We start from the raw sequence: 144179 nt of genomic DNA, 5'->3' as shown, positions 1-144179 counted from the left end.
GTTTTTCAGCAGCAAATTTCTACATGGGCCAGCATTTGTGGTGGTACCTACTAGATTAAGCTGACCTTTCTTGTTTGTGTACCTACAGATTACCACATTTAATATCTCATTGGTTGTTCATGGAACTATAGCTGAAAATATGGATTTCCTAAAGGTACTGTATGATTTTGAATGATATAACTACTCACTTTTTTTTTGTCTGTGTAGGAGGATTCAAATCCATACGTTGTTCCCATGGCTATGGGAATCTACAAGCAACCACAAAGTCCTTTGGGCATCACAACTAGTACAATCATAAAGAGGATTGTTGCTAACCACGAAGCATATCAGGTATGTTCAAATAGGTCTTGACCCTATCGTATTCTCAAACTTTTTCTTAATTATTATTTCCATTTTTTAACAGCATCCTATTATCATCCTAGTTTTTTAAAAAAAATCATATTTTAAGTGATTCTCAAATATTATCTTTAATTGGAGTAATTAAATTACTGTCACATATTCTATAGCAGTGTAACAAATCACACTTGGCTAATTTATCCTACAAGCAAAGTTGCTTATGCTTGTCCCTCCTTCTTGCTCTACTTACATTGTAATTTGAAAAGGTAAGTTGTTTTTGCCATCCGATCCCTATGATGTTTGGAGGTGTCATTAATTTTGTGTAAATCAAGCAGTCGCCAGCTTGGTCTAATATTAGCAGCTACTAGACGTAACTAGTTGATCTTACCCTTTACTAAATCTGCTCAGTCAGAAACATCTTTCTCAACTATTGTTCCAAGTATTTCACATTTCCAATTTTAGGTCATTGCTTACTGCCTTAATCTACTCTTCTGTATTGCTAGAACATCTCGATATTGTGGGACTTTATGTGGGCATGCTTTGCTTTTATTTTCTTTGGTGGGTTCATGATGCCAACTTAGTTGTTGTACTTTCTCTACCTGCAGAAAAGAAATGAGAAGAAAGAAGCTAGTGAAAGGAAGTACCTGCAGAAAAGATCTGGATGTGATTATTGTGATAGCATTAAAGGTAAACTTTCTTATGAGATATTGTACATTCAACAAGTTTAATATACAAGGCTAGTACTCTACTGCTTACTGTTTACGAAATTTGATAACTAATGTTCATTCAAATCTCTAGTATGATAATGCTTGTGTGGTTGAATATGGTGTCAGTGCTACAACTGTTCCATGTTTATGTTACTTGGACTTGATATAGTTCAACATGAGTATGATCGCAATCTTTGACATGGCCATTTTTACAAATTGTACATATGTTCAATAGGATTAGTGATTGTTCACTCTTAATGTCACTGTTTGAGTGTCATTATCTAAGTATCTATATCCAATGCAGATTTGGGCAGTTATGTCATGCTTTAGAAATTTCTATTTTTTTTTAATGTTTGGTTAAAGGAAAAAAAACTCTGTTTCTACATTTGATGTTCCATGAAATAAATTATACACATACCTTTACCCAATACCTCATTCTTGCATTTCTATCATGAGCAGAATTGGCTCACATTTCCCTTATTTATTGCATCTCTTTGTTCTCATCTTTTGCTTTGATATGTCAATACCTAATATACATCCATGTGTTATCTTGCTGATTGAACATTTTGTAAATTTAGTTATAGGTAAAGTTGTGGTGTCCTTATAATTTTTTTTTTGATTTGTCTATTAAACTATGCCTCCGGGAAATAAGCTCGTCGTATAGTGATTCGGCTGAGTTAGTAGATGGAGTCTGTAGCATGTTGACTGGAATTATGAGTATCTTTTAAAAATGTTCTTGATTGATTATTTATAAACTCAACGACAAGGTCAATGAAATTTATTGATCGAATATAAACTTATTCTGTGAATTTAAAGCTATGTGCAAAAGTTTTCCAATGGAAGTTACCAAGACAACTCTAAGTTGGTTAAATTGCTTGTATTGCATAACTTATTATATATTAGTTCAATTGACTTTTAATTGATACATTATATTTATATTCAGAAATAATTAAACTAGCGGGTGACAAAATTAAATACTATAAGATTAAATCTCAACATACTATGACGTGTGCCAAATTGTGCCAAAACAAAACCTTAACTTCTTGGAAGAGGAAGTTACAAAGAGTCTATTATATTCAATGTTTTATTTTTCAATTTGGTGTTTGCAAGGGAGGAAGAAATGCAGGGAGGATGCAGGGGAGGAAGAAATTCATGAGGCACTTCCAGAGTACTGGATAATATAATTATCTTGGTAGCCACACAAAACAGCTCCTTCAAAGACAGGAAGGGAGCTCAAATAAAAGACCTGTCCAGACAAGCATCCAGAAAAATCGATGGTGAAGCACCGGCTAGCTACTACATAGACAAGAAGGAACTTTGGGAAATTCAACAACTTAACCGTATTTGGGAATTCAACAACTTAGACGTATTTTATAGTTCAGTCGTACAATTTTAGTCTAGTGCAAGGCCTTGGTCTTGACTTCACATATGGTATTGCTATACGTTCTTGTGCTTTACAACTTTGGGTTGGGAGGTTCCTGATTTCGAATAGAAAGGCTAATGGTGGAGAAATTATTACAGCTTTGTTTGCTATAATTTTGAGTAGCCTGTAAGTAAGCTTTGTTATGAAATCTACATTCATCTCCAATATATCATTTCATTTTCTCTCTAGGATATCTTTCGTTCTCATTAAGTCTGTCATCTTCAGGGGACTTAATCAAGCGGCTATCAATTTCTATTCATTTGAGCAAGGGAGAATTGTTGCTTACAAACTTTTTGAGATGATAAGCTGTTCAAATTCTTCTCTTAATCAGGATGGAAGTACCTTAGCTACAATGCAAGGAAATATTGAGTTCAGGAATGTTTACTTCAGCTATCTTTCACGTCCAGAAATTCTCATACTGAGTGGCTTTTACCAAAATGTACCTACTAGAAAAATTGTGGCCCTTGTTGGTAGGAATGATTCTAGAAAAAGTAGTATAATATAATTCCTCTTATGGAGCGTTTCTATGATCTTACCTTAGGTTTGTCTTCTTTGACTATGTTTTACTATCATACACTAATGTACATTTCATTGATGCTTGACAGTTTCGTCTTGATTTCTTGATGCAGGTGAAGTTCTATTGGATGGGGAGATATAAAACATCTGAAGTTGGAATGGTTGAGAAGCCAAATTGGACTAGTTACCCAAGAACCAACTTTGTTAAGTTTGAGCATCAAGGATAATATAGCTTATGGAAGATTTGCTACATCTGATCAAATTGAAGAAGCTACTAAAACAATTCATGCACATGATTTCATAACTTCTCTTGAAATGGGATACGAAACTCAGGTTGATCTTGCACATGTTTAATTTTGAGCTTGTCTTTTGATCATGTTTAATTTTGGGTGAGTCTCATTTGATATTCTATTTTGCATTACACTTATTGAACATGATGCAATATAGGTTGGTAGGACTGGTTTAACATTGACTGAAGAACAGAAAATAAAAATCTCAATAGCTCGTGTTGTGCTTTCAAATCCTTCTATTCTTCTACTGGATGAGGTCACAAGTGGACTTGATTTTGAGGCCGAAAAGGTTGTTCAAGAGGCTCTGGATATTCTCATGTTGGGGAGATCCACTATTAAAATAGCTAGACGCCTTAGTCTTATTCTGCTCTATATTTGACTCTAGAAGTTCTTTCAAATTTTCATTTGCAGATACATGACAGTTCTTTCCTTTAAATACACTTGCAAATTTGCTGGATTTTGTTACATTTACATGCCTTTTCTTCAGCCATTTAGTTTGCACTTGATAGTGTTAAAAGTCTACAGGTTCTAAGCATGTTTTGCATTTGTGTGACAGAGATTCCTATTGATCTATTCCAAGAAGTGAATTGGTTGTTTGTTCAAGTGTGCCTTCTCACATCTGCATAAGGTAAAAATTTGACCCTATATTTCTTCCTTAGTGTGTAATTTTGTTTCTAATGAATCTTTTAGTATTCAATATCTCTCAAATGCATACATATCTATCTGATTCTTTGCTATTTTTCCAAAAGTTAGTTTATAGATGAAAAATTTACAGAATTTACTATTTTCAATGCTGGGCATTTACTTCAGGGATCTATTATTTTGCCAACTATAATCATAGGGTAGTTGTCAAAAAGTCATTATCGTGGTTATAGATAAAAATTGATGTAGTATCTGTCTGAAATTTCAATATTAGCAATATGATTGTCTAGAAATATTTTCTCACTTATACATGACGTATAACATAGATGGTAGGAAAATTGAGCACTATATGGTAGTTACATTTTAGAAATACTAAGATTATGCTTTATGATGCACTGAATCCCGGCCCTGGTGTTTTGACTCATGATATCCTAGAAGAGTTAACATTAATTTTTTCTCTTTGTGAGATGCACTTTCTTACATCATTTCATGGATATGTAGGTTTCAAGTTGTTCTTCTATAGTATCAAATGGATTGTAACAAGTTCCTACAATTCATTAAAGCGAAGAAGAAGAGACTTCTGGATCATAAAGAGGCCTCCTTGAAATGGAAGCAGAAGCTTAAAGCTTGGTTGTTTGTTAATTTCCTTGTGTAGTTAATTTTTGAAATTTGAAGATAACATTTTCATGGATTGAATGTAGTAAATATTTAGTTTTGTATTGGTGGTTTGTTTATATTAAATAAAGATTGGTTGTTTGTTATTATCATGTTACAACATGAACATTAAAGACAACGGTTAGAAATATTGTAAAAAGTACGTAACCACAATGGATTTTTTTTATATATAAAAAGTGATAAAAGACAACAGTTTTATCTGTTGTAAAACATATTAAAATTATCTACCATAATGGTTTATATCTGTTGTAAAAAGAGTCTACCACAACGGTGTTTTTCTGTTGTTGAAATTATCTACCACAACGGTTTTAAAACGTTATCGTATCCTTCGTAAACAAATTTTGAGCATATAAACAACAACGGATAAAAACTGTTGTCAAATATCTACAAAGACAACGGATTCAAAACCGTTGTCGTAGGGCAATACATTCTACAACACCCTCAGTTACAACGGTTTTTTGACCCTACGACAACGGATATTATCCGTTGTCGTTTGCAGTTTTTGTTGTAGTGGTCAGTTGACCGTGATTGTTATACATTTAGATCTGCATGTCTCATATCGACCAGGGCTCCCTCCCGTTGTAGGATGAGGTCAGAGCTAGTCAACCGTGAGTGTTATATCCTAGGCTGCCCACAGCGATCTGTGGTAGAGTGATCTTGCGCAGTCCATAGCTAGATAGCTACTTCCTATCTGCCCACAGTGATATGTGGTAGAGTAATCTTGCACAGACAAGGACTCTGATATTTTGGACTGCCCACAGTAATCTATGGTGGAGTGATCTCGCACAGTCCCTAGCTAGATAGCTAGATGTCTTAGTCACTTGTATTTCTTGTGGTGGAGCGCCGCTCCCATATATGATGGTTTACTTATGGTTTTATCCTTGGGTTATTATACCCTGAGCTACCTATAGTGGTCTATGGTAAAGTGATCTCGCACAGCTCGTAGCTAGATAGCTACTTCCTATCTGCCCTGTAACGACCCAATTTTCCCTATTTCAAGTTCTAAAAGTCCATAAAAATATTTGGAAATACTTTTAAAATATTCTAGAGATTTTTAGGAATTTTTAGAGTATTTTTACGTGATTTTTGGAAGTCGTTTAGAAGGGTTACAAAAAGAAAGAAGTTTTGAAAAAAAAAACGTTAAAGGCGAGGTTCGAACCCACGACCTCGGGTCGGACTGACCCAAGCAAAACCGGCCCAACCAGCTGAGATACACGGTTTTGTTAACCTTATAGGGAGAGAAATATAGTTAAGTTATAATTGAAACAGAAAGATTAGGTTATAAGAGGGATTAGGTTATTTCTTTTCTCCCGAAATATTTTTCCCTTCTCATCTTTTCTGCGTGCGGCGGCTCTCGGGCGAAAAACGGCAGGAGACCTAAGGCTACTCTCCGGCGGCCGCCGGAGGGAGTTTTCGCAAGCCCTTCTTGGATCCGAGCATCTCTCGACGAGGAGCACACGTAGGCGGACGAAGAGGAGCCGGAAGACTTGAGTTGACCGAAACCCTAGAGCTTTTCTTCTTCTTTACGGTTGTAAGTCCAAGAACAGCGAGGTGAGTTGCTACTCACCTGCAGTAGGAGTTGTTCCACGATTTCGCTTTTCTTCTTTGCTTTCTCGCCGAGCAGGAATAGCCCTAGATTTGTTAGTTGTTATTTTAGTATTTCGGATCTTGGGTTAGTTTTTCAGATTTGGACGGGTTTGAGATGGTGTTTAACATGGCTTTTCATTATGATGTTTCTTCGTGCACTGGATGAGGAATCTTGGATAGATAGGTTGCACTAAAGTCTTGTTCACGATCCTTCCTTTTAGTGTCGACCATGGCAGTGTATGAAATGTGGGTAGAGTTTTGATTTTGTTTTTTGGTTCTGCTTCACTAAACAGGTTAAGGTAATAAAAGGTGACCAATTACATTGTTACTGCTACTCATACTTTGCTATAAGAGTTAGTTGTTGCTGCTTGTGTCTTCCGAATTGCTAAGGAAGCGTTTAGAAACTTAGTTTTGTATGCAGATTTTCTGTTAAGCTTCGATCTGTTTTTCTTTGCTTTCAGATTATACAGTACAGCATTGAGATAATTGGAGATTTGAGAATAGCATGTGTTTAAGTATATCATTCTATGTTAGCTTTGCAGAATAGGTTTGTATGTCATTAACTGGACATGAACAACATATGCTTTAGTATATCATGTGGTAACTTTTGATTGTAGCAGAAATCATCCTTTCCTTATGTTCCACTTTGTTGGAATTAATTAGAATGAGCAGATTTCTTTTACATTGCTAATAGAAGAGCAATTTTCTTTTTCTAGCTTTTACTTAGCTATTTGTAAGCATGAGCAGACTTCTTTTCTATTGCTATTAGATGTACAGTCTCCTTTGCTATCAGTTTAACATGAGCAGTATTGATTCCTATTTTTAGTCCTTTGCTATTGGACTAATATGAGAAGTTATAAGCGAAGAAAGACCAAGGCTTTAATTTGATCTTAATTCCAGAAGTGGAATATCAAAAGCGCACACAAGGTGTTTGCTTAAATGCCAAGTAAGGGCAAGTATAAAGAAGTTATAGTTAAAAAAGAAAGTATTTTACTTTTAATGGCATGTACCGGACACAAGGTCCAGGACACAAGGTCCAAAGGGTGGGCTCCTAGAACGCCCCTAGGCACAAGATCGCCTAGAAGAACCTTAGTAGTTTCGGGATTAGCTACCTCGACTCTTATTAAGGATGCGCGCAAATTGGTACAATGCCGGGCCCAAAAGAAGTTTATTATTATTTTGAAGTATTAAAGTATAAGTTTTGAAACAAATGAAACAAGTTTCAAATATGTTTAGAATTAGAAAGTTTAGTTTCTTGTTATTTGAAGCATGCAGAAGTAGTTTTATTTGTTCTTGCTATTAGATTATTCAGCATGTTTAGCTTTATTTGCTTCCAGCATGCAGTTATAGTTTTATTGGATTATGAGCATGATTAGCTATACATGTTTAGTATTTTAGTTAGTATGATTCCTTTGCTATGTATGAGCATGAGTAGCTTTACATGTTAGCATTCAGTTTTAGCATGTTTTTATTTATATACATGCATATCGAGTTTTTGTGAGTTAGATAGCGCTCACTAAGCTTTATGCTTATAGACTGCATTTCCTCCTACTGCAGATAAAGGGAAAGGAAAGATACAGTGAAGGAAGACGACAAGGAGATGCAAGAGGAGTGTGTGATGTGTGGACTATGGAGGTCTCGGGGCACTGCTGAAAAGTTGTTAAGAGTCATTGTTTAACTTGTTAGGGTTTAACGGATTGATTCTCTTGTTATTGTTAGAATTATTTTATTCAGTACTGCTAGAACTGTTTCTTATTCCTTGCTGCTGGATTGGTTTTCTTAGCATTCGGCTTATTATGATTGCCATATATGCTATTCCTTTTATTGTTGTTAGATATAAGATGGTAGAAGTATATGCTAACTGTTAGCCGGTTTTTAATCAGTTTTCCTGCAACCATTGAGATGTTAGCATCGTACAGAATGTTAGAGTTTAGCCTTGTTGTAGAATAATGTTGTGATGGACTGTAGCATGCCGTTTGGAGTTAGAGGTGTTTACTTCATTCTAATCCCAACAATTTATGAATACCGTAACATGCGTGAGCTACCTTTGGGTGATAAATGCAGCATGATAAAGGTTTTGTTGTTTTTGGGACTTTTCTTAATAATTGCTTTGCATGCTAGTATTATTATATGGGTTTTGTCTTATGGAGGCATTGCATGTGATGTTCGGTTGTTTGAAACTTATGAACAGTAGTTTTAAATTGCAAAATGGATAACTACATTCCTTTAATAAATGTAGGTTAGGAAAGATGTAACAAGCAATAGAAGTATTTAAGCTACATATGTCCGTATGCTATGTTTACTTGTTGCTTCACTTAATTGCATGTTTGACACTGAAAAAGAAAAAAATAATGTATCAAGAAACTATATGCTGCTACTTAGATGCATGTTCTGATATGTTTCCGATATTTTGAAGTATCTCTAGTATTAGAGTAAGTAGTACCAGTTAAGTGAAGTTAGTAGTCAAGTAGCGGTCGCCCTCAGAGTAGCTACTAGAAGGGCGGTCGTAACAGTTGGTATCAGAGCCAAGTTCCATTCTCCAGCATCACACACACATCAGCATCATCCTTGTCGTCTCCAAGTAAGAAAGTATTTAAAATTCTTTCTTTATTCTGCTTTCCTTATTATTAACTGCAGTATAGAGTATTTGTTTTTGAATGCTTAAGTAAGATAGAAGATTTTGTTTCCCTTTTCTCTATTCATATATATAAGTATGATTAGGAAGGGTTAGAGAAGCTATTTGGTCTTTTTCCTCTGCATAATTGGATGTCAAGAAGAGGACATCCCCGTACCGTTTATACTGAGAACCAAGATCAGGAGAACGAAGAGCTCAGAACCCCTGGGCCTATTCTCTCTGAAGTTGTTACTCAATTTCAAAGACAAGTAGCGAGCAGCAGCAAGTGATTGCCAATCTAATGACCAATCAGAAGCCAGCTCCTCCCATTTCCCCAACCATTAAGGTGGAGACCCCAGTGGTGGCAGAAGTCCTATCGGTTGTCCTAGAAGTCGCCACAACACCTAGAAGACAAGAAGCATACCTCATCCAGTGGCTGAAACTGAAGCCAGAGAGTTTCTCAGGCATGACTGAGCCCTGGGATGCTCAGGCTTGGTTCAAGACACTGGAGAGCACCATGGAGCTTCTTGACTGGCCAGAAGTCGAGAAGGTCAAGTGTGCCTCTTTCTGCCTATCTGGAGATGCTCGTATGTGGTGGGAGAGAGTTAAAAGCAAGAGAGCAGTCAATCAGATGAGCTGGGCTGATTTTGAAGCAGAATTTTATGAAGAATTCTTCCGCCAGTGGATCACCAACAAGCATTATGAGGAGTTCATAGAATTCAGACAAGGTGATCTGTCAGTAGAAGAAGCAGTAAAGAAAAGGAACGAGTCAGACTGATGCTCAGGATGCTGAGACCAGTGATAGCACTTAATGTGAGTAGTGGAGCTCATCAGCCTCAGACTGGCGAAGAGCTAGTCAGCAGAGCATTAGTTGCTGAGCACTATCTGGATAGCATCAGAGTACATCGAGCGCAGCATAAGTCAGTCAAGATCGAAGATAAGACAACTGGGAGTCAGAAACCTCAGGCAAATAAGCAGAACTGGAAAGGCAAGGGTAACAAGAGAAAGCAGTGGAACTCAGGAGGTAACCAGAAGGGAGGACCAGCAAACAAGCAGATAAGTTCCCTCCCTGTCCTAAATGTGGGAAAATACATCCAGGAGTCTGTCTGTTGGGTAAGACTGGATGTTATTCATGTGGGCAGGAAGGACATATGGCTAGGGAGTGTCCTAACAAGCTCAAAGCACCTCAGCCACAGCCAATACAATATGGAGGCAAGCCTCAGTTACATTACATGCCTGCAACTCTAGAAGGACCTCAGCTCAGTCAAGGAAGGTTGGAAGCTCCACCAGTTCCAGCCAATGCCAGAGTATTCTCCCTCACTAAAGAGGAAGCTGCAAGTGCCTCCACGGTCGTAACAGGTCAAGTAGTTATTTTTCAGCATATAGCTACTGCACTATTTGATACTGAGGCGACCCATTCTTTTGTATCCATACCTTTTGCCAAGGAATTACAGGTACCTACAGAAAGCATGAATTCTAAGTTCCTGACAACCCTACCTTCTAGAGAAGTCATGGAATCCAGTTAGTGGTTTCGGTCTGTACCAGTCAGAATTTTAGACCGAGAGCTATATGTTAATCTGGTAGTTCTCGCTATGCAGGATTTCGATATCATTTTGGGTATGGATTTCCTCAGCACGTACAGTGCTTCAGTGGACTGCCGCAGAAGGAAAGTGATCTTTAGTTCAGAAGGTGAACCATCCTTTGAATTTACAGGTGTTAGAGTATATACTAAAAGCCTAGCTTTTGGTATAAACATTTATCAAGAAATAAGAATCACATTGGTCAAATGTCTATATTTATGATAAATGTAGTTGTTCAATTAATTTATATTATAGATAACATGGTGTGTGGTGTCACACATAGAGGATCATGTTATCAGTACCTTATAAATTATAAACAGTAGCTCACGACCATGATGGAAAGGAACAAACCATTGGAAGGTCATAGTGTAATTAGGTATTAGTTTATCTTAACTATATAATTACACTAGTACACTTAGAGTGTATTGAGTAGGACCATTAGAGGTCGTTTCTTTTATACTGACTTTATAAAGGAACAAAGACCTCAGTTATTATGGAAGTGTGTGCTCTTAATCCTAATATAATAACAAGCACATATATTTGATATTTATTTCTTTAATTTATCAATGGGTGAGATTTAGTTCGATGAATCAATAAGCCCGATAGGTTGGGAAATGATATCACTTATAGTGTGTGTTGTTGATTATAGAAGGAAACTGTGTCCTACTAATCTAGGTTGAGAATGTCCCCAAGAGGAGCTCATAAGGATTGTCATGTTAAACCCTGCAGGTGGACTTAGTCCGACATGACAATAAGGTTGAGTGGTACTACTCTTGGAGCTAGATATTAATTAAGTGAGTTGTCAGTAACTTACTTAATTAGTGGACATTTGTTATCTTAAACACAGGGAGACTGACACACTCATAATAAGAAGGAGCCCAAAATGTAATTTGGGATTGGTGCGGTAGTTCAATAATAGTTCTCTAGTGGAATGAATTATTATTGATAAAATTAAGTTGTGTGTTCGGGGCGAACACGGGATGCTTAATTTTATCGGGAGACCAAAATCAATTCCTCCTCTCGGTTCCTATCGTAGCCTCTTAATTATAGAGTACTATACCCACCTATACCGACCTTCTTACCCATCCCATAAGGGGACGGCCAAGTTAGCTTGGAGACCAAGCTAGGGCCGGCCAAAGTTTGGTTCATGGGTGCTTCAAGGTGGCCGGCCCTAGCTTGGGTTCAAGCTTGGTTTGGCCGGCCCAAATTAAAATAAAAAGGATTTTTATTTTTTAAAATTTTTCTTATGTGGATAACATGTTTTAAAAGAGAGTTTAAAAATTTAAATCTTTCCTTTTATAAGATTCTACAAAAGATTAAGAGAAGAGCTAAATCTCTTTCCTTATTTGTAGATTAAAAGGTTGATTTTAATTTTGGTAAAAACTTTCCTTTTTAACCATGTTCATGATTTAAAAGAAAGTTTAAAAATTAATAATTCTCTTTTATTAGTTTCTACAAAAGATTAAGAAAAGATTTGATATCTTTCCTTATTTGTATATTAAAAGAGATTTTAATTTTTAGAGATAATTTTCTTCTTATCCACATGTTTAAAAGAAAGATTTTAATTTATTAAATTTTCTTTTTATAAACCAATCATGAAGGGATTAAATTATTGGAGAAATTTTTATAAATTTCCGGAAACAAATTAGGAAGTTTTAATTCTTGTTTTAATTAAAACTTTCCTTGATTTGGGGCTTGAGGTGGCCGGCCATTGTATTTGAAAAAGAAAATTATTTTTAATTAAATAATTTTTCTTTTCAATGGAAAAAGAATTAAGGAAATTTTTATTAAATTTTCCTTATTTACCAAGACCAAGGATTATAAAAGAGGGGGTAGAGGAGGCTTCAAGGTGAACGACTCTATTCTATTTTTCTTCCTCTTTTCCTTGGTGGTGTGGTCGGCCCTTCCTTCTTCTCTTCTTCTTCTCTTTGTGGCCGAACCTCTTCATGCTTATGGAGTTTTAATTGGTGGCCGGATCTAGCTTGAGGAAGAAGGAGAGAAAGCCTACATCCCTTGGAGCTTGGTTGGTGGAAAAGATCTTCATCTTTTGGAAGCTTTGTGCTTGGCCGAAATTTGAAGAAAGGAGAAGGTGCTTTGGTGGTTTCTCATATCGGAAGATCGTTGCCCACACAACGTCCGAGGTTAGAAGAGGAATACGGTAGAAGATCAAGAGGTTTTTCTAAAAGGTATAACTAGTATTTTTCCTTTCCGCATCATACTAGTTATTTTTGGAAATAATACTAAATACAAGAGGCATACGATTCTAGAGTTTCAAATTTGTTTTCGATATAGTGTTCTTTTGTTTTTCTTTTCCTTGTGATTTGATTGTTCTTTTCGGTTAACCTAAAGTTATTTTAGGAAATTAAATATTAGCTTTCCATAAAAGGTTTTGCCTAGTCGGTGGTGGTTGCTCCCATATCCAAGAAGGCCATGTGCCTCGCCACGTCAGTACTGGGAACCAATTATGGAAATTAATATTTAATGGAATTAATAACTTAAGGTGACTTGGGTCGAACGTGTTAAGTTTCGCAGGAGATCCAAGTCAAAACCTAAAAGAACAAATAGATTAAGTTTTGGATCAAACGTGTTAAGTTCCGCATGCGATCCAAAATTTAATTTAAAAGAACACATGGTAGCTAGGAAAAGGTTCAGACCTTTGTACAAAATTTTTGTACAGTGGAACCTCTAGGTTTTCCGAGTAGCAACCAACAACAGGAGTGCCAAAGGGGAAGACCCAGAAATTCCTCTCTTCCCTCACAGCTCACCAGATGCTAGCTAAAGGGTGTGCTAGTTTTCTTGCGTTCATTGTGAGTACAGAAGAAGAAGAAAGATCCAAGCAGGAGGAAGTTCGGGTAGTCTGTGAGTATCCAGAGGTATTCCCAGAAGAGCTACCTGGACCACCTCCCAACAGAGAAGTGGAGTTTGAGATTGAACTAGTTCCTGGTACCGGTCCAATTTCAAAAGCTCCATACCGCATGTCTCCAGCAGAGTTAAAAGAGTTACAAGAACAACTTCAGGAGTTGCTTGACAAAGGCTTCATTCGCCCTAGTCACTCTCCATGGGGAGCTCCTGTGTTGTTTGTCAAGAAGAAGGATGGATCTATGCGGATGTGCATAGATTATAGAGCTCTGAATCAAGTGACCATCAAGAACAAGTATCCATTGCCCAGAATCGATGACTTATTTGATCAATTGAAAGGGGCAACAGTGTTCTCCAAGATAGACTTGCGCTCTGGGTACCATCACTTGAAAGTGAAGGAAAGTGATATACCCAGAACAGCTTTCAGGACCAGATACGGACACTATGAATTCGTAGTCATGCCTTTTGGTGTGACTAATGCACCTGCAGTCTTCATGGACTTGATGAATAGAGTGTTCAGAGAATACCTTGACAAGTTTGTCATTGTGTTCATCGACGACATTCTAGTCTATTCCAGAACCCCAGAGGAGCATGATACGCACTTGAGGATAGTACTGCAGACTCTTCAGCAAAAGCAGCTTTACGCTAAATTCTCAAAGTGCGAGTTCTGGTTAGATCAGGTGACATTTCTAGGTCATATAATTTCTAAAGAAGGCATTCAAGTGGATCCAGCCAAAATAGAAGCGGTCAACAACTGGAGTAGACCCAAAAATGCCAGGGAGATCAGAAGCTTCCTTGGTTTAGTTGGGTACTACAGAAAATTTGTGGAGGACTTTTCCAGGATAGCCTCTCCACTGACAGCCCTGACCAGAAAGAACAAGAAGTTTGAGTGGTCAGACAAATGTGAGCAGAGTTCCCAAGAGCTGAAGAGGAGACTGACCAGTGCTCCCATTCTGACTGTTCCAGCTAGTGACAAGAGTTTTGACATCTACAGTGATGTCTCCAAGATGAGTCTAGAAGCTGTTCTCATGTAAGAAGGAAAAGTGATAGCTTATGCTTCCAGACAACTCAAAGATTATGAGAAGAATTACCCCACTCATGATCTTGAGCTGGCAGCTGTGATCTTTGCACTAAATCTCTGGCGACATCATTTGTATGGAGTTCAGTGTAGAATCTTCACTGACCATCAGAGTCTTAAGTACTTCTTCACTCAGAAAGACTTAAACATGAGACAGTGCAGGTGGCTGAAGTTAGTCAAAGGCTATGACTGTGAAATTCTCTACCACCCAGGCAAAGTTAACGAAGTGGCGGATGCACTAAGCAGGAAATCCAGTGCATCCTTGATGTCCTTGTCATCATTAGCCCTGCCACTGCAGAAGGAGTTGTCAGATTTTGGACTTGAAATTTTTGAAGGACAACTCTCTGCATTGACCTTAGAGTCAACCCTGCTTGAGGATATACAGAGAAAGTAAAGTGAAGATCCAAATATCCAAAAGATCAAGCAAGGGATACAAGAAGAAGGAAATTCGGAGTTTCGATTATCAGACAGTGGAATTCTTTATCAGGGGAGTCGCATTTGTGTGCCCCATGATGAAGAACTGAGGAAGAAGATCTTAGAAGAAGCTCACAGCACACCATACTCCATGCATCATGGTTCTTCCAAGATGTACCAAGATGTGAAACAGAGGTTTTGGTGGTCAGGACTCAAAAGAGACGTTGCTAAATATGTCAGTACCTGCTTGACATGCCAGAGGGTCAAAGCAGAACACCAGAGACTAAGAGGAGTTCTTCAGCCTCTTCCAATACTAGAGTGGAAGTGGAAAGACATATCCATGGACTTTATAATAGGTCTTCCAAGAACCACCAATGGATAGGATGCGATATGGGTAATAGTAGATCGATTGACCAAGTCTACTCACTTCCTAGCCATCAAGGTGTCCCACTCTATTGAACAGTTGACCCAGCTATATGTTAAAGAGGTAGTCAGACTTCACGGAGTTCTTAAATCTATCGTTTCTAAGGGCGCTTCACCTCTCACTTCTGGGAGTGTGTTCAGACTGCACTAGGCACCAAACTCAAGTTCAGCACAGCCTTCCATCCTCAGACTGATGGACAGACAGAGCGAGTAAATCAGATTCTAGAAGATATGCTCAGAGCTTGTGCACTAGATTTCAAGGGAAGTTGGTGCAAGTACCTGTGCTTAGCTGAATTTACCTACAACAACAGCTATCAGGCCACCATCAAGATGGCTCCCTATGAGGCATTGTATGGCAGGAAGTGCAGATCACCCATTTGCTGGCAAGAAGCAGGTGAAAGAAGAGAGATGGAAGTGGAACTGGGCATTCAGACAGAGCTGATAGATGAGACTACTCAGGCTATTCAGAAGATCAGACAGAGAATTGAGACTGCCCAGAGTAGACAGAAGAGTTATGATGACACACGCCGTAGGCCACTTGAATTCCAAGTAGGGGATTCAGTTTTTCTCAAGGTCGCTCCTATGAAGGGAGTGATGAGATTTGGCAAGAAGGGCAAATTAAGTCCTCGTTATGTAGGACCTTACCTGATCACAGAAAGGATTGGGAAAGTAGCTTACAAGCTAGATTTACCACAGGACATGTCAGCGATACATAATGTATTTCATGTCTCTCTGCTAAAGAAGTGTCTCCACGACCCTAGCCAAGTGATTCAGTCTCAGTCAGTGCAGATCCAGGAGGATCTTAGTTATGAGAGCAGACCTACACAGATAGTGGACAGAGCAGTCAAGAGATTAAGAAACAAAGAAGTGCCACTAGTGAAGGTCATCTAGCAGAACCAGAAGCACGAGGAAATCACATGGGAGCGTGATGACAGTATGAGACAGAAGTATCCAAAATTGTTCTAAGTTCGAGGACGGACTTTTTATAAGGTATGGGGAGTTGTAACGACCCAATTTTCCCTATTTCAAGTTCTAAAAGTCCATAAAAATATTTGGAAATACTTTTAAAATATTCTAGAGATTTTTAGGAATTTTTAGAGTATTTTTACGTAATTTTTGGAAGTCGTTTAGTAGGGTTACAAAAAGAAAGAAGTTTTGAAAAAAAAACGTTGAAGGCGAGGTTCGAACCCACGACCTCGGGTCGGACTGACCCAAGCAAAACCGGCCCAACCAGCTGAGCTACACGGTTTTGTTAACCTTATAGGGAGAGAAATATAGTTAAGTTATAATTGAAACAGAAAGATTAGGTTATAAGAGGGATTAGGTTATTTCTTTTCTCCCGAAATATTTTTCCCTTCTCTTTTCTGCGTGCGGCGGCTCTCGGGCGAAAAACGGCAGGAGACCTAAGGCTACTCTCCGGCGGCCGCCGGAGGGAGTTTTCGCAAGCCCTTCTTGGATCCGAGCATCTCTCGACGAGGAGCACACGTAGGCGGACGAAGAGGAGCCGGAAGACTTGAGTTGACCGAAACCCTAGAGCTTTTCTTCTTCCTTTTGGTTGTAAGTCCAAGAACAGCGAGGTGAGTTGCTACTCACCTGTAGTAGGAGTTGTTCAGCGATTTCGCTTTTCTTCTTTGCTTTCTCGCCGAGCAGGAATAGCCCTAGATTCGTTAGTTGTTATTTTAGTATTTTGGATCTTGGGTTAGTTTTTCAGATTTGGACGGGTTTGAGATGGTGTTTAACATGGCTTTTCATTGTGATGTTTCTTCGTGCACTGGATGAGGAATCTTGGATAGATAGGTTGCACTAAAGTCTTGTTCACGATCCTTCCTTTTAGTGTCGACCATGGAAGTGTATGAAATGTGGGTAGAGTTTTGATTTTGTTAATTGGTTTTGCTTCACTAAACAGGTTAAGGTAATAGGAGGTGACCAATTACATTGTTACTGCTACTCATACTTTGCTATAAGAGTTAGTTGTTGCTGCTTGTGTCTTCCGAATTGCTGAGGAAGCTTTTAGAAACTTAGTTTTGTATGTAGATTTTCTGTTAAGCTTCGATCTGTTTTTCTTTGCTTTCAGATTATACACTACAGCATTGAGATAATTGGAGATTTGAGAATAGCATGTGTTTAAGTATATCATTCTATGTTAGCTTTGCAGAATAGGTTTGTATGTCATTAACTGGACATGAACAACATATGCTTTAGTATATCATGTGGTAACTTTTGATTGTAGCAGAAATCATCCTTTCCTTATGTTCCACTTTGTTGGAATTAATTAGAATGAGCAGATTTCTTTTACATTGCTAATAGAAGAGCAGATTTCTTTTTCTAGCTTTTCCTTAGCTATTTGTAAGCATGAGCAGACTTCTTTTCTATTGCTATTAGACGTACAGTCTCCTTTGCTATCAGTTTAACATGAGCAGTATTGATTCCTATTTTTAGTCCTTTGCTATTGGACTAATATGAGAAGTTATAAGCGAAGAAAGACTAAGGCTTTAATTTGATCTTAATTCCAGAAGTGGAATATCAAAAGCGCACACAAGGTGTTTGCTTAAATGCCAAGTAAGGGCAAGTATAAAGAAGTTATAGTTAAAAAAGAAAGTATTTTACTTTTAATGGCATGTACCGGACACAAGGTCCAGGACACAAGGTCCAAAGGGTGGGCTCCTAGAACGCCCCTAGGCACAAGATCGCCTAGAAGAACCTTAGTAGTTTCGGGATTAGCTACCTCGACTCTTATTAAGGATGCGCGCAAATTGGTACAATGCCGGGCCCAAAAGAAGTTTATTATTATTTTGAAGTATTAAAGTATAAGTTTTGAAACAAATGAAACAAGCTTCAAATATGTTTAGAATTAGAAAGTTTAGTTTCTTGTTATTTGAAGCATGCAGAAGTAGTTTTATTTGTTCTTGCTATTAGATTATTCAGCATGTTTAGCTTTATTTGCTTCCAGCATGCAGTTATAGTTTTATTGGATTATGAGCATGATTAGCTATACATGTTTAGTATTTTAGTTAGTATGATTCCTTTGCTATGTATGAGCATGAGTAGCTTTACATGTTAGCATTCAGTTTTAGCATGTTTTTATTTATATACATGCATATCGAGTTTTTGTGAGTTAGATAGCGCTCACTAAGCTTTATGCTTATAGACTGCATTTCCTCCTACTGCAGATAAAGGGAAAGGAAAGATACAGTGAAGGAAGACGACAAGGAGATGCAAGAGGAGTGTGTGATGTATGGACTATGGAGGTCTCGGGGCACTGCTGAAAAGTTGTTAAGAGTCATTGTTTAACTTGTTAGGGTTTAACGGATTGATTCTCTTGTTATTGTTAGAATTATTTTATTCAGTACTGCTAGAACTATTTCTTATTCCTTGCTGCTGGATTGGTTTTCTTAGCATTCGGCTTATTATGATTGCCATATATGTTATTCCTTTTATTGTTGTTAGATATAAGATGGTAGAAGTATATGCTAACTGTTAGCCGGTTTTTAATCAGTTTTCCTGCAACCATTGAGATGTTAGCATCGTACAGAATGTTAGAGTTTAGCCTTGTTGTAGAAGAATGTTGTGATGGACTGTAGCATGCCGTTTGGAGTTAGAGGTGTTTACTTCATTCTAATCCCAACAATTTATGAATACCGTAACATGCGTGAGCTACCTTTGGGTGATAAATGCAGCATGATAAAGGTTTTGTTGTTTTTGGGACTTTTCTTAATAATTGCTTTGCATGCTAGTATTATTATATGGGTTTTGTCTTATGGAGGCATTGCATGTGATGTTCGGTTGTTTGAAACTTATGAACAGTAGTTTTAAATTGCAAAATGGATAACTACATTCCTTTAATAAATGTAGGTTAGGAAAGATGTAACAAGCAATAGAAGTATTTAAGCTACATATGTCCGTATGCTATGTTTACTTGTTGCTTCACTTAATTGCATGTTTGACACTGAAAAAGAAAAAAATAATGTATCAAGAAACTATATGCTGCTACTTAGATGCATGTTCTGATATGTTTCCGATATTTTAAAGTATCTCTAGTATTAGAGTAAGTAGTACCAGTTAAGTGAAGTTAGTAGTCAAGTAGCGGTCGCCCTCAGAGCAGCTACTAGAAGGGCGGTCGTAACATGCCCATAGTGATCTGTCATAGAGTAATCTTGCCCGGACAGAGACCCTGACATTTTAGAAAGCCTACAGTGATATATAGTAGAGTGATCTCACGCAAACCCTAGCTATATAGCTAGATATCTTGGTCACTTACGGATTTTTTATGGTGGAACGTTGTTCCCACATATTACGGATTGTTTATGGTGGAGCGTTGCTCTCACATATTACGGATTGTTTGTGGTAAAGTGTTGCTTCCACATATTATGAATTGTTTGTGATGGAGCTTTGCTCCCACATACTGTGGACTGTTCATGGTGCAGCATTGCTCTCACATACTGTGCATTGTTGGTGGTGGAGCATTGCTCCCACATATAATGGATTGCTTGTGGTGGAGCATTGCTCCCACATATGACGTATTCTTGTGATGGAGCGATGCTTTCACATTTAATGATCTATTACTATTTAACATACATGGTTATACTATCATATATATTACCCGAGTGTTATGAGCAGGGTTGTTGATGATCCTTAGTGAGTTACTGATCATTATACTGTTTGTGTTAGACTGGTACGAGTACATATGTTTATCATGTCATATATGATCATGTTATTATTTTCCTACTGAGACTGTATATCTTTGATAGCCTTACACTTTTGTCCATGCACTATTATGTTCTTATTACTCGTTGAGTGATCTGCACTCACCACCCCTTGTACTGGTTTTTCTTTCGCTAGGTAATAGGTAAATGATGAAGGAGTTGCTTGGAGGATCCTGGCTGCTAGTCCTACGTCACATCCAAGATCAATTTTCCATTTTATTTCTTATTACACTATTGGTACTTTATATTTGGATTTGGTATTGTGTTATGTTGTTTTGTATATGGTTTTGAGCCTTATGGCAACTTTTATTCGGTTTGGATTTTATTGTGATGTAAGTCATGTCGGCATGCAATTAGTTTATTATGTTGTGTTATTTTTATGTTTTGTTTTTGTCTTTTGTTGTGTTTTTAGTACAGTCGTGTGGGTTGTTTATTATACAACTATGTGGTTATGTTCTTTTTACTCCAGCCATGTGGACTGTGTATAGGAACTATGTGGTTGTATTTACTTCCAGCCATGTGGGTTATTGATAACTTATGAATAGCCTTGTGGTATGTTTCATTTGTCACTGTTACAGGGGAGGTGCTGTCCAATTTTCGTAGGACAACCTTACCCTCGGGCATGATAATTTTTCTAACTTTTATTTCAAGAATATTCCCCCCCCCCCCCCCCCCCCCTCTTTTAGCTAGCCTACACGGATCAATAATTGGAATCAGAGCCCAACCGCCTTAGAAGAATTAACCGCCAACTGAGGCAAGAAGACGATGACCGAATCTAATATCTACCCGCCAAACTTTGAGGGGGAATTCGTGCTATGGAAATGAAAAATGGAGCTATACTTTAAAACTGATTTTGGTATTTTACTAACTATGAAATATGGTTTTGAAGTGTCTATAGATAAGAATGGAGAAGAAAAATAAGAGCATCATTGGAACAAAAAGCAACAAACTGAGTTCATGGCAAATGGTAAAGCCGAATTTCACCTCCTGAGTGTGTTACCACTTCAAGATGTCAATGAAAGAACTCTAGAAAAAAAATCCTAGAGCCGCATAAAAGAGCCTCGAAGACCAAGTTGGTGAAAAGAGATGTGCTTTGTAACAAGCTCAACAATCAATGACTGGAAAAAGGAGAGTCAGTTGCTCAACTGCATTCGAAGCTTAAAGAGTTAATCACCGGACTAATCAACCTCAGAGAAACGGTAACGAATCGAGATTCTTTGAGGTATGCCCTAAATGTTTTTCCAAGAATGCCAACATGGACATCTATAGTAGACTCCTACTATATCTCCAAGGACCTTGAGGTAAGTATACTAAAGAATTTTTTTCAACTTTCAAACTTCACGAGTCTCTATGTAAAGGTCTTAAAGATAGAAAAGTCAAATAACAACATTACCATAAAAGCCAAGAAGGGCGAACCAGATTCTGACACATCCCTCAATGAAGATAAAAATGCTTACGTAGTAAGAAAATTTTTAATGTTCTTAGAACTAACAAAGTTAGCAAGTTTCAGGCTAAGAAGCTTTTATAAAACAAAAGAAAAGTATAATTCTATAATTGTGATGAAGAAGGATACATAAAAGACAACTGCCCAAAGCTGAAGAAAATGGAGAAAGAGAAGGACAAAAGGAAAAGCTTGTCAAAGCACAAGAACCTTAAGGCAACTTGGGACGAGATATCATCATCCGAGTCTGAACTGGAGGAGTATGTCGGACTAGCACTAATGGCGAGTCACAAAGAGGAGAGCATCGATGAAAAGGGAGCTACTTCAAAGGAAAGTAGCGATGAAGGGGGAGATTCAAACTTCGAGACCGACATGATAAGTGAGGTGTGCCTTCTTCCTCCTAACCAACTTTACGAAGATATAAAATTAAGGTATAAATCATTATGTAACCTTAAAACTAAGAATACAAAATTGAAAGAGGAAAATATAAATTTGAAAGTCAAAGCATATCCACTAGAAGAGTTTGATTAACTGAAAATTAAAAATGATAAATTAAGAGATCAAATAAATACATTATAGAAAAATTATGCATGTTCTAATGGCCAAAAATTTAGAAATTGTCAAGGGTTTAATTGATATTTTAGATTTCACAAGGGCTAAATTAGAAAAATGACATGAAAAAATATTCTAAAAAAATATCTTGTTAATCCAATAGTTAGAAATTATATTGGATACTCAAATCATGCTTAATTTCATTTAATTAATTTTTATGCATGCTAATATAATCTTATTATTATTTAGCAAAATTAATTAATTATCTCATATACCTACTATTCATAATTTAGATTGAAATTTTTTTCTATGTAAAACAAAAATATTATGTACTCACAGAAATATTTTTGAAATTTTCTATTTGTTATATTTATTTTTAAAAAATTTCTTTCAAAAAATGAGCTTTAATGATTAAAAATGTGGATAAAGATTATTTTTCAAAAACATAATATTTTTATGATCAAGAGTTATGTTGTCTATTAGAATAAAAAATTTCAAAATTTTTTAAATATTATCTGAATTTTTAATCAAAAAAATATAATTTAAATTTTAAAATTCTTTGGATATTAATTTTAAATTTTTAATTTTTATGGAGATTACCGTTATATATTGAACATTAAGAAAAATAAGTAAGATTTTTGAGTTAAAAATCTATTTTTAAATATTTAAATTTAAATCTAACTATTTATGTTTAAAAATAATTATTCTAGTTAAAATAAAAAAAAAAATTGTGAAAATTTTTTCCTAATCCTACTTTTTTTATTTACCTATGAAAAAAAATTCAATATTTCCCAAAACTTAAAAATAATTTTTAAATTATTTTTCCCAAAACTGAGGTTTAATTGACAAAAATTATCACTTTTAAAAATTAATTTTGATAAAAAAATTAATATTCCTGAAAACTCTATTTTAAATCCTAAGAAAAATTTTTAAAATTTTTCTATAAGGTTTTATATTTTTTTCCCTTATTTTTTGATGTAATTAAAGGGGAAGAAAATGTAGGGGTAAAGTAAAAGAAGAGATACTGAAAATATTTTTATATATTATGTTTGTATTATTGCAATTTTTTTCTATACTTAATAGAAAAAATATTTCTTGTACTTATTGCTAAATTTAAAAATATAAATTATTTTATTTCTTATTTATCCTAACTTAACCAAGGTTGATGCGCATCTAAAAGGGAGAGATTGTAAGTATCCCAGGTGAACTTTGATGTGATCAACCTAGTTAAGTTAGGTCTTGTTATATTTGATCCTTGTGTCTAAGTGTCTAGGAACTTAAGAATATAAGAAGTCGAGCAGAAGACATAACTAGCGAGAAGGATGGCACAAGAAGCTAGTCGATGGGCTCTGTGCATCAGAGTGAAGAGGTGTTGCTGAAGAGTACACCAGCGAATGAGAAGGATGTGTGCAGTACTTCTGAGGGACGAGAAGCTATAGCGAAAGACTGCTCTAGGAGAAGGTCAGAGTTGGGTTTCGATAAACTTAATTTTGGGCAATTGAAGCATCACCCAAGTGAGCACGGGAAAGAGACTACTCGGATGAGCAGTGCTCAAGGCACCTCTAATGGCTTTGGAGGTGCCTTAGACTAAAAGGTGCAAAGGTGCCTTAAGTAGTCTCGAAGGCGCCTTAAGTAGAGGTGCCAAGGCGCCTTCAAACCGCATGAAGGCGCCTTCCAACGTGGCAAAAATGTTGGTGATCGTTGCACTGAGGATAAAACTTTATCTACACTGAAGGCACCCTGGATCCCTTTGGAGGCACCTCCGAGACATATCAGCCAACGATAACATCTTCCCAAGAGGCTATAAAAAGTCTCTTAGAGTTAGAAATTTAATAACAACTACTCTATTCAATTCTTAGTTAATTTCTAAGCTATCAAAAAGTGCAAGAGACTTCTCCGCCTTTAACGAAAGAGATTTTTAGACATTTTCACTTGCCTTGGATTAACAACCACTTAGGTTGTAACTAAGTAAATTCTTTAGCCTCTTTTATTTTATGTTGTTATTTATTTTAATTATTTGTGCTTGATTAATTGTGCATCCTTACCTAATCTCAAAAGCAAGAGATATTTTTCTAACTTTTATTTCAGGAGTATTCACCCCCTTCCTCTCTAGCCGGCATACATGAACCAACACTGTTGAGGTGTCACATAGGACTAAGATAGCAAGGAATTTTATTGTGGTGGCTGCTGAGCTAAAAAAAGGAGCTAATATGGCGGGTCTCACTGTCATAGGTTTGCAAAATGCTGATAGGGAACAATCAATTGGTCCAACTATACCAAGGGGTCCCGAACATTCTAGTCAAGAGGATATTGCATTTGTGCGTAATGGTAATGATCCAATGAAGACACAGGCAGTGGCTGCGAACACTGTCAACTATGATAACAGACTGGTAGAACCTTTAGATCGTGGTAAATCCTCGACAAATCTATTCAAAGACAACCAGAAGACGAGCATGGCAGCTCGTCTACATCAGTTTGAGCGTATGGGGCAGCAAATTCAAATTGAGATGAATGATATTGACTCCGTGGAGCATTCAATGGGGCATTTCTTGATAGGATGTTTCATGGAGAGGCACTTGGGGTGAGGTGGGGTGGAGCTCATTGTGAGCCATTAGGATGTTCCTAGTAACTTCTTCTTACATAAGAGTGGGTGGATTGTTTACAAATTTGATAAGGCGAAGGATACGGATCGTATTCTACTCGGATATACATACTTTGCTTTTGGTATTCCATTATTTTTGAAACATATGCCAATTTATTTTCTCTTTGATGAAGATGGTTGATATATCCTGATTTGGGTTCAAATTTATGGCCTTCCTCTGGATTGTTGTACTCCAAGGGTGCTTAGTTTGATTGGTTCAAAAATTGGTAAACCCTTGTATACAGACAATCTTACACGAACTATGAAGCGCCTTACTTAAGCCTAACTTTTTTTGGAAATAGATGTACAAGCAAAAAGGTTACTTGAGGTACCAATTATCTTACCTATCGAAGCACAAGTCGATTTGAAGATTAGCTATGAAGTTATGCTAGAATTTTATGTGGTTTGTAACTACATTGGGCACAAGTGAGGGCCTTGTAGGCAAATGACTGCTCCTAAAGATGCACATACTGGGGAGAGGGTGAGATGCTCCCAATGGGTTCAATGGTGGTACCTCTCTAGGCAAGGTAGAGGACTAGTGAGCAGGCCAACAAATATAAATGGGGCAAGGAATATAGCGACGATAGTGGTTGGTGGGGGCAAAGCTTGGGTTCTAATTGACACTCCCACACCTATATCCTTAGTGCCTATGCAAGGTGTGTGAACGGCTCTAACAATAGGGGATGTGCAAGCAAGGCAAATGATGCGCAGTGTCAAAGTGTCAACAAGGGCAGTGGCTCTTTAACAGTAGTAAATTGCAACAGTCTGTGTAGTGATGAAGGGGCAACCCGCCAATGATGGTGTGGAGGTTATGTGGCAATTATCCTTGTAGAGGGTTGGTGTAGGAAAGAAGCATACCAGGAGCCCACAACATGACTTGGCAACGGCCATGCTCTAGTGACCCATGGTGCAAAGTGGTTTGACTATGGCTTTTGGTGTGCATACAGGGATGCAGAGTACTTTGACAGTGGACTCCTAGCAAGATAGAATTGATGATGGGAGTATGACAATGGGTTTCTCTGAAACGATTACCTCTTGACAAACAGTGGGCATGAGTAGTGCAGAATCCAACACTTCGACTTCTGCAGGGGTGATACCGATTAGCAGGAAGCAATGCCAGTGAGCTAGAGACAGCGGTGGTTGCAAGCAGCCCGAGCAGTTCATTCATGAAGATTGTCTCTTAGAATATTAGGGGCTTCCGCAAGCCCCTCAAGCATGGGAGTGTGCAACACCTCTTAGCCAAAAGGATATACAAGTGATAACACTCTTAGAAACTAAACTCACGGTGGGTTCTCTAGATGTCATTATGTAAAGACAATTTATAGGTGCGGATATGACTTATAACTTTAATTTGTCTAACCATGCCCCATATTTTACTTCTTTGGGATATGTAGCAAGTAGTATTGGATGTTCTATTGGTAATGAATCATTTCATTCATTGTCGTATCTGATGTTGCATCACGGGTCAGGATTTCTTGACAACATTCATATATGGCCTTCACTCTATGGTTACTCATCGGCCCTGGATCCTATAGAATGCTATCACTATGCTAGAAGAGAGAATATTGGAATAGTGGCTTCTATGGGGATTTCAACGCTTTATTGATAATACATGATAAAGAGGGTGGGCAACCAGTCACAAACGATAAGTTACGTGACTTGGAGTTTTTCGTATGTGCTTGTGGCCTAGTGGACCTTCACTTAACTGGATGTTGATTGACGTGGATGAATGGTATGGTCTCTTGTAAATTAGATCATGCATTGGTTAATTTGCATTGGCTATTGGCAGACTATGATAGTTATGCGGAGTTTACAGCCCCTGGGTGCTTGTTCGATCATTCTTGTGGCATTGTCTCCACTAAAGCACAGGAATGTGGCTCTTGGCATCCTTTCAAATTCTATAATATGTGGACTTTGTACAGTGACTTCTAAATCCTAGTGGTGGATTCATGGGGGGAATCGATTAGTGGTAATGCTTAGTTTACACTCAAGTCCAAGTTCACACATTTGAAGAGTGGGATGTGGCATCTCGACAAACTTCACTTCCAGACATTGATGGCCAAGTAGGCCTTGGAAGACGCACACCACGGTGTGCTAGCCAGTGGTCAGGCGGTGGCTAAATATGAGTTGTGAAAGGCAGAAAAGATGCCTATCAACAACGGGCAAAGAGTAATTACCTCAAGAATAATGACCAGTGTATTAAGTTTTTCCATGACTTAGTGGAGCGCAACAACAAGTGGAACACCATTGTTAGTATTACTAAACGGCCCATGGAGCAGTCCACTAGCTTAGCAGAGGTTGTCATGGAGTTTGTTGCCTATTTTAGTAAACTGCTGGGTCAAACAGAGCATTATTGGCAAATGAACAGTGGATTACTACCTAGACGGATACTAACTAGCGGGCAGACAATAAGTTTGATAGCACCATTCACTGTAGAAGAGATACGGGCTATGTTGTTCAACATTGGGAGGGATAAAGCCCCTGGGATGGATAGATACAATGCCAAATTGTACAATTCCATTTAGAAAATGATCAGTATAGGATTTCTCACTACAGTGTAAGAGTTTTTTCAAGTAGCAGACTACTAAAGTAATGGAACCATACATTGATAGTGTTGGTTCCAAAAGTGGATCATGCATTGGGAGTAAATGATTACCGATTAATATCCTACTATGTCGTATTCTACAAGGTGATATCCAAGGTGTTAGCAACACGTTTGGCGGGGGCTATAGACTGCTTATTGGATCCAGCTCAGGTAGCATTTGTTCGGGACTATTCCATAGGTGAAAATATCCATCTTACTCGAGAGCTTTTGTGGAAAATGAAGGAGGCATCACTATAACTCTATTTTCACTTTCATCCTATGTGTGAGGAGGCTCAAGTCACCCATTTAGCATTGTCAATGACATTTTATTATTTGCAAGGGCAAATTCATCCATCGTCACAGTGATAGTGGACTGTTTGAAGGATTTTGGGGACAAAGTGAGGATTCGGGTTAACCCCTTTAAGTTCAACATGTACATGGTGCGTGTGGATGAACGTATGAAAGTAAAGCTCCTACAAATTCTCATATTTCAAGAGGGTGGCTTCCCCTTTAAGTACCTTAGTATACCTTTGACTGTGGAAAGGCTTGGGATTGCAAACTATAGATATCTTCTTGAAATGGTAACCAAAAAGATTACCTCATAGCCAAAACACACCCTATCATATGCAGGGCAATTGGAATTAGTTCAATCGGTGCTACAAAGAGTTAAATATTATTGGTTATCTATTTTACCCATGCCCAGTGGGTGATTGATAAGCTCTATATTTATCGGTCCTTCATGTAGTCTACCCATGCCTAGTGGGTGACGTTATATTTATTAAGGGATGATGGTGGTTATGGTATTATAGATTTGTCTACTTGGAATACTGTTCAATTGTGTAGGACATTGTGAAAAATATAGAGTAAGGTCGACACGCTATGAGTACAATGGGTTCATCACCATTACCTAAGGGTGCAGATTTTTAGCAATGGGTGAGCAAGTTATCGAATTCCCCTTTGATAAAAAGGCTGGTTCTTATTCATGGTCAACTCATTCAGCGAGCAAGAGGTACAGGTGCAGCCAACATGAAGTTGTTGGGTTTTTCGGGCCGCGAAAACTGCTTTTCGCGTCGCGGAAACCTCGAATCACCCAAAGTCGTAGGATCCGTGCAAAAAAAAATTTCGAAAACATGAGTACGAGTTATTAACTACGATCTACAGTAGATCTACAAAGAAAACATTTTACCTTCGATGCGTGCCCTCGCAAAATCCCGCTTGTCCAAGGTACGTGTCGGATCTCCAAAGTATCAAGATAGATACTTCTCTAGTGATATCCACATGAACAAGTAGTACTCTCTAGCACTCAAGGATGGAGAAGAAAGACCCCAAGTGTGCTAGCACTCTCTCTAGGGCTCTCGGATGGGAATGGAAGAAGAAAGAAAAACAAAGAAGAGAATACAATACACTCCTCTAAAATATTACCTTTCTTCTTGGACTTCTTGGATTAACTCACTCAACCACCTTCTCCTCACCATGAAAGTCACGGAAACTACAAGCCAAGAGAGGGGAGAAGCAAGAAGGAAGATGAGAGAATGAATGCACACATAACTCCACAAAATCAAAACCCCCTATTCCATTAGTGTGGCCGGCCACATAATGTAACTCCCCATTAATGTGGCCGGCCACATTAAAACCATGGAAGAGTGTAACCCCAATGAGGTGGCATGCCTCATGAGGTGGAGGTGATGTGGCAAGGATGAGTCATCCTTATGATGTGGCAATACATCAAGTCAAACTTGATGTTTCAATTTCTACTTGGTCAAGTCAAACTTGACCAATTGTCTTCCTTGTTGAGTTAAATCCAACCTTTGACTCAAGTCAATTTTAATTTAATGAATCTCAATTCATTAATATAAATTGACTCAATGAATCAAATCTAAATTAGACTCATTCAACAATTGAATCTAATTGAGTCTAACTCAATAAGTCTAATTTGAATCCAATTGGTTCATCATATGAACCCAATCCAATTGGTTCATCATATGAACCCAATCTCCATCCACTTGTTCTTTGTGTGTGACCCAATAGGTTCTTGTAACGTTGGTAATGTTTCTAAACTCCTTTAGAAACATAAGCAATGAGCGGCATCTAGTAATACATCACTGCTACCCAAGTAACAAGAAATGTTGAGATCCAACATCACCTTGTGACTATTAATTGTGACTCCTCACAATATATGACAAGTGTCCTTCTATCCTAGACATCTAGATTGATCAATGTGAGGCATAGACCGTGTCATCCTCTGACCAATCTAAATCTTGAACTCCAAGTAGACTCACTCAATCAAATGAGCTCAGTATCTTATATTGACTCATTTGGGTATGGCCATACACTTCGTGGTCTTACTCTATCAAGAATATCGATGTCACTCCCGTCATATAGGAGGGATAGATCCCATCTATATCACTCACATCCCTCTGCATAATTCGTTACATACCCAGTAATCGCCTTTATAGTCCACCCAGTTACGGGTGACGTTTGACGAAACCAAAGTACATAACTCCTTATGTAGGGATCCATGGTGACTTCAGGTCTAAGGATTAATAGTCATACTAATAGTCACATGAGAAAGTATATGACACTCATATAATGATCCATGATACTTTCTCATGGCGGGTCATTCAGTATACATTCTCTAATGCATACCCATGTGTCAGCTTGATATCTCTATATCCATGACTTGTGAGATCAAGTCATCGAGCTGACCTACATGCTAGTCTTATTGTATTAACATTGTCCCTGAATGTTAATACTCGACTAGGAATGATTTAGAGTAGTGTTCCCTATATCATCTCACTATCGATTCAACTAATCGATTGATATAGGTATGAACCTTCTACTCAAGGACGCTATTATACTTAGTCTATTTGGCACTAATACAAATAAGTATAATAACCAAACAAATATCTTTATTAATATACAAGAATATGATACAACGAGTCCATACAATCATCAAATGATTGGCTCTAGGGCTCTAACTAACAATCTCCCACTAGCACTAGTGCCAATCAGTATAGGCTCTAAGGCCTAATGACCTAGTGTGACCATCATGCTTTCTCTGTGCCAAAACCTTGGTCAAGGGATCTGCGATGTTAGCCTCTGTAGGTACTCTGCAAATCTTCATATCTCCTCTATCGATAATCTCTCGAATGAGATGGAAGCGACGTAGTATGTGCTTGGTCCGCTGGTGTGAGCGAGGTTCCTTCGCCTGTGCTATAGCTCCATTGTTGTCACAATAGAGCTCAACTGGTCGATGCTAGAACCACCCCAAGTTCGATGATGAACTTGCGGATCCAAGCCGCCTTCCTTTGCCTTTGATGCGCAATATACTCGCCTCTATTGTAGAATCACACCGTGTCCCGCTCAACTCTTCCAACTCACAGCACCACCATTTAAGCAAAACACGAACCCCGACTGCGATCTATAGTCATCCTGGTCGGTCTGGAAGCTAGCATCACTGTAACCCTTTACAGCTAGCTCATCATTGCCTCCATATATCAAGAAATATTCTTTAGTCCTTCTTAAGTACTTAAGAGTATTCTTGACCGCTATCCAGTGACTTTCACCTGGATCTGACTGGTATCTGCTCGTCATGCTCAAAGCATACGAGACATCAGGTCGAGTACATAGCATGGTGTACATGATCGATCCTATGGCTGAGGCATAAGGGATCTGATCCATACGGTCTCTCTCCTCTCTAGAAGAGGGACCTTGAGTCTTCGAAAGACTCACGCCATGTGACATCGGCAGAAATCCCTTCTTGGAGTTCTACATGGCAAACCGAAGGAGTACCTTGTCAATGTATGTACTCTGACTTAGGTCAAGCAATCTCTTAGATCTATCCCTATAGATCTGTATCCCTAGAATGTGGGAAGCCTCACCTAAGTCCTTCATTGAGAAGCAACTCCCTAGCCAGGTCTTGACAGACTGAAGCATAGGGATGTCCATCCCAATGAGTAGTATGTCATCCACATACAATATGAGGAAGATAACTATATCTCCTACAACCTTCTTGTAGACACAAGGCTCATCTTCGTTCTTGATGAAACCAAACTGTTTGATTGCATCATCAAAACGAAGATTCCAGCTCCGAGAAGCTTGCTTTAGTCCATAAATGGACCTATGCAGCTTGCATACTCTGCTAGTATGCTGTAACGTCCCCTCGGGCATGTCCCACCCAAACCGAGCCGTGAAACGCGGTTTTGACATCCATCTGCCATATCTCATAGTCATGGTAGGCTGCAATAGGAAGCATGATCCGAATGGACTTAAACATCGCTACTGGAGAAAAGGTTTCATCATAGTCAATACCATGAATCTGCTTGAAACCTTTAGCTACCAAGCGACCCTTATAGATAAGTCCATCCATGTCAGTCTTTCTCTTAAAGACCCACTTAAACCCAATGGGTTTTACCCCTTCAGGTGGATCAACCAAAGTCCATACTTGGTTGGTGTACATGGATTCCATTTTGGATCTCATGGCCTCTAGCCATTTCTCGAAATCTGGTCTCATCACAGCTTCCTGATAGGTGGTAGGCTCATCTTCTATGAGCACAATGTCATCATGGTCAGACAAGAGAAATGAGTATCTCTCAGGCTGACGACGTACCCTATCAGACCTGCGAAGAGGTATGTCTACTTGAACTGGTTGTTGTTCCTCAACTCCTTGTGGAACAACATCATCCACAACACTTTGTGGTTCCAGTTCAATTTCCATCGAGGCATCAGTGCTATTGTTCGCATCTTGAACTTCTTCAAGATTGAACGCGCTCCCACTAGTCTTTCTAGAAACAAAGTCCCTTTCTAGAAAGACCCCAGTTTTTGCCACAACTACGTCTGGGAATGTAGAAGTAATATCCCTTAGTTTCCTTGGGATATCCGATGAAATAGCACTTGTCGGATTTGGGTCCTAATTTGTCTGAGACTTGATGTCGAACGTAAGCCTCACAACCCCAAATCCTCATGAAAGACACATGGGCATCTCTCCCAGTCCATATCCTATATGGTGTCTTTATCATGGCCTTGGATGGAACTCGGTTGAGAATGAAAGCTGCCGTGTCTAGAGCATATCCCCATAGATATGTCGGAAGATCTGTGTGACTCATCATAGATCGTACCATATCTAATAGGGTACGATTCCTCCTTTCGGATACTCCATTCCACTGTGGTGTTCCAGGAGGAGTGAGTTGAGATAGAATCCCACACTCAGCTAAATAGTCACGAAACTCATGGCTTAAGTATTCACCACCTCGATCTGATCGAAGTATTTTAATACTCTTGCCAAGCTGGTTCTGTACTTCATTCTTGAATTCTTTGAACTTTTCAAAGGTTTCGGACTTATGTGTCATCAAGTACACATAACCATATCTACTGAAGTCATCAGTAAATGTGATGAAGTATCTATAGCCGCCTCTAGCAGCGACATTGAAAGGACCACATACATCACTATGTATGAGTCCTAACAAATCAGTCGCTCTCTCGTTGTGCCCACTAAAAGGAGTCTTGGTCATCTTGCCTCGTAGGCATGACTCGCATACCTCATATGATTCAAAATCAATTGAGTCCAGCATACCATCCTTATGGAGCTGGGATAAGCGCTTATCATTTATATGACCTAAGCGACAGTGCCAGAGGTAGGTTTGGTTCAAGTCATTTGACTTGAACCTCTTGGTATTTATGTTATAGATAGGGCTTTCAAGGTCTAGAATATAGAGTCTGTTTATTAGAGGTGCACTACAATAGAACATATCGTTTAAATAGACAGAACAACATTTGTTCTTTATTATAAACGAGAATCCTTTCTTGTCCAAACAAGAAACTGAAATTATGTTCTTAGTCAAGGCGGGCACATAACAACAATCATCTAATTCTAGTACAAGCCCAGAGGGAAGAGATAGATGATAAGTTCCTACAGCAATAGCAGCAACTCGTGCTCCATTGCCTACTCGTAGGTCTATCTCACCCTTCGTCAATGCCCTGCTATTTCTCAGCGCCTGCATATTACAAATGCACATCCGGTATCTAATACCCACGATGAAGAAATAGAGAGGTTAACTTCTATAACATGTATACCTGAAGTAGAAATCTTATTTCTCTTCTTCGTAAGATCTTCCAGGTATTCTTTGGAGTTCCTCTTCCAGTGCCTTGCTTGTCCTTGATATAGGTGACAAAGGTGTTCAACCATATCATAAGCGCTCATCAACTCATGTTGCTTCTGAAGCTCAGAGTTCATGGTTGCGAGCATAAGACACGACACATCTAATGCGTCATCTTGATGCTTCTTGTAAGCATCCCGGTCAGCTCGCGTGGCAGTGGCAGGAGGAGCCTCCGGAATGGGCTGCTCCAGAACGTACAGTTTACGTTCTTGAGTGAGAACTATTCTGTACCAGTCCAGGAAATTTTCTCCGTTGAGCTTGTCCTTCTTAAGGACAGAACGCAGGGAGAAAGAGTTCGTATTCGACGTCATGGTTATCTACAACAGAAAATTTGCAGAAATAAATATCATATTCTCTTAAAATCATTTAATTAGGCCTTTAATTAAATGATGCTCCCACTAAATTCTATAATTCTTGTGGGACAAGATCCACATCATACTAACCCTTGAGTTAGCTTTGGCTAATACGCCCAAGGCTTAGTATGATCGGTAGGTAACGATTACCAATTACATCTCTATGCAACTCTTGTTTATAAAATCAATATCCGCATTTATATTAAAACTCGAGTTAGCTTTGGCTAATACGCCCGAGAGTTAATATAGATGTGATTTTGACCTATCTTTTCCAACCGTTGGAATAATGCCTATAGTTGACTCGATCTAACCGAGCAACTAGGAATACTCAATCTAATTGAGTTTGTATTCACCCATGCGTTGATAGGCGGGACCAAGATTATCCCTCCGTACCCTACCAAGATAATATGTTGATCCGGTGGTAAGAGCCCGGGACCCCCTAACGAGGGGTCAAGGCCACATGGAGGTCAAAGGGCCAGGTGGTCCGTCGAAGAAGGGTGAGTCGACCGGACGCATGGAAAAAGGGCAGGTCGATCGGCCTGCCCGTAAACGTTTGATAGGGAAAGACGCCCTGACAGGAGTCAGGGTTCCGACGCTCAATGAAACAGTAAATAATGACCGAGCGGAAGGCCTAGGAGAAGGCAGGACATAATGGGCGCGCCGGCCGGCTGGTGCGGGGAGTTAGGGCCATCCGAACAACGCTCTTCGCGCCGGTCGGCCGGACGGACATCCTGGCCGGGCGGTGAGTGAAGGATAGGAACATCTTCTGACAGCCGACAAGTCCTATGGCCAGGCCATACTCTAAGTTTGACAACAAGGTATTCTGTTGTCCCATCGAAGACATGATTGAACTGTAGCAGTATGGTGTCAGGTAAGCTCTCTGATAGGTACATACCGAGGTATGGGCTGCGGACACGTATGCGCCCCGGGGGACGTGCATTAGTTCTTTCATCGCTCTATATAAAGAGCCTCTTCCTTCGCCGGAGGTACGCGCTCTTGGGTTTTTGGAGCTACCTTTTGCTGTCCGCTTACCTGACTTGAGCGTCGGAGGGTCGCTGCCGGGAACCCCTTCCCGGCCCGACTTCTGTGCAGGTTCGCCGGAGATTCGTGCGACCAGGCGGAGGCCTACACCATCGACTAGGAGTGCGCCACGTGCCCAGCGTCCTTTGGTTCGGCGATTCAGACAGGATCAATTTGGCGTCGTCTGTGGGAACGCTCCTGCATCCGAACGAAAACAATGGACGAGGCTGGACGACAACACGCGGTGACGCTTTCGACGGAGGAACTCGACGCTCTGATCGAGATAAGGGCCGCCAAGCTTGTGGAGCAAAAAAAGAAAGCAACGGCCGAGCGGCCGGAGAAGCAAGCAACGTCAGCGTCTGGTGGTCGAGCGGAAACACCACCGGCTACCGTTCTATTCCGTCGAGCCCTATTCCGGACGCCTCCTGATGCTGTAGCAGTGAATCACAATCAGGGATCTTCGTCAGATGAAATACCAATACGGGACAACAGAAAAGGCAAGGCCCTCCGAGCGGACGCTTCTCCCGGGCGGAAGCACCGATTGCCACAGTCCCATTTCCCTCAAAAGCAGATACTTCATCTCCCGAATTCAACTTATAGCATGCCCCTCCTTCTGGAACCTCAAGAGCGGGAGTTTGATGTCAGGCGATGGATCGACCGCATACGAGGGGGTTGGGTGGACGAGCTGCCGAGCGGATGAAGATGGATTGACACTTGGATCCACCATGAAGCGCAAATTATCTCCAGCCTAGCCGGGGCAGGGTGAAAGGTGCACCAATAGAATATGTGCTATATATTTTCCGTTTGGTTGTATATTTGAAATGTAGAAGGTAAAATGTTATAATGTGCGCAATTGGCGTTATCGGCCGAGCGGCCTATCTTCATGGTGTATAAGATCCGAGCCAAGCGCTCGAGAACGAAGGCCCCAAGCCGTTCGGCCGGAGGTATAATATCCGAGCCAAGCACTCGATAACGAAGGCCCCGAGCCATTCGGCCGGAGGTATAGTATCCGAGCCAAGCGCTCGACAAAGAAGACCCCGAGCCGTTCGGCCGGGAGTATGTTATCCGAGCCAAGCGCTCGACGAAGAAGACCCCGAGCCGTTCAGCCTGGAGTATGTTATCCGAGCCAAGCGCTCGACAAAGAAGACCCCGAGCCGTTCGGTCGGGAGTACGTTATCCGAGCTGGGTGAAAGGTGCGCTAAATGTAAATTTATATACATTTCGGTCGCCTATGTCCTTGTAATGCAGGAAGCAAAAAGATAAAAACGCATTGAGCATTATACGTCGAACGGCCTACTGCGTGAAGACCCCGTGTCGTTCGGCCGAGTGTATAATTATATGAGCCGAGCCAAATGCTCGAAGGCAAAGACCCCGTGTCGTTCGACCGGGCATATAAATTACACGAGTCGAAGGCTCGATGGTAAAGACCCCGTACCGTTCGGGCGGAGTGTATATTATTCGAAGCAAGATCGAGGTCAAAGATTCCGCGCCGTTCGGCCGGGAGTATGTTAGCCGAGTCGGAGGCTCGATGACGAAGACCTCATGCCATTCGGGACTATATAATAAAAATTAGCCTTAATAGGCCGTCGAGCTCCGACGTTAAATATCGAGAGACGAGCTGGCGTCTATAAACTTCCGAGCGGAAGACCGTCGAGCTCCGACGTTAAATATCGAGAGACGAGCCGGCGTCTATAAACGTCCGAGCGGAAGGTCGTCGAGCTCCGACGTTAAATATTGAGAGACGAGCCGGCGTCTATAAACGTCCGAGCGGAAGGCCGTCGAGCTCCGACGTTAAATATCGAGAGACGAGCCGGCGTCTATAAATGTCCGAGCGGAAGGCCGTCGAGCTCCGGCGGTAAATATCGAGAGCGAGGCGTCTATAAACGTCCGAGCGGAAGGTCGTCGAGCTCCGACGTTAAATATCGAGAGACGAGCCGGCGTCTATAAACGTCCGAGCGGAAGGCCGTCGAGCTCCGACGTTAAATATCGAGAGACGAGCCGGCGTCTATAAACGTCCGAGCGGAAGGCCGTCGAGCTCCGACGTTAAATATCGAGAGACGAGCCGGCGTCTATAAACGTCCGAGCGGATAGCTAGTCACATGATACAATCAACGATAGCCTGGTTATACGGCTGAGCGGCTCTCTCATTAAAAATGTACGAAAAATCTCTTTGGGGGTAAGACACAAAGAAAAAGTTGGTCAGTGAAAGTTAGAGATCTTAGCATGAAAATGCCGAGCGGAAAGGATATAAAGAACACTTAATCAAACAAGTCATTACAGAAAAAAGTTGGGCCAAACGGCGGGAATACAAAAAAGTTCATGAAAACGCTCCTCACGCATCAAAATCAAAAAGAGCGTCGGGGATGGAGTCCATCACGCTCGCGAGGTCCTCGGGGGGGATGGTCAGCTCGGCAGGCAGGTGGCCTTTGGTCTTCAGATAGCCCACCGCCGCCTTGATCGCCTCCTCGAAAGTGAGGGATATCTTGTCGGTAAACTTCTCTCCGAAGTCTTCCGAGCGGAGGAACGCCTTCCTCCCTTCTTCGGAGCGAGTCGACTCCCCCTCTTGATATTCTTTGAGCGCGGCGTGGGCAGCGTCGCTGGCGGCCTGAAGATCCTTCAAATCTCCATCAAATATTTGGAGATCGGCCGAGCGGCTCTCTTTCTCGGTGGCTAGCAGGGCATCCAAATCTTTGATCCGTTGTTCCAGCCCCCTGATCTCCACCTTCATGCGGTCCATATCCTCGATGGCCTGGAGCTTCCTGGTGGTCGCCGTCTTGATCTCCTTATCTCGTTGCTTGATCATCGCCTCAAGCCGGACGACCTTGCTCGCCAGATCGGAAGCCCTTTTCCGTTCGGCTTCCAGTGATTTCTTGGCCTTCTCCAGAGCGGCCGTCGATTGCTGGTTGTCCCCGGCGGCTTTAAGTTTTCTCAGTTCGTCCTCCAGCTCGGCCAACCGATTGCTAATAGCAATCTGCTCCACCCAGTTCTACGATCAAAGGTGAATAGGTTAAAAACTTAATTCCACTACACGAATAAAGAGGAAGGGCATACCCCGGTGGCCTGTTGGAGGTTGCTGTCGCCGAGCTGCCCAGGAGTCATCTCTTTTATGCGACGCCGAGCGTCCTCCCAAGCTTTTGCAAGGTGGCCCGTCAAGGTGATCTGCTGCTCGGGAACCACGGGCCGATCAGCAGCAGCCATGTATCTCTCTGAGGGGAGGCGCAGAACGGTCTTAATTAAATTCGAGCCACTCGGCTCGCTCTGAGAGGCATCGGCCTTACCGGTGGACGAGGAGGGGAGGTCGCCCAAACGCCTGATACGGCGCAGAGTTCTGGAAGGGCTGGATGGTGGCACCTCAGAGCTGGCCCTCGGAGAGCCATGAGGGGTCGGAGTACTCTCGAGGGAAATCGTCCCGGACAGCATCGTAGCATCCGTGCCCCGCTCGGGCGGTGGCTCATTAAGTGGAGTGGAGTGGAGGCAGACGCAGATTCTGGCCGGCGGCGCTTCCGAGTGACTAGCGGAACATCGTCCGCCGAGCGGCCCTCCACCTCGGCTTGGGTAGGAGGTTCTATGTCGCCCGCTGCCTCCTCGTGAGAAGCAGGGGCGTCTGAAGCTTCGGGGACAGTTGGTGTCCCCTCACCTTCTTCACCGGCGGGATCAGCTGGAGAAAGGCCCCGTTCGGCGGCCTCCTTGTTCGTCACCGCCTCGATCTGGGTGGCCTTCAATTTGAGCTTCTCGGTAGCTTTGGCGCACCACATGACTTCAGCTGCAGAAGAAAAAAATAAATTAGTTAGAACAAAACAAACGGGAAGATAAGGGAACTTACTCATGCTGCAGGGCAGGTCGGCTGTGGCAGAGGACAAGCCGAATATGTGCATTACTCCCGGGAGGAGTAGCTTGTCAATATGATAGCGCTGGCCAACTAGCTGTTCGGCTGCATGAAGGTAGGCCGCGTCGCCTCTAAATTTGCCGAGCTCCGGTTGCGCCGGCATCGCCGTCTGCCACTTGGTCCGAAAGGTTGGCCGCTCGGGAAAACGTATATAGAAAAAATGCTCCTTCCAATGTTTGTTGGAGCTCGGCATGTTATCGAAGAGTACGAAACCTATCCTAGATTAAAAAACAAAAGTACCCCACTCGGCTTGCTTGGGATAGTAAAAGTAGTGGAAGATTTTTGGATCTAAGGGGATGCCGTTCAGTTTGAACAAAACTACTACTCCGCTCAGCAGCCTAATGGAGTTGGGAACTACCTAGCCGAGCGGAATGCGGAAGTAATTGCAGACTTGCAGGAAAAATTCATGGGGTGGGAAGCGTAGTCCGGCCAGAAATTGGTCTCGGAAGAAAAGAACTGTGCCGATCGATGGTGCATGAGGCCGATCGACCGGTGTGGCTAATACTATTTGGTGGTCAGAAGGAATGTCGTAAGTCCGAGCGAGACGCAACGCATCCTCCTCGTCAAAATGACTTTCCATGGTCGAGTACCATAGACCCGGAGCACCGCCGGTTGACTGCGAAGTACTAGTCATGATCGAAAGACAGGAATGCGCGACAAAGGGTGAAGGTTCAAGCAAGGAATGGAGGAAAACCGAATGAAGGAAACGATTAACAGCCAGAAGAAAACGTTGGGAACGAGAAAGAGGGTCTTACGAGCAAGAAAGATGATCGACGGGGGCCTGGGGTTGCCGAAAAGTTGCGGGGCGAGGTCGCCGGAGAAAAAAAACGAGCAGAGGAGCGCCGGAGGAGGAGGAACCGACAATGCGGCGGAAACGACGTCGTGAGCTTTATATCGCCGCCCGGGAGCAACCTCCACCGTCCGATCCAGGTCGTTGATAACGAGGTCATCATCCAGCCGTTCATTTCAAACGGCGGCTGTCCCATCGAAAGTGACGCCACCGCCATACGCTGACAAACGCACGATCGCCGCGTGTCAACAGGATATTGGCCACATTTAATGAGCTCCCCGTACCGTGCGCAGCGCACGTGATGGGTAGTGAGGGAGAGCATAGGGCATGGATTCCAAGAGAACACAAGGCATGGACAAGATACCGTCGGACGGATGAGCATCCTTACGCCTGGCCGATCGGCCCAATGCAGCCATCATTGCTCAGTCAGATCGGCAGTCCAGTCAGTCGGACTTCGCCTCCTTCGACTAGACTCGAGGGGGAGGCAAGTGATCCGGTGGTAAGAGCCCGGGACCCCCTAACGAGGGGTCAAGCCCACGTGGAGGTCAAAGGGCCAGGTGGTCCGTCGAAGAAGGGTGAGTCGACCGGATGCATGGAAAAAGGGCAGGCCGATCGGCCTGCCCGTAAACGTTTGATAGGGAAAGACGCCCTGACAGGAGTCAGGGTTCCGACGCTCAATGAAACAGTAAATAATGACCGAGCGGAAGGCCTAGGAGAAGGCAGGACATAATGGGCGCGCCGGCCGGCTGGTGCGGGGAGTTAGGGCCATCCGGACGACGCTCTTCGCGCCGGTCGGCCGGACGGACATCCTGGCCGGGCGGTGAGTGAAGGATAGGAACATCTTCTGACAGCCGACAAGTCCTATGGCCAGGCCATACTCTAAGTTTGACAACAAGGTATTCTGTTGTCCCATCGAAGACATGATTGAACTGTAGCAGTATGGTGTCAGGTAAGCTCTCTGATAGGTACATACCGAGGTATGGGCTGCGGACACGTATGCGCCCCGGGGGACGTGCATTAGTTCTTTCATCGCTCTATATAAAGAGCCTCTTCCTTCGCCGGAGGTACGCGCTCTTGGGTTTTTGGAGCTACCTTTTGCTGTCCGCTTACCTGACTTGAGCGTCGGAGGGTCGCCGCCGGGAACCCCTTCCCGGCCCGACTTCTGTGCAGGTTCGCCGGAGATTCGTGCGACCAGGCGGAGGCCTACACCATCGACTAGGAGTGCGCCACGTGCCCAGCGTCCTTTGGTTCGGCGATTCGGACAGGATCATATGTATTGCTCTGCTTTGGCAGATTCAACAATACATGTGATCGAGGTAGTGATAGGTATCACGGCACGGTTAGGCATTTAGAGTTGGTTCGATCGAGATCTAATCTAATCGAGAAGGATGCATCTTGTGCACGACTTAGATCTAATCTAATCGCAAGGGTGCATCATGTGCACGACTTAGATCTAATCTAATCGTAAGGCACTAATTAATTAATTACTTATTAAACATGCATCATATACATAAGCAATTAACTAATTAATCTATTTGTGATTTAGTCATGGCCCTACTACGATCTTCTCAAGCCAATGAGAAGATCGAATGGTCAACCTAGGGTCAACAGCTTCTCCAAGCTCCTCCCTTTGACCATCTTGTATTGCTCGTGCCCGCCTTGGAACTCCGTCTCGTGTGGACCCTCCACCGCTCCAATTTGTACATTACAATTTGAAACTCGAGTTACATTCGAGTCTAAATCTAATTTACAACAAGAATATAAGAGAAGGCACGACGCGCAGGTCGCGAATAAATAAAAACATACAACACGCGCAAACACATAACGGCACGCAGACCGTATTATGAATTACAACACAACCAATCATATTGGGTTTTTGGGCCATGACTATCACAAAATTAATATATAATTCAAAATTATATATTTTCATAATTTTCTATAATTTAAAACTAATTTTTTTTACAATTTTTACGAGTAAAATTTCCCGGCGGTCCCGTTTAGCGGTTTCGGGCGCAATCGCGGAACGGATCCCCTTGCGGGGCCCAGGGGCAGCGCCCCTACCCACGATCTAACCATCGCGAGGGTTCCTTTGCGATCCAACAGCGCCTAAACCCACTGTCCCAAAACGATTTGGGCCGAGACATTGTCGTTTCGGAAAATTCTTCCCGGCGGGTTCGTTTTTAGCGATTTCGGGTGCAATCGCGGAGCAAATCCCCTTGCGGGGTTAGGGGCAGTACCCCTACCCACGATCTAACCATCGTGAGTTGCTCCTTTGCGATCTAATGGCACCCAAGCCCGCTGTCCCAAACGGATTTGGGGCAAAACGAAGCCGTTTTGGAAAAATCTTTCCGGTAGCCGAAGCCTACAAGTGCCGAGACACTTGTGCTTCGCTTCTACGGAAAAATTACCCATAAAAACTATAAAATCATAATTTTACAGAAAATTACAGAAACTTTAGTTTTCATAAAACCAAAAATCAAACTCGTACAAGCCTTGCACGTGGCTCTGATACCACTGTTGGGTTTTTCGGGCCGTGAAAACCGCTTTTCGCGTCGCGGAAACCCCGAATCACCCAAAGCCGTAGGATCCGTGCAAAGAAAAATTTCGAAAACACGAGTACGAGTTATTAACTACGATCTACAGTAGATCTACAAAGAAAACATTTTACCTTTGATGCGTGCCCTTGCAAAATCCCGCTTGTCCAAGGTACGTGTCGGATCTCCAAAGTATCAAGATAGATACTTCTCTAGTGATATCCACACGAACAAGTAGTACTCTCTAGCACTCAAGGATGGAGAAGAAAGACCCCAAGTGTGCTAGCACTCTCTCTAGGGCTCTCGGATGGGAATGGAAGAAGAAAGAAAAACAAAGAAGAGAATACAATACACTCCTCTAAAATATTACCTTTCTTCTTGGACTTCTTGGATTAACTCACTCAACCACCTTCTCCTCACCATGAAAGTCACGGCAACTACAAGCCAAGAGAGGGGAGAAGCAAGAAGGAAGATGAGAGAATGAATGCACACATAACTCCACAAAATCAAAACCCCCTATTCCATTAGTGTGGCCGGCCACATAATGTAACTCCCCATTAATGTGGCCGGCCACATTAAAACCATGGAAGAGTGTAACCCCCATAAGGTGGCATGCCTCATGAGGTGGAGGTGATGTGGCAAGGATGAGTCATCCTTATGATGTGGCAATACATCAAGTCAAACTTGATGTTTCAATTTCTACTTGGTCAAGTCAAACTTGACCAATTGTCTTCCTTGTTGAGTTAAATCCAACTTTTGACTCAAGTCAATTTTAATTTAATGAATCTCAATTCATTAATATAAATTGACTCAATGAATCAAATCTAAATTAGACTCATTCAACAATTGAATCTAATTGAGTCTAACTCAATAAGTCTAATTTGAATCCAATTGGTTCATCATATGAACCCAATCCAATTGGTTCATCATATGAACCCAATCTCCATCCACTTGTTCTTTGTGTGTGACCCAATAGGTTCTTGTAACGTTGGCAATGTTTCTAAACTCCTTTAGAAACATAAGCAATGAGCGGCATCTAGCAATACATCACTGCTACTCAAGTAACAAGAAATGTTGAGATCCAACATCACCTTGTGACTATTAATTGTGACTCCTCACAATATATGACAAGTGTCCTTCTATCCTAGACATCTAGATTGATCAATGTGAGGCATAGACCGTGTCATCCTCTGACCAATCTAAATCTTGAACTCCAAGTAGACTCACTCAATCAAATGAGCTCAATATCTTATATTGACTCATTTGGGTATGGTCATACACTTCGTGGTCTTACTCTATCAAGAATATCGATGTCACTCCCGTCATATAGGAGGGATAGATCTCATCTACATCACTCACATCCTTCTGCATAATTCGTTACATACCCAGTAATCGCCTTTATAGTCCACCCAGTTACGGGTGACATTTGACGAAACCAAAGTACATAACTCCTTATGTAGGGATCCATGGTGACTTCAGGTCTAAGGACTAATAGTCATACTAATAGCCACATGAGAAAGTATATGACACTCATATAACGATCCATGATACTTTCTCATGGCGGGTCATTCAGTATACATTCTCTAATGCATACCCATGTGTCAGCTTGATATCTCTATATCCATGACTTGTGAGATCAAGTCATCGAGCTGACCTACATGCTAGTCTTATTGTATTAACATTGTCCCTGAATGTTAATACTCGACTAGGAATGATTTAGAGTAGTGTTCCCTATATCATCTCACTATCGATTCAACTAATCGATTGATATAGGTATGAACCTTCTACTCAAGGACGCTATTATACTTAGTCTATTTGGCACTAATACAAATAAATATAATAACCAAACAAATGCATTTATTAATATACAAGAATATAATACAACGAGTTCATACAATCATCAAATGATTGACTTTAGGACTCCAACTAACAGAAATTGCTTGAGTGGTTTTGCAGAGAAGTGAAATGGAAATGGCACAGTCAGTGCCTACGATTTCTTCATGTTGTGCGGAGTCATTGTTCGCTGGGCAGTGACAGTTTGATGGCCTGACATTCTACCCAAGCATTGCTTCACTTATTAGCTGCTTGTGCACAGAAAGGTTGCGAACTGCAGACAAGATACCCTATGAGTCTTACAAGCTATGTTCACACTGCCAACAGCAAGATGAAAGTAATGCACATATCTTCTTCCGTTGCCCCATCACAAGGCAACTATGGGACAAGGTGAGATGTTGGATTGACATCCGATCATAAATCTACATAGTAGCAAGGCTTTTCATGTGTTCTGAAGACGATACCGAGGCTAAGGAAGGATGACGAATGCTCGATATCTTGTTGTCACTTGCCTGATTTTTCTCATTTGGCAAACTAAGAATCGATGTTATTTTGAGGATGGTGAGCCTAATGTTGAGAGAATATTTTTTAAAGTTCATACTCATGTCTATCTTTTTTAGACATCTAGTGCTTCTAAAGTTTTCTTATTTTATATATATTTATCATTCAAAAAAAAAAAAAAAGAGATTAGATATTTATCAAGATATTTTATATCTATTAAAAATTGATCCTAAAATTTATTAAAATAAACACTCATGTAAATACCACGCCAAAACATCCTAGCCAAAGGTGCCTAGACATATTCGTTCCCTACCTAGCCAATATTTGAATGCATAATGATAATTTTTTTTTTTTGAGATTATTCCAAAATATTAATACAAGATGTCAGTCAAATCATCCTTCTAAATTTTATGGTTGAAACTGACAAAAAAAAAATTAGATGATTAATTAATCAGTAACATTTACAAATGGAACAATGACAGTACAATTTACACGTCCTCTCAGACATTCAATCCCAGAATATTTCTTATTTTAACGTTGTTTGTTGAGACGGTTAATACTCGCATAATGATTTTTTAATTAACAGAGCGGGCTAAAAATAAGAAACAACACTGTAATAACTATTTAATTATTATTATTATTTTTTTTTAATAATTTGAATAAAATTTAAATAATTTTAATCAAATTCATAAAAAAAATATTTAATAATATTAATTTTATAGTTTAGAATTTAAGTAAAGTATACAACACCATTAATAACTGTGGTGCCAGCTCCTTGACAACTGCTACATTAACATTGGAATAAGAAGCGTTTTCGAAATAAACCATCAAATGTTGTGCCCTTTTGACTTAAAAATAAATAAAACGAAAGGTGACTTGCACTCTCTCGAAAGAGATAAATCACCGAGACATTTGTCCTAGCAGAGACTTTTTATATGATAAAGGCCAAGCATCCAATAATAAGATATTTTATACCAAATAAAAATTAACCCTGAAACCTATTGAAATAGTATATGACAATTTAATATATCCATAGCATCCTTTCGATTTTTAATAATTGATGTCTTAACAATTCCAAGCAAATTAGTTAATCAAATTTGTTTTATGTTCATACTTGAGAATTATTATTCCATGACAATGCGAAAATATCCCTGAAAATCAAATACATCACAGAGGAATCAAAAACACCAAGTTCTAACTTCAGTAGCATTGACTAAAAAGCAATCAACAAAAGTCCTTTCACTACGAGCTTTCCATGTTGCAGAAGGTAATAAAGTCTCACTTGCAAGCACTTGCACTAATCTCTCCGTGTTAGATCCTCCTCCGCTACCTTCGACTCACCTGGCTCAGCCTGTTTGGCATTTATAGCAATGCTATCATCATTGTTGAGTAATTTTCCACCTGAAGAAGCATCTTCTTGTGTCGGATCCAGATGAAGTGCCTTGGAGCTTTCAGCTTTCTCCGCCATAATTTCTGCACCATTTAACTCTTCTGCATTATCATTCCGATCATTGCAAATAGGTGAAGTAGTCCTATTCTCAAGCGAAACATGTTCCCCACAGTTACTCTTGTTAGACTCGTCATGGAGCAAAGTAGGCCTCTCCTCAGGTGGAATGTGATCCTCACTATCATTAACTTCCAAACTCTTGTTCTCAGTAGTGTCTATATCAGAGGGGAGTACATCGTTCACAGTTCTGTTCTCATTTTCATCCAACTGCTTGTCTGAAGTAGCTTCTGCATCATAAGCGCTGTCAAAATCATTGTCCTCATTTGCACTAATATCCCCAATGAGCAGGTCCATCTGTTGGTCTGGAGCCATTATTTCATCGAATTCCATGTCATCTTCACATTTTATTTCTTCAACCAGTAAGTCATCCACATCAATGGCAGAACTATCTGCATCGTCATTTTTCTCGGATATTTCAGGGGAAAGAGTGTCTGAAGTGGATTCTATGTTTGTCCGTTGATTTGTCGATGTGACATTAAGAGGATTGTTTGCAGCCCTTCCATGGCAGCCTTGCACTTGAGGACCTCCTAGCTTGGTCCTAGGTGACACTGACATAGGATTTGCCTGGGATGGTGCAAGTATAGTAGCAGTAACTCTACTGGAACGAGCACTCATGGACTGTTGGCCTGTTGTGTTAGCCAGAGTTAATGGTTTAACATTGTTGATTGGAGAAGATCGAGCACCTCCTCCAGGTCTGATGTGAACAGCATTTTTTGATTGTGCAGCTCTGAACAAGGAGGCAGCGGTTGAAGGAGTAGCAATGCGCCCTCCTGCAGCAAATGCAGCAGCTTGTATCAAAGAGTTTGGACCAACGGAGGGCTTAGCAGAAACCAAAGACTTCTTTGGGATTGTCTGAGGTTTGTTCAAAGTATTCATGGTTATTTTTGGAGAAATAGCCAGAGAAGCTTGTTGTTGTTGGTTAGGCGGGGGACTTGAAATTGGCGGCACATCAGATGGAGCAGTTGAAAGTGCAGGAGAACTTGAAGTTGCAATTGATTGTGTTCCACCTGGTTTAAAAATCCAGTGCAGATTGCTTTTTGTTCATAAGCCAAGCTCATAAGAACAAAATAAAAATAAAATACAGATGAAAGTATGGTGAATCCATCCAACGGATCAAAGAGAACTTCGACCGTCTGAATTCAGTGATGCTCTTCTTTGTTAGAAAAGAAGAGAGGCTGAGAGTGCAATAAGTAGAATTTTCATGTGTACATTTGCATGGACTGATTAGTTGCATAAGCAGTCAAACAGAGGTAAAGACCAAGTACTAGAGAAAGAACCTGACAGTATAGCCAATAATCTTCCAGATTTAGGCATATCAAGTGCCAAGGATATTGCCTTTTGTGTTGCCAGCCTCTCCTCGGACCGTGTTGAGCTGGCTAACTTGTTACTGGAACCTTGAAGTAAGTTAGCATCACGCTTCCTAATAATGGCCCATCTCTGAACAAATACAAAATCTAGAGTATCATCTTATGTAAAGAACAGCAAAAAAGGAAACAGATAGAATTTCTTCCTAGCAACAAGAGAAAATGAAAGACTCTTGACAAAACCTTGCATCTTACATTAAAAAAGGGATGATTTTACATTAATAGCTTTCTAAGGTCAGGTTTGATATAAATACAAGACTTTTCCACTAAGGGAAGGTGATTCAATTCGGTCAACTTTGAGGTTTCATTAGCTAAACATTTGTTAACTTCATAAATAGGAATGCTAACCATGTCCAAACCAATTTTCTTCAATCCATAAAAAGGAGGTTTGTCTTTTGCAGTTCACTTCTTCCTAATAATAAAAATTTTGAGTATAGTTACTGAAGCACCATTTTTTTTTTACCATGTCAACTAAAGGCTAGAAGTGACACAAGATGAAAACCACCACGGGTTTAGGTTGAAAAAAGATGTATTCCAAGAACATGGTTGCACTTAACTACCTGTGATAGCTGTGAAGCAGTTCTGTTGTGCTTGAAATCTCCTTTGAGAATGTTTGACCAATTCCCTTCACCAAACTTTTGAACTGCAGCTATTAGTTCCATATCCTCCTCTTTGGTCCATAGTTTTCTCTTCTTTTTTGGAGGAAAGCTTGAACCAGATCCATTTCCTTCAAATCCTTCAGTTGATGTTCCCATGGCCAGAGACTGCCTCTGAAGAGTAGCAACTGTAACATTAGTTCCACGATTGGCTCGTGACTGTTGCTGCTTGTCTAACGGAACTCGTAAAGTCTGATCACTGAATCCATTCAGAGATGAAGAAGCTTCTGCATTTGTACGATTTGTTAGGCTATGTTCCCGTGGTAGGCCATAGGACATCAATACCTGAGCATAAAAACGATACGAGATACTTTCAGATCAGAACACTTGGAATTCTGTGGATAATCCAAATGCAAAAGACAAAAAATCCTTCCTAAAGAAACATTATAACTAAAAGCATTACCCATCATAAATTGCTATTAAGATCTGCATAACTGGAAATTGGCAGTGCCTAAATAGAGTAGTAGTAATAACAATTAAGCTACCTACTATGACCCTCAATGCTAAGCAAATCCTTGGAAGTAACAATTAAACTTCCTAAAATTACTCTATGAACCAGCGCGAGATGTACGTCTCAGTATACTCAAACCCAGAGGTTTTTTGCCCACTTCCAATAATCTAATTGTAGCTTTAGATCTCTTATGATCAAATTAATTCCAGAAAGATGAACAAGTAAAACTTGTGTGTACTTACACAACTAGATTGAGAAGATTGTTCCATCGATTATCCTAGAATTCCAAAGCATAGTAGTCATAAATTAACAAAGTTTGTCAATCATTTTATTGGGACTTGAACTGAAAAGAACACAAGTTGATATGGTTAGTCCTAAACAATCTTGGCAACTCAAATGAAGACCAGTTTCTGAGAGAGATCATGAATACCATTATTAAATCAAAATATAACCAAAAATTAATTGTTATTTTAAGGACATCATGTCATAGTTCTAATCTCCATCCAAAACGGAATGGTTTTAGACCATTCTGTGCCGACACTAGGCACACTTCAGCATGTTGAGACCATCTCAAATAAGCTTCAAACCTAAAATTCTCTCAGGCTAAAACAATATGGCTTTAGAACCGTTGTGTGTTGAGATGAGGCATGCTTTTAGCACATTGACATTAACCCAAATAAATTTTAATTCTACAATTCTCTTCCACTCATCTTGTTTAGCTCCAAGCCTAAGTCCATAACAACTAGAAGGTCAATTGAATTAATTTTTTAGTGCATCAAATTACAGAAACCTAACAAGTATCTCAACTAATAATTAGACTTTATTAGTACTAGAATGAGTATTATGCATCGAACAACAACATTGGCTCTTGTAGCATACTAGTTAGATCATTTCTGTAATTTCCAAAAAATCAAAATTAAATAATGCTCTTGCAACATTTGGTTTCTCCACATGTCCATAAATATACTTCAGTTAACCATTTGTCTTAAATTTGGATTGGCACAACTTGAACTTAGATAAAGCACAAGTATATGATATGGATACATTTTGATTTCTTTGACTCCAGCATCACTCCATTTAGTGTTGCTAGGGACCAATTGGTGCTTCTCTTCCCCTCACATTTTATAGTGTTTCATCCCCTATTTGTGATGAGCTTAAAGAATCAAAGAATGAAGCCCGATAATAAGAGAATCATCCTGTCTCAGCCAATTCCAAATAGTACCAACCAAGATGGAACAATCTTCCTATCTCACCTGAGTCCAAAGAATAGTGAGGGAAACAAGCGTTGTCTCGGTTGATATGTGGCACAGATGACGGTGATATTTACTAATGGAAACACAATATTCGTATATTTCCACCAATCTAAACAATATGATTTGTATTGGTATCATTCCAACGGTCTAAACAATATGCTTCATCCATAATGACCAATGCCAATTGGAATCTGAAACCATGAGTTTGGGACATATTGAACATGCTCAAAAAGAGTAGAAGCTCCTCCCAATAGGATATTTTAATTCTCCTCTTAGCCTGCTTTGCTCCATATTATGATATCAAGGCCAATCTGCAAAACGTGTGGGACAGGGCGAGTGTGAGGGCACACACCTGCTCCTATAGTTGTACATGGTAATTACAGGATCCACCTCCCAAAAAGAACTCATTTTTCAATGGAGTGGGCTGGCCTGCTCTTCCCCTAACAGCAAGAAACTAAACATTCCAAAAATAAAATTGTAGGCACACTTCATTACAGATTCAAGACTTCACTATGCATCATATATGCTGCTTCTTCAAGAGAATACGAATTCAGAGGATAATACCCTGACACATGCTGCAGCTTCAGACAAGATTTCACTACTTGCAGCAGGAACAGCTTCTACTTCTATTTCCAGATCACTCTCATCATCCTGCAATTTCATAGGTAGGAGATCATATTATGCATTTTCATTAATCAGAAACAAAATAAAATTTTTGCATGATCTAGTCAATGGTGATTGACATCAGATAAAGTCAATATATGAACACATGGCAAATATGAATTAAAAATGAAATTTTGGTTAAGAAGAGAAGCTCATAAGTCCGGCTGTTAACCAAGCAAATGACTGGAGAACTTATCAACACCAATCAGCATTAGGACCTAAAGGTGTGTTGATTGGGAACCTGCTACAGGCTGAACAGGGTGTTTTATTTAGCTCTATCTCAATCAAACAGCCACAAAGTTTCATTATAACTGGAACTATCACAAACAAAATACTTAAATGAAACCTTAATCAAAGGGATAGACAAGGTGGGCAATGTTTGAGGCAACCCTTTCCTATGAAATGGCAGCTCTTCTGATTATCCACTGGGATAGGACAGTTTTTGACCAAGCTACAGAAAATGATGGGAAATGATGGGATGTCACCAACTTAGCCTATGCATGTCACCGGTCAGAAACAGAAATAGAGAGGGGGATCCGAAAAAGTCATTGGTTGATCTTATTAAACTACTTTCTTGTCCACCCTACTATGAATGTATAATAATATATGAGGGTACTGACTGAAATGTCTGTTATTATCTATTGAAATTTTAGCAATATTCAATATATGAAATTTTAGAATGTTGGCCATATGGGCCTCCATAAGCGCTTTCCGATTTACTGTGGTAACCGGTGAAAACCTTCCATGGGGCTGGGCCAGTCACCTCCAGGATTAGTCGGTTTGAAGAGCTGGATACCTAGATTACCAAAAAACAAAAAAAACTGCTTGTAGTCTATCAGTTCAAAGATCTGAAAGATGCCCATCTGGATTTTGGACAAGGCTTGTTACAATCTGGATGAACCTAATCTTTTGCTTCAATGGAGCCAATAAAGACCAGCACAAGAGAATCAAGACAAGAATACATTCTTAAACCAAATTTTAGAAAACTTATCTTAGCATTTTCTCCACTTGCTACAATCATGAGCCAAATTTAAGTGACCAATGCAGTGGCAAATCCAAATTTGATGTCTAATCCAAAAGTATTTCAATATTGTGAAGGGATATTTTATGACACACCCCACAAATTGTATGAAGTGACTAAAGAAGAATCTAAATCGCATTCAAAAGAATGGTCACAAAAAGCTAAATGTCTATCCTGAAGATAGGTGTGTATTGGTGCAATCAACATGACAGCACCAAAAAAAAATCAACGGGCAGGAGTCAGAACTATAAAACTGAACAAACCAAAGGTTCAGCTCCATCATCAATCTTTTCCAACAAATCATGATGGTAGGCCAAATGGCGCCACAGCATCTGGTACTCTTGAGCACTGGTAATTTCTGTTGCAGTTCTTTTGACAAGTGCATTCCAATCTATTGTTACACTGGCAACCTGAGAAACCTCTTGGAGAAGAGTAAGAATTGTTGTTGGACTGTACCTACAAGAGCAACACTCAATTAATCAAAATAAAATAATAAAATCACCAAGATGCAATTTCAACTCGATGATTGTAACACGTAATTATCCCAGGCAGTAAAACTCCAAAGTAATATATCATAACAGAGAATTCTGATATTTGGCATCAGTTTTCTATAGAAAATTTGAAATTGAAGCAACTCAATTGCAAATTAAGCTTTCAGTTATTGATTAAGCAGAAACATTTTATGCAGGATAGATTTTCTTGTGTTACACATTATTATCAAGTCGTATTTGTTCCTCCTATTTAAGGTAGGCTATTTCAGATTCATAAATCTAAAACAAACTTTACTAGTTCTCTAGGCTTAACACACCCCTTAACCTTTTGCATTCGTGCTTGGGAGTTGGGACCAACACTTGCAGCTTTTCTGTCAAGTTGGATTGGGGTCAGCAAGAACCAATCTGATTCTGGCAGATATCTCAGACAGGCTTGAGGATTGCAGGAAAACCAAATATGCACTTGGAAATTGGGGAAGTTTCACCTAAAATCAAAGGAGTTGATGTAAATTTGAAAGAAATGACCTTTTTTCAAAACCAACCAATTTTCCATCAATCTTGTTTCCACTGAGAATTGAAGAGGAAAAAATTTAGTAAACAAGCTTTTGTTCTCAATTGCAGTTCAAAAAGGTTCATCATGTGGAGATCCTCTCTGGAGCGCCCCTTGCCAAAGTCATTGGATCGCTTTAGAGAAGTCGGTGACTATTGTTTGTCCCACAAGAGGAATAGATCTTCAAGAGAAGAGGGATGAAGAGGAAGAGAATTGTGCTTTGGAGTTTTCATTTCAGGATAATAGTAATGACCATAAAATCATTAGAACCACAGAGGAGGAAGCCTCTGATGATATCCCTATGAATCATAAATAACATTAACTAGAGATTAATTGATAAATAATAACAGAATCAATGATTAATTAAATATTATTTGATAAGGAACAATAAGGAAGTCTGGCTTCATGAACAGGGACCTGTGAGAAGTGGAAACCGATAAACTAATCATGATTATTAGGTTACTTTAGTGTATTAGGTAATAGTATTGTTAGTAGTGTGTTGATTGATCAGAGTGTGAGGTACATTATAACAGGTATTATAGTATTAGTTTGTTAGTAGAGCATATAAGTGGTAGTAAATATATAAGGTAAGATTAAGGGGTTGATACCATATCGTTGATATCCCTATGAATCATAAATAACATTAACTAAAGATTAATTGATAAATAATAACACAATCAATGATTAATTAAATATTATTTGATAAGGAACAATAAGTAAGTCTGGCTTCATGAACAGGGACCCGTGAGAAGTGGAAACCGATAAACTAACCATGATTATAAGGTTACTTTAGTGTATTAGGTAATCGTATTGTTAGCAGTGTATTGATTGATCAGAGTGTGAGGTACATTATTTGATCCGGTGGTAAGAATCCGAAACCCCATAACGAGGGATCAACACCACGGGGAGGTTAAAGGGCCCAGTGGTCCGCCGGAGAAGGACGAGCCGACCGGATTTAGAAGGAAGGGACATCTGGTAGTAAAAGGCACCCTGGTAGGGACCAGGGTTCCGACGCTCAATGAAACAGTACATAATGACCGAGCGGAGGGACGGGCCGCCCGGCCGACGCAGGGAATTAAGGCCGTCCGGACGACGTTCTTCGCCCGGTCGGCCGGACGGACGTCCCGGCCGGGCGGTGGGTAAAGGAAGGGAACACCCTCTGACAGCCGTCAAGTCGTATGGCTACGCCATACCCCTAGTCTGGCGACGGGGTGTCCTGTTGTCCCATCGAAGACATGCTCGGACTGTAGCAGTATGGTGTCAGGTAAGCTCTCTGACAAGTACATACCGAGGTATGGGTGGCTGACACGTCTGCACCTCGGTGAACGTGCATTAGTTCTCTCCTCGCTCTATATATAGAGCCTCTTACTTCGCCGCAGGTACGCGGAAAATCATCTCTGGAGCCACCTTTTGCATTATTTGCTTGCCTGACTTGAGCGTCGGAGGGTCGACGCCGGGAACCCTTCCCGGCCCGACTTCTGTGCAGGTTCGCCGGAGATTCGTGCGACCAGACGGAGGCCTACGTCCTCGACTAGGAGCGCGCCACGTGCCCAGCGTCCTTTGGTTCGGTGATTCGGACAGGATCAATTTGGCGCCGTCTGTGGGAACACTCCTGCATCCGATCGGGAACAATGGACGAAGCTGGACGACAACACATGGTGACGCTTTCGAACGAGGAACTCGACGCTCTGATCGAGACAAGGGCCGCTAAGCTCGTGGAGCAAAAACAGAAAGCCGCATCCGAGCGGCCGGAGCAGCAAGCAACATCAGCATCTGGTGGCCGAACGGAAGCACCACCTGCCAACGTCGCATTTCATCGGGCTCTGTTCCGAACCCCTGAAGCCTTACCAACTCACAGAGATAAGGGGTCTTCTTCGGAGGAAATGCCTCGACGAGACGACAGGAAGGGGAAAGCCCCCCGAGCGGACGCGTCGCCCGAGCGGATCAATCGCCAATTTTCAGAGGCCATTCTACGAGACCCTCTGCCCAAGCACTATACGACCCCGACGATCGGCGAGTATAATGGGACAACCGACCCGGATGATCACCTGGGTAAGTTTGATAACACGGCAACCCTCCATCAATACACAGATGGAGTAAAGTGCCGAGTTTTTCTCACCACTCTCTCGGGATCTGCTCAACGGTGGTTTCGGAGGCTGCCGGACGGATCCATCACAAGCTTCAAGGACTTCCGAACGGCCTTCCTCCACCACTTCGCCAGCAGTCGGCGTTATCAAAAACAAGTGTCGCCATCAAGAAGAGGGGGAATCGCTTGAGCTTACATCCGTGATTGAACCAAGTGGCGATGGACATTCCAACGGCCACTGAAACCATGATGAATGCCTTCACACAAGGCCTAGTGGATGGAGATTTCTTCCGATCGCTCGTCCGAAGCCGCCGGGATTATGATCACATGCTACATCGCCAACGAGTACATTAACGTGGAAGAAGCGCAAGCCGCCAGGAAACTCCAACCGAGCGGGCACCTATTCAGGTGAGCGGAAACAACCGCCGCTCATCAACCGAGGGGACCAAGGGTCAAGCAATCCGATCTTCCACCGGTCCCATATGCGGAGGTAGCCGCCGCCCAAACCGAAGAAGAGGTGGACCCGATGTTCTGCTCCTTCCACCGGACGGACACGCACAACACGAAGGATTGTCGAAGTCTTCCTTCGTGGCTCATCCCGTGCCTAGGAATGCCGGACGGCGATCTCCTCCGATCGACGGGAGACAAAGGATCCATGAAGCAACAGACTCCCGATCGGCACCGCTCCCCAAGGCAGGAGAATCGCCGGCGTCCAGAGAACGGTCTCGACCATCCGCTCGGGAAGAGGAAAATAAAAGCAACACTTCCGAGGCGAGATCAATGTCAGGCCGGCCGGAGGAGACTCCAATCGAGCTAGAAAGGCGAGCGTCCGGCAGCTCAAATCTGCGTCGATTCTGAGAGAGAGAGCGGACTGAAATCGATTTCGGGCCCGGACTTGGAAGGAGTCAAGTGCCTCACGACGACGCTCTGCTCATCAATGCGGTAATAGCCAACTACACTATTCACGCGTATTTGTTGACACGAGGAGCTCATCGACATCATATTCAAGAGGGCGTTCGATCACCAATGATCGAGCCGTACTACCTATGGCGACTCCGCTCTACGGGTTCACGGGTATGAAGTTGGTCGGACGGATCCGGTTGGCTACCTCGGCGGGAGAAGAGCGCTCGGGAGGACGAGAACAACAAACCGTAGTGGTTGACTCTCCCTCGTCCTACAACGTCGTTTGGGGACGCCGTGGCACTCAATTCCGGCGGTCGTCAACCTTCATCAAGATCAAATTCCCGTGGAGGACCGTATGGGAGAAATGCGAGGAGACCAACTAGCGGCTCGGCGATGTTACATCGAGATGGTCCGAGCAGAGGCGACGCCCCGAATCGAGGTAAACGTCATCACCGAAAGGCCACCCACTTTAATTTATGAGGAAGAAGAAGTGCAGATTCATCCACCCGATCGGAGGCCACAACTTTATGCGTCCGATCGGAGGAGAAGCGAAAGAGGAGTTGATCCGGTGCCTCGGAGAAATCACGATGTCTTAATGCAGTCGACACATGAGTTGCGAATTTCGTCAAACATAACAGAAGATGAGTTACATGTCCGGCCGGATGCTCGGCCGGTAAAACAAAGAAAAGTGCCGAGCGGAACGCCATCATCCGGACGGAGGTAGAAACTGCAAGCCGTACACGTGAGGTGCAGTTTGGCTGGCTAACGTAGTATTAGTCTCCAAGCCGGGTGGAGAGTCTGCATCGACTTTCGAGACTTAAACAAAGCATGCCCAAAGATTTTTATCCCTTGCCTGGATAGATCTATGGCCGGCTGCGAGTTAATATGTATACTCGGCGCCTACCAAGGCTATCGTGAGTGTCGTCTCGCAAGATCGAGAAAAGTTAGCTTTGTATCGCCGACGACATATTGCTACAATGTGATGCCGTTCGGTTGAAGAACGGGCCACCTATCAACGCTTGATGAACAAAGTGTTCAGGGAGCAGATCGGGCGGAATCTGGAAGTTTATGTGGACGACATTCTTATCAAATCAGTCCGAGCGGCCGATCTCTTCAAGGACATGGAAGAAACCTTCCGAACGCTACGCAAATATGGAGTCAAGCTAAATCCCCAGAAGTGCTTGTTCGGAGCAAAAGGAGGACGCTTCTTGGGATACATAGTGACCGAGCGGGGAATCGAAGCCAATCCCAGCAAGGTGAAAGCTCTGCAAGATATGTCGCCTCCCAGAAATACAAGGGAAGTTCAGCGATTGACCGGTCGGATAACTGCTCTGTCTAGATTCATCTCTAAAACCGCCGACCGGAGCCTTCCTTTCTTCAAAATCTTGCGCAAAGGCACAAAGTTTCACTGGGATGAAGAATGCGATCGGGCGTTCGAAGACTTGAAGGCATATCTGAACTCTCTTCCGGTCTTGGCCAAACCAACGGCGGGTGAGCCGCTTTATATGTATTTGTCTTCAACCGAGCATGCGGTCGGCTCAGCATTAGTAAGGTCGAGCACCGACGTTAAATATCGAGAGACGAGCCGGCATCTATAAACGTCCGAGCAGAAAGCCGTCTAGCCCAGACGTTAAACCGTAGAGCCGCGCCATTTATAAATAACCACGTCGAGCACCGCGTTAAATATCGAGAGCGGCCGTATAAACGCGTCCGAAAGCGTAAAGCCGACGAGCCGTTAAAAATCGAGAGCCGCACCGGCCACTATAAACCGCTCCAGCACCGACGTTAAATATCGAGACGAGCCGGCGTCTATAAAGCCCCGAAAGCGCCGACGAGCCCGTCGTTAAAATCGAGAGCCGCGCCGATCGGAAAACCGTCGAGCACCGACGTTAAATATCGAGACGAGCCGGCGTCCGCGCGGACGAGCCCCGTCGTTAAAATCGAGAGCCGCGCCGATCAGCTATAAACAGTCGCTCGACCGTAGAGACGAGCCGAGCGGCTATAAATGTCCGAGCCGACGAGCCCGTCGTTAAAATCGAGAGCCGCTACCGATTATAAATAACCAGTCGAGCACCGAGGCGTTAAATATCGAGGCAGTAGGCGTCATAAAGCCCAAGCGGGACGCCCCGTCGTTAAAATCGAGAGCCGACCGCTATAAATCATCGAGCACCGACGTTAAATATCAAGAGACGAGCCAGCGTCTATAAACGTCCGAGCAGAAAGCCGACGAGCCCCGTCGTTAAAAATCGAGAGCCGCGCCGACCGGTTATAAATAACCGCGCCGTCGACCACCGACGATAAATATCAAGAGACGAGAAAAGGATGGTTCTCATCCAGCGAAAACCCCTTTGAGGTAAGGCGCGGAGCAAAAGATGGTTTATCGGAATTAAAGAGGCAAACAAGTTTACGCGCTGAGCGGCTGATCAGGGGCGTAATGAGACATTAAAGATAATTCGCTTGTCTGGCATAGCGAGGTGCCGAGCGGAATGGTTATAAAGAATACTTAGTAAGTTCTTGCCACAATAAAAGGTGAAAGGAACAGAAGATCATCTATTACGCAAGTTAAAAAAGTCATTACGGAGATAGTCTGGGCCGAACGGCGGGAATACAAAAAAGTTTATAAAAACGCTCCTCACACATCAAAATCAAAAAGAGCGTCGGGGATGGTGTCCATCACGCTCGCTAGATCCTCGGGGGGGATGGTCAGCTCGGCAGGCAGGTGACCTTTGGTCTTTAGATATCCCACCGCCGCCTTGATCGCCTCCTCGAACGTGAGGGATATCTTGTCGGTGAACTTCTCTCCGAAGCCCTCCGAGCAAAGGAACGCTTTCCTCACTTCGTCAAAGCGGGCTGACTCCCCCTCTTGGTATTCCTTGAGCGCGGCGTGGGTGGCATCGCTGGCGGCTTGGAGCTCTGCCAAATCTCCGTCGAATCTTTGGAGATCCGCCGAGCGGCCCTCCTTCTCGGTGGCCAGCAGGGCGTCCAAGTCTTTGATGCGTTGTTCCAACCCCCTGATCTCCACCTTCATACGATCCATATCATTGATGGCCTGTTGCTTCCGAGTGGTCGCCGTTTTGAGCTCCTTCTCTCGTTGCTTGATCATCGTTTCAAGCCGAACGACTTTGCTCGCCAAATCGTTAGCTCTTTTCCGTTCGGCATCCAACGATTTTTTGGCCTTCTCCAGAGCGGCAGTTACCCCCCGCGGTTTTTTGTTTTTTCAACTCGTCCTCCAGCTCGGTCAATCGATCGCTAATAGCGATCTGCTCCACCCAGTTCTACCAACAAATGTCCACAGGTTAGAAACATAATTCGAATATGTAAACAAAGAAAAGGAAAGCATACCCCGGTGCTTTGTTGAAGGTTCTATCTGCCCGGAGTCATCTGGTTATCGACGCCAGCATCTATCGAGCTTGGGCAAGAGGGCCCGTCGAGTAATCTACGCTCGGGGACCATGGGCGATCGGCGGCGACCGTACGCCTCGAGGAGGCGCAGAGCAGTCTTTATCACCGGCCGTCGTCGCCGAAGCGGCCGATCACCTGGACGCCCACCGGCGTAAGAGGAGGAAGCTCACCCATCGCGTCTGGCGAAAGTTGGAAGGGGACGGCGGCACCTCGGTGGCCCTCGGAGACGAGGGTTGGGGTACTCTCGAGGGAAACCGTCCCGGACAGCGCCGGCTCCGCTCGGGCGGTGGCTCATCAAGCTTAGAGGCAGGGGCAGATTCTGGTCGTCGGCGCTTCCGAGTGCGTAGCGGCACATCATCGGCCGAACGACCCTCTAGCTCAGCCTCGGTAGGAGGTTCCAGGTCGCCCGCGGCCTCATTGTGAAAGGCAGGGACATCCGAGGCTTCGGGGACAGTTGGTGCCCCCTCACCTTCTCCGCCGGCCGGATCGGATGGAGCAAGGCCCCGCTCGGCGGCCTCCTTGTTCGTCACCTCCTCAATCTGGCAAGCCTTGATTTGAGCTTCTCGGTAGCACGCCCGTGACTTTCTGAGCCAAAAAATAAATCGATTAGAACAAAACAAATGGGAAGATAAGGAAACTTACTCGTCTTGTAGGGCGGATCGGTGGGATAGAAGACAAGCCGAATATATGCATTACTCCGGAAGGAGCATCTCGTCGATATGATTGACCGACTAGCCGTTTGCGTGGAGATAGTCCGTCGCCTCTAAACTTCTTGAGCTCGGTTCTATGCATAGCGTGGCCGTCTACCACTTGGTGCGGAAAGTCGGCCGCTCGGGAAAACGTATATAGAAAAATGCTCCTTCCATGTTTGTTGGAGCTCGGCATATGATCAAAAAGCACGAAGCCTAAACTAAACTGGAAAACAAAGGTACCCCACTCGGCTTGCTTGAGATAGTAAAAGTAGTGGAATATTTTTGGGTCGAGGGATGTTGTTCAGCTTGAACAAAACTATCACTCCGCTCAAGCCTAATAGAGTTGGGAACTACCGGCCGAGCGGAATGCGGAAATAGTTGCAAACTTCTGAGGGGTGGAAAACGCAGTCCAGCCAGAAATTGGTCTCGGAAGAAAAGAACAGTGTCGGACGGCGGTTCGTGAGGCCGATCGGCCGGTGTAGCTAACACTATTTGGTGGTCGGTCGGCAGGTCATAGAGTCGAGAGAGGCGCAAGGCGTCTTCCTCATCAAAACGACTCTCCATGGTCGTGTTCCATAGACCTGGAGCGCCGCCAGTCGACTGTGAAGTGCTAGTCATGGTCAAGGGACGAGAATATAGGATGCCGAGGGAAGGGGTGAGCAAAGAATGGAGAAAAAGCCGATTGAAGGAAACGGGTAACAAAAAGAAGAAACAGCTGGGAACAAGAGAAAAGGTCTTACAAACAAAGAAGATGATCGACGAAGGGCCGAGGTTTGCCGAAGAGTTGAGGGGCGAGGTCGCCGGAAGAGAATACGAGCAGAGAAGTGCCGGAGGAGAATGAAGCAGCGAGGCGGCGGCGGAAGCGGAGCCGCAAGCTTTATATTGCCACCCGGAAGCAACCTCCACCGTCCGATCCAGGTCGTTGATAACAAGGTCATCATCCAGCCGTTCACCGCCATGCGCTGACAAGCGCACGATCGCCACGCATCAGCGAGATACTGGCCGCATTTAATGAGCTCCCCTTACTGTGCGCAGTGCACGTGATACACGTGATACACAAGGCGTGGACGAGATATTGCCGAGCGGATGAGCATCCTTATGCCGGGCCGAGCGGATTAATGCAAGGATCATTGCTCAGTCAGATCGGCAGTCCAGTCAGTCAGACTTCGCCTCCTTCGACTAGACTCGAGGGGGAGGCAAGTGATCCGGTGGTAAGAATCCGGAACCCCATAACGAGGGATCAACACCACGGGGAGGTTAAAGGGCCCAGTGGCCCGCCGGAGAAGGACGAGCCGACCGGATTTAGAAGGAAGGGACATCTGGTAGTAAAAGGCACCCTGGTAGGGACCAGGGTTCCGACGCTCAATGAAACAGTACATAATGACCGAGCGGAGGGACGGGCCGCCCGGCCGACGCAGGGAATTAAGGTCGTCCGGACGACGTTCTTCGCCCGGTCGGCCGGACGGACGTCCCGGCCGGGCGGTGGGTAAAGGAAGGGAACACCCTCTGACAGCCGTCAAGTCGTATGGCTACGCCATACCCCTAGTCTGGCGACGGGGTGTCCTGTTGTCCCATCGAAGACATGCTCGGACTGTAGCAGTATGGTGTCAGGTAAGCTCTCTGACAAGTACATACCGAGGTATGGGTGGCTGACACGTCTGCACCTCGGTGAACATGCATTAGTTCTCTCCTCGCTCTATATATAGAGCCTCTTACTTCGCCGCAGGTACGCGGAAAATCATCTCTGGAGCCACCTTTTGCATTATTTGCTTGCCTGACTTGAGCGTCGGAGGGTCGACGCCGGGAACCCTTCCCGGCCCGACTTCTGTGCAGGTTCGCCGGAGATTCGTGCGATCAGACGGAGGCCTACGTCCTCGACTAGGAGCGCGTCACATGCCCAGCGTCCTTTGGTTCGATGATTCGGACAGGATCATTATTGTTAGTTAGAATCCTACAGTCAATCATATGATGATTGTTATATGGACTCGTTGTATCATATTCCTATATACTTATAAAGGCATTTCTTTATGGTTATTATACTTACTTGTATTGATGTCAAATAACTAAGTATAATAGCGTCCTTGAGTAGAAGGTTCTTATCTATATCAATCAATTGGTTGAATTGATAGTGAGATGATATAAAGAACACTACTCTTAATCATTCCTAGTCAAGTATTAACATTCAGGGACAATGTTAATGCGATGAGACTAACATGTAGGTCAACTCGATGACTTGATCTCACAAGCCATGGATATAAAGATATCAAATTGACACATGGGTATGCATTGGAGATGACCCGCCATGAGAAAGTATCATGGATCGTTATATAAGTATCATATATTTTCTCATGTGACTATTAGTATGACTATCAGTCCTTGGACCTAAAGTCACCATGGTTCCCTACATAAGGAGTTGCATACTTTGGCTTCGTCAAATGTCACCTGTAACTAAGTGGACTATAAAGGCGATTACTGGGTATGTAACAAATTATGCGGAGGGATGTGAGTGATGTAGATGGGATCTATCCCTCCTATATGACGGGAGTGACATCATGATTCTTAATAGAGTGAGACCACTAAGTGCATAGTCATGCCCAAATAAGTCAATATGAGATATTGAGCTCATTTGATTAGAGTGAGTGTACTTGGGGTTCAAGACATAAATTGATTAGAGGATGACACGGTCTATGCCTCAATTGATCAATCTAGATGTCAAGGATAGAAGGACATTGTCACATATTGTGAGAGTCACAATTAGTAGTCACAATGGTGATGTTGAATCTCAACATTCTTATAACTTGAGTAGTAATGATGTGTTGCTAGATACCGCTCATTACTTATGTTTCTAAATGAGTTTAAGAGCATTGCCAACGTTACAAGAACCTATAGGATCACACACAAAGAGCAATTAGATGGAGATTAGGTTTATATGATGAACCAAGAGGATTTGGTTCATATGATGAACCAAATTGGATTAAGTGTAATCCAAATTAAATTAATTGAGTAAGACTCGATTAAGTTAGACTTGAGTTAGACTCAAATGAGGCTAGACTTGAGTTAGACTCAAGTGAGGCTTAATGATGATATTCATTAAATTTTGAATTCAATGATAAATGGTGACATTTATTGAATTATGAATTCAATTTGAATATTAGATTCAAATTTCAATTCAAATTATGAAGAGAAGAGGAGTTTCAAAATGGCCATTTAATAAAGAATGAATATTCATTAAATACTCATTAAGACTCATTAATGAAGCTCATTAATGGAGTTAATGAGCATTAAGTATTTTCATTAGATAAAAATACTTAAGCCATTTTACTCTTATTTTTCATGATGAACGGATCATCATTATTCTTCCTCTCTTCTAGCTCTCTCTCCCTCTCCTCCATTGTCTAGCCACCCAAGAGTGCTAGCACACTCTTAAGTGGTTCTTCTCCACCTATTGTCCGTGTGGATACGTATAGAGGAGTGAAAATGACACTCTCGAGATCCGGCAACCTTTTGGACGAGCGGGATAAGCGAAGGGCTTCGCAACAAGAGTAACGCTTCTTATTCATGTAGATCTAAGGTAGATCTAGGTTAGAAACTTATACATGATTTATTTTTATATATTTTCGCACAGATCCGTGGCAAGACTTCGAGGTTTCCGCAACGCAAAAAGCGATTTTTACGGCTCAAAAGTCCCAACAATTATAACAGGTATTACAGTATTAGTTTGTTAGTAGAGCATATAAGTGGTAGTAAATATATAAGGTAAGATTAAGGGGTTGATACCATATCGTTAACAAGTAATAGGCAATAAGTTATTACTATTAAATATATAATAATAAGTTATTATTACTGTTATTACCAGTAGCTGTTAAATTTGATATGTAATAGATAATAAACATTTGATTAATAACAGTAAAATTAGTGATATTTATATTATAAATATTTTATTATATTCAAAATATGATATCATAGTTAATATTTGATTAATCACTTTAAATGGTTATGTTGAATGATATAGAAAATGTTGAGTGTGAGACAACATATCATACAATCATGATTTTTTAACACGTTTTGTTATCTCATATGTTAAACAACTTTATTTTATTTTTACATATATTTTGTGATTTTTTTCCTTTTTTTTCAATTTTTTTTCTTAGCCATTCTGATACAATCAAATACTACCAATATCTAGAATCTTCAAAATTCCAAAACAAATACTGAAAAGTGGCAACCAAAGATCTATCTTGATAAAATATCACAAGAGACCGGATAGAGATATGCATTGACAGAATCAAACTCCAAAAGCCTCAAGGCTATTATTTTATTAATTTGTGATATCCAAAAGAAATAAGTGGGTGTTATTGTGATAATTTATAGGCATCCAAGAGAAATGCCTTGCTTACAAGAAAATAAGTTATCAAATTGAAAACAAAAGACTAATTCATTGCTGAGAAAAAAGGAAACAAAATCTAGATTTGAATCAGTAACTGAATGATCCTTTCACCCATTTTCAGGATAATAACACTGCCCCTCCCCCTCAAAACAATCAGTTGACCAACAACAAAATTTGAATCTTTTTTTTTTTTTTTTGCAATTGATCAGACTGAAATTTTTGTTGTGAACCACTCAAGAGTTCAATCAGACAAATTAGAGTAGAAGAGAACACTTTGCAGATTATTAATCGAATGAAGGGGGCATGCTAAGTATTCCTTCAGATCAAGCAGCACAAGAGCACACTTAGATGATCGAGCAAAGGAGGAGACATCAAATTTTCCTTCAAATTTATTGACGGAAGAGGAATGCCAGTAGCCCCCTGTGATAATTAAAGATCTAGTGAAAATAGAAAAGATTGCGCTCGATTATGGAATCACTGGAGGGCGTGCAGCAATATAAAGGACCCAGAGAAGGGATTTCCATTCCGCCTCGCCTAGTCAGAGAAAATGGTAGTTGAAGCTCTTATAAACGATTGCAAGATGAATTCGACTGACAGGGCTTACTGAAACACAATCTTTACGCTTAATTTGCATAAATCTCGAACCCAATACAACGAATCTTCACATGGATCACCGAAATCAGAAGAAATGAGCTTCCAGAAAACGGTACTAATGCACGTAGAGGATAAATTCGAACCTTTGAAGGAGCAAGGACACATCTTCCTCGCTGATTCCCACCTTCCTATTCTTCTTCTCCGCCGCCGCCGCCATCATCGGATGGAATCCAGAGAGGAGTGTGAGCCGGGAAGCAAGCGATTCGGAAACGTTCCGGAGGCACTTTTGTTCCCACAAAAGGGAAGTCGGATCGAGAGGAGGCGTAGTCGACCGCGGATGGACGGAGGTGAAAGGATGAAGAGGAGAGGGCGCCGCCGGAGCGAGCAGGAGAGTGTTCGATCGAGGGTTTGACGATACTGGACAGCATATATATATATATATATATATATATATATATATATAACAAAAAATTAAATAGGCAAAATGAATACTATAAATGTAATATAATTCTATATTATTTGTAAAAATTTTACCTCATTTAAAAATTGATAAATAGATAGTATTTTAAATTTAAAAGTTGGGCAAAAATTAAAAAGACGTGTAAATCATAAAAAAAAAACATCTTTTTAAGAAATATTTTATATCTAAAATATCTTTTTATTAATATTACTATTATATTTTTGAAAAATCAATTATTTATTTTAATCAAAATTATTAATATAAAATATTATTATATCAAAATATTCTTTACAAACTTAATCAAAATTATTTAAATATCAATAATATCATGTTAAATTGATTAAAAACATAAAACAATAATAACACCAACCTAAATAGTTACTACATAGTGATCAAGCTACGGTACTACCCAATTGTAAAAATTATTTATGTATCTACTAAATAATTATAATTAAGTTTTAAAACTTTGAATCTTAATATCTTAAATACTACATATTATTATATTAAAAATATTGATCCTATCCGAGCGCTGAGTCGACGGACACTGAGGGCGTGGCGCTCCCCGCTGTCTCCGACTGGTGATGTGGATCTCCGACGAACCTGCAAAGAAGCCGAGCCGGGAAGGGGTTCCCGGCAACGACCCTCCAACACTCAAGTCAGGCAACGAAGGAGAAAGGAGACAAAGTAACTGTGGCTACAGTGATAAGAATTCTGCATACCTCCGATGAAGTCTGGGGGTCTTTATATAGGACCCCGGAGAGGCACGTGCACGCTTTTTGAGGCATGCACGTTTCTCCAAACATACCTCAAACGTGGATGTCAGAAAAGCATGTCTGACGTCATTCCACAATCGTCCGAGCGTATCTCTGACATGACAGTGGAAGCTCCCACCGTACGATCCTCTATAGGCTCGGTCGTCGACCATGTTGTTTGTCGGCGGCCGATGTCTCGAGGCTGATATCGTCAGCTACTCCTTTTGTCTCCTTCTGGGTTATGTCATCTAATGGTTCGGTTGGGACGGTCACTCAGTTCTCCTAGCGTACAGGGATGTGAGCGTATCGGACCGACCGAGAAAGTCCACGGTCACATGCTTGGATGAGATTGCGCCTTCTTGGTCTGCGATTCTTCCGAGCGGTCTGGCCACTCGGAACGACAGTTCTTTTACCTTGAGCGTCGGAAACCCGACCCGTGGTCGAGCTATCTTCCGTCCGCCCTGGGGGATTTCTGGCAGGGCGATCGGATGACCTATCCGCTCGACAGGACTTTAGAGTTGACCCTCCTGACCTTTGACCTCCACGCGTCCTCACCACCGGATCAAATATCATTACATCAAAGTTATTTAAAATTTATCAAAATTATTTCAAAAACAGTTATTATAATACTACAATAATATTATATTAACTATTTTACTTTGTAGTCATTATTTCATAACACTTATATAATATATTATAATAAAAATGATTACATTCACCACATACATCTCATAAAACTCATCCTCATATTATGTGAAGAGGTATAAATTATAAGAGTCAATTTATAATCGATCACTAAATAATTAAAAATTGATAAAGTTCATCTTTATATTATATGAAGGGATATAAATTATAAAAGTTAATTTATAATCGACTACTAAATAACTAAAGATGGAAAAAAATTCTGAAAATATGTTTATTAGAAATTAATCTATAATCTATCATAGTAAACTTATTTCCTCTAGACAATCCGCGAGATACTATTATATATTATAATATCTATCACTGACTACTATAATAAAAAATAATATTATAATAACTACATAATAACTATTACACCTTTAATAATTAATCGTTCCTACGACTAAAAGTAAAAAAGAACTTTTGAAATAAAATATTTGATAGAACGTTTTTTTTTAGTTTTTTGGAAAAAAAAATATATAGGAGTCCATTCTGCTGATTTATATAATTTGAAATGTTCATTTGATTTTTTGCACATAAAAATTTAAGAGTTTAATTAAAAATACTAAAATGATGAACGAAGTTATAAAAAAGATCTACAGGTTAAAATTGTGAAGTTAAAAGATTTCGGTGGTAAAGCGACATTACAGTGACTGAAACAAAGACTAAAAATTTTTGAGTGGCAAAGTAATTTTGTTTAAAATGAAGTAAAATTTTAGAGCTATATTAAATAAATCAAAACTTTAAATGTTATTTTTTTGTCCCTTTCTATGAAAAAATAAAACATTTTCAAAGATAAATATTAGATGCATTAAAAGGCAAACTATAATTTCGAACTATAGTTATTATATAATGGATGAATTGTAATTTTATCAAGAGTTAAAAAAAAAAAATTTAAATTTTAAGGGCAGCAATATGATCCCATCCGGAAGCTGAGTCGGATGAAAGTGGGTCTTGATGTATTGGAAGTTGACGGAAAGTCGCCGCGGCGTCTGATCTACCTGGCACCCCTCGGAAAGGTTTGCACAGGCGGATGACGAAGGAAGATGACCAGAATGATGACGAGTAAGTGTACCTGCATAAGGGACAAAGCATCCTTTTTTATACTGCAACGGATGTTTCTGGCCTCTGGCGGGTGTCAGGGAATGTCGGCTGTCAGACTTTGTCTGACGATGAATGACACGCGGCACCTCCTCATATGCTGGCGACATAACCAAAGGGGTAATGAGCCCTTACTGTTAGCATATTCACTGACACACTGATTATTCTCTGACAGATAGTTACGATTCCCTGACTTGTTTGTCCTGTAGTGCCTGGACGCTAGGTCTGCATTCCGCGGTCTGTACTCCGACTTGCTTCTGTATACTGTTATCAATGGTTCGTATGTCCCGACCTGTACGCCAGGTCTGTATCCTAACCTGCCTCTGCTGTTATCCATGGTTTGTACATTCCGACTTGTACGTCAGGTCTGTATCCCGACCTGCCTCTGCTGTTATCCGTGGCTTGTACGTTCCGACCTGTACGCCAGGTCTGTATCCTGACCTGCCTCTGCTCGCTGTTATCCATGGCCTGTGCGTTCCGACCTGTACGCCAGGTCTGTATCCCGACCCGCATCTGTTTACTGTTATCCATGGCTCGTACGTCCCGACCTGTACGCCAGGTTTGTATCCCGACCTGCTTTTGTCCGTTGTTATCCATGGCCTATACATTCCGACCTGCACGCCAGGTCTGTATTCCGACCCGCACCTGTTTACTATTATCCATGGCTCGTACATCCCGACCTATACGCCAAGTCTATATCCTGACCTGCTTCTGTCCGCTATTATCCATGGTCTGTACGTTCCGACCTGCACGCTAGGTCTGTATTCCGACCCGCACCTATTTACTGTTATCCATGGCTCGTACGTCCCGACCTGTACGCCAAGTCTGTATCCTGATATGCTTATGTCCACTGTTATCCATGGCTTGTATGTTTCAACCTGTACGTCAGGTCTGTATCCCGACCTGCTTCTGTCCGCCGTTATCCATGGCCTGTACGTTCCGACCTGCATGCCAGGTCTGTTCTGTGTCAGAGGCCTTCCTTTCCTAGCCTTTGTCTGGCATGTGGGCTCAGTCCTCAGCTGTGTCTGGCCCGTAGGCCCAGTTCTTGATCGATATCAAGGCTGGTTATTGTCCGACTTGTAATCCTATCCTTTGACCGCCCCGTCAGCTGAGACTTTGACTCTGGCCACGCAAGCTTGACTTCTGACCTCCACGTAAGCTTGACTTCTGACCAACCACAGAGGCTGGACTTCTGACCTCCACGTAAGCTTGATTTCTGACCAGCCACGGAGGTTGGACTTCTGACCAGTCACGGAGGCTGGACTTCTGACCTCCATGTAAGCTTGACTTCTGACCATTCTGAAGTCTTGACTCCTAACCACATCATCTTATTGACCCCACGACAACGCACCGTATCACAAGTCTTCCCCTCAAGTCTAGTCGAAGGAGGCTCTAGTCTGACTGACTAGACCCAAGTCCCTTTGTTACCTGACCTGGTTCTTGTGTCCTCTACCGACCTGTTTTCCGTTTATCTTCTGTAGCATTTCTCGCCGTCCTAGGAGACAACCGGGCTCATTCTATGCGTATGTTGACTCCTCAACTTCCGAGCATACTCTTTTCCTATAAATGTTACATTGTTTTCCAAGCTCCCACTCAAGTTCAGAGGAAATCCCTTCACCTTCTTCTCCCTTATAAAAGGTCCGAGCATACCCTTCTCCTCTTTACCTCAAACTATCCTCTTGTTAATAAAGCATCAAGCCTCCATGGAACCTGCAACAGAATCCAGCGAATTTGCTTCGTTGCTTCAACAAACTGCCCATCTGACAGAATTATTGGCTCAGAAAGAGGAAGCCTTGCTGGAGATGACTGCGAGCAGAGATCTTCAAGTGTCCCTTACTCAAGAAATGGAAAACCTCTGGCTGGCCACCAAATCCAGAACCCGGGCTGAAATTGCTCTCAAGCTGAAAGCTCAATCGGACTTTCAGAGCCAAGTTCACTATATTATATATCTGAAGATGAAACATGAGGACGAGGTGACTCTCCTGAAAGAGGAAGGACAGATTAAAGATGAGACTATTGAGCGACTGAAGCGTGCTATCGATCTTATCAAGGAAGATCTAACTAGAGCTCAAGCTCATCCGTCCAGAAAGGATCAAGCCTCTGGATCTAGTAGTAATGTAAACCCTTAAAAAATGTTCCTCTTGTTATCGAAATAAAGCATGCTTCTTGGATTTCGTTCAGGATGTAGCCCCCTGTCCTCTGGTTCTGATGTTGATATGTTTCTATAAAGCACCTGCATTTTTCTTAGTATTTCTAATAAAAATAATAAAGATAACTTGCTTACCCCATCTTCCTCTTACTTCATAACATATAAGCCCCCGGCTGGAGCAACTGAGATGCTTGAGAATGTGCCTACGACTTGAGAATGTGCCTGTGAAATTTCATATTTAGCAAAAACCCCTTGAAATATGGCTTACTGACCAGTCATGTACGAGAACTTGGCTTGTTGCATTTTGCTTCGGCGAATATAAGGAGTACTGACCGAGAAAATCATTGCACCGATCGGGAAGGTCGTTGTGCATGAGAGCATAGCTCACTTATAACTCACACTGGGGCGAGAGTCTGGGACCCGACCTGGACGGTCGTTGGGCGTGAGAGCATGCTCACTTATAACTCGCACTGGGGCGAGAGTCTGGGACCCGACCTGGACGGTCGTTGGGCGTGAGAGTATACTCACTTATAACTCTCACTAAGGTGAGAGTATGGGACCCGACTTGGACGGTCGTTGGGCGTGAGAGCATGCTTACTTATAACTCACACTGGGGCGAGAGTCTGGGACCCGACCTGGACGGTCGTTGGGCGTGAGAGCATGCTCACTTATAACTCGCACTGGGGCGAGAGTATGGATCCAAGTTGTTGAGCGTGAGAGCATGCTCACTTATAACTCGCACTGGGGCGAGAGTCTGGGACCCGACCTGGACGGTTGTTGGGCGTGAGAGCATGCTCACTTATAACTCGCACTGGGGCGAGAGTCTGGGACCCGACCGAGGCTGGTCGTGGGGCGAGAGCATGCTCACTTATAACTCGTGGACCGTATGGAGTCTCGACCGAGAGGTTGTTGGGCGTGAGAGCATGCTCACTTATAACTCGCCTGGGGCGAGAGTCTGGGACCCGACAGAGTCTGGGGCGTGAGCATGCTCACTTATAACTCGTCGGGCGAGTGCGGGACCCGACACATGGCGACTGATCGGCGGCAGGCAAACTCACATCCACTCGCGTGACGTAGACCCTCTGATCGATGCCGCCAGTGGCCATATACCGCGCATCGGGCGAGAAGCAAATCGCGTACACAGAGTCGGTGGGCGTGAGCATGCTCACTTATAACTCGTACTCGCGTTGGGGCGAGAGTATGGAGGCGTGAGCATGCTCACTTATAACTTCGTGGAGAGTGCCGGGCAGAGCGGTTGTTGGGCGTGAGAGCATGCTCACTTATAACTTCGTGGCCGAGGGGGTACCGACCCGGAGGGTCGTTGGGCGTGAGCATGCTCACTTATAACTTGGGATGAGAGTTCGGGACCCGACCTGGAGGGTTGGGCGTGAGCATGTCCACTTATAACCGTGACCGGGCGAGAGTCAGGATCCGACACAGGCGGTCGTTGAGCGTGAGCATGCTCACATAGCTCGCGGCGAGAGTCGGCCCCGACATGACGGTCGTTGGGCGTGAGAGCATGCTCACTTATAACTCGCACTGGGGCGAGAGTCTGGAATCCAACCTGGGCGGTCGTTGGGCGTGAGAGCATGCTCACTTATAACTCGCACTGGGGTGAGAGTCTGGGACCCGACCTGGATGATCGTTGGGCGTGAGAGCATACTCACTTATAACTCGCACTGGGGCGAGAGTCTGGGACCCAACCTGGACGGTCGTTGGGAGTGAGAGCATGCTCACTTATAACTCGCACTGGGGCGAGAGTCTGGGACAACTGACCGAGACTTCTTAGGAAAGCCTGTTCAGGAATAGATGTTGCCGACCTGGAGGTGAGTTCCCAACCGGGGGTAAGTTCCCAACCGGGGGTAAGTTCCCGACCGGGGATTGCTTAAAGGGGCCGCTTTGACCTTATCTGCAGTCAAGAGATATACAATATCAGACGTATTGTTAAGATAAAAAATATTAAAATCTTACTTAGCCCTCAGGAAAATGACGTCATATAGTCTTGCAACATTCAAATTTATTTCCCTCCAATTTTCTTCGCCGCTTCCCGAGAAAATCGCATGTCAGACGCTTCCGTACGCCCGCTTTCTCTCATGATTTCCTTATCACGTCTATCATTAATACGCTTCCTAGGGGGGTGACACCTGCCCCACGCCTTTATTGCTTACGTCGTATGACGCCGTCGATTCAACTCCTTTTTGTACACAACTCCCCACAAGAGTATGTCGTTCCATGATCGGACGACATTGGGCGCTTTATCCAAAAATATACTCGACTCATCTTTTGATATTCCCTAGGAAAACCCACTTTATAAGCCCTAAAGGCAGTCCGCCGTCGTCGCCTTGAGCGTTTTGACTTCCTTCGCCACCTTGTTGTGTTTGCTATCTCTGGTGCCTTAGCCTTTCCCTGTCTCAACTCTTTACGCCTAGTGTTCTTCCCCTTTCGACTGACTTCTTCTTCAACCTTTCTCACTTTGATAATAGCGGACGGTAAGGCCTCATTTTGGTATTCTTGTTATATTTCTGATATAGACGACCATGACCTGTCCGTAATCCAATCTAACCTGAGACTTAGCGAGGATTACGAACTTCGAGACCTCACACCCAGCAAACATCCCGCAAACCCTCCTGAAGGCTTCATGACTATTTTTAAGGACTAGCTTTTAGGGGGCCTTCGTTTTCCTATACATCCCTTCATCTCCTCCCTGAGCTGATACTTTGGTATATGTCCCTCTCAATTTGCTCTCAACTTCTTCAGAGTTGTATGTGGCACCGTCATTCTATGTCGCATATATCAAATCCCCTTGACCGTTCAGCTATTTCATCATTTTTATTCCTTCAAACGCTCTTAACCGGGGGTATTCATGGTACAGGCTAGACCTGGTTATAAGTTCTTTTCTGACATGTCCTCTTCCAATAAAGGGTGGAAATCTCGTTTCTTCTTTATTAGATTACTTGCACCCTTACCCTTGGTCGAGCCGACCCAATGGCGCTCTGACATTCCTTCCAATCTCCCTGTGCACCAACATCAATCTTCTTGCGACGTCGCTTCAGAAAAACTTCAAGGCGTGAGCGTTCGCTTGTCTATAATACTGTTGGAAGGCTTTTTATATTCTTTTAGACTCAGCCCAGTTCAGGTAGAGATAGGGGCTCCTTTAGGTAAGACCTTGTGTTTCCTTCTTGCTATTCTTTGCTAACTGAGGTATCTTTCTTTTACTTTGCAGAGGCCGCTATGCTCAGGGCCTATTCTTCAAATATAAAACAACAATCTCTCACCGTTTTGAGAGCTCTGAGTGTGGAGCTTAAACAAGGCTTGGCTGCTTCCTCATAATCTGCCCCTTCTGCCTCACAAGTTGTCCCGCCGGCGCCAGCCCAGGTAGAAGTCGCCCCCACTCTTCCCTTGGATGCTGCCTTAATGGAAGACCATACCACCTTGGAACAGGCCGAGGAAGAACGAGTTGTTTCTCCCCCTCCTTCTAAACGACTACGCGTTCAGCACAAAAGGAAGAGGGTTATTCCTGCGGTTCAGGCGTCTCCTCCTCTTATTCCTTCTGGCCAACATTCATCCACAACCTCTCAATCTTCCGAGGCAAAGGCTATTACTCCCGATCGGGAGATGGCCCTGGGACCAGAGGTCCCCACCCTGTCGCCCCGAATATCAGCCCAAACACCCGGTCGGGCTCTGACTCCTGAGCAGGCCTCTCTTCCTGCTCAGGCCTTCTTTCCCGGGCAGATCCCTCTTCCTGTAATGGACCAACCCGTGAGCTCGGCAACTTTATCTGCCTCGCTGCCTGTATCCGCTCCGGCCTCCACTTCTCGATCTCAGGGGAGAATCCCCAAAAAGTATTCCTTCACCACCTCTTGGCGCCTGCCCTCCTCCGTCGAGCCCGATGCCGCCGAAGAAACTACAGAAGAGGTTCCTCCCACTGTTGGCATGGTTCAGCTGCAGGTCGAGTTAGCCACGTCCTGGCGGTCTGGCAATCAGAGGTTTTGGAACAATCTGCCGATGGAGGAACTGGATCACGCCTCTCGCCAGATAATCTCTGTGAGTTTTTCTTTTCTCAAGGCTCTTCCTCTAGAATTCCTTATAATTCTTCACTCTGCGTCTTATGCAGGCCTGCTCCGCCGGCCTGAGTGCGATTCAATACGCAGCCAATTTGCAGAGGGAGCATGAGGAGCTGAAGGCTCGCCTTCAAGAACTGGAGCTGCCGCTGACACCTCGCGATCCACTCAACCCGACACCCGAGGACCTGGCGGGGTATCTTCGATTGATTGGGGAATCTGCAGAGTCGGCCCGGAACATCTCCCACACGGCTTTTGAGAAGATAAGGACCTTGGAGGCGTCTCTGCAGACCAGCGAGTCCAAACTGGCTTCTGAGGGGGAGCGGCGTCGATCGCTGGTGGTTGAATTGGATGAGAAGGACGCCCGGTTGACCACCCTATCCTCCGATCTGAAGAGTCTACAAGAAACCCAAGAGACTCTTCAGAAAAGCTTAACAGATGTTTGTTGGTTGCTACTCGGAAAACCCAATGGCTCCACTGTACAAAAATTTTGTACGTGATCTGAACCTTTCCTAGCTACCATGTGTTCTTTTAAGTTAAACTTGTATCTCCTGCGGAACTTAACACGTTTGATTCCAAGTTTAACTTATATGTTCTTTTAGGTTTAGATTTGGATCTCTTGCGGAACTTAACACGTTTGATCCAAATCACCTAGGTTATAAATTCAATTAAATATTAGTTTCCAAAATTGACTTCCAGTGCTGCATGGCGAGGCACTTGGCCTTCTTGGATATGGAAGCAACCACCACCGACTAGACAAAGCCTTTTAAGGAAAGTTAATATTTTATTTCCTTATATAACTCTAGGTTAACCAAAAGGAACAATCAAATCACAAGGAAAAAAGAAAAAGAACACAACATCGAAATTAAATTCGAAAAACAAGAATCGAATGTCTCTTGTATTTGGTATTTATACAAAGAAAAATTAACTAGTATGATGCGGAAATTAAATACTAGTTATACCTCTTCCTTGTATGCTAAAAACCTCGAGATCTTCTGTCATATCCCTCGCCTCCTCTTAGACGTCGTGTGGGCGACGATCCTCCAAGACGAACACCACCTGGAAAGCTTCTCCTCCTTCTCTAGAATTCGGCCACCACCACTACAAAGGAGCAAAATAGAGCAAAGGGAGGAGAGGGAGAGGGGCCGACCACTTGATGATCTCCAACAACACAATATCAATTGTTATGTTTTTCAAGGCCTCCCCTTCCCCCCTTTTTATATTAGTTTCCCAACGGAAAATTATGGAAAGAGTTTTATAAAAAATTAGACTCATTCCTATTTCCTTTTAATTTTTTCTTTTTCTTTCCTTTTAATTAATCAATCCTAGATTGATTTATTAATTAAACAACTATTTGTTGATGTTTAATTATTTGACCTGCCCAAGCAAGGTGGCCGACCACTTATTAAAAGGGAAAGAAAGAAATTTTTTTTATAAAATTTAAAAGAAGAAAACTTCTAATAAAATTTTACAAACTCTTTTTTTTTTTTATAATGTGGATATTAAAAGAAAAGTTTTAAATTTAAAACCAAGTTTTAAAATTTAAAACATCTCTAATAATATTTCTTTTTAAAAGAAAGTTTTATAAATTTTACAACTCTCTTTTTAAAACCTTGTGGCCTAATTTAAATTAGGAAAATTTTATAAATTTTTAAAATCTCTCTTTTTACAAATTGTAAATATCCGAGGAAATTTAAAAATTCAAAAACAACTTTCCTAATTTAAATATTGTGTCCGGCCCCCTTGCCCAAGCAAGGGCCGGCCACTTCTAGAGAATATGTGGCCAGCCATTGCTTGGTCACCAAGCAATGAACCGACCCCTTCTTGGACACCAAGATAGGCTTTTCTTTGGATGGACTTGAGGCTTTATTGAGGCTACAACAGAGACTTAGAGGAGAAATTAGTTTTGGCTTTCCGATGAGCTCGAGTATCCCATGCTCGCCCCGACCACGCAACTCAAGTTCATCGATAATAACTCATTCGACTAGAGAGTTATTACCGCACTACCGCATCAATCCCAAATTACATTATGGGCTCCTTCTTATCATGAGTGTGTTAGTCTCCCTGTGTTTAAGATTATGAATGTCCACTAATTAAGTGAGTTACTGACAACTCATTTAATTAATATCTAGCTCCAAGAGTAGTACCACCCAACTTTATTGTCATGTTGGACTAGGTCCACCTGCAGGGTTTAACATGTCAATCCTTATGAGCTCCTCTTGGGGACATTCTCAACCTAGATAACTAGGACACAGATTCCTTCTATAATCAACAACACATACTATAAGTAATATCATTTCCCAACTTATCGGGCATATTGATTTATCGAGCTAAACCTCACCCTTTGATAAGTCAAAGAAATAAATATTAAATATACATGCTTGTTATTATATTAGGATTAAGAGCACACACTTCCATAATAACTAAAGTCTAGTTCTTTTACTAAGTCGGTACAAAAAGAACTTACCTAAATGATCCTACTCAATACACTTAAAGTGTATCAGTGTAATTTATTAGTCAAGATAAACTAATACTTAATTACACTACGTCTATTCTGATGGTTTGTTCCTTTTCATCTTAGTCATGAGCAACTGTTTATAATTTATAGATAACCGACAACATGATCTTCTAAGTGTGACTCCACACTCCATGTTATCTACTATATAAATTAATTGAACAATTACATTTAACAAATAAATGTAAACATTTGACCAATGTGATTCTTTATTTCAAAATAAATGTGTACAAAAGCTAAATTTTTAAGTATACACTCCAACAATCTCCCACTTATACTAAAAGTCTAAGCTGCCATATCTGTTGCCATACATCTGATTCTCATCCCCTCCACATGCCGATCAAAAGCTTTCGCCGGAAGGGCCTTAGTGAAAGGATCTGCCAGGTTATCTGCTAATGCTATCTTGGCGACGACAACTTCTTCTCGCTTGACGATGTCTCGTATCAGGTGGTACTTGCGCTCTATATGTTTACTTGCCTTATGGGCTCGTGGTTCCTTTGAGTTTGCAACTGCTCCACTATTATCACAATAAATTGTGACGATCTTGGGCAAACCAGGAATCACATCTAAGTCCATTAGAAAGTTCCTGAGCCATACAGCTTCTTTGGCTGCCTCAGAGGTTGCCACATACTTAGCTTCCATGGTTGAGTATGAGACGCATTTCTGCTTAATACTCCTCCATGCAATGACTCCACCTCCTAAAGTAAACACATAGCCTGATGTAGACTTACTGTTGTCCCTATCTGATTGAAAGTCCGAATCCGTGTAACCCACAGGGAGTAAATCGTTTGCTTGGTAAACTAGCATATAATCTCTAGTCCTTCTCAGGTACTTTAATATATGCTTTACTGCAGTCCAATGTCCTTATCCAGGGTTACTTTGATATCTGCTAACCATGCCCACGGCAAAACAGATATCAGGTCTCGTTCAGGTCTCGTACACAACATTACATACATAAGGCTTCTTACAGCCGAAGCATAAGGAGCTGCCTTCATGTCCTCAATCTCCTTTGATGTTTTTGGAGGCATCTCTTTAGATAAGGCTACTCCATGCCTAAAAGGTAAGAAACCCTTCTTGGAGTTTTGCATGCTAAAACGAGCAAGGATTGTATCTATATATAAAGCTTGGGATAGACACAACATTCTTTTCTTGCGATCCCTTATAACTTTGATCCCAAGGATGTGTGCACATTCTCCTAAGTCCTTCATATCAAATTGTTTGGACAACCATACCCTTACGTCTGATAATACCTTAACATTGTTGCCAATTAACAAAATATCATCTACGTATAGTACAAGAAATACCTCCATGTTTCCGTTGCACTTCTTGTATACACAAGACTCATCCGGACACTGAATAAATCTATATGATTCGATTACTTCATTAAACTGGATGTTTCAAGATCTTGAAGCTTGCTTCAGTCCATAAATAGACCGATTAAGCTTGCACACTAGATGCTCTTTGCCATTTTCAATGAACCCTTCTAGTTGCTTCATATGGATGTTTTCTTCAAGACTTCCATTAAGGAAAACTGTCTTGACATCCATTTGCCAAATCTCATAATCCATATGAGCGACAATGAATAAGAGTATCCGGATAGACTTAAGCATAGCTACCGGCGAAAAGGTCTCCTCATAATCGATTCCCTCTTTCTGAGTGTACCCCTTCGCAACAAGCCTTGCTTTGAAGGTTTCTACCTTCCCATCTGTCCGTCTTTTCCTTTTATAGTACCACTTGCATCCAATGGCTTTTACACCATCAGGTGGTTCTACAAGCTTCCAGACCTTATTAGAATACATAGATTCTATTTCGAAATTCATTGCCTTTTGCCAAGATATTGCATCTATATCTTGGAGTGCTTCATCATATGTCCGGGGATCTGGTTCATGTTTGCCTGGATCAAGTCCGAAGACTCACCCAAAAACATGAATCTCTCGGGCTGCCTTACAACCCTCCCACTACGACGAGGCACCGTCTGTGGTTGTGTATCATGTGTGACACGTGTTGTAGTCTCTTGTGGTACTTCATCTTGTACTGTTGGTACTGAAGTAGACGTGTCCTCTCTAAGTTCTTCTAGAACAATTTTACTATGGGGCTTGTGATCCATTATATAGTCTTCTTCTAAAAACTGGGCATTGGTGCTAACAATGACCTTACGTCTTAGGACTATAAAATAAACCGCCTTCGTTCCTCTGGGATACCCTAGAACATCTGAACTTACACGGATTCTAACTTATCATCATCTTGTTTACATGTCTTGGACTACCAAATCCGAATATGTCTTAGGCTGGGCTTTCGCCCATTCCACTGTGGGAGTAGAAGATATTGATTTAGAAGGTACTAAGTTCAGAATGTGTTGTCGTTTCAGGCGTATCCCCAAAATGAATTTATGAATAACTCATTATCGATCTAACCATCTCCATAAGAGTCCTATTCCTTCGTTCTGCCACACCATTCTGTTGGGGTGTACCAGGTCCGGATAATTGGGATTGAATCCCAGCCTCTGATAAGTAAATCCTAAACTCTCCTAAGAGGTATTCGCCACCACGATCAGACCGTAGTGTCTTGATACTTTTACCTAGATGTTTCTCCACATTAGCCTTGTACTCTTTGAACTTATCAAAGCACTCAGATTTGCGGCATATTAGGTAAATGTATCCATATCTTGAATAATCGTCTATAAAAGAGACAAAATATTCAAAGCCACCTCTAGCCTGGATAGACATAGGACCACACAAATCAGAATGAACCAATTCTAACGCTTCTTTGGCTCTATACCCCTTGGCTTTAAAAGGTCTCTTGGTCATCTTACCTTCCAAGCAAGATTCACACGTTGGAAAGTTTTCCAACTCTAATGGACCCAAGAGTCCATCGGCTACAAGCCTTTGAATCCTACTTAAGTTAATATGACCAAGCCTTAGATGTCAAAGATGTGTTTGGTTCATTTCCGAAGGTTCTTTTCTCTTATTAGAGTTATAAGATGTGTTATTAATTTCCATATTTTGTTTTGTGGGAGAAATTGGATTTAAAGTATATAAATTGCCAACCAATGCACCAGAACAGATAATCACTTTATTTCTCTTTATAACCACATTGTTACTAAAGGAAACTGAATATCCATCCAAATACAATTTAGAAGCTGAAATTAAATTCTTTCTAAAACTGGGTACATAAAGACAATTCCTTAAAACCAATTTCCTATTCCTATCAAATGATAAGTAGACGTCTCCCACTGCAACAGCCGCCACCTTAGTAGCATTGCCCATGTAGACAGTTATCTCTCTATCAAATAGTCGCCGAGTTTCCTGGAACCCCTACAAAGAATTACAAACATGATCAGTGGCTCCCGTATCTACACACCAGGTGTTGGTGGATAACACCGCTAAACATGTTTCAACTACTAGAGTATGAGATATACCTTTATTATTTTGTTTCCTACGAGGACAGTCCGCCTTCCAATGTCCAGTCTGCTTGCAAATAAAGCACTTGCCCTTCGGCTTCTTTATTCCAACTTTTTATCCTGTACCTTGAGGTTTATTCACCTTCTTTGCTGAGTCATTTTGTTTCTTCTTCTTCTTGCCTTTCGGCTTAGAAGTAGAACCATTTTCAGCATAGTAAATTTGAGAATGTTGACGAAACAACCCTTCGGCTACCTGAAGTTCTATCAGAAGTTCCGCCAATGAATACATCCTTTTATTCATATTATAATTCAGGCGAAAATGCTCAAAACTTCTGGGCAGCGTTTGGAGGATGATATCGACCTGGGTTTCCCCATCAATTTCCCCTCCAAGAACTTGTATTTCGTTTAAGTAAGTCATCATCTTGAGAATATGATCCCTCACGGGAGTCCCCTCAGTCATGGTGGCTGTCATCAGTTTTCTCATTGCCTCTTGCCTAGCAGCCCGATTCTGATGTCCGAAGAGTTCCTTGAGATTGTTCATTATATCATAGGCTGTTGGTAAGTCCTGATGCTGATGTTGCAATACATTTGACATCGAAGCCAAGATGTAACACCGCGCTATCTCATCAGCTTTTACCCATTTACTATGATGCTGAATCTCCTCTGGGGTAGAATCATTGCTAGGTGTTTCTGGGCATTCCTTTGACAGTACAAACTTATAGCCCTCAGCTATTAAAACAATGTCCAGGTTTCTTTTCCAATCTATATAGTTGGGACCAGTAAGTCTGTTTTCTTTTAGAATAATGGCCAGTGGGTTGAAAGTCATCCTAAGAATCACAAAATAAATTTTTGGTCAGAAATCTAAATTTAGAATAATATTGATTCCTCAAGCAATACTATTTTAAATTAACCAACACCTTAAAACACCGTGAATTTTGTATGCCACGATAGTGTGGACGTATACAAATTCAACATTTGTAAAAGGAGAGTATATCCCATTAATTTTATTATCTTGTCAACCTAACTTTTTGATAAATAAAATTAATAGTTGGTTTCCTTCGGTCACACAAATAATAGCAGTGACTCCGATGGGGAGGATACTATTAGACGTGCCTAAGTGTATACCATTACTTGACACTAAGTCCATTAATAAGATTGTGCCCCTTCCGATGGGGAAGATCACACACTCTTAATTAATTTCCTATAGTCATCCGAAATGGAAGTTTGGTCTAGTGATCCGCAAACAAACTCATCCGATATGGAGGAAGGCACTCAGAGCCAACGCGCAAGTTTGTTTGCATCACTTACAAACCAGTAATGGAGACCGTGGAATTCACTAAAATAAATTCCTCTCCCACTTAGTTATTTAAAGTGAGGAATTTTGATGATGTTAGCCTACTAAACATGTACACTAACATTCACACACAGCACAATACAAAAGCAATAAATAGAAAAACATTTTTAACTATTATGGATTTTATCTATTGTTGTCCTCCGTGTGTCGTCATCCCTAGCTACTGCCATCTTTGGCCACCGCCACCGGGTCTAGTTATCGCATCCATCTTGCTCCTTGTTCCGCTACGTCACTCTGATTCTCAAAAGGTTCCACGCCTTACAAGATTCGATTCGCGACATAAATAGAATTTTACATTTTTCGATCATATATTCCTCGAAGGAATGTACGTGTAAACTAGATCGAACATAAAATAAAATTTACATCCATCGATCCTATATTTCATAAAAGGAATGTACATGTATCTAGATCAAAAAATAAAATCATAATAAAACTAAATACAGCTCCTGCTGTATTTTATAATACAATCATGCACACATAATAAATGCCCTTGACATGTCCAAGGGTCCAATCACACACATAATAACTATAAGTCATAATAGTTGGATCCTGCATCCATAAAGTTAGCACATCCTACTATTAACCTGCCTAAATTATGTATGACATGTACATAATTAAACTAATACCAAATACACAGAGGCAAAACCCTAGCTCTGATACCAATTATTGGTTGCTACTCGGAAAACCCAATGGCTCCACTGTACAAAAATTTTGTACGTGATCTGAACCTTTCCTAGCTACCATGTGTTCTTTTAAGTTAAACTTGTATCTCCTACGGAACTTAACACATTTGATTCCAAGTTTAACTTATATGTTTTTTTAGGTTTAGATTTGGATTTTCTGCGGAAATTAACACGTTTGATCCAAATCACCTAGGTTATAAATTCAATTAAATATTAGTTTCCAAAATTGGCTTCCAATGCTGCATGGCGAGGCACTTGGCCTTCTTGGATATGGGAGCAACCACCACCAACTAGACAAAGTCTTTTAAGGAAAGTTAATATTTTATTCCCTTATATAACTCTAGGTTAGCCAAAAGGAACAATCAAATCACAAGGAAAAAAGAAAAAGAACACAACATCGAAATTAAATTCGAAAAACAAGAATCGAATGCCTCTTGTATTTGGTATTTATAGAAAGAAAAATTAACTAATATGATGCGGAAATTAAATACTAGTTATACATCTTCCTTGTATGCTAAAAACCTCGAGATCTTCTGTCATATCCCTCGCCTCCTCTTAGACGTCGTGTGGGCGACGATCCTCCAACACGAACACCACCCGGAAAGCTTCGCCTCCTTCTCTAGAATTCAGCCACCACCACCACAAAGGAGCAAAATAGAGCAAAGGGAGGAGAGGGAGAGGGGCCGACCACTTGATGATCTCCAACAACACAATATCAATTGTTATGTTTTTCAAGGCCTCCCCTTCCCCCATTTTTATATTAGTTTCCCAACGAAAAATTATGGAAAGAGTTTTATAAAAAATTAGACTCATTCCTATTTCCTTTTAATTTTTTCTTTTTCTTTCCTTTTAATTAATCAATCCTAGATTGATTTATTAATTAAACAACTATTTGTTGATGTTTAATTATTTGACCGACCCCTTGCTTGCGCACCAAGTAAGGTGGCCGGCTACTTATTAAAAGGGAAAGAAAGAAAAAATTTTTATAAAATTTAAAAGAAGAAAAATTCTAATAAAATTTTACAAACTCTTTTTTTTTTCTAATGTGGATATTAAAAGGAAAGTTTTAAAATTTAAAACCAAGTTTTAAAATTTAAAACATCTCTAATAATATTTCTTTTTAAAAGAAAGTTTTATAAATTTTACAACTCTCTTTTTAAAACCTTGTGGTCTAATTTAAATTAGGAAAATTTTATAAATTTTTAAAATCTCTCTTTTTACAAATTGTAAATATCTGAAGAAATTTAAAAATTCAAAAACAACCTTCCTAATTTAAATATTGTGTCCGGCCCCCTTGCCCAAGGCAAGGGCCGACCACTTCTAGAGAATATGTGGCCGGCCATTGCTTGGTCACGAAGCAATGAACTGGCCCCTTCTTGGACACCAAGATAGGCTTTTATTTGGATGGACTTGAGGCTTTATTGAGGCTACAACAGGGACCTAGAGAAGAAATTGGTTTTGGCCTTCCGATGAGCTCGAGTATCCCGTGCTCGCCCCGAACACACAACTCAAGTTCATCGATAATAACTCATTCGACTAGAGAGTTATTACCGCACTACCGCACCAATCCCAAATTACATTATAGGCTCCTTCTTATCATGAGTGTGTTAGTCTCCCTATGTTTAAGATTACGAATGTCCACTAATTAAGTGAGTTACTGACAACTCATTTAATTAATATCTAGCTCCAAGAGTAGTACCACCCAACTTTATTGTCATGTTGGACTAGGTCCACCTGCAGGGTTTAACATGTCAATCCTTATGAGCTCCTCTTGGGGACATTCTCAACCTAGATAACTAGGACACAGATTCCTTCTATAATCAACAACACATACTATAAGTAATATCATTTTCTAACTTATCGGGCATATTGATTTATCGAGCTAAACCTCACCCTTTGATAAGTCAAAGAAATAAATATTAAATATACATGCTTGTTATTATATTAGGATTAAGAGCACACACTTCCATAATAAGTAAGGTCTAGTTCTTTTACTAAGTCAGTACAAAAAGAACTTACCTAAATGATCATACTCAAAACACTTAAAGTGTATCAGTGTAATTTATTAATCAAGATAAACTAATACTTAATTACACTACGTCTATTCTGATGGTTTGTTCCTTTCCATCTTAGTCGTGAGCAACTGTTTATAATTTATAGAGAACCGACAACATGATCTTCTAAGTGTGACTCCACACTCCATGTTATCTACTATATAAATTAATTGAACAATTACATTTAATAAATAAATGTAGACATTTGACCAATGTGATTCTTTATTTCAAAATAATTGTGTACAAAAGTTAAACTTTTAAGTATATACTCCAACAATGTTCAGGGTCAGCTAGCTTCCAATGCCGACTGGGAGAAAGCCATTCAAAGTCGTTGGGAGGCCAGCCAAGCAACCCTCAAATCAATGCAGGCCGATCTTTTGAAGGCTCAGGAGAATGCTTCCCAAAGTCAAAAAGATTTGCCTTTGTCCCAAGCCGATGCTGAGAAGGCCCGGGCAGAGCTGGCAAATTATCAAGCAGGAGAAGCTGATCGTCTCAGACCGTATAGGTTATCCTACGTCTCATCTTCTTTCTTTTAAGGAAGATAGGAGGTTTGATGAACCTTATGCTATGCTACGGCGCGGCCGGTGGGGCTCCTCAAATGTTTGAGCAGGATCTGCTTCGCTCCGCCCCTTCAGAAAACTTCTTGGACACTGCTCTCCTGATGAACAAGCTTCCGGCCGGGTCGTTTCCTTCCTTCAAGGATGACGACGACTTATTTCTCCTCCCCGAGCCTCCTGCTGATACTGAGCCTTGATGTGGCACTATATGCTGGACTTTGACGTGTATCTATGTAACTAAAACATTGTCGACGATTCACGTATGTCAGGACTTGTTAGCATATAGGACCCTTTAACTCTTGTGTGATATGCTATGACATGACTGCTTGTTTTTGAACTCCCCTTAGCTAATTAGTTTCTTATTACCTGGTATGTTTCCCGACCGGTATGGACTGTAGCGATATGGAGGTGTACTTCTGTTAGAATGTATACTAAAAGCCTAGCTTTTGGTATAAAACATTTATCTAGAAATAAGAATCACATTGGTCAAATGTCTACATTTGTGATAAATGTAGTTGTTCAATTAATTTATACTGTAGATAACATAGTATGTGGTGTCACATGCAGAAGATGATGTTATCAGTACCTTATAAATTATAAACAGTAGCTCACGACCAAAATGGAAAGGAACAAACCATTAGAAGGTCGTAGTGTAATTAGGTATCAGTTTATCTTGACTGTATAATTACACTAGTACACTTATAGTGTATTGAGTAGGACCATTTGAGGTCGTTTCTTTTATACTGACTTTATAAAGAAACAAAGACCTCGGTTATTATGGAAGTGTGTGCTCTTAATCCTAATATAATAACAAGCACATATATTTGATATTTATTTCTTTAATTTATCAATGGGTGAGATTTAGTTCGATGAATCAATAAGCCCGATAAGTTGGGAAATGACATCACTTATAGTGTGTGTTGTTGATTATAGAAGGAAACTGTATCCTAGAGATACTAGGTTGATAATGTCCTCAAGAGGAGCTCATAAGGATTATCATGTTAAACCCTGCAGGTGGACCTAGTCCGACATGATGATAAGGTTGAGTGGTACTACTCTTGGACTAAGATATTAATTAAATGAGTTGTCAGTAACTCACTTAATTAGTGGACATTCGATATCTTAAACACAGGGATAAGGAGCCCAAAAATATAATTTGGGATTGGTGCGGTAGTTCAATAATAGTTCTCTAGTGGAATGAATTATTATTGATAAAATTAAGTTGTGTGTTCGGGGATGCTTAATTTTATCGGGAGATCAAAACCAATTCCTCCTCTCGGTCTCTATCGTAGCCTCTTATTTATAGAGTATTATACCCACCTTCTATACCCACCTAAAGGGGGTCGACCAAGCTTGCTTGGGAACCAAGCTAGGGCCGGCCTAGGTATAAATTGGGGTGGCCGACCCTAGCTTGAACCCAAGCTAGAGGGGCCGGCCAAATTAAATTAAAAAAGAATTTTAATTTTAATTTTTATTATGTGGAAGATATAATTTATTAAAGAGAATTAAAATTAAATTATCTCTCTTGTAAAAGATCTACAAAAGATTAAAGAAAGAGATTAGATCTCTTTCCTTATTTGTAGATTGGTGAGATATTTTATTTTCTCTTTAAAAATTATTCACATGTTGTAAAATTAAAATTATGGAAATTTCTTTTTATCAACCATGAAGAGATTTTGAAGAGAAATTTTAATTTTTAAAAATTTCCGGAAACAAATTAGGAAGTTTTAATTGTTGATTGAAACTTGTCTAATTTGATTTCATGATGTGGTCGGCCATTAGAATTTAATTGGGAAAATTTTATTTTATTTTTCTCAATTAAATCATGTCAAGGAAATTAAGGAAATTTTATTGTAATTAAATTCCCTAATTTGCTTAGGCCAAGGAATATAAAAGAAGGGGTGAGGGTGCCTTCATGAGAGACAACCTCTATTATTTCTCTCCCTCTTTTGTTCCTTGGTGTGGCCGGCCATCATCCTCTCCCTCTCTTCTTCTTGTGGTGGCCGAACCTCTCTCTCCCCTTGGAGCTCTTGTGGTGGCCGGATACTACTTGGAGAAGAAGAAGAAGAAGGAGAGAAAGCTATCATCTCTTGGAGCTTGGTTGGTGTTTTGATCTTCTTACTTGGTGAAGCTTCCTTATTGTTGGCCGAACCTAGCTAGGAGGAGAAGAAGGTGGTTGGTGGTTTCTCATCTCAGAAGATCGTTGCCCACACAACGTCCGAGGTTAGAAGAGGAATACGGTAGAAGATCAAGAGGTCTTTCTAGAAGGTATAACTAGTAATTTTTCTTTTCCGCATCATGCTAGTTATTTATGGAAATAATATCAAATACAAGAGGCTTACGTTCTAGTATTTCGAATATGTTTTTCGAAGTTGTGTTCTTTTATTTTTTTTCCCTTGTGATTTGATTGTTCTTTTTGGTTAACCTAAAGTTATTTTAGGAAATTAAATATTAGATTTCTATAAAAGGTTTTGTCTAGTCGGTGGTGGTTGCTCCCATATCCAAGAAGGCTATATGCCTCGCCACGTCAGTACTGGGAACCAATTATGGAAATTAATATTTAATGGAATTAATAACTTAAGGTGACTTGGGTCGAACGTGTTAAGTTCCGCAGGAGATCCAAGTCAAAACCTAAAAGAACAAATAGATTAAGTTTTGGATCAAACGTGTTAAGTTCCGCAGGCGATCCAAAATTTAATTTAAAAGAACACATGGTAGCTAGGAAAAGGTTCAGACCTTTGTACAAAATTTTTGTACAGTGGAACCTCTAGGTTTTCCGAGTAGCAACCAACAACTTCGGCCTTCTGATTCAAGTGTTAGCTGATCTCGGTCGAGACTGACTTTCCTATCCCAACCTATTTCACTCTCCTTTCCCTGCTGACCGCCCACCTCAGCCATACTCCCCGGTCTACTATTTCCAACTTAATTCAGTATAGGATAATACCAGAGCGGGAAAGCGAGGGTTAAGACCATAGCGAGAAAGTGAGGACACTTTTCCATAAGACACTTATAACTGTTGCGTCTTTTCCCGAAATCCATCTCCTCGTACTTCGCGCCGACACTTTTCCAAATATACCCTTAGGCATTATTTTCAAGGTAGATCCATCGGCCCTCTTTGCTCTCGCCAATTGTTGTGGACCGGTGGATGATACCTGACTAAATTGCCCCTCCGCCCAGCGGCTATAAATAATCTCCTCTCGTTTTTGCCTCCAGACTTTTCACGTCTTCTTCTTCTTCCCACCTGAATCCATTACTACTCCTGAATCTTTGTTTTTGCGTCGATAGCTTCCCGCTTGATCTCTTCTCCTTCTGTTTCTTTTCACATTGCATCCTCCTCCTATCTGTCTTCTTTGGTGGCGATGTACTTTCCTGGCTCATCCACTTTCGACGAACTAGACCGGGATGATCTGCGATATACCTATGGAGTTACGGATAACGCACATGTGATCATCCCCACCGGAGTACACCAATTTTTTGCTCCTCCTGATGTATATTGCACCTTCTTTAAAGAACAATTTGTGGTCGGCCTTCGTCTTCCTCTTCACCCCTTATTTTTTGACGTGTGCCGTCACTTCAAAATTCCCCTGGGATAACTGACGTCAAATTCTATAAGGATCCTATGTGGATTTGTAGTACTCTGCGACGTATGCGAGCGATCCTGGTCCACCCCTTTGTTCCACTATTTCTTTACCCTCCGGCAACAGGAAGAAGGCGCATTCCGCTTCCAGCCGCACCTTCGGACTACTTTTTTCTCACCCCTACAGCCTTCTAGAACGGACTGGAGGAGCAAGTTCCTCTTCATTTGATTCCCCTATGAGGTAGAATGGCCCCTGCAATGGCAATCGTCACTTCCCCCGATCACGCCACTAGGGGATTTTCATCTTGATACCTCTTATATAGAGGCTTCCTCTTGCTTGGTAGGCTGGCAACTGAACTTAACACGCTTATTGTCCGAGGAATTGCTATCATATTTCCGCCTGAGCTATCTTACTCATGAGACGCCTCACTCCCTGGGTAAGCTTCACTTTTAGTTCTCTCATAATTTCATGTATTTTGTTTTACTTACAGTAGCTGACCCCGTACTCTATATTGTGTAGCTGATGTGTTAACCCGTTCCTCAGAAGTTCAACCTCTTCCTATAAGTGATATGGAGATAATGAGGCGCGGTCGAGTTATTTTAGAAAGGAGATCGCTCCCCTACTCGACTTCGACCCATGTCGGTGTGGCTTCCCCTGCAAATCTCCGACCCCGTCTTCCTCGCAGAGCCTCATCTACTGTCCGATCTACCTCCTCTACTCGTCTCGCTCGTCCCAAGACTTCACCTACATCCCGGCCTGCCGCCCTTGTTCATCCCCAGGCCCCGTCTACAACCCGACCCTTCACCCCGACGCCTCTTCAATCAATTAATCCTTCCCGACCAACCTCCATCCCTGGTCGCGATCGCGGTCGAAGATCAGCCAACATACCTTACGCCACCCCTGCCTTCAGAGAAGCTTCTCAGGCGGCTCGTCGAGCACGTTCTGTAAACGACCGCTTGAATCGTGATGCCCCTTCTTCTTCTCGGCGTAGGGTTCGGATACCTTCCGAAGATTCTGACTCGGATGACCAGCCTTTGGCTCAAAGACTTCGCCACAGGACCCCCAATCCTAGCCAAGACTCAGGCCCCTCCGTTGTTCCTCCTCCGTGGCCTCCTGTTGCCACCACGACGCCTCCTATTGCAACCACTACGCCTATCCCGAGCCAGGCAGATGCTACTCCTGCTCCACCTGAGGTTCCGACCGAGCCTCCACTAGCTCAACCTTCCACCTCGCAACAACATCAAAGCACAGAAGCTGGCCCATCACATCGCCCTTCATCAACTACCTCACCTCTAGAGCCTTCTCATATGCCCCCTTCAGCTCCTTCTGGGTCAGCTGCTGGGCCTTCTGGCTCAGCTACTGGGCCTTCACAGCCACCACCACCTGTTCATCACTATTATCGTACCACTACCCCCATCTGAGGCTAAATTAAGGTCACGACATGATGTTCCCACCAGCTCATTCACAATGAAAGGTCGTTTGACCACTTTATAGGAAGAGAGTATGCAATAAATGGAACTCTTGCCGCCCCCTGCCCAGATGGATAGATTCTCTGAGCTGTATATCAATGTAAGCTACCATGATTGATTACCACAGCTATTATCCTCCCCGCTCTTATCAGATGTTTCCTTTATGTCCCAAGCATGTGCAGAGTCCCTGATAATAAATCAATCCTTCCATGTTGTTCATTACCAAAATAAGGTGCTGCGGGACATGGTAATAGAGTTAGAGCTTCAATTAAATAACCCTGCGCAAACTAGTCATACCCTGAGAGCCGAAATAAAGGATCTGACCAAAAGGAAGACCCATCTAGAAGTATCCTTGGCGCGGGCTAACCACAAGCTTAAAGGTCTTCAAGAAGAAAAAAGTCAGGTTGATGTCGTGCACCAGCAACACATGGATCAACAAGCTTTGGTGCATCAACGAGCCATTGACCAGCTGACCCAGAAGCTACGTGCTGCCGAAACCCTAGCACAGGAGCAAAGCAAAAGATTAGAATCCCAAACGGCCCAATTGGCATCTCAGGCAGCAGAACTCCTGGTCGTCCGGACTGAACTGGCTCAGGCCCGATCTACTGCAGAAGGAGTATCTATAGCCCTGACTGTTTATAAGGAAGGAGAGAATGTTTCTCTGTTTCAAATTAACACTAATTCTGTTTCAAAATAGATAGTGATATTCCTCGAACTCTTCCTAAATCCAGCTTCAGTTCCACACTGATGGAAACCATCTGTTTCTCTGTGAACTTGGAGACAGACTCTGCATCAAATTCAACAAATGCCACCCTGCCACACAACATTTCTTTCAAGATTCTAAATTGTTTGAAACAAATACTTTCCTCTGAATAAAAACGGTTTCTAGCATTAGTTCTAACCTGAATTCATTCCTCTTCTTCAGTATAGTAGTCCAGTCCATCCCCACTTGAGCTCCTGTTAGAACAAGCAACTCAAACAACATCCTGCAAGTTGCATGTGGTACCAAACAACTCAACCTAAAACGTAGCCATTGTTAATGTGATACCAAACAGATGCAAATGAAGTCTTTTTCACAATTTAAATCCTAATTAACTAAGTTGCATGTGCAACCATATTATGGCTAGGGAGACCAAAATACATGTACTACCCAAACTGAATCCTAGTGTCTAAAAGATTAAGATCAAGTGAATCCTATATAAACAGCATAAGTTTGGATCCTCAACCAACTCACTAACTTTCATGTACTTGTGCTTTTTCTATTTTCTACCATATACTAGATCTTGAGACTATTAATCAGTGAATCATTTCAAAGGTGAAAACAAACATACAATGGCCTTTAATAGAGATCTATCATCATCTGTGAGAAATGTAACAGCATATCCTTCGCGCCCAGCTCGAGCAGTACGACCAACACGATGAAGATAACTGTGAAGTGAAATAAAACAGATCATTAGATAATGGCAAAGTGATATATAACATTACATAGAAATATAGAATAACTGTAGATCAGTGAAATGGAAATACATCAATTTGTGTCTGCAGAAAATTCAAAAAACAAGTTGAAACTGTACTAAGCAAGCACTAATACAATGTTAAGTCAATACAGAGCCTAAGTCAATCATGTCATCTGCGGCAAGCAATGCCAAGGATACCAATATAACCCTTATAATGAAATCAAGAACATGAAATTTCACAAACAGAACAAAATTTCTGGAAAAGGATAATACAGAATATAGAAGATTTAAAAAAAAAATAGTATAAAGACAATGTATGTCATTTACATTGAAGAAAATTATTGTAAGTCATTCAGTTTGTTTGTTGATGTCTATTATGATTTGAGTTCTGTAAAAAGCATATCAGCCTACTTCAAAGAAGCTAGGTAACAACTAAATTCTAAAAGACAAAAGATTCTTATGTTAGAGTGATTTGAGTTCTATGGAAACATAGAACTGATGTTATAAAGGAATGACTGTGAAAAGAAAAGGAATTGTGGGTTATAATCAAGGTCTTAAACACTCATCTGATGTTATGCTGCCTACTGGGAATCACTAAATACTTGCTTTATTTCCACAACAATAGGTACAACTTCCTAAGGATCATAGTGATAATCCACCAAGAAGTCATTAACTAAATGGACTGATCTATCATCTCCTTTATAAGTAAGCCTTCAATAAAATAACTTGTGGACCAACACCCCCACCCTAGAAACAGAACCTTCAATGCACAAAGAAACAAACCAAGGTAACAGGTCCTGGGGAGGTAGGAATACCACCATAGGCTCATAGTGAAGGTACACACAATCTTCCATATTGCCATAATATTATCTTGGTGTTAGCAATTATAGTATGCAATTATTCTTGTATATTTTTTCTACTGCATTAATTATTGTATAGCAAAGAAATATTAGTTTATATTTACAGAAGACTAACTATTCCTCTTCTTAGCTCATCCATGTTGTACTTTAATAGTTGAGATTCTCTACAAACTTGTTTTATTTTTAATGTCATGTGAATGCGAGCGTGCGGGGAATACTAAGAATGATTAAGTGAAGAAACAAAGTAGGATTTAAATGAGACAGAGATTGATGTTAAAATAGACTTGAAACTTTGTGTTCATTAGAACACCTATGACCTGACGCCAGCTCTCTGCTGTAGTTTGTATAGAATTCAATGAGAGAGATTTAGAACTGCCCCATAAAAATATCCATCTTTGTTTGCCACTTCAATATCATATGGGTCTACATATATAGTCAAATCTCTAGTTTCAATATGCAGAAAGAGGCCAATTTGGGTTTTCTATAGTTATGATAGTTTCAGAAAAAGAAGCATATGAAGAATGCATATTTTTCAAACAAAAAGGTTTTCAGTTGCTCGAAGAATGCTAAATCCCTAAATAAAAGGTGGGGAAAAAAATCTAAACAATATAGGAACTATGTATTCTCATGTACACAGCATCAGATCTGGGACAAATTGCACTAGCCATTGGCATGCTTTTACCTACTTCCAGATTGATCTACAATCGAATCACCACACTTCAAAATTTCTAATTCAAACCCTGAGTTACTGGGAGGCAGGAGAATCTCGAAACAAATGTGGAAAATCAGTAATGAAGCAGGAAGCAACTGACCTCTGAGGGACGAGGCGGCCAACAGTGCAGCCACGGAAGAGTTGGATCTCGGTCTCCTCAGCCACCGCAGTAGAAGGGAGACAGGCATGCGTTGTGAGGAGGAGGTTACGATGGATGAGGAAACCAGTGCCTGCGCCGCCGTCACCGCAACCTCCGACGACGGAGATGGACGCGAGCGCGAGGCCTTTGGACGAGAATATGCTGTCCTTCATCCTCTCCGATCTTGAGAAGAGACGGCCGGAGGTGGGAGGTCGCGTGCCCTAGCCGCGCGAGAGGAGATGTCGCGAAAGCACTGTGTCGTCGCATGGTTAAAAGGAAACGAAGTTTTCTCCTCCTTTAATCTGGGTCGTCCATATTGTGATGAAGATGGATGAAGATCCAGCCGTCAGATCTTGAGATAAGTGGTCTAGATCACTTAAGATTGAGATGATAACTTGACAGTAGACAACGCTTTTTAAAAATCGTTGTCGTAGACACTAAAAAAAAGGCTAATAGACAACGCTTTTTACGAAGCGTTGTCTTTGACCCGTAAAAATCACTAATAGACAACGGTTTTTAGAAAAGCGTTGTCTATTAATAAGAAAATAATGAAATAGACAACGCTTTTCACTAAAAGTGTTGTTAAAAAAAATAGACAACGTTTTTTATAAAAAGTGTTGTCGTTTAAGTGTTGTAGAATCTCAATTTTCTTGTAGTGTAGTTTTGTTCTATGGATTACTGTATGATCTTTTATTTGTCGATGATTTTCTTTTTATATTTATTTGGATATGTTCTGCTACATGTCTGCCTGGACGACAGAAGAGGTGAGTTGATTTCATTTGCGTCGTTGAGATTTGAGTTTTATCGGTGTAGTTGAGTAGGATATAAGATTTGAGTTTTATGGGTGTAGTTGAGTAGGATATTTGAGATGATTTCCTTATTGTTGTTTCTACTTAGGTTTAGTTTTTTTCTATTAAACTGCGTGGATACTTACTTATTATTTTATATATATATATATGTTTCCGGCCGTGGTATCTGGATTGTTGTAGGAAGTTTCAGATTATCATCCGTATAAGAGAGATGCTGTCGAAATTTATTCTACCAGGGACTATCCCGGGACATGACACACTCAACTAAGCGGTAAATGAACCAAACTTCCTTATAAACTTAATATTTCACTTAGTAAATACTTATTTATATTGGTTCAATAAAAAAATTTAATTAAATAAATAAATTTAAATGACTCATTAAATTAAATGAATAAAAATTATAAATTGTTCGTGAATAATATTCGTAATCAATATTCATGAATAAAATTTATAAATTATGTTCATAAATAAACTTTTGTCAAGTAAATAAATAAATTAAAATGAAAAAAAAAACAACTTATATTATCAAGTTCCACGACCAATTAAATAAATTTTAAAATATAAAAAATTTAAATAATCAAATAAATTTAAATTAAAAATTTAATATCTAAACAAGCCCAACTTAAACTATCCTCAGGTTTGTATAAAAAAAACAAAAACACACTTGAAAAAAATTTTAACCACTTTGTTCATTTTAATCTTGGCTTACCTTGACTCGATTACTTTATTAAACAAGTTTAAATACGAAGCTCCGCTTGTTTACAAAAAATTATTGGGAAAAAAAATCAAAAGAGTGCCCCAAAATTTATAAATCAACAAAAAGGCATCCTTTTCCAAAAAAAAAAAAAAAAAATCAAATCAAATAGGCACCCCTCACATAATTTTATTCAAAAAAAATATTCTTTAAAGGCACCCCTCACATAATTTTATTCAAAAAAATATTCTTTAACCTAGTGTTGTTATAAAAGTTAATAGGTAGAAGCTACCCAATAATTGCTAACCGTATTTAGGGTGAATTTAAGATTTAAGATTTATACATAGAAACTACAAAATAGTTGCTACAACATGTAAAAAATATTAAATAGCTACTACAACATATTTAGTATGAGATTAGGATTTATAATTTAGAATCTCTGAACATTATTATATCAAAATATTATTTATCAATTTGATCAAAATTATTTAAACTTCATCAAAATCATTTTAAAACAATTCTAGAAGTTACATAATATAGTTGCTATAACAATAAGTACGTTGTCGCAGCTACACGTTGTAATAGCTACTTGATAGCTTCAATCTATTGTAAATCTTAAATCCTAAATTCACTTTAAACAGACTATAGCAGTTACCATATAACTTCTACAACAACGTTGGCTCTAGGAATATTTTCGGGATAAAATCATCAAAAAGACGTCCATTTGATTTTTTTTTTTTTTTTTTTTTTTAAAAAAGAGACATCCATACGATGCTTCTCTTAATTTGGGGCATCCTTTTAATTTTTGACCAAAAATATTTCTTTGCATTACTTAGATTCTCCCACCATCAATTAAATTTGGCACTTCACATGCCTATGAAATTGATAGGAATGGTATTACACAAGATATATGAACTTATTTAATCCACTTATACTAGATAATGTAGGATCGAAAAGAATTTATATATCTCCACAATGACATGATATTGTCCACTTTGGGACTAGATTCTCATGGCTTTGCTCTTGGGCTCTACCCAAAAGGCCTCATGCCAATGTAGATATATTTTCTCTTATAAACCTATGATCTTTTCCATGTGTTTTCAATGTGGAACTATATTTGCAACCTTGCAACCCCAATAATCCCCCCCTCAAACAAAAGACCAGGCTTCCCATGTTTGATCCTCGACCCACTAGGTTTTCCTGCACCTCGGTCTACCCGACCTACTAGGTCTTCCTTGCCTAGCCGCCACTGGGACTTCCTACTTGGTGTCTGGTCCTCTTGATCTGAACATAAGAGCCCCCACTTTCTTTATTCGAAGTCAATATTGTACCTACATGGCTCAATCAGACCATAGCTCTTGTGCACAGTCAGCGATTAAACTTTCTGACAGTCTGGGTTCTAATACCAATTGTAGGATCAAAAATAATTTAGATATCTCTACAATAACATGATATTATCCACTTTGGGTCTAGGCCCTCATGGGTTTGCTCTTGAGCTCTCCCCAAAAGGTCTCATACCAATGGAGATATATTTTTCTTATAAACTTATGATCTTTCTCATGTGTTTTCAATGTGGGACTATGTTTGCAACCTTGCAACCCCAACAATAGTGGTGATTAACCTTAATTAGAGTCTCCAAATGCCCAAGTGATCTAGCGTGCTTGTACGAGATTGTGGCAAAGTTTCTCCACCCACAAGGAGTTACGCGAGCTAGCCGGAAGTTCTCCGGGGAATCATCCACCGACGGATCGGGATCATCCACCTTACAAACAACCGTGGAGTAGGAGCTTTATCTCCAAACCACGTTAAATCAACGTGTTAGGTTTCTTTCTATTGTTAGTATTTGTTTTTGTATTCCACTGTGCGTACTAACCATTGTAGGAAACGACGTTTTGGGTGAGATGCTATTCACCCCCTCTAGCGGACGTCAAGATTCTAACAAGTGGTATCAGAGCGAGGTCAGCTCTTGTTGGACTAATCGCCAAGAGAGCGGCTAGAGGAAGAAGATGGAGTCGGAGGGACCTCTCGGATGGGGCATCCGAATCCCACCTCCATACGAGCGCGAGGACTTCAACTATTGGAGGAAGCACATGGAGATGGGGTTCCAAATGAATTGGAACCAATGAATTGCATTGGAGGAACCATTTAAAGCTCCAACAGATAAAAACAGAAAGCATTTCCGACCTCGATATTGGACCGAGAAGCAAAGGGAGCAATCGGAGACGGACAAGAAGGTAACTAGATTTTTAATTAATTTATTACCTCCTAATACGGTATTGAATGTAGGTGAATACAAAACGCAAGCGACCTTTGGAAAAAGATAATTGCGCTTCATGAGAGTCCTACACAAATCCAAGAAGAGGAGGAGCCCAAGGAGAGAAGCTCATTGGTCCAAGAAGAGAATGACCAATTGAATGTTGACACGGGTTCAACGTCCGAGGAGGAGAAGGAAGATGAGGAGATATCATCCACATCTTCAAGGGAGGAAAAAGTGGAACCATTCACATATTCAAGTCAAGAAGAAGAAGAGCAATCCAAGGAAGAGGAAATCTTGGGGGCTCAACCCTCCACCTCAAATACCAAGAAGAGTGCAAAGGATCACATCAAATGCTTTAAGTGTGATAAGATGAGTTACTACAAGAGTATGTGTCCTTTGCTCAAGAAAGTAAAGGAGGTAATCCTAAAACCTAATAAAGTTACTTTAAGAACCAATGTGGGTTGTATGGATGGAGTCAAGGAGAACAAGCATATTCGATGCTTCACATGTGGTGAGTGGGGTCACTACCACATAAAGTGTCCAAGAAGAGAAGAGCTCGAGAAATTAGTGCACTTAAAGAAGTGGGAGAATAAGAGAGCTTCAAGGGTAAGGGAGGTAAACTCTAACTTGAATTCAAGTTTAAATTCAAATTCCTCGATGCATGTTAGAAATAATATGAATTATTTGCTCATGCATATTTATGGTTTTAGATATAATGATAGGAATAGGGTTAATGTAGGTGATAACCCAAGGAAATCATTTTCAAATGATAGATCTAAAAGGAAACAACCTATCTTGCCTAAGGACAAGAAGGTTGTTGATAACCTAGGTATTAATTCCAAGAAGGGGAAACATATACCTAGGAAAGGTAGGTCTAGGAATGTCCATGAATGCCTAGAATTGGAAAATCAAGTCTTGAAGCAAAACTTGAGAAAATTGAGAAAGTCCTAGAGAGGTTCATTATTGGACCTAAAGGACTTGAAATGTATTTGGGTTGTCAAAGATCCAAAAATGTTAAATTGGGTCCCTCCAAGATCAAAAGGAGGTCAAGTGCTAAAGTGGCACATGACATTGGTAAGGGAGGAGTGACCAATGACAAGGGAAAGTCATCCAAGACCAATAAGAAGGAATATGCTATGGTGACATCTAATTACGACAAGGATGAGGTGTCCAAGGTTAAGGACAAGAAGAAATTAACCAAAGACAAAGTGTCTAAAGTTAAGAAGGTGAGTTTTGTAGGCCAAGTGTCACCCGAGGTGCACCGAAATGGCCTAGCCATAGTGGATAAGTCACCTAGAGAAGTGACTATGACTAAGAGCACTAGGGGGAGCTCAAAGAGTCTTTAGGATATATGGTAAATGAATCTCAAGCGGACCATGCTTGGGACTCAAAATGGGTCATCAAATATGTCAAAGTGGTTTAGAGATAGATTTGAGTCTCAAATCCAAGAAATTGACACAATTGAGTTGAGTATCATGCATGAAAATATGAAAAAGGTTTTATATTATATGAAAATTAGTTTTGGATGTATATATGTCATATAAACCAATGCTAGGGATGCATTGTGATTTAGTATGGGCAAATATATTAAGAGAAAGTCAAAACTAGGACTTTATGTCAAGGTTCAATTGAACCATTCAGATCATTTTGAATTTTGTGTCAATATTGGGATCTGTAATAAATATATTTTTATATATATTTTTCCCAAGTAGACATGGGTAAAATAGACTTCTCCATAAAATTTAGGTTTTTTTGAAAGTCTGTGAAATTTCTAGTACATTTATGAAGTTGGGTCATAAAGACTGATTTTTGCAGAAATAGAGTACCAGACGACTAGTACAGTTATCAATCGACTGATAACAGTAATTTTGAGCACAGAATGTCTCTGTAAGCTCATTTTGACGATGTCAGTCGACTAAGACTTATATCAGTCGACTGATACGGTCTGAAAATATTTTTCAATATTAGAAAATGACCAAAAGAGTGATGAATATGTATGTAATCTTATGGGGGATTAATACATGATGTTTATGGTCATTAGAGGTCAAAGAGTCCAATAATTGAGATATTGTTGGAGCTTTTTTTGATGTATGGCAAAAGGGGAGAAGTTTAGATTTAAGTGGGAAACCTACATACCTTTGCAAGAAATCCTAACTCAAGGGGGAGCTTAGGTGAAGGGAGAGCCTAGGATTAGGTTCCATGATTTATGCATGTGTAGATTGCATGTTTATTTGCATTATTATTGTTATATTGTTTCCCTAACTTACATGGGTTGCCAAACATTAAAAATAGGGAGATTGTTGGAGCAATCTAGTGACCTTAGGTTTTGATGTTTGGGCAAAGATTTAAGTTAGGTTTATTATTGTATTCGATATGCATTGTGAGTGTGCAGGATATAGGTACAACAAGAAAAGTCCAAGTATAGTCTTGACAAAGGAGAAAAGTCCAAGAATGAGTCTTGGCGGTGTAAGTCCAAGCATGTAGTCTTGGCAACATAAGTATAAATGTGACTTGACAATGGATGAAGTCTCGGAGGTGCGACCTCTTGGCAAAGGAAGACCCGAAACAATGACAAAGTCGATGGAAGATCCAGAAGGTAAGACGTGAAGGATGGGGAGACATCCGAGGGACACAAGGTTGATAGAGAAGGCTAGAAGGCTAGGTCTAGGTTGGTCGAATGAGGACGAGTGTTGAGTGAATGTACTCGGGGGTTAAATCCTAGGATTAGGATTTTACTGTAGCTTCACTATAGCAGTACTGTAGCAGTCGACTGCTGTTTTCATCAATCGACTGGTAGTCAACCGTTGGCTTGTAATGATCAAATTTCACTTAGGACCAGTCGGCTGGTGGTTGTACTAATCGACTGATGGCGGGGAAAACAATAGGTGTTTTCCTCCCGAGCTCTATTTAATAGAGTTCGGGGTGCTTGGCCAAGGTTGACGAAATTAGTGGTGGTTAACCCTAATTAGAGTCTCCAAATGCCCAAGTGATATAGCGTGTTTGTACGAGCTTGTGGCGAGGTTGCTCCACCCACAAGGAGCTACGCGAGCTAGCCGGAAGTTTTTCGGGGAATCATCCACCAACAGATCGAGATCGTCCACCTTACGAACAACCGTGGAGTAGAAGCTTTATCTCCGAACCACGTTAAATCAACATGTTAGGTTTGCTTTTTATTGTTAGTATTTATTTTTGTATTCCACTATACGTACTAACCATTGTAGGAAGCGACGTTTAGGTTCTAACCGTTAATTCATGCACATCAAATAAGAATATTGTACAGAAAAATTGCATTCATACACAATTCAGATTTCTTATACAACTAAGTCAAACATAGGCAAAAGAAAATTAGAAGTTTGACAACTAGATAAGCAACTAGACAAGTGCAAGTTTCACACCATATAATGGCAATTTCTAGTTTGCATAGAGAGCAGGGAATCCATCATTTAAGAACCTAAAAGGGCTTCTAATCACCATACAAGCCACTGAAGCAATTCATGTATCTCTACTATGAGCATAAGGGAAAATGAGATAATCTGGTACAGAGCAATTTAATTGTTTAATCTCTAGGATTGTATCCAACTCATTATATGGACAGATTCTGAGTAAAAAGATCTTTTCTATATACATATTAGCAGAATTAAGTATCACTTCCTCACAAAGATCTCTAATTGGATTTTTCATATCTTATGAACTAAAAAAACTAGGCTTTAATACAGATCCTGTATTGCTCAAGCTTCCAGACAAATATTTCTTTGAAGTCCCCTAGCACAAGATTATTCTCCAGGCTAGTCGGCTTTTCATGAGCTATAGGTCACCCATGTGCACATATCAGTAGAATTTCAATAGCAAATCCCAACTTTGCTAGTTTAAGCTCAGATTGATGGGTACATTGAAAAATGAATTCTATGCTGAAGGACAAATTATAAGACTACTATACATATGCTACATAATAATTCAGCAACTAATGCTAAATCTATCAATAGCCTTAGGGTGAAAAAGATTGTAGACTAACTCAATCATGCTATGAACCAAGTGGCAAGTAGAGTGTGCATACTCATCAATAACACGATAGAACACAATAATTAAATTGTTTTACTTAACAAAAAAGAATCAAAGAAATCACTACTAAAAGCATATACTCATAATCACAAAATATAGAGAAAAAGAGGATCAGTATTTGCTCACTTGCATCATCACAAATAACAATCTCAGATACCTATAGGAACTATCAAACGCAAATATGAAACCTGTCTTAAAATGGTAACATGACTATGTTGTATTATACACCTGTCTATATAGTACTTACTGACTGATCATTTTGAGACCAAGAACACTTCTGGCTTCTTTGGTTTGCTTGGTGTGCTGGGTTTTGAAGAATTGCCCAGGGAAGTTCCCGGTTTTTCCACTCTTCTTGCAGTATTATCCAGCTGAATCAAGCTCCGGGAAGCCAAAATAGCCTGTGATAACAGATCATGCGATGCCCGAGCATATACACACCGGACTGCCATGGATGCTGCATCCCTCACTTCCTGGGAATTGAGAGGTGCAAGAAGACAGTGACCCAAGATCCTCAACACCGGCTGCAAAAGCTCCCAAGGGAGAGGCACTCTAGAACCCCTCCTCAGAACACTGCCCTCTTCCTCCTCCCTGTTATAGAGGTTGCCATTATGGCTATCCTGGATACTTAGTCTCTGAATCTCCTCCACAGTGCCTCCCACCAATCCGTTGTCCTCGGCAAAAATCCTAACCTGGGGGGAGGAAGAGGACGATGACAGGGAGGAGGAACAGCTCAACGGCGGCTTCGAGTAGCCATCATTGAGATCGAAGCGGCAAGAGCAATCCTGGCCAGCCCATCCAGCAACAAACTCGCAAAAATCAATCTTTGAGCGACTGGGCATGGAGGAGATATTCTTGTAATAGGAATCGAGAGCCACTGCGACAATGCACGCACGCTTGGTGGACTTTACAGCAATCTGGGGTTCTAGAGGAAGGGAGAGGACGCCAACGGAGGGACGTTTTGGCGGCGCGGCGGTGGCCTGGCGGGCGGACGGGCGGGGTGTGTGGTAGAGGGAGGGGAGGGAGAGATCGGGAATGGAAACAAGCACGGGCTTTCCACCGCGGACTTTTACCTCGGCGGCATATACGGAGAGGAGGACGGCCTCAAAACCGGACAAGGAGGGCGGATTGGAAGAAGAGAACGAGACAATGCGGGAGAAGTAGAGGCCGGCGAGTAGAGGCACGAAGGAAAGGGCGACGAGGCGGAGATCGGGGTCTGATGACTGGAAAGTATCGTACAGCCACTGGCAGAGCAGGTCGTCTCCAGATCCCGAGGAGGAGGCGGATAGCGCAACGGAGAGCGCGGCGTACGCGGCGGGGGAGCCGAGGAGGGAGCGGGCGGGGCGGTCAGAGTCCGCCAGCGAGGCAAGATCCGGCAAGTGAAGAAGAGATACCAGTTCAAGGATCCGGGATCGTGCTTTGGAGATGGATTCCCACCACGATTGCATCGCATCCGGTCCGGCGGCGCCGCCAGCGACGCCGCTAGGGTTCGACAAGGGATTATCCGTCAGGTCCACTGCAATCGAAGTGCTGGCCGTGGAAGAGGAAGAGGGGGATCCAACGGTCGGCATAGGAGAGTCCCGGCGGTGAGCGATCTAGCTGGCCTCCGCTATCGTCGTCGGCGAGGAAGGGAGGGCTTCGGTTTTCTTTTCTTTACGGGACTGTATACATCACGTGCGCCGCGCCTGATGACCAGAGCTGACTTGGTTATTTTGTCTCTATTTCAATAAGTTTTAAAAAGGAAAGTCTTTTAAAATAATAGAATAAAGAAAATAAAATTAAAATGATTTCATTTCTCACCCACCAGTATCAAACAATGCTATCATTTGAAAGAAAATTTTTTATTTATTGTAACTGGAGATGTCAAAGTGATAATATGAATACTTACCATTGCAGGTGACGAATTCTGAAACAAGGTAAGTTTTTTTTTTTTTTTTTTTTTTTTTTTTTAAGAGTTTATGGATATCTAGAGGACGAATTCTTAAACAACATAAAATGTAGGGTTTTCAAAGAGTTTGTGAAATAAAAAAATCGAATTAAAAAAAATAATTAATCAGGTTAGGTAGCATCAAGATGATCGATCTGATCCTACGAAAATTTTCCACCGATCATCAAGTTAAATCGAGAAGCGCTCACAGCAAACAATCCAGGAGCACAGCATCCTTTAATTGCATATCCCATTTGAAAAAAAAAAAATCCTATAAATTCACCATAGTTGGGGCTTAAACTACATGTACCTGGTTGACAACTTGAACATTTTATTGTTGTACCATTAAATTTAAAAATTCTAACTAGGTGGATATAAGATTTAAATTTTATAGTTCTAGGAAGAAAAATAATAAAATTTTAAAATTAGTTTTTAATTTGAAACTGATGTAATATATAGATAGTCATAATTACATGTTATAAATTGAATCATAAAAAAATTTATTTAAAACTTTAACTATTAGAAATATTTTAATAAATTTTTTAAATATTGATACAGTATATTGGAATATGAAACACTAGATTAGATATTGGATGAGATTAGGATTCTCAGTATCTAAGGAGCACATTCGAATATTTATCAGTGCACTATAGGATCCCCTTGAGCTTGTTTTAATTTTACTTGAACTGTGTATTTAAATCAAGCGCCAAAAAATTAAAATCTCAATTAAATATATATATTAAAATTAAGATAGGGCATAATTACACATGGAAGACTAAATATATGGTGGAATCGAGATTTAAGGCACGGTTATACAAAGAAAATTCTTGAAATACAATGGTATTTATTTAATCGAATCATAAGTTAAGTTTTAACTAAAACTCATTAATGAGTTTATATATATTTAAATCAATCTAAACGAAACCCAATATACTCCCAAGAACCTCTTAAGGTCCTCTTAAGTCTCACCATATCATCAAATCTTAATTTCACATAAATTTTTATAATTTAATATAATTTATCACACTCACGATTAGACTTAGGCTTATGATATTCACAACAATAATATCAATATGTTCCGAAGACTCAAATTTGAACACTGTATGATTATGAGTTTTGTCCAAAATTCATTGATGATCTTAACCATAATATAATTAATCCAAATCAAAATTAATACACTCATGGGAGTCTCCCGACTCTCATCATAACTAAAATTTCAATTTTTTTTTTTTTGAGTATGTATGAATATTACAATATTATGATATAAATTTTTGGACATGATTATAGTCAAGAGAGTTCTTGAAACATATTAATGTTATTGTTAAATAAATATGATATGTCTAAATCTAACATATAGTAGCTTTATGGCAAAATTATATAAAATTGTCTATATTTTAAAAACTCACAACATGATGTTTAAAATGTTGAATTAATATTTGAGAGCATAATTGTTGGGAGATTGTTAGTGTAATCATTCTTGGGTCAAAGTTAACTAGTTTAACTAAGCTCGAGTGGATTCGAGCTTGAGTTTCGATATTTGGATAATATATGAGTGTAGATAAGTCAAATAGATCATGGAGGACCAGATACTTGACTGAGAAAGTCCTGACTGGAAATTAGGGAAGATAAAGGCCTAACTCAAGGGTTAGAAAGGGGTAAAGTCCTAAGTGAATGTTAGACAAGGCAAAGACCTAACTGCAGTACTCGGCAAAAGAAAGTTTAAGTGGATCAAAAAGGATCACACATTAGCAAGAGGAAAGTCCTAACTGCGGTTAGACAAGAGAAATCCTTAATTAATGTTAGGTAGGGTGGAAGTCTACCGAGTGACTAGTCCTAACAAGAGATTAAACAAGTGAAAATTCAAGTGAGTCAAGGAGGATCACACTTAGTGATCAGAAGCGGGAAGTTGGCAAAGAGAAATTCTAAATGAGTCAAAGGTTAACTATACACTTAGCATAAGAGAAAGTCCAAGTGGGTCAAAAGGTAGACTGAACACTTGGTAGGGAAGACCCAACAGGTCACGATTGACCAAATGTTGGGCAAGGAGAATCCTAGACTTAGACCAAGTGAGTTAGGGTTGATCAATCGATTGAGATATGACTAATCGATTCGGTAATTGATTAGAGTGACATTTCTCGCAAAGGTACAAGAATAGGGATGACAATGGGTCGGGTTCGAATCGAATTCTATATCCTCCGTCCCCATATCCATCGGGTATAGAATATCCGCTAGGTATACTCATACCCATTAAAGGATTAGATATCTTCTATAGTTATAATTTTTCTTCTTTCTATCAAACTATTATCATTCAATAAAATTATATTAAAATTAACATCCTATTATATATATATAATTTAAAAAATAGATTAAATATCTATATAGTCTCCACCTAATATTAACAAAAATAGTAAGTTAATTTTGGAAAAAATATTTCTTTAATATATGTATATATATTATTTAATTGGGTATTCGGGTCAGGTATCGAGTATAATAGTCCCTCCAGATCCTCCTCCATTCGAGCAGGATATCAGATCCTCCATCGGGTTATAAATTGAGGCAATCGATTCTGGCCATGTAAATCAATTGGGTTGATCTATTAAGAAGATCTTAATCGATTAGGCAATTTGCTAATCGATTAAGTGCTATTTATCGTGAGAAGAACAGTGAGTTGGGGAATTGATAGGCCAATCAATCAGCCCAAACTAATCGATTAGCATAATAGATTAGGAGAAATTCGCAAAGCACGATAGGGTTTAGAATTGATTGGGAAATCGATTAGGATTCTTTTAATCGATTGGGATAATTGATTAAGACTTTTCGTGAGAGAACAAAAGGTTAGGGAATCAATTAGGTAATCGATTAAAGCCTTCTGAATCAATTGGATGACTCATCAATCGATTAGGGTTAAAAAAAGGAGTCTTTCTACATGTATCCGAATGATCGGATGACATGACAATTGATTAAGGGAAAGTTGAATTGATTGGGAGGCGTTGAAGAGCCCTAGAAAAGGGTTTTTGTAAACATTTCGAAGGCACTGGTTCTTGCAATGTTGGGGAAGAAGTTGTAGGTCCAAGTAGGTCAGCTAGAGGGGGTGAATAGCCCTGAAAAAGAATTAGAAAAATCTCTTACCTTCGAACTTAGCAAGGATATAATATTAATCAAACATAAATAATTAACATAAAAATAATAATATAAACAAGAAGAGTAAGAAGGCTAAGGATTTACTTCGTTACAATCGGGATGATTGTTAATCCAAGACAATTTAAATCTCCAATAAAAAGGACTCCTTCGTTAAAGGTGGAGTAGCCTCTTACAGACTTTGAAAGCTGAGAAACTAATTAGGAATTAAATACAGTGATTGGTGAATAATTCCTAGCTCTAGGGGCTTTTTAAAACCTCTTGAGAAAAGTTATTGTTGCGCTGACATGGCTTAGAGGTGCCTCCAAGTAGATAAAGTTTTATCCACATAGCAACGGCCACTCAACGACTTTGTCGTGTTAGAGGGGCATCGATACTGTTCATCCGAAGTTCCTCTGGCACTTTGGAGACGTCTCGGGTCCCGAATGTGGTAGCTTCACTACCGAAGCTCAAGGCAGCTCCAAAGTCATTAGAGGCACCTTGAGCATTATTCATCCGAATGGCCAATTGTCGTATTGACCATTGTTTTCCCCGTGCTCATTTGGGTGATACTTCGGCTATCCGGAATTAAGGTCACCCGAACCCAACTTTGGTCTTCTCCTTGAGCAAGCTTACTCCCCGGCTTCTCGTCCCTCGGATATGCGGTATACGGTGCATGTTCCTTCTCGTCGTCCATCGGTGTACTCTTCCACAGCTTCTCATCCCTCGGATGCACCAAGTCTGTCAACTCATTTTCCGTCTCATCCTTCTCGTTCATCGCATCTTCTGCTCGACTTCTTGTATTTCTAAGTTCGTGCACACTTAAAGATAATGCATCAAAATAACACAAGACCTAACTTCACTCAGTTGATCTCATCAAAATCAACTTGGGATACTTACAATCTCTTCATTTTTGATGTGTATCAATTCGAGTTAAGGTTAGGGAAAAATAATAAATAATTTAGATTAAACACAATTAATCTTACAATTTAGTACAAGTATAAAACAATAGTGCAAATAAATACTAGAAATTGTAATCTCCCAATTTCTCCTTAACTTAACCCTCCAAAAATCTTCCCCTTTGATCACATCAAAAATAAGGGGGAAAATAAAAAAATATTTAACATGTTTCTAGGGTTTATAAAAATTTTATTTGAGATTGTATCTTTTTATCAAAATTAATTTTAAAGAAAATAATTTTTAACGATTAAACATCAGTTTAGTAAAAATAATTTAAAATTTACTTTAATTTTTTGAAAAAGTCTAAAATATTTTGTCATGTTCAAATAGAAATATTCGGATTAGAAATATTTTTTCATGAAAATACTATTTTCTTTCATAACCAAAATAAATATTTTAGAACAGAGAGGTATAGTTTTAAAATTTAAGGTTTAAAAATATTTTTAGATATGGAAAAATTTTGCTAATTTTTATGAACAATGTTTATCCATATAAAAAATTAAAATTTTTAATTATAAAAATATTATTTTTATGAAAAAAATCATAATAATTCAAACAACAGTTGAAAAATGTCAAAATATTTTCTAGAAATAGAGAACATAATGTTTTATTATAGAAAAATTAAGTTTATCAAAAATCAATTTTCTAAATATTTTTAATTTTAATTTTTGTTTAAAAAAATATAAAAAATAATATAACGGTCAAAAAGTTTTTTTTGTTAGTAAATAATATCTTTAATTTTTCAAAAAAAATTGTAAGTAGAAAATTTGAAGAGGAGGTTTTCAAAATAATTAATTTAGCTAACTATTTAATAATTAAACAAAAAAATGTTAATAAAACAGTTCAAATTTATATAAAAAACAATCTAATAAGTTAAGATGGATTTTGAAACCCAAAATAAGTTCTACCTACTGGATTTATTAAGTATTTTCTAGGATGTAATTTCTTGGCACTTTTACAATTTGACTTTTACAATTTTTTAAATACTAATTAAGTCCTTTATTATAATTTCTAAAATTTAAACTATAAAGAAGGTTAGAATTTGAGCATGCAGAATTTTCTAATAATTATATTTTACCCTTTAACTTTGTATTTTCAGTTTTAAGTTTATAAAGATCTTCTAACAAACAAGCAGATTTCTTCTTTTCATTTATATATTTCATCCTACTTTTATAAAGTGATCTACTTAGTATTTGTACAACTTCATATAATTGATTGGAGGGAAGATTACGTACCTCACTTATCGTGTCAGACTCATAGTTCGACGCTCCCCCTTCATTGATGCTCTTGATGCTCATTTTGAATGGGCTTTCTTCCTCTTCATCTTCTTGATGACTTACCATAAGTGTTGAAGCAATCTAGATACCCTAGGTTTTGATGTTTGGATAAAAGTTTAAGGATATAAGTAAGTGTGAAGGATACAGGTACAACAAGGAAAGTCAAAATGTGATCTTAGCAAAGGAGAAAAGTCTAAGAGGAGTCTTGGCAGTGTAAGTCTAAGTATGTAGTCTTGACAACATAAGTCCAAGTGTGATTTGACAATAGCTAAAGTCCCAGAGGTGAGGAGCATCTTGGCAAAGGAAGACCCGACAACTAGGACAATGCGAAAGGAAGCTCCAGAAGGTAAGGCGTGAAGAATGGGGAGGCATCCGAGGGGCGCGAAGCTAATGAAGGAGGTTAGAAGGTTAGGTCCAGGTTTGCCGGGCAAGGACAAGTGCTGAGTGAATGTACTCGGGGGTCAAAAATTTAGGGTTAGGATTTTACCAGTGGACTAGCAACTGGACTAGTAGACTTGCACTGGACCAGTTGATTGGCAAATGGACCAGTCGACTAAGCCATCGAACAGAATATTTCTGTGTCTGACGGCTATGAAAATAGTAAGCTAGTACTATAGTTATTACTATAGCGATTATTATAGCGGTTACTGTAGCGATTACTATAGCAATTGACTGATATCGAGTCGTTGGCATATAACGGTTGAATTCCACAAAGGACTAGTCAACTGATGATTTTACCAGTCAATTGGTGGCGGGAAACATAGCTAGGTGTTTCCTCCTAGGCTCTATTTAAGAGAGCTCGGGGTGCTTGGCTAAGGTTGAAGAAATAGAGGTGATTAACCCCTATTAGTAGTCTTCCTAGCTCTTGTGTGTGATCCGTGTGTATGTGATTAAAGTTGTGGTGAGTTTTCTCCACCCACAAGGAGATCATGCTAGCCGGAGGTTTTCCGAGAATTGATCCATCGACGGATTGAGATTTTGTCCACCTTACAAACATGCGCGTAGAGTAGGAGCAAGTTATCTCCGAACCACGTAACCAAATGTGTTTATAAGATTTACTTAGTTTTCTCTTTGTCTTATTTAGGGTTTAGCTTTATATTTGTTAGTATTTTATTTTGTATTTCTATTGCATACTAATGAGTGTAGGGAGTGATGATTTGGGTGATCGGTCATTCACCCCCTCTTACCAGGCATCAAGGTCTCAACAAATGGTATCAGAGTTTGGTCGCTCTTTGTTGAACTAATCGCCAAAGGAGCAACCTCTAAAGAAGAAGATGGAGTCGGAGGGACCTCTTGGATGGGACATCCGGATCCCACCTCCATATGAGCGTGAAGAGTTCGGCTATTGGAAGTCACGCTTGGAGACGTGGTTCCAAATGGATTGGAACCGTTGGATAGCATTGGAGGAGTCATTCAAGACTCTAACCGACAAGAAGAGAAAACACCTCCAGTCTCGGTATTGGACCGAGGAGGAAAGGGAGCAATCAGAGGCGGACAAGGATATAACTAGAATTTAATTAATTTATTACATCATAATGTGGTATTAAATGTAGGTGAGTATAAGAATGCTCACGAGATTTAGAGCAAGGTGATTGCACTCCATAAGGATACTACACAACTCCAAGGAGTGGAGGAACCCAAGGGGAAGGGTTCATTGGTCCAAGGGACCAATCGAATGCTGACACGTGCTCAACATCCGAGGAGGAGAAGAAATATGAGGAGGTATCATTCACATCTTCAAGGGAGGAAGAAGTAGAATCATCCACATCTTCAAGTGAAGAGGAAGAAGAGAAATCCAAGGAAGAGGAGATCTTGGAAGCTCAACCTCCACCTTAACTACCAAGAAGAGCACAAAGGACCACATCAAATGCTTTGAGTGTGATAAAATGGGGCACTACAAGAGTAGATATCCTTTGCTCAAAACGGTAAAAGAGGTAATCTTTAAACCTGGTAAAGTTACTTTAAGAACTAACGTGGGTTGTAGGGATGGAGTCAAGGAGAAGAAGTACATTAGGTGTTTTACATGTGGTAAGTGAGGACTATTAGTGCAATTTCTCTAGGTAAAGGTTGACTAGTTTGACTAAGTTTGAGTTGGCTCAAACTTGAGTCTTGATGTTTAACAATATATGGAGATTACAGATGTAATTATTCATTATGGGAAGATTGGTCGAGGTTTGAGCAGTTTTATGTGAAGAAGAGTAAAGTAGGTCAAGGTTGACCGGATACTTGATTGAGAAGTCCTAACTGGAAGTTAGGCAAGGGCAAGTCCAATGGAAAGGTTGGCAAAAGAAAAATATCCAAGTGAGTTAGTGTTGACCAGACATTTGGTGTTGAAAGTTCTGATGAGTGAAACCAGGTGAAAAATCCTAGTGAATGAAGCTAGGCAGATGAAAAGCCCTAGTGAGTGAAGCTAGGCAGTTGAAAAATCCCGATGAGTGAAGCCAAGTGAAAAGTCCTAGTGAGTGAAGCTAAGCAGTTGGAAAATCCTGTTGAGTAAACCTAGGTGAAAAGCCCTAGTAAGTGCAGCTAGGCAGGTGAAAAGTCCTAGTGAGTGAAGCTAGGCAGAAGGAAAATCCTTATGAATGAAGCCAGGTGAAAGTCCTAGTGAGTGAAGCTAGGCAGTGAGAAAGTCCTAGTTAGTGAACCCAGACATGTGGAAATCCAGGTGGTCAATGGTTGACCTGACACCTGTAATTAGTAAGTCCAATTGGGTCAAGACTGACCATACACTTGGCACGAGATAGTAAGTCCAAGTGGGTCAAGGTTGACATGACACTTGGTGATTAGAAGTCCAAGTAGATCAAAGGATTGATCGGATACTTGACATAAGGAGAAAAGTCCAAGTGGGTCAGAGGATTGATCAGACACTTGATGAAGAAGTCCAGTAGGTTAAGGTTGACCAAATGCTAGACAATGAGAAGTCTTAACATGTCACGGTTGATTAGCTGTTGGGTAAGGGAACCCTAGACTTTGTTTTAGAAGTTAGGGTTTGGAATCGATTACCATAGCCTAAGAGATTAGGGTAATCGCTTAAGCTTATTTTCACGAATGCACAGAGAGGTGCCTAATCGATTAGGCACGTCTTAAGTAATTAGGGAAATTGCTTAGAAGTCCTCTGTGTGAAATAGAAGCTACGTTAAGCAATTAAGAAGGGAATCTTAATCGCTTACGGTATATTCTCGCACGAATTGAAAGACTCTTAATCGACTCGACTAATCAATTAAGAACCCTAAGGTTGAAAACTAGTCGTTGTGTGCCCAATAAAAGATTTCATGTGTATTGTTCAACCGCATCTTCTCTCCCACTCTCTTTGCCAAGCTCAGAGGTCATTGTTGGAGCAATCTAGGTGTCCTAGGTTTTGATATTTGGGCAAAGGTTTAAGTTAGATTTATTATTATATTTTATATGTATTGTGAGTATGCAGGATACAGGTACAACAAGGAAAGTCCAAGTGTGATCTTGGCAAAGGAGAAAAGTCCAAGAGGAGTCTTGGCGGTGTAAGTCTAAAAATTTAGTATTGACAACATAAGTCCAAGTCTAATCGATTGGTTCAATCAATTATAATGAATTTCCGCTAGCATAGAGACTCGCGGAATCATTCAAGTGATTGATTAAGTGGGCATCACTCGGTGATCGATTGTCACCCAACACCAATTGATTCAGATAGGCCAGAACCAATTGGTAGCTTAAACCAATAAATTAGAAAGGTTGATTTTAGTTTAAGTGATCTAATTTTAGTCCATTAAATCATGTTTAGTCCCTTCCTAACCCTCTAAAATGTCTTGATAAATATTTAAGAGAAATTTTCTTGATGAAAATAAAAAAGAATGGTTATAAGAGACCTCAATTTTTGGTTTCCTAAAGGTTTAGGAACTATAAATCATTATTGGTCTAATGATAGAAGTTGGTGCATGTTTTAAGGGGGAGGTCTTCCTTAAAGACATGATTTAAATTTTTTTAAGGTGATAATAGAAGATTGAGAATCTTCATTGTGATGAATATATGCTCAAGGTTAAGTATAGGATACAATGAAAGGTATGAGACTTTTATTGGGTTCCTTTAAACATAATGACTCTCGGGGAGAGTTTTTGATGTGTGTCAAAAGGGAAGAAGATACGAGGTTTAAGTTTAAAACTCACATTTATGCTTTGACATAGGATGAAGAATGGAGTTGGGCTAATATGGGTTAGCCTTACTTAAATATATTGTCAAGCATTAAAAAGGAGAAAATTGTTAGTGCAATCCTCAGGTCAAAGTTGACCAATTTGACTAAACTTGAATGGATTCGAGCTTAAGTTTCAATGTTTGGACAATATATATGAGTGTGAGAGAGAAATCAAGTAGGTCATGAAAGATTAGATATTTAACTGGGAAAGTCCTAACTAGAGGTCGGGAAGGTAAAACCCTAACTCGAGGGTTATGTTGGTTGCTACTCGGAAAACCTAATGGTTTCACTGTACAAAAATTTTGTACAAAGGTCTGAACCTTTTCCTAGCTACCATGTGTTCTTTTAAATTAAAGTCGGATCGCCTGCGGAACTTAACACATTTGATCCTAAGTTTAATTTATTTGTTCTTTTAGGTTTAGACTTGGATCTCTTGCGAAACTTAACACATTCGATCCAAATCACCTAGGTTATTAATTTCATTAAATATTAATTTCCAAAATTGGCTTCCAGGACTGCATGGCGAGGCACATGGCCTTCTTGGATATGGGAACAACCACCACCGCCTAGACAAAGCCTTTTAAGGAAAGCTAATATTTAATTTCCTTAAATAACTTTAGGTCAACCAAAAGGAACAATCAAATCACAAGGAAAAGAAAAATAAAAGAACACAACATCGAAAACTAATTCGAAATACTAGAATCGCATGCCTCTTGTATTTGGTATTTTTGCATGGAGATAAAACTAACATGATGCGGAAAACTATATTAGTTATACCTTACTTAGTAGATAATGACCTCTTGATCTTATACCGTATTCATCTTCTAATCCCGGACGTTGTGTGGGCAACGATCTTCCGAGACGAGAACAACCAAGGCACTTTCTTCTTCCTTCCTTCAAGTTTCGGCCAAGCATATCTTCTAAAGGATGAAGAACTTTTTTCACCAACCAAGCTCCAAGGGATGCAAGCTTTCTCTCCTTCTTCCTCAAGCTAGATCCGGCCACCTCCTCCAAGCTCCAAGTGATAAAGGATTTCGGCCACACAAGAGGAAGAGAGAAAAGGAGAAGGGCCGACCACACCAAGGAAGAAAAGAGGGAGAAAATAGAATAGAGTCGTTCGCTATGAAGCCTCCTCTACCCACTCTTTTATAATCCTTGGTCATGACAAATAAGGAAAATTTAATAAAAACTTCCTTAATTCTTTTGCCATTGGAAAAAAAAATTATTTAATTAAAAACAATTTTCTTCTCATCAATTATAATGGTCGGCCATATTAAAGCTACAAACAAGGAGAGTTTTAATTAATTAAAACTTCCTAATTTGTCTCCAGAAATTTATAAAAAATTTCTCCAATAATTTTCATCCCATTATGATTGGTTAATAAAAAGAAAATTTTATAAATTAAAATATTTCTTTTAAATTGTGGAAAGAAAGTTATCTCTAAAAATTAAAATCTCTTTTAATCTACAAAGAAGGAAAGATATCAAATCTTTTCTTAATCTCTGGTAGAAACTTATAAAAGAGAATATTTAATTTTTAAACTCTCTTTTAAAACATGAACATGGTTAAAAAGGAAAGTTTTCTTAAAATTTAAAATCCACCTTTTAATCAACAAATAAGGAAAGATTTCAAATTTTAAACTCTCTTTTAAACATGTAGATGATTTACAAATAAGGAAAGTTTTTACCAAAAATTAAAACCATCCTTTTAATCTACAAATAAGGAAAGAGATTAATTTCTTCTCTTAATCTTTTGTAGAAAGCTATAAAAGGAAATTTTTAATTTTTAAACTCTCTTTTAAAAACATGATATCCACATAAGAAATAATTTTAATAAAAATCCTTTTTAATATTTTAGTGGTCGGCCACCTAAGCTTGGGACCCAAGCTTTGGCCGGCCACCAACTTGGCTCATCCACTTGGTCTTGGCCGACCCTAGCTTAGGTTCCATGCTATCTTGGTCGGCCCCATTGGATGGGTAAGAAGGTGGGTATGTGGTGGGTATAAATCTCTATATACAAGAGGCTACGATAGGGACCGAGATGAGGAATTGGTTTTGGTCTCCCGATGAAATTAAGCATCCCGTGTTCACCCCGAACACACAACTTAATTTCATCAATAATAATTCATTCCACTAAAGAACTATTATTGAACTACCGTACCAATCCCAAATTACATTTTGGGCTCCTTCTTATTATGAGTGTGTTAGTCTCCCTGTGTTTAAGATAACAAATGTCCACTAATTAAGTAAGTTACTGACAACTCACTTAATTAATATCTAGCTCCAAGAGTAGTACCACTCAACTTCATCGTCATGTCGGATTAAGTCCACCTGTAGGGTTTAACATGACAATCCTTATGAGCTCCTCTTGGGGACATTCTCAACCTAGATTACTAGGACACAGTTTCCTTCTATAATCAACAACACACACTATAAGTGATATCATTTCCCAACTTATCAGACTTATTGATTTATCGAACTAAATCTCACCCATTGATAAATTAAAGAAATAAATATCAAATATATGTGTTTGTTATTATATTAGGATTAAGAGCACACACTTCCATAATAACTGAGGTCTTTGTTCCTTTATAAAGTCAGTATAAAAAGAAACGACCTCTAATGGTCCTACTCAATACACTCTAAGTGTACTAGTGTAATTATATAGTTAAGATAAACTAATACCTAATTACACTACGACCTTCTAATGGTTTGTTCCTTTCCATCTTGGTCGTGAGCTACTGTTTATAATTTATAAGGTACTGATAACATGATCCTCTGTGTGTGACACCACACACCATGTTATCTATAATATAAATTAATTGAACAACTGCATTTATCATAAATGTAGACATTTCACTAATGTGATTCTTATTTCTAGATAAATGTTTATACCAAAAGCTAGACTTTTAGTATACATCCTAACAGGTTAGGCAAGGGTAAAAGTTCTAACTGGAGGTTAGGCAAGGCAAAGACCTAACTGTGGTTAGGCAAAGAAAAGTCCAAGTGGATCAAGGAGAATCACACTCTGAAAATAGAAAAGTCCTAACTGTGGTTAGAAAAGGGAAAGCCCTAACTGAGGTTAGGCAGGGTAGAAGTATACTGAGTGACTAGCCTTAACTAGAAGTTAGGCAAATGAAAATCTAAGTGGGTCAAGAAGGACCGCACTTGGTGATCAGAAGTCCAACTGAAAGTTGGTAAAGAGAAAGCCCAAGCGGGTCAAAGGTTGACTGGACACTTAGCATAAGAGAAAGACCAAGTGAGTCAAAAGGTTGACCAAACACTTAGTGGAGAAGACCCAACATGTCATGTTGACTCAATGTTGGGCAAGGAGAACCCTAGACTCGGATCAAGTGAGTTAGAGTTGCTCAATCGATTGGGACATGGCTAATTGATTGGGTAATCGATTAGAGTGACATTTCTCACAAAGGTGTCAGAATCGATTGGGTTGATTGATTAAGAAGATCTTAATTGATTAGGCAGTTTGTTAATCAATTAAGTGTTGTTTGCCGCAAGAAGCATAGTGAGTTAGGGAATCAATTGGCCAATCAATTCAACCCAAGCCAATCGATTAGCAAAATCGATTGATAGAAGTTCGCAAAGAATAGTAGAGTTTGGAATCAATTGAGCAATCAATTAAGACTTTTTTTAATCAGTTAAGGCTTTTTGCGAGAGAACAAAAGGTTGGGGAATCAATTGGGTAATTGATTAAAACCTTCTGAATCGATTGGATGACTCACTAATCAATTAGGATTCAAAAAAAGAGTCAATCTGCATGTGTTCGAGTGGTCAGATGATGTGGCAATCGATTAGGAAAAAAATGAATCTATTGGGAGGCATCGAAAAACCTTAGAAAAGGTTTTTAGTGGACATTTTGGTTCTTGCGATGTTGGAGAAGAAGTGTTGCTGCATTTTCAACTAATCAAGAGATTTATAATCAACAAGAGATCAAGCTAGTAAGGTGTTCATTGTATTGTATATTTACTTCCTTATTTTCATTATATTATTACTTGGAGTTTTTCATTGTAACAATTAACAAGACGAACCGAAAGAAGCTATTCACCTGCTTTCTCCTCTAGCTCTCCAAGTGTCCTAACAATAATAAAATTTAGGAGGCTCCTAAGAGTGATAAGCTATTAGTGAGTTTTAGCTAAAATTCGCTAACAGTCATACAATGTCTAGATTCTAAATATATTAGTATTGTTGTTAAGTGAATATGATATATCTAAATTTAACAATGACTTCGTGTTAAAATTATATAAATTGTCTAAATATTAAAACTCACAACATGTTATGGAATTAAGATTTTTAAGGACATAATGAGACTTGTGAGGCTCCTAAGAGTACATTGATCTTGGTTTGGATTGATTCATTTATTTTTAAGGTTATTAGTAAATTTTGATCAAAACTCATTGATGATCAATTTAGGTATGGTTAGAATCAACAGATTTCTAAGAATGTATTGATGTTGTTATTGAGTGAATATGATAACTTTACTCTAACCGTGAATTTATATCAAAATGATATAAAATAGCCTAGATTTCAAAAACTCACAATTTGTTATCTACGATGTGGAATTAACGTTTGACGGCATAATGAGATTCAAAAGGTTTTTAAGAGTGCATTAGTCCTAAATTAAATTGATTTTGAAGTGGCCTAGGACATTAGTTAATTAGGACCAAAACTCATTAATGATGTCAAATTTTAAGATTTCGAACATATTTAAAGTCAAGAGAGTTTAAGGAGCGCATTAATATTGTTAAGTAAATATGACTATCTATGTTATGAAATTAAACTGCATGATGAAACTTATAAAGCTTCTAAGAGTACATCATGTAAATAGAGGGAAATTTTATAAAAGAAGTATATAATTTGATAAATACAACAGAGAAATGCGTAATTTGAATATTAATAAAAATCAGATGAGTAGTTTAATAAAATATCATTATTTTTTCAACAATTTTATTTTAATATTTAATTGATTTCCTATTCTAAGGAAGACGCAATATCATATTTATTGATAAAATTTAAATTGAGATAAATAAAATAAATGAATTAGTCTGGTCAGATTTGATTGAATACATTAAGTGAGCTAGTCAAATCGTCACACCAAGTAGGTCACACAAGGTAAATTGGCTTTGTGTGAATAGAAAAGTGGGTCAAGTCTAATAGACCAACTAAATAAATGTATCGAATAAATGAGATAGACTAGGTATTTATCCTTTACATTCAAAAATAAGCCAAAAAACATCACTTGACACAAAATTTACTTGATAACATGACAGTCCTTATGATAACTCTCTTTAACATAAATCAAAGATGATACTCTGCTCGTGCAAGTCATGCTTCCTTCTTGTTAGATCTTCGAAGTTGTACTCAGCCATAGGCGTTCTCGAGTCACTTAAGTTGAACACGTGCCATTCGAAGAAGCCTCATCTATGTTGAGTGGGAAGCTAAGATTTTATAGCAACTCAAGTTTACTTGGTTGTATAGGTGAAAGCTCGGCATGGACAAGCAAACTATTTCAATCCGAGTTAAAGACACAAGGCTAGCATCGATCCTACACATGGATACTTGCCGAGCACAGTGGCAACAGTAAGTTTTCAGCAAAAGGATGCGCCTACACACATAGGCATCTTTGTCAATCAATTGTCTCTACACATCTAAACTCCATCAAAATATTTCTTTTCGTTCTTGGCCTCACCGTCTACCCTCGCCTCCTCTTCCTATCCTCCCAAGTAATCACAGGGAATTATCGAATAAAGTAACAAGCAACTCATCTTAACTCTAATGCCAAAAAAACAGCAAAAGGCCTACAGTTGCTACATACCAATCCTCATGCTCTTCCACCTTTGGCAAGAGCCAAAGCTAAATGAAGTTCTGTTGGCACAAAAGGTTGAGAATACAAAAACTTAGGGGCCATTTGTTTTGGGATGCAGGAATAGGAATGAATTTGATAGTAGACTAGAATGATAATGAATTTAACTATTCCAATATTATTGTTTGGTGGAATTAACAACGGCATGTGGAATCTGTTGAAGAGAGGGAGAGATTCTACGTGACGACGACAACAGCGCCGGTGCTGTAGAGCCACCCGACGATGAATCTATCACCGATATATCTCACACAACTTTAGAGTTGCGTACCTCCCCCTTGTCTCTATAGACATTGGCCTCTCCATTGAGGAGCAGTGCCGCCGACAACCAAATCAACAATCGTTCGACACCTTCCTCTTCGGTGATCTTGTTGTCGTTGTTAACCAGCATATGGACAAAATAGAGCTCTTTTTTTCATGCCCACATAATATTCCTCATTCTCTATCAATCCAATTAGTTCTGTTTTTCGATTAGACCTGAAAAGATTTGATTTTTGTTTTCAGGAAATGTACCTCCAGCAGACATTGGAGGAGAGGAGGCGGAGGAGCATCCGTTCTTTATTAGTCACTGCGAAGAAGACAGCAGTGCAGCAGCTACGTGAGGAGGCAGACATGGAGCGGGGCAACGAGGCAAGGCACCGAGCTAGAGCACCACCTCACACATCTTCGAATTGAATCAATGGCATGGCAAGCGAGGGTCAAGGCCGACCATTCTGAAGCAGCCTCCCACCACGCCCAGCTCCAACAGCCCTCAACCGCAATCCTCTTACCAAAGAGCGCCGACTCAATTGAGTCGGCATTTATCAGGGATAGGCAACTCAAGTCAAAGTGGGTGTTTTGCGCTTGCTCAGGCTGACCGGCGTCAATAGTCATCCTCCCCTACCTTTACCTCTGCTTCTACAACATGTGCAACAACAGCATGGCAGAGGCATGCCCTATTTGCTAGGACAGAAATGAGTGGCAAAAAAGAAAATACGCTTAAAAGATGGGAACGAATTCTAAACCTACCACTGTCCTTAGATGTTATCCAATTATTTAGGAATGATTCCAAAATTATTATTCTCAAACTCATTAACTAAGCATTTTATATTTCTATTATTTCATTTCCTCATTCCTAAACCCTAAAACCAAAAGCCACCTTATTTAACTTGTTTAACTTGTTGGACTGATTTTTGGCTCATTTCTGGTCCAACTGAATCAGCTAGTCCTGTTTGGAATTAAAGCAACTATAAGATAAATGTGATGTCGTAGTTAGATAAGATGTAAAGTTCCACTTTCACCAAGTGGGAGACAAGGATAAGAAGTCTTCCCCTGTGTTTGGACCCTTGCAAAAACCCTTGGATTAAATAACCAGAAGGCTGACGTATTACTGCAGAAGAGACACAAGTTGAGCAATGGTGATCAACCTTTGCTGGCTTTTTTGACCTTTTGGTTTGGCAAGAACAAGAACTTGGTGGGCTTCAGAGAGTGACATTTCGCCTTCTTCCAGTTATTGTTAGCTACCAACCTGTAAACATCAGGAGCATGAGACGTGGGCCATGTCAATTTATGCATCAACTCTGTTTGCAATCTATTAAGGAGTTTAATGTAATTGAACTTCAGAAGCAAGCAATTGTTGTTTTTGTAAGCATTCAGAAGCAAGCAATTGTTGTTTTTGTAAGCATAGGATTAGATGAACAGTTGAAAGACCTGATTAAAATTTACCAAAGAAGCTAAAAAAACATTTGGAAACAAAACATCTGATCTCTAAATAACTTATTCACCTAATAAGATTTAAGTTAAAACAATTTGTTATGACTACCAAGACAATAAAATTTACAAAAAAACTCTGGTTTGAATTTGCATCAGGTCTACTGTCACAACTTTGTCAGGAACTGTATGACCTACCCATACACATCTTGGTCACGTACACAATTAGGAGCCTTGAGAACTATAGACCTTTTACTCTACCTATTGTCATTTTTTCATACTTAACTAGTTTGATCAGTCTTTCAATGAAATTGTCAAGTAGCTTGTAAGTCTAAGACACTAAATACTGATAGTGATTTTTAAGGGTGTAAAGAGGCATGTCTTCTCAAGGTTTTGCAGAAACTACAAACATTGCAAAGATACTTCACATCTAGAACAAAACAATTTATAAGAACAGTTTCTTTAGATACAATAAATGCTAAGAATTGATCTAAACGAAATGAGCACTGAGTTGCTCCTGTCCTTCTTTCCTAGTTGCTAATACCAAATACAGTTGGAAGGATTCAGATAACCAATTCAGCTCTGAACCAAAGGACATTATTCCATTAAACTAAACTAAGTAATAACAGATTTATCTGCTATTCCAAAATTTAATAACATTAATTACTCTTCAAGTGGCATATTTATGAACTGACAACACCATTGGATCAAACCGTCACTTCAACATGATAAGAGTCAACAGTGCAACCCACTTTTGTGTTTGTACACCACTATAGCCTCTCAACAACACCAAAGATTCTACCACAGCTGCAACCACTAAACATTAGAGGAACTACATGGACAAACCCTTAAAGGCCACGCCACAGAGGTGCAACTCTACATTCCCAACACATTGTGCAACCTTTTTGATTCCAAAATATCTTAGGATAAGAAATTATGATTTCTATCATGGAAAAAGCTGTGCCTTCTTTGGAGAAAAGCAATGCAACCATTTTAGGGCGCTCTATGGGGGAAAAAAAGCTTGAAGAAGACTAATTGAGTAGTTGGCAGTTCAGAAATGAGAAGACCCAAGAAAAAAAGAAACCAAGTCTACAACAAATACACGGCTAGAAGTTGTAGTGTGTTACAGTGATCCTCCTCAGTGCTTCCCATGGAAGACGCCTTTTCGGACGAAGGAATTCTTGGGCTTTGGTATCTCGTGGATGTCCATCACCTGAATTGTTCGTTGCTTTTTGGCTACCAACCAAATTAAACAACAAAAAAGACATTTGACATCAAAGCAAAAAAAAGAAGAAGAAGAAGAAGAAGAAGAAGAAGAAGAAATGAGGAAGAAAAGTAGTACCATTCTGTGCTTCAAGATAGTTCTCATGGAGTCTTTTTCTGGCAAAAGCAAGCTTCTCAGCGTCCGGGGAGTTGTCCCTCTGTTCCTTCGCCTTCTGTTAGAAATTAAAATGACATGGTTACAGGGAACAATCTTGTCTAAGAATTAAAATGGGATGACAAAAAGCTAATCTCTTTACGGCTAGAGAAGCAGAGGATAGTGGGCGGGTGGAACTGCCATTGTATTTTGCTGGATTTTGGGCGGGTTTTTTCACCTTTGTCTCTATCGGTTCTGAGCTGTAGCCCTCCGTGTTCAAGTAGCCAACAGCTTCAAACCATATTTGATGATCATACAATAAGAATTTTCTCAAAGAAAAGAGGAAAAAACTTCTTTTCTTTTTGCAACACTAACCATTTGAATTAGGTGAATTTCCAAACTCTGGAATCTGAAATCGGTATATAACAAAAGTTTACCAACCAATTCCAACAAAATAAGTAGAGAAACTAAGACGATTAGGGATTGGTGAGAAGAAACAGGATGCTTAATACTTGGTTGCCATTTTGAGAGTTCCTTCCATGTATCTGCTGCGGAGAGTCTCCATTGGCTGCGATCCACATAATTTAGTAATTAGATACATTGAGATAATCATATGAACTAAGAGAATTCTTTTTTCACATTATTTCCCATTATTCTTGATTGATTTTGACTAGGACTAAAAGTTTACAGATAATTGCTGGCGAAGCAGTGTCGTTTGTGGAATTGGATTTCGCCCACTCGTCCACAAGATCTTTCCACTTCCTGTGATTTAAAATCAAAGATGAGAATCCGATGCCTCTATTTTAATACCAAAGAAAAACTATTTCTTTTCTCTTATTAATGTTGATTATAGCATCACCTAACAAGTTGCTTCACCAGTTGCCGGACTTCATTGGAAGGATGCTTCCGGTGATTATTCACATGCCTTCCGATGTCCGTTTCCTGTGAAGAAATAAGAACTGAGGACTTTGTGTCGAATTGTCTTGGGAGAATGAAGTAAACTTCATCAAAAAGAAATATTTTTGGAACAAATGCGCCACTTTGAGAGTTTTGAATGTGATATCCATGTCAGCTAGATTCTGCAGCAAGCTAACCAAAGAATCCTCCGGCTGTTCCGGCAACCAAACAGTTAATCACAAGAAAATTTAGAAAGAACCGATTCATAGATCGAAATTCCGAAGTCAGGAAGGGAAGCATACCTGATCGGTATCATCCAAAAACTGTTTGATGGCCAAGATTTTCCTCTTTTCTTCCTCGATCGAATGACTATAACTCCTAGGAGCATCTTCCTCTTGCTCCTCCTCCTTGTCGTCCACCTCCACGGCGTTATTCATAGAATCTGGAGACGGCGTGGGGGACGCCCCCTCCCCGGCTCCTATCCTCTTCTCCCACGGACTACTTCTCCCCCTCGCCTCCTCCCTCTTCAGCGCCACGGGGCTGCCGCTGCGGCCGCCGGAGGAGCCGCAGTTCCCGCACCGCCCATCGGCGGAGTAGAGCCGCTGCACGATCCCATCTCTCCTCGAGCGCAACTCCTCCCCGTGCTCCGCCGCCGCGACGGAGATGGCGGCGTCGATCAAGGACCACAGATCCAAGCCGGCGCCGCGCATCAGCCTCCGCAGGTCGTCCGTCTCCATCCCCACAGGCCGATTCCGCACCTCAATTCGATTCCCAACTCCTCCCTACAGCTTCACCAATCCGTCGTTTTCACACCTATTCACGAATCAACAGCATCGGGCAGACGAGCCGCCCGCCGATTCCCATCCCTCGGGGAGCGAATCGTCCCAAATCTAGTGGAAATCGCACGCGAATCGCGATTGGGCTGAAGCGATAGGTGGATTCGACGTCGAGCAGCAGCAGGGCGAGGAAGTTCGAGAGCCTCTAATTCTCGGCTGCGTATTTGCAGCTGGCTACTCTTTTCTCGTAAACAATGAACAGGAATTAATGCCACGTTCGTCCCACCAACCTCCACGCGATTGGAGGCATCCGCGGGCCTAGATTGGGCCCCAGACCGGGGCCCTCGCATGAACCAATCACATGGCGGGTGGCGGTGAAGGTCGATAGAACAGCACAATACGGAATTCTATTGTCATACCGTCGTTTGTGTTTGGGCGACAAGATGGGTTCATAGTTACGAACGTAAATACGGAAATTTGCTTGAGTTTTCTACCTGTCATGTGATTGGTGAAAATGCGTGGGCCCATTGGACTGTAGCCAATACGATCACTTTGCTATCGTTTTCTATTAGTTAGAGATGACGGCGGGGTAGGAGACATGGCGATGTTGCGATCACGTGGTGTGACGCGTCCCGAGGATGCAGACAGTGAGCCGGGTTCAGTTGATCCGATGCTTAGGTCGGATTTGAGCCGGTCTAATCGAAATGAATTTTTCCTGCTTAACCCAAACCTTACAACGAATACTATATATTATAGTTATTTTGATTAAAATTATCATAACATTAAACTATATCAATAAAAATTAAAATTGTTACAATACCGTTATAGTAATTTTAACTAATAATAAAATAATTTTAACCAATTTAGAACAATTTAGCTAATACTAGAATAATTTTAACTAATTTGCGAAAACTATGAATTAGTCTAATGAAATTGAATATTATGTAGGAAAAAAATAAAATAGAGCATCCTTTTTAATAATTTTTTAAATATGATGTCATATTATACGGATCCCCTCCAACTTCATTCCACGCCCATTCTTACAAATTAAGGAGGTGTTATCTCAGTCCTTCTTGTCGTATTAGAAAGATTGCTCTTTTGTTTTAAGGTATAATCGGGTTGGTACTGAGCAATAGAATTATCATACAAAAGTAATATTCAAATTTTTTAGGATTTATTCCCTTTGTGAATACATTCCTCCCATTTATGAGGTTGATGTCATGATTTACAACTCTTTCACCTGCCTTGAGGCGAGTCATGGATGAAGACTGAAATAAGCATTATCGCCTCTTGTCACACACACACGAAAAGGTTGCTCTTCTCTAATTTTTTGTTAGAAAATCTAGATATACAATTCTTAAAATTCGATTAATTAGTCAGACATCATGGAAGTTTTTTTATTGATCATTAAGATAAATTGAGATGCACAAATGAATTTAACGGAGAGTCTAATATCATAAAATTTTTAAACTTCCCACATATAATATACCCTAAATGAACTATAAATCCTTATTATCTAAAAAGTTCATCCACTTTTTATCAGCCCTATGTTTTATTACAGCTCCCGGACAAGTTATTAATTATATTTATTATATGAAACAGACCTTGAAATCTATATATTTTACATACCAAAGTTTGATAAAGAAATCGTTGCAATGCAATTATTTTGCTATATTATTTCTCTTTTTTCTCTTTCTTTATGAAAGCACACATGAGGGACATTATTATGCTATATTTATAGACAGAAAGAGGATAAATATATGTATAACATCTTTATTTGTCGTGCATCCATCATGCATGGATTATAATAAATTATTATTATTTATATCCGTTACAAATAATAATTATTATTATATATAGTTGAGTTATATTTGATTAGTAACTTAAATTGCATTAAGCTACTTTTATTTTAATTTCCCTTCTTTTAATTTTAAGGTCAATCATGTGTTAGATAATAATAATTATATGTAGAATCGGTGAGTACGTAAGAGGGGAATGAATCACATGATTAAAATTTTTTTTTTCAATTTTATAAAAGCAAAGTGAGCAACGAGATAAAATAAACTAAGTAAGAAAACAACATACGTTCGGTTTTACTTAGTTCGGAGCGTTCGACGACTCCTACTCTAAAACTTAGGTCCTTTAGATCTTTCCAATGGGTAATTCACTAATCAATCATTTTTTTTACAAAATATCAATTGATAACAAAAACTACCAACTTTAGAATAAGAAGTGCAGTAAAGAAAATAAGAGTAATAGTAAGCAACAACTATACATTATTAAAGTCTATGCTCATTTGAGCACGTAGTGATGTGTTGTTCTTGCATCATTGAGGCCAGCAGTACAATGAAGCTGGAGTAGCAGAATAGTCATAGGAGCGCATATCAGGGAGTGTCTTCTTGTTGTTGATCGAATAGGCCTTTTAAGTAGTGTTGAGGGCGCCTCCAGCCTTGTCCAAGGCGCCTCTAGCTGCAAGAGTTATCCCCTCAGTTTCGGACTTGATAAACCCCGCAAACTGTGGTTTCTATCCATTGGAGGGCACCTTCCAAACACTCCGAGCTGCCTCTACGCCAATCTCCAAGGCACCTCCAACCACATAGGAGGCGCCTTCGCACCTTTCTGCGTGGGGTCTTCGGCCAAGGCATTCGAGCCGCCTCCAACAACACAGGAGACGCCTCGAGCACTGTTCACTCGAGCTATACTTTGTGTATTTCAGCTCCTGTAAAATATGTTAGTCCAAACATCAAAGATACTCTACAAAATAAGGTTAGCACATTTATAAAAATATTATTAATTATATCTTGTCTTCCCAAGACTAAGATTTAATCATGGTCTCAGTTTAGGATTTTAAAATGGATTTAAACTGGACCAGTGCTTACAGCTCCACCGAGACTCGTCCTCATTGGATCACTCTCCTCCAGTGACTCACCTCACTTACCGCTTGCAATTAATTGACTTGCCTCTTGACTCACCAGGTCTCCCCATCAATTGTCAGATCTGTAGACTCAACTAGACTTCGGCTAGCTATCAGGTCCCACAGACCTAATCGGACTTCCCGCCAGATATCGGGTCACTACTTGACCTATCTGGATTTCGTGCTAGTTATCAGGTCCTCAAACCTAACTAGACTTTAGCCTAGTGTCAGGTCCTCTGGACCTGTCAATTCTTGCACACTTGGTAACAAGGTTAGATAACACAACATCAAACTTTAATCAATCTGTGATTTATCAAAATCTAAGTTTGACCATTGGTGTTAACCATACCAACATTATCTAACATTCTCCCATGCACTTAACCTAAAAATTAGAGAAAATTAAAACTTAAAACATAAGTATTATGCATTATAACTTTAAGAATAAAAAGAAAACTCATTATTTGAACACATTATAATAGGATACTAAATGTGGATTATACATTATATAATATACTTCTATATATCACAAATATCAGTATCCTATTAACTAGGCATATAAATGAACATATAATTTCATAATGATACACAATAATATTTCTAGACAATTTATGTTATAACATAGTAATGTGTACACCATAACTAGAAACTGTATATCAAAAGCACATAAGTGAGCTCAGAGTGTCAACTTAATAAATCATTTAAAAGGACAACCAAGACTCATATGATGTACATGTTCCTTAAATATTTTTTGTTATAAACCTTTAGTTAATAAATCTGCAATCATGAGATCTGTTCTAATATAATCAATAGACACTCTATGTTTCTAAACTTCTTCTTTAAAGCCAAAATATTTTAATCCCATGTGCTTGGTGTAGGATCGAAAGCACTAGAGGGGTGGGGGGTGGGGGTGAATAGCGCTCGTGACTTTCACGTCGTTTTAAACAATCGATCGGAGTAAATGTTACGCAGCGGAATAAAAGAAACAATGCACGAGCACATCAAGGAATTACTGGGTTCGGAGCCTATGACGACTCCTACTTCAAGACTCATACTCGTTGAGTGTTTACTTTGGGCTATTCACTATCAATCCGAAAATATTACAAAAAGAGTATTACAACTTAAATGCAATAAATAAAAGTATACCAACAACTCAAGAATGGAGAAAGTCAAGCTTGTGGTTGTCGGAGTAGCGTTATGGCTTTGCCAGATTATTTTGTTAGTAGTGTGTAGTTGAAGAATCGTTGAAAACTATTGTATAGAAGCATCTAGTCGAGATAAGCTTATATAGCCTGTTGAGGGCGCCTCCAATAGCATGGAGGGCGCCTCCAACCCCGCCAAATTCGCAGCGTCGATAAGCTTATATAGCCTGTTGAGAAACTATTGTATGTTTTTGTTGAATGAAAACAAGACTATTACACGCGTTCATAACATGTATAAAGATGCTATATCCTTTAATCTTCATTCAACATAAAGCAAACACTCATAACATAATGCAAATCATAATAAAAGTCTCATGCAGTTTCTATATCACATATAGAAACATTACTACAACTTAGTATATACTTTCGCAAGCGGCTCCAATACCACCATAAGGTTCTTGAGCGCAAAACAACACAAGCGCAACAGAATAAATAATTTCAAAATCCTTTCTAGAAGATCCATGCAAAAGAAACTATATACTAGTTGTAATGAGAGTTATACCTTTGTTGTGTAAACATGAACTCCCGACAACAACATTGTCCTCGGTGGATCTCAGAACAATTAAGTGGTTGTGGCTCTACGATATCCACAAAAACTAAGCCTTCGGAGAAGAACCACCTTCGTGGTGCTAGCCACTCTAGGAGGTTTAGCCAAGAGAGGATTCGACCAAGAGGAAGAAGAGGAGAAAGAAGGAGAAGATCAAGAGTCTCTCATGAAAAATGAGTTCAAAAGGCCTTTTATATTCTTCAAGGAATACCAAGAGTCTTTTCCTTTTGGTATTTTTCCAATAATGATATGAATTAATCTCTATTAATCTATATTATCCTCTTAATGGGTTGAGTTTTAGTATATATTAGATTAACCATTATCCCAATAAACTATTAACCCAATAAGCCTAATCATCTTATAATTAGCTCTTAGGGCTAATATTAACAATGTGTCAAATCATAATTAACCCAAAGGTTGTATAACCGAATGTTATATTGCTGAGGAGGCTATAGAATTTTGCTCAGACTACTTGTCTAATGTGCACACTTTTGACATCCCAATAAGGAATCGTCAATTGGAGCTTACCAGACCTTTATCACGAGATCAAGTGCACTTTACCAATCATGAGGAGTGGGAGCAGGCACATAGTCACATACTGGCAAATAATTATGAGATAGGGTCTTATATCGAGTAATTTCTCCAACTCATTGTTACTTTCAAGTACAACATTAGATTCTATAGTTAATCGTTTCATTATCATAATTTCAATAGAAAACACATGGCTTATTTGAAGGCAACATTTCGTTAGAAAGTAAGTCAAAAAAGTAGTTATAAGATGAGCACAATCAAACTTTTATTCCATGGTTGCATGATACTATAAGTTACATGCAAGTTATGTACTAGTTCATATTTTATGAAGTCATGAACTTGATTAATATATAATTTAACTTTTGCATTTTATGAATTATAGGTTGCAAATGAAATTAACCATTCCACACATCAAATCTCAGAATAATTAAAGTGGATGGTGCATGGACCTAGCGATCGAGTATTCAATTATTTTGTGTATTTAATTGATGGGGTTACATATCACACAAAAGAGCATGATGGCGTACAGGTAGTTCAAAATTCTAGAGTAAGCTTAGTTGCAAAGAATATATAGGTTCCTAACACAAACAACAATTCATTCAAATGAGTTTACAAAATAATTTTGCTTCGGGGGTGTTGCCACCTGAAAACCCTACAAGGGGTGCTGCCCCCTTGACCCCAGCCCACTAACTGGCTAGCGGGACCATCGTGGCATTGCAACTCATAATTTATTGTTGAAATCATAGTACATTATATGTTATAGATCCATTGTGAATGTTAAATGACATGATGCATAATTATGGCTCTTTATCCCAATGTGATTGGATGTATGTGTATATATTATAATTCATAATACGACCAGCGTATTGTGCCTTTCATCTTTTTCATTCCCATTATAAATTTAGACTGTCCTCAAATGTGACTCGAGTTTTCTTTAGATTTTGTAATGTATAAATTTTAAAAGAGCTAGTCTACTGGACAACCATGAAAAAGGGAGAAGGACAACACCACACGACGACCAAGGAAGCACTAGGAGAAGATGCTTTTACTTAGGTTGACCTTTCAATCTTCTCATTGGATTGAGAAGATCATTGTAGAAGGGGCCATAATCATGTCATGTTATATTTTAGAATATATGTTGATGTATACCATTGGATGTGATACATGTGCAGTTTAATCGTAATTAGGTCATTTTCGCATGCCTACCAAAGTTTGATACTCACTACTAGTTCGATCAATTATAGTCAGGTTTTGCCAAAGTAAAGTGACTCGATTTATCTTGGTAGAATGCAATAGGACAATTATAATGTCCGACTAAAGGACTTTGGGTGCGACGTAACTAAGTTACCTCAATTGGATTGAGAACTTAGAGGCATATCTCATACAATGTAATTCAAATTATACTAGTCTTGGGCGATTAGCCAAAGCAAACTTAAGATGAGTTATAATATAGATTTCATGATATGGAAAAATAAACAAATAGTCTTGTTCACCTAACTATACAGGAATTACATATGATGTAATTGATAAACGTTGTCTTCCTAAATTATATAAATCTTGGGCAATTAGCCAAAGCTAACTTAAGATGAGGTATAATATAGATCTTGTCCAATTGGTACATATTACCTACCTAACTTATACAAGTCTTAGGCAATTAGCCAAAGCTAACTCAAGATGAGGTATAATATGGATCTTGTCCCACTTGAATATCATTGCTTTTGGGTTTGGAACTAGTAGTATGGGTAAAATCACATCTATGACTTACTCCTACCAAGCTTTACAATTCAGTGGAAGAATCATTTAATTAAAGACCTAATTAAATGATCTGAATATGATATTTATAAATTTTATTGATATAAATCACCATATCATCTAGTACATCAAATACTCTCTCTCTATGATTTGTCCTTGATAAGGACAAACTCAATGGAGCAAATTTCTTAGACTAGTATAGAAACTTGAGAATTGTCCTCAAGTAATAACAAAAACTGTACATCTTAGAGCAAGTTATTCCTGAACCACCCACCACCACTGCTACTCATGCAGATAAGGATGCTTATAAGAAGCATCAAGATGATACATTAAATGTGTCATGCCTTATGCTTGCAACCATGAACTCTAAGCTTTAGAAGCAACATGAGAACATGAGTGCTCATGATATGGTTAAACATCTTAGATAATTGTATCAAAGAGGCATGAGAGGTTTGAGATATCCAAAGCCTTGTTTCAATGCAAGATGTAAGAGGGAAGTCCCGTAGAAACTCATGTACTTAAAATGATTGAGTGTGTTGAGAACCTTGAAAGATTGGGTTTTCCTTTGGGCCAAGAATTGGCTACTAACCTTGTTCTGCAGTCGTTGCTGTTGGAACCCCAAGGTTGTTTTGGTGTGATCAACAAGTTAAGTTAGGTCCTGTGTGTATTTAACCTTGTGTCTAAGTATGCAGGAGCTTAGGAGCACAGGTACTCGAGCGGAAGACGCAGCTAGCGAGAAGGACGGCACGCTGTGCGTCCGAGGGACGAGGCGCTGCGGAAGAGTACACCGGCGGACGAGAAGGAAGTGCGCGGTGGTTCCGAGGGACGAAAGTCAGAGCGGAAGATTGCTCGGGGAGCAAGAGACGCAGCTAGCGAGAAGGTCGACGACCGAGGGACGAAGACTGCGGATGAGTACGCTGGCGGACGAGAAGGAAACATGCGGCAATTCCGAGGGACGAGAAGCCGGAGGGAAGCACGCTCGAGAAGACCGGAAGTTGGGTTCGGGTGAGCCCTATTCCGGATGGCAGAGATCACCCAAGTAAGCGGATCTGGAGCGGAAGACCCGGACCGAGGCGGGACTGAAACGGAGCAGAGGTCCCGGACGCAAAAGTCAACCAGAGTTGACTTTTTGCTCCGGGGCGCCCGGAATTGTTCGGGGCGCCCGGAGCATCCCGGGGCGCCCGGAACAGTCCAGGGCGCCCGGAACATGAAGTTTGACCAGAACGCATCTTTCGCGTTCTGGACGTTGGGGGATAAAGTTTTATCCCCCCCAGGGCGCCTGGAACCCTTCCAGGCGCCCCGACCAAGGCTATAAATATAGCCTTGGTCCAGAAGCTTCAAATCAACTCAGTAATTAGCATTCCAAACACTTGTGCGCTCATTGTTCTAGTTTAGCTTCTGCTTTTGTGCTTTCACCGGTGTAAGAGGCTTCTCCGCCCGAAGGAGTTTTTAGTGAGCTTAATCTTCCTTGGATTAACAACCACATCGGTTGTAACCAAGTAAACCTTTTGTGCCTCGCTTTTTCTTTATGCTTTTAATTCATCAGCTTACTTTATTATTTATGCAAGTGTTAGCTTAAAGAGTTCGAGGAAGGGTTTGTTTGTTTTTTGTGTTTGCAGGATATCCAACAACCCCCTCCTAGCCGGCCCAACGGTTCTACAAGTGGTATCAGAGCCAAGACGCTTCAGGAGGACTAACCGCCGAACAAAGCAACGCGATGGCCGGACCAAGCATCCACCCGCCGAAATATGAAGGGGACTTCGCTACCTGGAAAAAACTGATGCAGGTATTTCTTACAACAGATATTGAATTATTTTTAACAATGAAATTTGGCTTTGAAGCTCCAGAGGACAAGGAAATAGATAAATGGACAAAAAAGGAGCAGGCCGACTTCGTGGCAAACGACAAAGCAGAGTACCATCTGCTGAGCGTTCTTCCGCCTCAAGAAGTCAACAGGATCGGTAGATACAACTCCGCAAAGGAACTTTGGGAGAAGTTTCTTGAGTTGCACGAAGGGACGTCCGAAGCCAAGCTCGCTAGACGAGATCTGCTTCGCAATCAGCTCACCAGCCTACGACTTGGGGAAGACGAGACAGTCACACATCTGCACTCCAGAATAAAAGAAATCATCACTGGACTCACGAATCTCGGAGAAAAGGTAAGTAACCAAGATTCGCTCAGGTACGCCTTAAATTCATTTCCAAGAAATTCAAAATGGGCATCACTAGTAGATGCTTTTTACATTTCTAAGAACTTAGAAAAAATTTCATTAGAAGAATTTTTTTCAACATTTGAAGTCCATGAGTCAAGATGTGCAGGAATAAAGGAGCCCAAGAACAATGTCGCCCTTAAAGCTTCGAGAGACGAACCTGAGTCAGAATCATCTCTCGACGACGAGGAAATGGTAATGATGGTAAGAAGATTTAAGAAACTTTGTAAATCTAGATCTACTAACCATCCGCAGGGAAAGAAGAAAAGGACGATCCGCTGCTACCACTGCGACGAAGAAGGGCACGTCAAGGACAACTGCCCCAAGCTAAAGAACAAAGACAAGGAGAAGGGTAAGAAGCCTATCCAGAAACGAAAGGCCCTGAAGGCGACGTGGGACGATACGTCGTCCGAATCGGAAGTCGAAGCATTCTCCGGACTCGCACTGATGGCGAGCCATCAAGACGACAACTGCAATTCAAGCTCTTCCGAAATGAGCATCGAGAGCATCGATGAAGGGGGAGACACGTCGGAAGAAAGCAGCAGCTCAGGGGGAGAAATGGACAACGAGATCGACAAGGTAAGTCAGGTACGATCTCTTCCTCCCGATAAAATGTTTAAGTTCGTTAAACTTTTAACAAAAGATTGCTGCAAATTAGAAAGTGAAAATAAAAATTTAAAAGTAATTCTAGCTAAGTCTTGTCTCTTAGAAGAATTAGATAAATTAAAATTGAAAAATGAAAAATTGGAATTAGAAAATCAAAATTTGAAAATTCAAATAGATAACTTAAAAAACTATGCATGTTCATCTAAAACCAATTTTAGAAAATTTAATAATTTAAATTGGTACTTTAAATATCACCCGGAACAAATTAGGAACATCTCAAGAAAACATGTCCCTAAAAACTTTTTAGTTAATCCAGTAGGTTGGAACCTATATTGGGTTCCTAAATCATGCTTAAATTAATTTTAAAATTAAAATTAGCGCTTTAAGTGAGAAAATTAAACAAATAATTTCTTTATGAGGCTTTGTCTAAGGAAGTGGTTGTTGCTCCAATAACCAAGAAGGCCTAGTGCCTCACCACGACCTGGAAGCCAAAATATTGAAATAAATGTTTAATTAACTTACTAATGAAGCATTAATACAAGAATAAATTAGTGTTTGAAAAAGTTATTCAAAACATTTTATTTCAAATTTACTTACTTAGAATTTTTTTTTAAAATATTCTCAAAAATCATTTTTTTTTGTTAAGAATCTTTTTAAACAAGAAATCTCAGCTTAAATTACTTAGAAAAACTTTCTAAATTTATTAAAAATTTTGAAAAATTTTTTTGAAATATTTTTTTAAAGTCTTTAACCCTTAGATTATTTTTCTTGGAACCCCATTTTTTGTGATCAAAGGGGGAGAAAGGGAAAGTATAAGTCTAGGGGGAGGTAGGTAGATAGATTTAATTTTTCTATCTTTTTGTACTTAAATTGCAAATTAAGTTAATGTATTTAATTTTATTAAATGTCTATTTTTACCCTAGCTTAACTTGGGTTGATCACACCAAAAAGGGGGAGATTGTTGGAACCCCAAGGTTGTTTTGGTGTGACCAACAAGTTAAGTTAGGTCCTGTGTGTATTTAACCTTGTGTCTAAGTATGCAGGAGCTTAGGAGTACAGGTACTCGAGCGGAAGACGCAGCTAGCGAGAAGGACGGCACGCTGTGCGTCCGAGGGACGAGGCGGTGCGGACGAGAAGGAAGCGCGCGGTGGTTCCGAGGGACGAAAGTCGGAGCGGAAGATTGCTCGGGGAGCAAGAGACGCAGCTAGCGAGAAGGTCGACGACCGAGGGACGAAGACTGCGGATGAGTACGCTGGCGGACGAGAAGGAAACATGCGGCAATTCCGAGGGACGAGAAGCCGGAGGGAAGCACGCTCGAGAAGACCGGAAGTTGGGTTCGGGTGAGCCCTATTCCGGATGGCAGAGATCACCCAAGTAAGCGGATCCGGAGCGGAAGACCCGGACCGAGGCAGGACTGAAACGGAGCAGAGGTCCCGGACGCAAAAGTCAACTAGAGTTGACTTTTTGCTCCGGGGCGCCCGGAACTGTCCGGGGCGCCCGGAGCATCCCGGGGCGCCCGGAACAATTCGGGGCGCCCGGAACATGAAGTTTGACCAGAACGCATCTTTCGCGTTCTGGACGTTGGGGGATAAAGTTTTATCCCCCCCAGGGCGCCCGGAACCCTTCCAGGCGCCCCGACCAAGGCTATAAATATAGCCTTGGTCCAGAAGCTTCAAATCAACTCAGTAATTAGCATTCCAAACACTTGTGCGCTCATTGTTCTAGTTTAGCTTCTGCTTTTGTGCTTTCACCGGTGTAAGAGGCTTCTCCGCCCGAAGGAGTTTTTAGTGAGCTTAATCTTCCTTGGATTAACAACCACATCGGTTGTAACCAAGTAAACCTTTTGTGCCTCGCTTTTTCTTTATGCTTTTAATTCATCAGCTTACTTTATTATTTATGCAAGTGTTAGCTTAAAGAGTTCGAGGAAGGGTTTGTTTGTTTTTTTGTGTTTGCAGGATATCCAACAACCCCCTCCTAGCCGGCCCAACGGTTCTACAGTTACTTGAGAGCTTAGTCAATTTGTCATGAACTATAATATGAATGAAATTGACAAACCAGTACTTGAGATATTGAAAACTACTGAACTTAACCTTAAGAAGTTAAAGTCTAGTACTATTTTGATGGTGCAAAAAGGGAAAGGCAAATGACAACCCAAAGGTAAGGGTAAGACCTAGGCCTAAGGTAAGGATAAGTCTCATGCATTGAAACCTAAAGGTTGGGTGACTAAGGAAGGAACCTGCTTCCATTGTGGTGAGATCAGACACTAGAAGAGGAACTGTAAATTATACCTAGAGGAAGTCAAAGGAAGAGAAGTGAGACTTTTGTCTCATATATATATGTTATAGAAGTCAATCTATGTATTTTTTTCATGGATATTAAATACTGACTGTGTATCTCACATTTATATGAATGTGCAGGGGTTGAGAAATAGTAGATCATTGATGAAGGGCAAAGTGAACCTGTGAGTAGACAATGACGTAAGGGTTGCTGCTATAGCTGTAGGAACATATTCCTTATCTTTGCCGAGTGGACTTATTTTAAAACTTAAAGAGTGCTATTATATGTTTGCTTTAACTAAGACCATTATCTCTATTTCTTGTTTAGACAAGAATTATTTTTCATTTATAATAAAGGATAAATATTATTCTATTTATTTTAATGAAATATTCTATTGTAGTGCACATCTTATGAATGGACTCTGTGTTCTAGACTTTAAAACCCTAATCTATAACATAAATATCAAATGGTTCAAATCTAATGATCTAAACCATACATATCCTTAGCATTGTCGTTTGGGTCACATAAATGAGAGTCGCATATCACAACTCCATAAGGATGGACTCTTGGACTCATTTGATTTTGGATCATATGAGGTATGTGAATCTTGTCTACTAGGCAAGATGACAAAGACTCATTTAGTGGACACAGCGACAAAGCTAATGATTTGTTAATATTGGTCCTCGGTCGATCGACAAGAGAGGGTGAATTACCTTGAAAAATCAAACAGACCTTTCTCATTATTTTGAAATAATTTAGACAAACACTTGTATAAAAAGAAATAATGAACTAATTAATAAAAGAAAGAGACACGGAAATTTACTTGGTTTGTAATCAGAAGATTACTAATCCAATACTATAAAAAGCTTATTAGAATTCTCATTCGGGTAGAGTAGCCTCTTACAATGTTAATAGCTCACAATTAAAGTAGTATAACAACAAAAGAATTCATATACAAGTGATGATCTGAACTACTGAGACTAGGGCTCTATTTATAGCCTGTTGGTCGAATCTGACCGTTTACTGATGTGGCATCTTTGGGTACCTATAAGGGCTTTAGATGCCTGGGTGTGAATAAAACTTTATCCACGTTACAACAGTTCGCAATGGCTCAATCTGGATGAACCTTATTTGGTCTGGGTGCCTGGACATGGCTAACACTGTTGGTGCAGGAATCACCAGATGATCAAATTTGCATTTTGATTATGGTAAATGGTGCAAAGTTAAGGTTATTTGTTGTCTAACAAGTGTGATGGAGCTTGCAATAAAGTTATAAGTGTTATTAGGCAAGAAGTCCTAGTAGATTATAGGCAAGTGGGAACCCCTAGGGGAAGGTAACCCTAGGTTCTAGGGGGTGGTATTCCTAGATTATGAAAAGTCCTACCTATGGTTAGGCAATGAAGTATTGGCAGGTTGAGGGCGTCAGGCGAAATCCTAGGATAGAGGATTCTAGGTAGAAGTCCTGGAGGTTGTGGACACCAGGCGGAAGACTGGATGAGTCGGGAATCAAACATCCAGACCTAAAATTTCAGCGAAACTCAAAGTCAGGACCGGACAATCCGAAGACTGTTAAAACTTATATTTTATTATATTTTATTGCCTGGACTAACCTTGTTTTGCAGAAAATGAAGTAGCAAAAATAGGGGGTTCGAGCATTCTGAGGGAGTCCGAGCGCCCAGACTACCTTCATTGAGCAGCAGCCCAGGCGAGCCTCACTCAGTCAAGTGCCCTCACGGTCATGGAGCCCAGAGTTGCTCTAGGCACCTTGACCGCCAAAGTTCATCTGTTCACCGAGTTGGAGTGCGTTGATTGGATGGGCCTACGTCACAGTCCAAGCGCCTAGAAGGGATCTAAGCACCCGAAATAGCCTATAAAAGTAGCATTCTGTTGGTGAGGGAAGCATCCGACGATCAAACCTGAGTTTTAATAATGGCAAAGGATTCAAAGTTAAGGTGTGTTGTGATCTAACAAGTCTGTTAAGTGTTTCAGGAAAAGCCCTAACTGTGGTTAGACAAGGTAAAAATCCTAGGGGGTGGTAACCCTAGGTCATAGGGGTGGTAGCCCTATGCGGAAAGTCTTGGTGGGTCGAGTGCTTCAAGCAAAAGTCCTAGGGGGGTAACCCTAGGTGAAAAGTCCTAGTGTCGCGAACCAGGTGAAAGACTGGACCAGCCGGGAAGCAGAAAGTCCGGAAGCATCGAGCACCGAGCAAAAGTCCAGTCGATCTGGAGGATCGCACTGGCAACAGGTAAATCTCCTGAGTGGAGTAGGTGAGGACGCGTTCCCCGTAGAGGGAACAGTAGGCGTCGGGTCAACCTAGAGTTTCCGGTTAGAAATTTGAAGTCAGACCCAGACAGTCCGATGACTGTCAAACTTCATATTTATGATATTATATGTGCTAACTTTTTTTTTTGCAGGATATGTTTGTGTTTTGGATCTAACATGTCTTGCAGGTATGAAAGAACAAGGTTAAGCCTCGGATAAACAGTGTTTGAGGCGCCTCCATGGAGCTTGGAGGCGCCTCGAGTGCAAAAAATGAGCTAACTGCGAAGCAGGCTTGGAGGCGCCTTGAAGGGAGCTCAAGGCGCCTTGGACTGGTGGATGAAGGCGCCTTAAGGAAGCATGAAGGCGCCTTGAACTTGATAAGGTTTGACCAGTTCAGCCCTATCTCAGCGTGTGCCTCGGCCAGCATGGAGGCGCCTTGGATGACTTTCAAGGCACCTTGAACACCCTTTATAAGAGGGTTTCGACCAGCAGCTCAGTACAACTCATTCCAAGTGATCCTCTTGCTGCTTGCTGCTAAATCGACGACCCGGAAGTACTGCGACTTGACACCGACGACCCGGAGCTTTGCTTTTTCATCCATTGTTGTCGGTATAAGATTTCTGGTTTAAATTAAGTTGTAAATTGTTATACTTGTAAACCTTATCTTGCTTATAGTTGTTGCCCACGGAAAGCGATCAAGGATCGCGGGCCTTCGAGTAGGAGTCGATCTAGGCTCCGAACGAAGTAAATACTCGTGTTCTTTCTGTTTGTTTTTCTTTATTTCGCTACGTGTTTTAACTCTGATGGTTTTACGAATCGAACGAAATAGCCACGAGCGCTATTCACCCCCCCCACCTCTAGCGCTTTTCGATCCAACAATTGGTATCAGAGCGGGGTCATTTTGAATCGGTGCAACCACCATTCAAAATAATTTTTTCGTGGTATTTTCAGATTTTTTTCGGAGTCAATTAGAATTTAGCCTTATAGCTATATTCCAATTTTTTTTCTCGAATCGGTTTTTGCTCGAAGTTGGTGCAACACCACTCGAGATCGTTTTCTTTTAAATACTTCCCGCACTACTAATCCAGGACCAAGTCCTAGAATTTTCTTGTCGTTTATTTTGTTCATAGTTGATCTAAAATAGCCCAACAAGAGGATTATAGCACTGTCCGTCCCCCGCTCTTCACCAGAGAGGACTTTGGTTACTGGAAGGGCAGAATGGAGAACTTCCTGAAGATCCAGTTTGAGACGTGGATGATCGTCAAGACTGGTTTGGATCTGCCAACGGATAAAGACAGCAATCCTACACCCTGCTAGGACTGGGAACCTGCATTAATCAAGAAGGTGGAGGCAAATGCCAGAGCAACTTGTACCCTCCAGTGCGGACTAACAAAGGAGGAACTAAACCACGTCGGTCCATTCTCAAGCGCCAAGGAGCTATGGGAGAAGCTGATCGAGCTTCACGAAGGGACCTTCGATACCAAGGTAAGTAAAAGAGATCTTTTACTTAATAAATTATATAATCTGAAAATGCAGGAAGGTGAGACGGTAAGTTCACTGCACGCAAGAATTCAAGATATCCTCAATTCTCTCTACGGAATCGGGCAAAAGGTAGAGAATCGGGACGTCATAAGGTACGCACTAAACTCGTTTCCGAGGAGCACATTGTGGGCATCAATGGTAGATGCCTACAAAGTCTCCAAGGATTTATCTTCAATAAAGTTAGATGAATTATTCTGTGAGTTTGAATTACATGAGCAGACTAATGCACAGCCAACCGAGAAGGGGGTTGCTTTGGTTGCAGGTGTTGGGGTTGCAAGGTTGCAAACATAGTCCCATATTGAAAACACATGGAAAAGATCATGGGTTTATAAGAGAAAGATATCTCCATTGGCATGAGGCCTTTTGGGGAGAGCCCAAGAGCAAAACCATGAGGGCTTAGGCCCAAAGTGGACAATATCATGTTATTTTGGAGATATCTAAATTCTTTTTGATCCTACAATTGGTATCAGAGCCCGGACTGTCAGAAGATTTAACCGCCGACTGTGCACAAGAGCTATGGTATGATTGAACCATGTGAGTACAATATTGACCTCGAACAAAGAAAGTGGGGGCTCCTATGTTCAGATCAAGAGGACCAGACACCAGGCAGGAAGTCCTAGTAGGTCGGGTGGACCGAGGGGCAGGAAGTCCTAGTTGCGACTAGGCAATGAAGTCCTAGTAGGTCGGGTGGACCGAGGGGCAGGAAGTCCTAGTTGCGACTAGGCAATGAAGTCCTAGTAGGTCGGGTGGACCGAGGGGCAGGAAGTCCTAGTAGGTCGGGTAGACCGAGGGGCAGGAAGACCTGGTGGGTCAAGGATCGGACGTGGGAAGCCCATGATCCTTTGTTTGAGGGGGGGATTGTTGGGGTTGCAAGGTTGCAAACATAGTCCCATATTGAAAACACATGGAAAAGATCATGGGTTTATAAGAGAAAGATATCTCCATTGGCATGAGGCCTTTTGGGGAGAGCCCAAGAGCAAAACCATGAAGGCTTAGGCCCAAAGTGGACAATATCATGTTATTGTGGAGATATCTAAATTCTTTTCGATCCTACAGCAGGTACCAGTCGAACGCGTGAACCGAGATCACGACGAAGAACTGAACCAAAGTCAGAAGAAGAACCCGACTCAGATGATGAAGATGAAGAACTAACAACCGACCTCATGAACCTTGTGAAGAGACTCTACAAGAAGAAGAAAGGCTTCAACAAGAAGGACCTAAAGAAGACAGTCCAATCCAAGGAGGCCCAACCAAGTTCTAAGGTAAAGTTCGAAGTGATCTGCTATGGGTGCAACCAGAAGGGGCACATCAAGGCCAACTGCCCTAATCAAAAGGGTGCAAAGAAGCAAAGAAGGAAGAATGCCTTAAAGACGACATGGGATGAATCTTCCTCAGAAGACGACGACGACGAACTTGATCAGACGAGTTTACTTGCGCTGATGGCCCGAGACCAGATCGACGAATCCGAGAGCGAGATCGAGTCGAAGGCCGAGTCTGAGCGAAGCCATGGATCCGTATCTGTTTCCGAAGGGCCCGATCCCTCTGTAAGTATCCCTCGACTCAATAACTTAGTTAATTATTTATTACGAAAATTAGCTAAGTCGAATCTTAGAATTAAGTCACTTCTAAAGGAAGTAGCTGTCCTTAAAGAAGTGACTGACTCCAAATCTTTGACTGAACCAGTTCAGACTGGAAACTCAACTCAAGTTCAAAAACTTGAAGAAGAGAACTCCAGTCTGAAAACTCAAGTCAAGGATCTGGAGAAAACACTAGAACGATTTTCTTTAGGTTCCAAGAATCTTAACCTAATTCTTGGGACACAAAGAGCCGTTTACAATAGAGCTGGTCTAGGATTTAAAGCAAAAAGGAAATATAAATCTTACTTATCTCTTGTAGAAAGAACAAATAGAAAAACAGTCCAAGCATGGGTCCCCAAGTCCAATTTAATTAATCAAGTTGGACTTAGTCAATATTGGATCCCGAAGGATCAAATACACTACCTCGACAGACCATATCGAGGCTATGATCCAGGGGGAGCAAAAAGAAAAATGATATTAATAAAACGAACTTAATTCAAAATTAATTAAAATTCAAAATTAAATTAAAATTCAAAATTCGAAATTAAATTAAAATTCAAAATTAAATTAAAATTCAAAATTCAAAATTCATTAAAAATTTAAAATTCATTAAAAATTCAAAATTAAATTAAAAAATTCAAAATTAAATTAAAAAAATTCAAAATTCAAAATTCATTAAAATTAAAAATTAAATTAAAATTTTAAAATTAAATTCAATTCAAAATTCAAATTCAATTTAAATCAAATAAAATTATAGAAGGAGGATCCAGAATAGTTGGCACCCCCAACTAAACTACCCGACTGGGTAACCCAATTTAATCTACCCGAAATGGGTAAATAAGAGTAGACTACCCGGCAGGGTAATTAAGGTAAGATTAAAAGGAGTTAGGTTTAACTTGACCTACGGTACTGGTGAAGTATTGGATGATAGTACGTTGGGGAAACTTAGTCATCGCATGTCTAGGAAGATATGGCTTCGACCTGGTGCATTTGGCTAAGTGGAACTGTCCGAAGCTACTCTTTATGGATCCTAACCAGTTAGACCAAGGTTTTGTACTAAGTTCAATGGGTAGGACTATTTGGAAAACCTCGAAGGCATGATTACTTTAATGATGCCCTTGTGACTCACCATAGCCGAGAAGTTTATCCAAAGAACGCCTACTTGTTGAACCCAAAGCTAAACCTGAATCTAACACAAAGTTAAACCAAACCCTTAAATTGAACCTCAATTCACCTCACAACAATTATAGGAGTACCTGATTGAAAATTTAGATTGGGTGAGATGACTAAGGAATTTAAAAAATTCAAAACTAAATTTGTAACTGTAATTAATTCAAATTCAAAATTAAATTCGTAACTGATCCGACGGTAAGAATAGGGACCCCCCCCTTCTGAGGGGAGTCAACGCCACGTGAAGTCAAAAGGTCAAACGACCGACCGGAAAAGGGGAGACTGGTCGACCGAACGGGGTCTCAGCAGAATCAAAAGCAACCCGACGGGGAGTCGGGTCTCCAACGCCCATGGGGAACAGGGTCGCCTGGCCGATCGGGGAGCCCACTCGGTCGAAGGCATAAAGTAGCATTACTGTGAACAGTCAGCAGAACACACGACCGGGAATCTCCCGAGCGGACCAGCACATACGACCGGCCGGACGTGAGGAGACTGCCGACCGGCCGGACGCTCGGCATGGGGTAAGAAGAGACAAAAGGACAAGGAAACATCTTCTGACAGCGGGTATGTTCAACGACCAGGCCATACGCAGGATCTTACGACAGAGGGTTCCGCTGTCCCATCAGAGATGTGCTCGGACTGTAGCAGTATGGTGTCAGGTAAGCTCTTCTGTTAAGCTCATACTGAGGTATGGACAAAGGACACGTATTCACCTCGGTATGTGTGTGTGAGCCTCTTCACAGCTCTATATAAAGGGCCTCACACTTCGCCTGAGGTACATGTTCTTGGATATTCGAAGCCACCTCTTTGTTGTCCACTTGCCTGACTTGAGCGTCGGAGGGTCGTCGCCGAGAACCCATTCCCGGCTCGACTTCCTTGCAGGTTCGCCGGAGGTCCACACGACCGGTCGAAGATCTACGTCAGCAGTTTGGAGAGCGACACGTGCCCAGCGTCCGTGGATTCATCGTTCGGACAGGATCAATTTGGCGCCGTCTGTGGGAACGCTCCCGCATCCGATCGGAAGCAATGGACGAAGCTGGACGACCGCATTCGGTGATGCTCTCCACAAAGGAGCTCGATGCTCTGATTGAGACAAGATCAGCTAAGCTTGTGGAACAACAAAGGCAGAAGTCGCAAGCCGAGCGGATTGAGCAGCAAGCGACATCAGCATCAGGGGGCCGAGCGGAAGCACCGCATGCCACGGTTCCATTTCATCGGGCCCTATTCCGCACGCCTCCTGAAGCCGCAGTAGTTAATCGTGATCGAGGATCTTCATCAGATGAAGTACCAATACGAGACAACAGAAAAGGCAAGGCCGCCCAAGCGGACGCCTCCCCCGAGCGGATCAACCGTCAATTCTCAGAGGTCATCTTGCGGGACCCTCTGCCAAAGCACTATGTGCCCCCGGCGATCGGTGAATACAACGGAACCACCGACCCGGACGATCATTTGGGTAAGTTCTACAACACAGCTACCCTTCATCAATACATAGATGGAGTGAAGTGTCAGATTTTCCTTACCACCCTCTCGGGATCGGCCCAACGGTGGTTTCGGAGGCTGCCGGATGGATCCATCACAAGTTTCAAAGACTTCCGCACGACCTTCCTCCACCACTTTGCAAGCAGTCGGCGTTATCAGAAGACAAGTGTCAGCCTGTTCGCCATCAAGCAAGAGCCCAAAGAGCCGCTCAGAGCTTATATCCAGCGATTCAACCAGGTGGCCATGGACATTCCAATGACCACCTCAGAGACAATGATGAACGCATTTACGCAAGGCCTCGTGGACGGCCCCTGCCGAGCGAAAGGCTGTCACTCGCCAGGAGCCGCCCAGAGGACCGCGGGCCGAAGCAGTCCGCTCTCACCATGCGAGGTCTCATGTCCAAGAGGTAGCTGTCGAGCATCCCAAACCAAAGAAAAAGGTATGGACCTCCATGTTCTGCTCATTCCATCGGACCGACACGCATAACACAAGAGATTGCCGAAGCCTTCCTCTGATCGCTCATCCCGTTCCCCGGAGTGGACGCCGTCGATCGTCATCATCCGACAGGCGACAACGACATCATGAAGCCGATCGGATGGTATCTGACCGACGACAGAGACAGACTCCTGAGCGGCATCATACTCCGAGGCGTGAGGACAATCCCCGGGGGCCTAGGGAGCAGCCTAGGACGTCTGCACAGGAAGAAGAAAATAGAAGTAATACTTCCCGAGGCGAAATCAACATTATCGCCGGTGGGCCGACCGGAGGTGACTCCAACAGAGCAAGGAAAGCAAGCATCAGGCAGCTTCAGATCCACGCGGTCGGCTATAGCCAAGAATGGGCAAGCGGGCCTGAAATCAGTTTCGGACCCAGGAATTTGGAGGGAGTTGAAGTGCCACATGACGACGCTCTCCTCATCAAAGCGGCCTTCGACCAGCTGCAAATAGATCGAGCCGAGCTGCTGCCCATGACAACCCCCCTTTACGAGTTTACGGGCAATGAAGTTCTGCTGGTCGGACAGGTCCGATTGGCTATTTCGCTGGGAGAAGAGTCGCTCAGAAGGAAGCGGACTGCAAACTTCGTCGTGGTCGACTCTCCCTCAGCATACAACATTATCTTGGGGCGACCAGCGCTCAGCAAGTTCCGAGTGGCCGTCTCCACCTTCCACCAGAAAATCAAGTTCCCGGTGGAAGATAAAGTGGGAGAAGTGCGAGGAGACCAGCTGGCAGCTCGGCGGTGCTACGTCGGGATGGTCCGAGCTGAATCCAATTCCGCTCGGAAGGTGCCCTGGATCGAGGTAAACGCCATAACCGAAAAAACACCCTCTTTGGTGTATGAAGAAAAAGAGGAAGTACAGATTCACCCGACCCGAGCGGAGGCCACCACATTCATTGCGGCCGATCTGGAGGCGAGCCAGAAAAAGGAAGTAATCAAATGTCTCCAGAAAAACTGTGATGTCTTCGTTTGGTCGACACATGAGCTGCCCGGGATTTTGCCGAGTATAGCGCAGCACGAGCTCCATGTCAGACCGGACGCTCGGCCGGTGAAGCAAAGGAAGAGGGACTTCAGCGCCGAACAAAATGCCATCATCCGAGTAGAAGTCGAGAATCTCCTGGAGGCCGGCCACATACGCGAGGTTCAGTTCCTGAGCTGGCTGGTGAACGTGGTACTAGTCTCCAAGCCGGGCAACAAGTGGAGAGTTTGCATCGATTTCCGGGATCTCAATAAAGCATGCCCTAAGGATTTTTATCCTCTACCCCGGATCGATCAACTGGTGGACTCCACAGCCGGCTGCGAGTTGATATGCATGCTCGACGCCTATCAGGCTACCATCAAGTGTCGCTCGCCCGAGAAGATCAAGAGAAGGTTAGCTTCGTTACAGCCGACGGCACATACTGCTACAATGTGATGCCGTTCGGACTGAAGAATGCGGGGGCAACCTATCAGAGACTGATGAACAAAGTATTCAAGGAGCAGATCGGGCGCAATCTGGAAGTGTACGTCGATGATATTCTCATCAAGTCCGTCCGATCGGCCGATCTCTTTAAAGACATGGAGGAGACTTTCCGAACGCTGAGGAAGTATGGAGTTAAGCTGAACCCTCAGAAGTGTCTGTTCGGA

At 40.7% G+C, this 144179-nt stretch overlaps 5 protein-coding genes across 8 annotated transcripts; 1 reads left to right on the top strand and 4 right to left on the bottom strand.

The window, feature by feature from the left end:
- Positions 1-45184: 45184 nt before the first annotated feature.
- On the bottom strand, positions 45185-64582 carry LOC122041224. 2 transcript variants are annotated; one of them, XM_042600841.1, is made up of 6 exons: positions 64300-64582; positions 51316-51508; positions 49933-50019; positions 47569-47949; positions 46922-47081; positions 45185-46651 (listed from the first exon to the last, which is right to left on the bottom strand). In XM_042600841.1, the coding sequence occupies exons 1-6, from the start codon at positions 64374-64376 to the stop codon at positions 45435-45437; spliced, it is 2115 nt and encodes a 704-aa protein (XP_042456775.1). In that variant the 5' UTR covers positions 64377-64582; the 3' UTR covers positions 45185-45434. The 2 variants fall into 2 exon arrangements, with proteins under 2 accessions (XP_042456775.1, XP_042456776.1); XM_042600842.1 differs by lacking the exon at positions 64300-64582 and having other exon boundaries at positions 49369-50019; positions 51316-51378.
- Positions 64583-88070: 23488 nt separating this feature from the next.
- Positions 88071-88922, top strand: LOC122043707 (vegetative cell wall protein gp1-like). The gene has a single exon (XM_042604302.1). It carries the CDS (start codon positions 88071-88073, stop codon positions 88920-88922), a length of 852 nt encoding a protein of 283 aa, XP_042460236.1.
- A 734-nt stretch (positions 88923-89656) lies between these two features.
- Positions 89657-92398, bottom strand: LOC122039711. 3 transcript variants are annotated; one of them, XM_042599181.1, is made up of 4 exons: positions 92100-92398; positions 90302-90398; positions 89873-89989; positions 89657-89783 (listed from the first exon to the last, which is right to left on the bottom strand). In XM_042599181.1, exons 1-3 carry the CDS (start codon positions 92309-92311, stop codon positions 89945-89947), a joined length of 354 nt encoding a protein of 117 aa, XP_042455115.1. In that variant the 5' UTR covers positions 92312-92398; the 3' UTR covers positions 89657-89783; positions 89873-89944. The 3 variants fall into 3 exon arrangements, with proteins under 3 accessions (XP_042455115.1, XP_042455117.1, XP_042455116.1); XM_042599183.1 differs by having other exon boundaries at positions 89873-89956; XM_042599182.1 differs by having other exon boundaries at positions 89873-89927; positions 92100-92397.
- A 7655-nt stretch (positions 92399-100053) lies between these two features.
- Positions 100054-101629, bottom strand: LOC122041223. Its single transcript, XM_042600840.1, has one exon. It carries the CDS (start codon positions 101523-101525, stop codon positions 100212-100214), a length of 1314 nt encoding a protein of 437 aa, XP_042456774.1. The 5' UTR covers positions 101526-101629; the 3' UTR covers positions 100054-100211.
- A 16855-nt stretch (positions 101630-118484) lies between these two features.
- On the bottom strand, positions 118485-122238 carry LOC122041222 (probable mediator of RNA polymerase II transcription subunit 26c). Its single transcript, XM_042600839.1, has 10 exons — positions 121520-122238; positions 121361-121429; positions 121180-121262; positions 121009-121082; positions 120833-120888; positions 120696-120729; positions 120484-120611; positions 120306-120399; positions 120091-120199; positions 118485-118781 (listed from the first exon to the last, which is right to left on the bottom strand). The coding sequence occupies exons 1-9, from the start codon at positions 121952-121954 to the stop codon at positions 120102-120104; spliced, it is 1071 nt and encodes a 356-aa protein (XP_042456773.1). The 5' UTR covers positions 121955-122238; the 3' UTR covers positions 118485-118781; positions 120091-120101.
- Between the last annotated feature and the right edge of the window lie 21941 nt (positions 122239-144179).

Source organism: Zingiber officinale, chromosome 2A (genome assembly GCF_018446385.1).
Source record: "Zingiber officinale cultivar Zhangliang chromosome 2A, Zo_v1.1, whole genome shotgun sequence".
NCBI lineage: Eukaryota > Viridiplantae > Streptophyta > Magnoliopsida > Zingiberales > Zingiberaceae > Zingiber > Zingiber officinale.
The sequence above is the reverse complement of the archived record's forward strand: the minus strand, read 5'-3'. Positions and strand labels throughout refer to the sequence as shown.

Coding starts and splice junctions, on each gene's coding strand:
- LOC122041222 (XM_042600839.1), bottom strand. CDS start 121,954: ATGGAGACGGACGACCTGCGGAGGCTGATGCGCGGCGCCGGCTTGGAT. Junction 121,263..121,360: donor TCACATTCAAAACTCTCAAA/GTGGCGCATTTG, acceptor ATTTCTTCACAG/GAAACGGACATCGGAAGGCA. Junction 120,200..120,305: donor CTATCTTGAAGCACAGAATG/GTACTACTTTTC, acceptor TTTGGTTGGTAG/CCAAAAAGCAACGAACAATT.
- LOC122041223 (XM_042600840.1), bottom strand. CDS start 101,525: ATGCCGACCGTTGGATCCCCCTCTTCCTCTTCCACGGCCAGCACTTCG.
- LOC122043707 (XM_042604302.1), top strand. CDS start 88,071: ATGGAGATAATGAGGCGCGGTCGAGTTATTTTAGAAAGGAGATCGCTC.
- LOC122039711 (XM_042599181.1), bottom strand. CDS start 92,311: ATGAAGGACAGCATATTCTCGTCCAAAGGCCTCGCGCTCGCGTCCATC. Junction 90,399..92,099: donor GGCCGCCTCGTCCCTCAGAG/GTCAGTTGCTTC, acceptor TTCACTTCACAG/TTATCTTCATCGTGTTGGTC. Junction 89,990..90,301: donor GATCTCTATTAAAGGCCATT/GTATGTTTGTTT, acceptor GCTACGTTTTAG/GTTGAGTTGTTTGGTACCAC.
- LOC122041224 (XM_042600841.1), bottom strand. CDS start 64,376: ATGATGGCGGCGGCGGCGGAGAAGAAGAATAGGAAGGTGGGAATCAGC. Junction 50,020..51,315: donor ATGATGGAGCTGAACCTTTG/GTTTGTTCAGTT, acceptor ATGAAATTGCAG/GATGATGAGAGTGATCTGGA. Junction 46,652..46,921: donor ATTATTGGCTATACTGTCAG/GTTCTTTCTCTA, acceptor TTTTTAAACCAG/GTGGAACACAATCAATTGCA.